Raw genomic sequence first — 144,179 nt, 5'->3', positions numbered from 1 at the left:
TAAGTGTGATTCCCTATGCGAATACTAATAAAGACTCAGATATTGTGATGGTAATATCCAGATTACCCCAAGTGTCTTTTGTATACAACCAGTAAAGAGTGTATGCATTTTGGTATAATTGTAGATTATCATCAATTTTTATGTGAAATTTGATTTTAATGATTTTAATTGGAATTTGAATGTTTTGATTTAATTATACCTTATGATTATTCATTTCCTTGGCACTTGCCCAATTTATGTGTATGGGTGAAATTTAAGAGATTAAATGTCTTTTATTTTTATTTATTTTATTATTTTTGAACAAGGTATTTTGTATTGGCTTTTATAGTGGGGGGAAATTTCAATTTTAAACACTTAGTTTTTCAATTTTGTGAGTTCTAAAACCCTCCTGCATGTAAAAATTGATTTGATGATTTAGGGAGGAAATCTTGTGAATATTTTTGTAGACACTGGAGTATTGGATTGGCATTGGAAGATTTTACTTACTACTCTTTGGATTCAAAGGATTTCATTGAGTTTTTGAAGTTCTTTATCTTTTCAGTTTTGGGGCAAAATGGAGGTAAGAATCTCATAGATTTATTTATGCTTGATCTTTTCTCATTTTGGTTGATTGAAATTGAATCTTTGATTCAGAATAAATATTTCGTCTTCTTACACCCAACCATTTCATTGAATATTTTACTTGTCACAAGGAAAATTAAGAAAACTATGTCTTAGAAATGTTATCATGCCAATTTTTTTATTAGTAACTTAAATGTGAAATTGAGTGTAGAAATGTGATGTTAAGTGATTAGAAACTAGAAGAGTATCTTTAGATTTTTTTTGTTTTGCACTTTAAAATTTGTGTGTTTTTCAAGATCCTTTAATGGAGATTTTTACTATTCCCTAGTTTTGGGGGATCTTTGCTTTATGATTTAAAAAGTGGAATTTTATGATTTTGATGTGAAATTGTTATGTGGAAGGATGGAAAATGTATATGAAATTTTGAATTAGGATCAATTCAGATCCATTTTCATGTTGATTTTATTGGTTGATCAATTGTGCATAATATGCAATTCTTTTTGGTTCATTTTGATGAAAGTTTTATGGATTCGAATGTTTCAAATTATTGGATTTTGGTTGTGGCTTTGATTTTCATGATCCTAGGGTAGGTATTAGGTACAATGATGGGAGCAGTGTCCTATGGGGATTGGGGCACAAAGGGGCCACTAGGGTAACTCATTGGGAATTTCCTTAATACCAAAAAACTAATGACACGTTAATAAAATAAACCAATATAAGTGGATGCCCCTTGCATGCCTTGAGCTCTCATATAAGCTAAGGTTTATTGGGAAGATATTCCCACTCATGGAGTGTTGGGACTTTTTTGGAGAGACACACTTGCTCATGATGCATTGGGACTTGTAAAATCAAGCCTCCTCATCTATATGAGAGGACTACTCAAATCCACCTGAGACATCCCTTAAATCTACGTTGTGACACTCTCTGCTCTTTCTCTCTAACATCTAGTCCTATAAATTTGAGTAACACCTGGAAGATATATTTCCTTCCTCATTGGTGTTGTTTCATTCATGATTATGTGATTTATATGTGTGTTTTCCCATGATGTTATACATTACCTTGTATTTGGATGAAGAGTGGTGTCCTTATCTTGATGCATCATGTTTTAAATATTTTTATTGGTGCTATTTTATTTTCTTGCATATTTTTCTTGTAATTGATATGTTTGGTATATCTTCCCATTGAGGATGTTTTATTTTTGATCTTGTATGATGTGCATACTTGGGTTCAGTGTGTGTATAAGCCTATTACTCATGTGTATTTATTACTTGACTACTTAAGTCGTGTGACTATCTCCATGAGAATGATAGGGTGCACTTTTGGATTCCACATTGTTAGGTGGTGTTTCTAACCATTGTTAGGGACTAGAGATCATGTCTTTCAAAATGGCATCAAGTTTTTCCTGTCTTTATTTCTTATGCCTCCAAGTTCTTAAATTGATATAAATCTAATCATATGGATATTTGAATCCATGACATGTAATAATGTATATGTATATCAGACGCTCCTCATGGAGGATGATGTAACTCTATGATTATGGATTGGATTAGTGTATTTTTGTGTGTGTTGGTGTTAGTATCAAGTATGAGTTATTATGCATTCATTTTTTTCATTACAATTGTTGTATCATGATTATATGTTTATGAACATTTCACTTGGGCTTAAAATGAACCTAGTAGTTTCTTGTGCCAACTTAGAGAGTGTTTTAATCCCCTCATGGTATTTTTATGTGATCTTGAGTGGATTTAAGTAGTTTCAAGTCCACCATAGTCTATTTGGGACTCTCCATATGCATCTTGGATAGTCTTGTAAGCATTCAAGTGATGTATGTCATGGTTCGTTATGTGCTCTAGTGTGTTTGAGCTTTTAGTGAGATTAGGGTGGTTTGGAGGTGTTTTGGGCTCTCCCTCATCATCTCCCTTGTAGAATGGTGATGCCTAGTGTCTAGGGGCTTTGTTTGAACACTTTGTCCCCGCACCTTTTTGGATTTTTTGTGTTACTCGGGTGTCACCAAGATATTTATACTATTCCAACATGTTTGTGGTGTAGAGGTGATTGTACTATACCTTTGGTTCACTCACTAGTCAGGACAAATGTGCATCCAAAGGATGACAACGCAATAGACTGGTAACTAGGGATTATTGGCAATAAGTGTTGTCATTGATGTCAACCTGGTGTTTGACAATATATGTTGTATTTATGGTCCTTTGTTGGTGATAGATGTTGATGTGTCATTGATGATTTGGTTCCTAACTGGTGACAGATGTTAAGGTGTCCTTGCGGATATGGTAATTTTGGTTTCCTGCTTGTCGCTTGCTTGATATAGTAATGGTGAAGTTGCATGGTGTCTACATTGAGATTGGTTGATGGTTCTCCATGGTGGTTGTATGTCTTCTTGTTATTGATGCTCTTGACTAATTTTTCTTACTTGGTGCAGCTAAATAAGAAATTATTGAAGACTATGGATAGTACAAAGTTTTTCTGAGATGTTCTACTGTAGATTATGAAGGATCTCAAGGATGTGTTGAGCAGATGCTTTGTGTTTGATGTCCATCATCTTAGTGTTGATATCTAACATACTTTGGTGACATGGTTGATAGTACTAATAATTGGATGCTACTCTATGGAGAGAATTGATTAAGATATTTGTTCTTATATGATGTTAACATTTATCCTATTATATATGCAGTATATAGATTAGTGTATTAGAAAGCAATTGTTGAGGAAGTGTTTGTTGGTAGTAGTGTTGGGACCAACATGAGTATCTACATGTATGGTTGATTATATCATTGAGGATTTGATGATGAGATTGAATTGTGATTTTGTCATGATTTTATTAGTTGGTATGAACAGGTTGATGAGATGAAAACATGGATATTGGTTGCAAATGGTCTATGGATGTCGACCTCCTTGGTGTATGATGTCTGCACTAAGTTGATTGTATTGACAATATTGGTAATGTTGATGGTAGTGATGATATGTTAAGTTTCAAATAGCTTGAGATATTAAGATGAGGATTAGATGCATGACAGTATAATGAATATGATGCATTGAATGAGAATATATTGTTTCTAAGACATTTTGGTCCTTGGAAGCTTGATGGAGAAAGTTGGTATAAAAACCATGTATTGATGTGTTGTCGGAATAATTTTTTACATTTCCACAATTATAGATATGGTCTTGCAGAATTGGATTAAACATTCATTCTATATGGACATTGCACTCCTATCTTTTTAGGTCCTTAGTTTTGCAGTTGGTCTAGTTAGTATTTTTTGTTGGTTGATAGTCTAGTTCTTTGTCAAAAGTAGTCCAATAAATGCTTTGCATTTCTTTGCATTGATTTTTTTGGTGTTATGGATTGAAGGACATGTTTACAATGTCTATGCTATGTCTCAATTCAATTATCAGATGGTGTTGTGGTCTGTAAGTAATGATTTTGTGTTTTGTGTTTGACCGGGTCTTCAAAATGAAGTGTTGAGTATCAGTTATGTTGTGTTAGTATGATCTTGTTTTGAAGAAGTGAAGGAAGGATTTGATAGTGTTGTTAGATGTTCATGGAACATCCTAGTGTACTCTTCATAATTCTAGAAGGTTTGTTTAATGACGCATAGGGATTGGAATTTTTGTTTTAAGGTAACTATTTTGGTTCAACCGACTAGTGTTGTTCTTTGGCATGTGGTAAATCCTTAGATGCCTTCGTTTGCTTAAAAATTTGTGTTGCATTTATTTTGGGTTCTACCTTAGAATGTGAGTCTGAATTAAACTTGTTTATTGAGAATATATGTTTCGGGTCGACTTTTGGTGTTTTGTTGGTGTATCTACATAATACCTCATTGTTGACCTTTGGAGGATGATTGATAGTGTGTCAATTGTTCCTACCTAATTGGAAAGAAGTGTTAAGATGTTTTAGGTCCTCTCTATCTCCTGGATTGGATTGTTTTCACCATAATTATGTTTTGGTGGCTGATTTGATAGGACCTATGCTTGTCCTTTGTTCTGGTTGACCTAATTGATGTTTGCCATGAAGAAGATCAACTTGATGTTGGATGATTAAGTGAGTGTGTGTACATGTGGATGAGTGTGTAGATCAATGTGTGTGTTGCACCTTCATTATTATATCATTTGTAGAAGTCTATTATGACAAATTTAGTGAGTGGTGATTATTGTGGAATCGGTCACTTGAGATGGAGATTCAAGGACAACTTCATGTTTGAGGATCATCAAAGGTAGTATTGTTGAATGCCTACTTGTTGTTGATTCATATATTCGTTGTATCTTGTTTTGGAGAAGTGGTCTTCAGATTGTTAGCTTTGTATCTTACCCTAGGGTTGTGTGCTTTAGCCTGGAAGTCCTTTAGGGAGCATTTCACCTCCTTGGAAGTGATCCTAAAGCTTTATTATAATCCTTTCATATATTGTTATTTGACTCTCACCATGGTTTTTACCTATTTATGTTTTCCATGTAAATTTGGTGTTCTCTTACGCATGAAGTTTTAGTGTTATATCTTTCATTCTTGTTGATAAGAATAAGGTTGAAAATTTTGTGGACTAAGTAATAAAGTTCAAGTATTAGGTTTGGACTAATTCATCCTCACTCTAATTCCTAAGGTGTTTTCAACAATTGGTATCAAAGCCAAGTTCCTCTAGAAGAAGCTTACCCACTTAAGGTAGATCCTGGATGGCACAAGATGAATCCTAGAAGATTTCCAAATTTGATGGCACAAACTACTCCTTCTAGAAGGTTAGGATGGAATCATAAAATTTGAATTCTGTGCCATTTGGAGTTTAGAACTCTATGGTAGATAGTTATAATCCTACACCGCCTGCTACTCGAGATGAAATCAGAATGCATGAGAACAATGGTAAGGCAAGGAATGCAATAATAAGTGGATTTTATAATATAAAACCCTTCAAATATTTTAATTGTAAAAGAATTTGTCATTATGCTTCTATGTGTACTTTTAAGGATAATAACAATAGGATGGAGAAGATAGAAACAAAAGAGAAGAAGACAAAGATAGAAGACACATGCCTAAAAGAAGTTTTTACTCCCAAGAATGTTACTCTTCTAAGGATGAGGTTTGTGAGGATTCAAATTGTATCCCATTAAAAAGTCAAGGTAAATCACATGGATTGTAATAGGTTAATGCCAAGTAACCACTAAACCTAGCTCTATCATGAAATTCCAAGATGCAAACCAATAAGAATATACTACCAGAATCAACAATAGGAAAACATTTAAAAGAAACAAATTAAGAAAACTCAATTATTGATCATGGGCATTGGGACTCCTATTGTTCTTCTACTCCTTGCAGGAAATTGGCTCTCAGAGTTGCACTATGAAAACCTATAATATGTTAACACAAGAATTTGAAGATAGCGGTTACTGATTAATGAAGATTGATGTTGAATTTATAGATTCTAGAAGGATTGATTGAATGTCTGAAATCAATTTGAGAACAAAATAAATCAATGATCGATATTTGATGAGATAAATTGATTGGAGATAATTACGATGTGAATTGCCTACATGATTCAGTTAGACTAAATTGATTCAGATATCAAGCCATTTGATTGAGGAGTTAAGAGAATTGATTGAATATTAACTAGTTTGATTGAGAGATGTGCATGATGTTGGCAACAACAATGAAGGAAAATTGAGGGGGGGGTGAATCAATTTTCACTGGATCAAACGATTTAAGCACAACTTCAAATCTGATTAACTGTAGTAAGAACAAAGATAAACACAATAACAGAAACACACATAGCACCAAGATTTTGACATGGAAAACTCGGTTAAGGGAAAAACCACGGTGGGAACCTACCCACAATAAGATTATACTCTGCAGTAGTATGTGAAAATATTACAATGGGGAATGCACATGCATTCAGGCACACTGTGTGGAGCTCACTGCTCAAAAACAAGAAGGGCTACAACCTTGAGGAAGGCTCACTGCCTTACAAAGATCAAACAACAATCTGGTTTAGATGAAGTGAAAGAATAGCATCCCCAAATGCCTAATGACAGTTCCAGTTAAGCACATATGTCTGCTCTGCAACACACTTTGTTCTACACTTCACATCGAAAGATGAATTCTCTTATTCACACATACACCACTCTCTAATAATGTAGACACAACACCTATTTATAAAAATCATCAACCTTGACTACAAGGTCGGCTCAACCCTTAAGACCTAATCACAAAATTACATCATACAATACATAAATCAACCATCGGACCAATCTAATGCTATGATGACATAACATGGACCCAAATCAAATCACCGAACACTCAACACCACTAGAAATCTTGCCAAGATCATCTGCAATGCGCTACACCATCAAAAATGTCACATAACATGAAGAACATCACCAGACCATAAGATCTTCAATAAGGTGCACAATGATCAATGCAGACCAGCAAAAAAAATAGGACACGGTTAGGAAACACCAACAAGCACATTAGAACCATCTGCAATAGCTTCACCAACACCACTTATTCAAATCTACATCAATCGACATGTTGATACTCAAGAACACTCAACAGCAACAACTGGGACTAGAAAGATAACTTGTGGAGCACCAAATCATGAACCATCTGAATTGAAGATACACATGAATATCCCAAACACTCTCCTTTATCCGCAACTCAAGATATAATCATTCTAGAGCACAACGGATCAAATACCTGAACAATACAACATTGAACACTGAAAAACCAATCCTCATACCGGAATCCATAACCTGATCAAATCACCACATATCATCATGAAACCAACATTGAATCAACTAGAGATACTTCATTACTAAAATCGCAAATCTGCACTAGCACATTTGTAACATACCAACTAAAACAACCAAACCAACTCTCTGTAATACCAGAATATATTGATATCAATGACAACAACATATCCTAGCAGCAACAATATCCAACAATATCCCCCTTTGGTATTGATGGGAATAGATGAATGTGAAAAACAATCAATGCAAAGAAAGAAATCAACACCAATAATCTCCCCCTAAGATCATGCACATAGAGCTTCCAAGATAAGGTAGTTTTTCACATGCATCTCTCCCCCTTTGATAGCAATGCCAAAAACACAAAAAACATTAATCTCTCCCCAAACACAAACTCCTAAACCACACACTAACTAATCCAACAAAGTAGAAGCACCTTCTCATCAATCTAGATAAGAAGATAAAGACTATGATGTCCATCGGATTGATGCATCACAATACATCTAGTTCTCATCAAGAGGGGCAAAGACCCCTAACTTATCTCTCAAATATACAAATGTATCTACGGGCAAAGGCTTAGTAAAAATATCTGCAATCTGATCCTTTGTAGATACATACTCCAATTTGACTTCTTCTTCACTGACTTTCTCCCTCAAGAAATGATACTTAATTGATATATGCTTTGTTTTAGAATGCAGTACCAAATTCTTGGAAATATTAATAGCACTTGAATTATCATAATATATAATAGTAGGCTCATCATAAAAAACTCTAATGTCCTTCAGCATCTGCTTCATCCAAACTACCTGAGTACAGTTGCTAGCAGCAGCAATGTATTCAGCTTCTGCAGTAGATAGAGAAATAGAATCTCGCTTCTTACTCGCCCAAGAAACCAAATTCTTTCCCAAAAAGAATGCTCCACCCAGTAGTGCTCTTTCGTTCATCAACATCACCTACCCAATCAGCATTAGTATAAGCACAGAACATGAAATCATCATTCTTCAAATACCACGAACCATAGTCAATTGTTCCCATCAAGTATCTGAAAATCCTCTTCACAATAGTAACATGACTTTCTTTAGGATCAACTTGAAATCTTGCACAAAGACAAATAGCATGCATAATATCTGGTCTAGTTTGAGTCAAGTATAATAGTCCACCAACCATAGATCTATACAAGGTTTGATTAACTTTTGGAGATTCATCTTACTTAGTCAGCTTGCACCCAGTCACCATAGGAGTTCCAACAGGTTTGGAGTCATCTAACCCAAACTTCTTTAGCAATTCCTTCACATACTTAGATTGAGAAATGAAAATGCCTTTAACAGTTTGTGTAATCTGCAATCCTAAGAAGAACTTCATCTCACCTATCATAGATATCTCAAACTCTTTTTGCATATCATCAACAAACCTCATACTCAAATCATCATCTCCTCCAAAAATAATGTCATCAACATAAACTTCAACAATCAAAATGTTATCATTATCAACCTTAAAGTATAAATTACTATCAGCAGTATCTTTATAGAATCCCAACTTCATCAAATACCTATCCAATCTATCATACCAGGCTCTAGGAGCTTGTTTAAGTCCATACAGTGCTTTCTTCAATCTGCATACCATGTCTCCTTCATCTGATAATGAAAATCCATTTGTTTGCTCAATGTAAACTTCCTCTTCCAAATCACCATTCAAAAAGGTTGACTTTACATCCATCTGATATACCTTGAAATCCTTATAAGAAGCATATGCAAGAAGTAATCTAAACGCTTCAATTATAGCTACCGAAGCAAAAGTCTCCTCATAATCAATTCCTTCCATATGTGAGCACCCTTTACATACCAATCTTGCTTTGTTTCTAACCAATTCACTGGCTTCATTCAATTTATTTTTGAATACCCATTTTATACCAATCACACTCTTGTCTTTTGGCCTTGGAACAAGTTCCCATGTATTGTTCTTCTCAATCTGATTCAACTCTTCTTCTATGGCTTTTATCCAATTCTCATCTTTACAAGCTTCAGCAACATCGCCTTCAATCAATATAGTCCTAGCAGTATCCAAAACAATTTTTTTCTTCCTTTCAACAACTCCATTCTGCTGAGGGGTTCTAGGGGCAGATAATTGTCTTCTAATTCCATTATTTTCACAAAATGAATCAAACTCATCGGATGTGAATTCTCCTCTATCAAATCTCGGACATTTTAGGTTCAATCTTGTCTCTATCTCCACCTTATCTTTGAATATCTTGAATTTTTCCAGTACTTCTGATTTATCCCTTAGAAAATTAACCCACATCATTGTAGAGTAGTCATCAATCAACAACATAAAATATTTTTCACCCTACACACTTCTCACTCTTGTAGGACCAAACAAATCAGTATGCACAAGATCTAATAATACATTATATGTATACTGCTTACTCTTAAATGCAATTCTTGTTTGCTTTCCCAACTGGCATTCTTTACATGTCGAATTAGAAGGTTTCACAATCTTAGGCAAATCTCTAATAGCTTGAGTAGAACTTATCTTAATCATGCAGTCAAAATTAACATGACACATCCTTCTATGCCACAACCAGCTTTCATCTATCTGAGCAATCAAACAAATTTTCTTACCAGCATTCAAGTGAAATATATTACCTTTATTCTTAGTTCCTGATGCAATTTCTATACCAGAGGCATTCAGAATCTTGCATTTACCATTCTTGAATTGCAAATCATATCCCTTATCAAACATCTGTCCAAAACTCAAAAGCTTATGCTTCAAAACTTCAACATATAAGACACCATCAGTATTATGCTTACCATCAAAGGAAATAGAACCTCTACCATGAATTACATAAGCTTTATCATCAGCAAATCTTACTATACCGCCATCATACTTCTGCATATTCACAAATTTACTTTTATCACTTGTCATATGATGTGAACAACCACTGTCAATTACCCATTCATCTTTCTCTTCAGTCTTAGCAGCCAAAGCTTTCTCCTTAACAATGTAGCTTGTAGAATTCACGGGTACTAGATCATCTTCTTTGATAGCAATAAATACAAATTCATCTTCCCAATTCACTGACTCTTCATATGTCACACCTTCATCAGCAGCATAATAACATTTCTACTGATATTTGTACTTCTAGATAGACTTATAGAGCTTATCATACTTATCATGCCTCTCATATCTATCATTCTTATCAAATTTATCATGCTTACCATACCATGACATTCTTTCAGGACACCTAGAAGCAAAATATCCTATCTTATTACAAGAGAAACATTTCAAAGGTAACTTCCCATCATACTTACTGGCTCCCTTAGGAAATCTCCAAGAAATAAGTGCTTCGTGCTCTTCCAACTCTCTTTCCTGTTCTTCCATCTCTCTCATTTCTTTTTCATATCTGGAAACCCTAGATAAACTTTCTCCCAAATCATACTTTTTTGTCCCGAATACAGAGGCTTTAAATGCAGTTTCAGATTTACCATGTGATTCTCCATCACTCAACTCAAAAGCAACTAGTTTACCAACCAACATGTCTCTTGTCATAGTAGTCACAGTCTGGATCTCATCAATGGCAGCAATTTTAGATTTGTATGTAGGAGGAAAGGATCTCAGCACTTTAGCAACAATCTCATCTTCTTCCAGAGTTCCACCGGCACATCTGATGTTCATGACAATCTCATTCACCTTATCCATAAAGGATGATATGTTCTCATCTTCTCCCATCTTTAGCATCTCATACTTTCCTTTCAAGCTCTGCAGTTAAGCAGCTTTGACATATTTATCTCCTTCATACAAGGTCTCTAGCTTTTCCCAGGTCTCATGTGCAATCTACAATCCCATCACATTAATCATCTCTGAATCAATTAAGGCACTCAACAATGCTTCCTTAGTTCTTATTTTATGTTCATCATCCTTGATCTCATTTGCAATAACCGAACCATTTCTTGAGGAACATTGTAGGTATTCTTTGTAATCTTCCAATAATATTCTCCAAGACACTTCATATGACACTCAATCCGATCCTTCCATACAATATAATTGCTTCCATCAAATCTCAAACTCACTTTCTTGAAAACATAGGTTGCCATCACGGATCTCCTCAAGCGGTCAAGCTTCTTCTGAAGGATCTAGCTCTGATACCAATTGTTGGCAACAACAATGAGGGAAAACTAAGAGGGTGGGGGTGAATCGGTTTTCACCAAATCAAACAATTTAAGCACAACTTCAAATCTAATTAACTACAGTAAGAACAAAGATAAACACAATAACAACAAAACACATAACACCAAGATTTTGATGTGGAAAACCCAGTTAAGGGAAAAAGCACGGTGGGAACCTACCCACAATAAGATTATACTCTGTAGTATTATGTAAAAATATTACAATGGGGAATGTACATGCATTCAAGCACACTACCTAGAGCTCAGTGCTCGAAAACAAGAAGGGTTACAACCTTGAGGAAGGCTCACTACCTTACAAAGATTGGACAACAATCCGGTTTAGATGAACTGAAAGAATAGCATCCCCAAATGCCTAATGACAATTCTGGTTAAGCACATATGTCTGCTCTACAACACACTCTACTCTACACTTCACACTGAAAGATGAATTCATGTGTCCACACATACACCACTCTCTAATAATGCAAACACAACACCTATATCCCAACTACATGAATATGAAACCTATTTATACAAATCATCAACCTTGACTACAAGGTCGACTCAACCCTTAAAACCTAATTACAAAATTACATCACATAATACATAAATCAACCACCGGACCAATACAATGCCATGAAGACATAACATGGACCCAAATCAAATCACCGAACACTCAACACCACGAGAAATCTCGCCAAGATCATTCGCAACACACTACACCACCAAAAATGTCGCATAACATGAAAAACATCACCGAACCCATAAGATCTTCAATATATAATGTGCACAATGATTAATGCAGATTAGCAAAACAAATAGGACACGATTAAGAAACACCAAAAAGCACATTAGAACCATCTGCAATAGTTGCACCAATACCACTTAATCAAATCTACATCGATCAACACGTTGATACTCAAGAACACTCAACAAAAACAACTAGGACTAGAAAGATAACTTGCGGAGCACCAAATCATGAACCATCTGAATTGAAGATACACATGAACATCCCAAACACTCTCCCAAATCCGCAACTCAAGATATTATCATTCTAGAGCACAACGGATCAAATACCAGAACAATGCAACACTGAACACTGAAAAACCAATCCTCATACCGGAATCCATAAATCGATCAAATCACCACATATCATCATGAAACCAACACTAAATCAACTAGAGATACTTCATTACTAAAATCACAAATCTGCACCAACACATCTGAAACATACCAACTGAAACAACCAAACCAACTCTCTGCAATATCAAAATATGTTGACATCAATGACAACAACATATCCTAGCAGCAACAATATCCAACACATGATTGATTGATTAGTTAAGAAATTTGATTGAATAGTTGACCAATTTAATTGATTAGTCAGAAAAGGTTGATTGGGTAGTTAACTAGAAGTTAGTGACAGTTAAGAATTTTGACATGTGATGTAGGAAATTAAAATGAAATGTCATTTAATTTGCATTTGAGTTTTCAAAAATGCTAAATGAAATGGAAATTAATGGGAAATGAAATAATTTGAATTTAGGAGAGACTTTGGATTATTCATTAATGAAGGGAAAAATAGATTAAATAAATTTATGACTTTTTTTTAATTTAGGGGACGTGATTAGATAGTTAAAAGAAATTATTTAATAATGGGAAAATAGAAATTGAATTTAATTAAATAATAAAGATCATTTAATTAAAGTAAATAATTGAGATTAAATAAATAATAAAATTATTTAATTAATTTTAAGAGGGAATGGTCAATTGATTAAATGATCAAGAGGGAAGTTGAATTATTAATTTAAAATGAAAGGGGAATATTAATTCCGAAGAATAGAATTAGATTAATCAAATAATTAAAATTATTTAATTAATATAGAGGAATAATTAGTAAAATTAGTGTTTGTAGGTGTGGGACAATTTTAGGTGTCTACATTTTGCCCCTTTTTGAGACAATGTTTGAAGTAGCATTGTTTCAAAGAAAATGTGAAAAATATGCCCCAATATGCTGAGGGATGGAGGTAGGATGCCCCCTCGAGAGAATGTTTGTCCATTAAAGGTATGAATGATCTCTCGAAAGAAGAAGAATTTTATATGAGAGATAGATTAACAGTTAGTTGTCGAAATGTATGGGTTTGATTGGGTAGAAGAAAATGTAAATTGACTGATTGATTAGATTGATTGGATTGATTAGATTGATGGGTAAAGATCAAGTATGGTTTCAGGAAGGACACATCCTATATAAGACAAAGATAGATGAAAATGTGTAGTTTCAAGAAAGACACATCCTATATAAGACCAAAGATATATCAAAACGTCTAGTTTCAAGAAGGACACATCTTGTATAAGACAAATGATAGATAAAATATTATGAAAGTGAAGAATGTTGGGAGATAGAATTGATTGATGGATAGAATATAGTTGATATGAGGAAATGAAACTATCACGAATTATTGTGCTTCTTAGGTAGTGCAACAATTTCATCATCGAGCCTTATTATGTATCAATGGAGTTTTTTACACCAAGGTATGAAAGACCAAGGTGTTAATGTTAAATTTTCATTGCAATAATAGACATATAGTAGAGAAGGAGTAAATCCATCCATTCTAGAGTTTTTGTACCGAGGGTTGAGGTATGCGTGATAGTCACTAGCATATTTATCCTTGAATTTCATTTTTGCATAGGATACTTGTCAAATGAATGTACTAACACAAACACCCAAAAAATACATGTGCTCTAAAACTTCATGGAAACACACCACAAACAACAAACAAAGAAAAAGGATCATGAACCATTTCGGCTTCTCTAGTCACTTGTGGACATCCTTGAGTAGTATAGGAATGTGATGTAAAGATAAACCAAATAAAATATAAGACTAACTTGACCAAATGAGTCAATAGCCATATTGATCTTCTTGTCAAGGATGTGTTTCTGGATAGGATAATTGTTTGATAGGATGCCCATTGTAGGAAAGATGTATCCATTAGGACATGATATTTGATAGGGTGCCTGTTTTAGGAACAATGTATCCATAAAGGCACTTTGTTTGATAGTTTTGTTGAAACCTGATAGACAGTTGATCAGTTAGGTCTAGGCTAACTTGGTAGTTTATCTATTGATACATGATTTGTTAAGATCAATGTTTTGCATGATGTTCTAGTTGTGTTTACTCAAATGTTTGTCTTTGCAAAGGATACTTTATTGTGAATAATGAATAATAGTTTGTTTTTGTGTTTTTGATTGTTTTCTAGTTTTAAGGATTTTTCAGAGCTTATTTGATGTTTCTAGATTTTTTTTAAGGCTTTTTATGTTTTTTAAGGGTTTTTTCAAGATTTTTTCTCATTTTTTTAGGATTTTTGAGATTTATTTAATTTTTTTGAATTTTTTTTAAAGATGTCTAAATCAATGATTAAAGTAAAAGACATATGACAGGATTTATTCTCAAGCAATATGTATTATTTACCCCAATGTCTAGCAAGGCATAGAACATTATGAATGTATGAAGGAATTGATGGGCGAAAATGGATAGGTGAAAGATAGAGGTAGTTTATTATGGAATCAAAGTTGATTTCATTTCCAAGAACTATCTCACAATGAGAAACATGTTTATCCAAGCTAGGGGACTATATATAATGAGGTAAGATGATAGCTTGGTGTAATAAATTACATATGGTCCATAGGTGTGGACATGTTAAGAGGATTCTGAAAAACGTGTTTTCCATTTTATTCTCTTAGTTTTGATCAAGATCAAGGGATGGATTTGGATAGGATGGAGATAGGATATAGATAGGATAAGAAATATTAAAGATAATAATGGATGATGGAAGTAAGAAATGGATAAGATAAGGGGTATGGACTAAGGGGTGTGTATAACATGAAGCAAATAGGATGTGTGATGCTTATGAAGATCGTTAGCCTCGTTAAGATAAAAGGTGGAAAAGGGGATATGTAGATAGGGTGGTGGATAGTGGATGGGGGATAATGGCAGATGAGGTGAGATAGAATGGAGTGGATGAAACTTTCCCCCAAGCGTAGAGTGCAAGAGGATGATGGATTACACGTGATGCCTATTTGTCATGTTTTCATCATGATACTTACCCAAGAGACCACAAGAAGTGGTTTTCACCATTGGGCGAATTCTTTCTCTTTGCTTTTTTTTATTTTTTTTTGTGTCACACAAGATGCCTGTTTACTAGGTTTTCATCAGGGTGACTATATTTTTTGATTTATTGAGTTTTTTTTTAACTTGTTGGAAGACAATGGATGCATGATAGGAGGTGGTGGAATAACTCAACCATCTTGTTCTCTGGATGGTACCCTTGAAACATGTGATACATTGGACCATGGCTATTAAAAGAATTTTCAAACACATTGGTAGGGTGATGGTAAAGGAAAATGAAATGGATGATAGAATGGAATGGGGAAAGGATTTACAAAAATGATTGAATGGGAGGGATAGAAGGATAGAAAATAAGTGTTGGATAATGTATAGGATGTTAGAAGATTTTTATTTGGGTGGATGGAAATATGTTCAAAATCAATGTTGGCACATACCTCAAGGGGTAGTGGAGTGATGGAGGACAAGTGGATTTTTCATTTTTCATTTTGAGGGAGGAACAGATGTGGATTTTGGGACATAAAGACCAAAATGGATGAATGAGGTGATGGAAGGTTTAAGATAGTGGATTTTGAAACGTAGGGGCCCAAAATGGACTTGAAAGGTGTGATATGTTTAGATGGTGGGATGAAGGTGTTGGCATAATTGGCATAACTAATGCAGATCAAGAATGGTGACTGAACCGGTAAAGGACTGTTTGTGATGACATTGTGATGAAGAGATTGAGATTGTATGATCGGATGACTTTGATCAGTTATTTGTGTTGTCATTGATGGCAACTAATGTTTACTATGTTGTATTTTCACATCTAAGTCTTTTTGGTCTACCAAAAATGCCTTATTGGTATTATAGACAGTGAACTAGGAATTAAGACCTTAACCAGTAAACGAGGAATGTTTTGATTTGATCTGGCGATCGGTGATGATTGAAGTGTTGCGGTTTGGAATGTGAGCTTGTATCTGACCGGAACCACATGATTTTTTGGTTATCAAAAATCATGTTTATGATTTCTGTTGTATTTTCGCTAGGGTTTAAGAAGGGTTTAAGGACCGGTAAAGAATTCTCTTAACTGGTAATGATTTTTGGTTTGGCAGTGATCTACATCAAGTTTAAATGTTGGCGATGACGTGGCACAAACCATGTGAAGTGTTTGAAAGATGTTTTGGCACGTTTGGAGAGCGAATTTCTTGGGAATATGCAAAGTGCTTAGAGGAGTGTTCTAAGGGTTTGACTTTGTATCAGATCAAGATGTGATGATCATTCAACGGTTGTAATTGATTTTTAATTGATTGTAATGATCCATGATGATCAATGATGATCTGTAATGAGTTGTAAAATATTTGTGATGATCTATGTTGTAAGTCTTAGGGTTTTGTAACCAACTAAGTTGTAAAGGTTATTTATGTAGATACAGTTGATGTTTGATGTGTCAGTGGTTTTGAGAAAAATGTGAAGCCGAACCAGATTATGAGATCTGTCAGAGTGTAGCAGATTTGGAGCTTAATTAGATTTGATCAAGCAAGCAATTAAGTGTTGTACCCAGATCATTCATTGTTCTCTAACAATTGCAACAGTCAAAATCCCTTAACTGAGTAGGTCCTAATAGGCCTTACATTGTAAATCCCTTAATCGAGTATCTCTATATGAGAGTGTTAAATCCTCTTGCGAGGTTGATCCTAACAGGTCAAAGCTCCTAACAGGGCTCATCATCTAAATACCTTAACCGGGTGACTCCTAATAGGGCATCATTGTAAGCTTCTAACCGGGCTAGGCCCCTAACAGGGCGCATTCTGAAAGAGTGCGCAATATTTTGTGGGTACCAATTCCCACCGTGGTTTTGCCCTATTTGGGTTTCCAAGTAAAAAACATGGTGTTCATATGGCGAATGTTTTTATGTGTTTTTTGATAACTCAATGATGAACCACTAGTACCAAACTGGTACTGAGAGGGGAGGGTGAATCAGTACAAACACAAAACCAGTCCAAAACCGGTTTGACAGCAAATACTCCAAATGACTGACAAACAGGGATACTGGTAAAACAGAGTGCAACCGGTAACATCCAGTACAACTCAATCAATCATGAACCGGTCACTCAATAAGCTTTCCTCTTAGCTCAATACTGCAGTATCATTATATTCTCATGCATAAACAAGTAAACTTAACCATCAAATCTTCACACCAGTGAGTTCAATATGTTTTATAGACAGGCATAAAATATAGAACCTTCATGTGCTTAACAGGTCAAACAAAGCATCACAAGACAAAAGCATTTCACATGACACACATATTTTTCACGTGGAAACCCAACTGGGAAAAACCACGGTGGGGATGAATACCCACAAGCTGCTTTTTGAACTCTTTAGAAGTCCGCTCTGTTAGGAGCCTTGTCCAGTTAAGGACATTACAATAGGTTCTGGTAGGAATCGATCCTGTTAGGGATCACCCGGTTAAGGGATACCCAGTTAAGGTTTAAACCCGGTAGGGTCACCTTGTTAGAGGATTTCAAGAACTCAATAGCTGAAAGGATCTCCTAATCTCTCTAGCTTCTTAGAACTCATTAGCCTCGAGTTACCCGATTAAGGGATTTGAATCAAGCTGGTTAAGACCACTCGATTTAAGGGATTTTGAATCAAGCCAGTTAAGGCTACCTTGTTAGGGGATTTTACAACTGTTGAAGTGGTTAGAGATCAACAGGTATTACAATGATCTGTTAACAGCACTCAATGCTAATGCAGATCCGTTTAGGATCCTCTTTTCCTTCTGCAAATTCACTTTGCAGGTATCTCTTCTCTCCTTTGGTCTGGCAAGAATCATGTATCACTTCCCTTGGATACACACTCACAACTTTTGCCAACAACCCCAGAAAGAAACACAACATTTACCTTATAGGAAACATACAGGTCGGTAGCAAAAACCCTAAACCCTAAACCTGTTAGGTTAAGCAATTCAAACGGTTCGATCCTGACCGCTGAATCATACTACATTAAATGCAACAATCTTGAATCGATCTCAAGACATTCTCCATCATCCATTATCCACCGATTTCTTGGCGGCTGATAACCCATCACGCGTTATCACCGTTTGACAGACTTTGCACATTCTCGAGGTAGATAGGAATAGTCTTCTTCATGCAAGATCCTTCACGTGCATAGAGCTTACGTGGCAACATGATCTGTCCTCCATCATACTACTAACTCATCACACAAAGATCACTGATTGAGTCACACAGACTTGAGGTACTCCAACTGGAAACCCCGAAGTGGAAGCTACCTACCAACCGGTAGTCATACAATGCTTCCATGTGCCGGTTCCCATAACTACATGTCGGTACCCATAACTACATGCCAGTTCACCTTGAACAAATATCCCGCTTCACTTTGGCATATAAACCGGTTCATACATATGTCGGTTCCTCTCTCTTCACCTATCACATGTGCTGGTTCACACCATGTCTCATATTGACATCAATGACAACATACAATATCATTATGTCTTCATGCCGGTTCACATAATGCCAACATTGTTATGTTTTACTTTCAGTTTATGCATATTGATGAACACTTAATGAGTTGTTCTGATAAAACGGTTTAACAGTTATTTATCAGTTATTACCGGTAATGGTTAAGAATTTATTACTAGTTTATGTTTGATTTGAAGAAGTTTTATAAGTTCAAGTTTTAAGATTGAAATTACTATTAATACTGATTCACCCACCCTCTCAGTATTAACCGGATCCTCTAAGATTATCAATTGGTATCAGAGCATTGGTCCTCTGTGTGCAAAAAGCTTAACATCTTGAGGGAAAAATCCTGAAGAAAGATGATGAAGAAGGAGGGTCCCAATTTTACCAAGGACAACTACCAGATATGGAAAGACCGGTGAAGATATACATTAAAGGATTGGGTGCTTAGTATTGGAATCATGTGATGAACAAGTATGTTGTTCTTACTACCAGCCCCTTGACACCGGATGAGCTTAAAGAGTGACAAGAAAAAATTCAAGCCTTGGAAGAAATTGTAAGTACTTTATCTAATTCTGAGTATATAGATGTTCATGGATTAGAAACTGCATTTGAGGTATGAGAGAAATTAGAATTGATTTATGGAGGAGATGAACATGTTCAAAGAGCAAAAGAAGAGAGTTTAAGAGGCAAATTTGATGACATGAAAATGGCTGATGGTGAGAACATTGCACAATATGGTCAAAGGATTAAAGCAGATGTAGGTGGTATTAAGAGTGTTGGAGGTAAGATTGATGATGATATTGTTGTTAGTAAAATGCTTAGAACTCTCCTACCACAGTAAGCTATTAGAATTTTTGCAATTCAAGAACTGAGATCTATCTCTAAAGATAAAGTCATTGTTGATTCTATTATTCAAAATTTGTCTATGTTTGAGTTAAACAACTTTGATAATAGTGTTTCAAAACCATCTGAATCAGCTTTTAAAGCTTCTGTTACCGATACATCTGTTAGGAAAGGAAAGGATATTTGTCATAATCATGACTGCTAGTCTATTCATGGCAGTAGCAGAGGTGAGGATGATAATGAAGATCATCTGATGGAACTTGAGGCACTATTGGCTAAAAGGTTTCCTAGAGGCACCAGTGAGTATAAAGGTAAATTACCCTTGAAGTGTTTCTCTTGCAATAAAATTGGACACATAGCTACTAACTGTCCTAACACTGATAAGAAAGAGAAATTCAGAAAGTTCAAAGGAAAAGGACATAAACATTGTTATGTTGCAGTTGATGAAGGAGTAATTGATGAAGAAGCAGAAGAAGATGGCAATAAGGAGATAGTATATGTTGATGTGAAGGAAGATCTGACTGATGAAAAGGCATTGGTGTCTCACATGGATAGCAGTGATGAATGGATAATCTAAAGTGGTTGCTCACACCACATGACCGGTGATAAGAACAAGTTCTTATCCCTTGAAGGATTTGATGGAAGTATAGTAAGATTTGGTAACAACTCACCCTGCATGGTTAAAGGTAAATGAACTATTTCATTCAATGGAAAAACCAATACAGATGATGTCTTTTGGGTTGATGGATTAAAGCATAACCTTTTGAGTGTTGGTCAATTAAATGATAAGGGTTATCTTCTAGAGTTTAAAAGTGGAGTGTGTATGATTCTTGGAAATAACGGAGAATTGATTGCTACTGGAAAGAAGAAAAAAGGTAATCTTTTTCATCTAAATACTAATGTTAATAGTTGTTTGGTGGAAAATATTGAAGACAACTGGTTATGGCACAAGAGACTTTGTCATGTTAATTTTGATAATTTGATAAAGGTTAGTAAATCAAGTATTGTGAGAGGTTTGCCCCAGCTTGTTAATCAGAATAATGTGTTATGTAAAGACTGTCAGATGGGTAAGATGACTTATGTATCTTTCAAGAGTAAGTCTTTCTCTTTAGAAAATACCCTTCATTTGGTTCATACTGATCTTTGTGGTCCTATGAGGACTAAGAGTTATTTTGGTGATAAATATTTCATAATTTTCACTGATGATTTTTCCAAGATGATGTGGGTAACTTTTATGAGAGAAAATTCAGAGGCATTCAGTAAATTCAAAGCATTCAAAGCTTTAGTTGAGAAAGAAACCGAGAAGAATTTGAAATGTTTAAGATCTAACCAGGGTGGAGAATTTACTTTTGATGAATTTGTGACATTTTGTGATGAACGGGGAATCAAGAGGTAGATATCAGCTCCTAGAACTCCACAACAGAATGGGATAGCAGAGAGGATGAATAGAACAATTGTTGAAGCTGCTAGAACCATGTTGATTCAAGGTGAAGTACTTAAAATGTTTTGGAGAGAAGTAGTTAGCACTGTTGTTTACACTTTGAACTGGGTACTTGTCAAGAGAGGTAAAAAAAAACACCTTATGAATCATGGCATGGAAAGACTCCTACTGTAAGTTACTTTAAAAAAATTGGGAGTAGATGTTTCATTAAGCGTGATGATTACATTGGAAAGTTTGATGCAAAGTGTGATGAAGGTATTTTTCTTGGTTACTCTACAAAGAGTAAGGTTTTTAAATGTTATAACAAAAGCACAAAAAAGATCATTGAGAGTGCTAATGTGAAGGTAGATGAACTCTCTAAGAAATATAATGAGACCAGTGGATCTGAACCTGAGAAAGATGAAGATAAACTTGTGTTTATTGAACCGGAGGTACAAAAGAATGATGAGCAGAACAATGCAGAAATAGGTGCTCAATTGGTAAATGAAGATAGCGATGAAGAAGATGAAGAACGTGAAGCAGAAGGCACAACACTGGAACCAATAATACCAAGATATGTCAGACTAAATCATTCAGAAGAACAAATTATAGGAGATAAAAATGTTGGTGTACAAACAAGAAGGAAAATTAGAGAAAACTCTTGTTTGATTTCAACTATAGATCCTAAAACAGTAAGAAAGGCATTGAAACATGATGATTGGATTAATGCCATGAATGAGGAATTGGATCAGATTGAGAAGAACAAGGCATGGACACTTGTTCCTAGACCAGAAGATAAGAATGTGATCAAGACTAAATGGGTCTTTAGAAACAAGTTGAATGAAGAAGGCAAGGTTGTGAGGAATAAAGAAAGGTTGGTATGCAAAGGCTATGCACAAGAAGAAGGAGAAGACTATGGATAAACCTTTGCACCGGTGGCGAGATTGGAAGGAGTCAAAATTTTACTTGCTTATGCTACATTTAAAGGATTTAAAGTCTACCAGATGGATGTTAAATCTGCTTTTCTTAATGGCATCCTTGAGGAAGAAGTGTACATAGAACAACTAGATGGATTTTCTTTAACTGAGAATAAAGATATGGTTTGCAAGTTGCATAAGGTACTCTATGGATTTAAGCAGGCACCGAGAGCATGGTTTGAAAGATTGCATGCACATCTGATCAAGATAGGATTCTAGTGTACCAGTAAGGATAGTAACATATATCTTAAGACTGATGGAGACAAAGTATTGATAGTTAAAGTATGTATATGATATAATTTTTTGAGGAGATGATGATTTATGTATGGCGTTTGTTGAGGAGATGAAGAAAGAATTTGAAATGTCTCTTATTGGTGAAATTAAGTTTTTCATTGGGTTGCAAGTCTAGCAATTGGATGGTGGAATATTTATCTGTCAGAGTAAGTATGTAAAGGAAGTGTTGAAAACATTTGGCATGGAAGATTGTAAACCGGTTGGTACTCCCATGGTGATAGGTTGTAAACTATCTAAGAAAGATGATTCACCCTCTGTTGATGAAAAGGAATACAGGTCCATGATCGGTAAGTTGCCTTATGTTGTTCACAATAGGCCTATTATTGCACATGTTGTTGGTTTGGTTACTAGATTTTAGAAGGATCCCAAGGAGACTCACTTGGTAGCGGTGAAAAGGATATTTTGGTACTTGAAAGGCTTAATAGACTATGGTTTATGGTATCCTTATAAAAATGATTTTTCTTTGGAAGTGTTTACTGATGCAGATTGGGCAAGAAATGTTGATGACCGAAAAAGAACTATCGATGGAGCTTTTATTCTTGGAGGTAGACCGGTTGCTTGAACAAGTAAGAAGCAAACATGTGTATCACAATCAACAATAGAGGCGGAGTATGATGCAACATCAATGAATTGCATGTAGGCAATCTGGATGAGACATGTATTAGAACATTTTAAACTTGATATGTCTAAACCGCTAACTATTTATTGTGATAATACAAGTGCTATTAATATTTCAAAAAATAATGTGTTACATGCAAGGACAAAGCACATAGAATTGAAATATCACTTTCTGAGGGAGAGAGTCTAGGAGAAGCAAGTCAGAATGGAGTATGTGACAAGCAAAGAGCATCTTGCAGACATTTTCACAAAAACATTGTCGAAGACTACCTTTGAGTACCTCAAAGGTAAATTAGGGGTCATACCCCTACATAAGAGGAACTAAGATGCAAGAGATGCATCAATCCTGTGAGATTACTGAATATTTTTCACTAAGGATTGATGAAATGGTGGCTACTCCACAGGGGGAGTAGCTTAGATGAGATTTGATGACCAACGATGCATATGCACCTTTGGCATTGTTGTCAAAGGGGGAGAAGAAATATATTAGCCTAAGGAGGAGAAGATGTGTAATAGAAAGGGGGAGAAGAAATGAAGATTTAGTTCCAAGTAAAGATGAACTGAGTGAACTTATAGAAAAGTGAAGTACAACAGAGAAGTTTCAGAACTGAGCAGCATGATTTTAGTTGAATATGTTGGAGTTTATGTTGGTGTTGTCATCAATGCCAAAGGGGGAGAATGTTGGCATAATTGGCATAACTGATGCAGATCAAGAATGGTGACTAAACCGGTAAAGGACTGTTTGTGATGACATTGTGATGAAGAGATTGAGATGTGTGATCGGATGACTTTGATCAGTTATTTGTGTTGTCATTGATGGCAACTGATGTTTACTATATTGTATTTTATCATCTAAGTATTTTTGGTCTACTGGAAATGCCTTACCGGTATTATAGACAGTGAACTGGGAATTAGGACCTTAACCGATAAACGAGGAATGTTTTGATTTGATCTGGCGATTGGTGATGATTGAAGTGTTACGGTTTGTAATGTGAGCTTGTATCATTGTAATATGTATATGACCGAAACCGCCTCTGTTGTATTTTTGCTAGGGTTTAAGGACCGATAAATAATTCTCTTAACCGGTAATGATTTTTGGTTTGGCGGTGATCTACATCAAGTACAAATGTTGGTGATGGCGTGGCACAAACCGAGTGAAGTGTTTGAAAGATGTTTTGGTGCGTTTGGAGAGAGAATTTCTTGCGAATATGCAAAATGCTTAGCGAAGTGTTCTAAGGGTTTGACTTTGTATCAGATAGAGATGCAATGATCATTCAATGGTTGTAATTGATTGTAATGATCCATGATGATCAATGATGACCAGTAATGAGTTGTAAAAGATTTGTGATGATCTATGTTGTAAGTCTTAGGGTTTTGTAACCAACTAAGTTGTAAAGGTTATTTATATCGGTACACTTGATGTTTGGTGTGTCAGTGGTTTTGAGAAAAGTGTGAAGCCGAACCAGAGTATGAGATTTTCTAGAGTGTAGCAGATTGGTGGAGCTTAATTAGATTTGATCAAGCAAGCAATTAAGTGTTGTACCCAGATCATTCATTTTTGTTCTCTAACAATTGCAGCAGTCAAAATCCCTTAACCGGGTAGGTCCTAATAGGCCTTACATTATAAATCTCTTAACCGGGTAGCTTTATATCAGAGTGTTAAATCCTCTTGCAAGGTTGATCCTAATAGGTCAAAGCTCCTAACAGGGCTCATTATCTAAAACCCTTAACTAGGTGACTCCTAACAGAGTCTACTCCTAACAGGACATCATTGTAAGCTTCTAACCGAGCTAGGCTCCTAACAGGGCGCATTTCGAAAGAGTGCATAATATTTTATGGGTACCAATTCCCACCGTAGTTTTTCCCTATTTGGGTTTCCATGTGAAAAACATGGTGTTCAAATGGTGAATGTTTTTATGTGTTGTTATGTTTTACTTTCAGTTTATGCATATTGATGAACACTTAATGAATTGTTTTGATAAACCGGTTTAACAGTTGTTTATCAGTGATTACCGGTAATGGTAAAGAGTTTATTACTGTTTTATGTTTGATTTGAAGAAGTTCTATAAGTTCAAGTTTTAAAATTGAAATTACTGTTAATATTGATTCACCCCCCCTCTTAGTATTAACTGGATCCTCTGATATTATCAGAAGGAATCCTTGTGAATAACAAGTTTGTATGCCAATTTTTATTTTTATTTATGATACAATGCTTCTATGAGTGACTTGGGAATCCATGGTTTTTAATTTTTCTTTTCTTTTTGGTTCTTTGGAATGCATTGCTTCTATAAGAGACTTAGGAATCCACACCTTTTTTTATTTTTATTTTTGCTTAATGGGATTTTATGGCCATTTGGATATTGGTTTTTTCTTTTGGATCAAATTTTTATTTATTTTTACATGTCTTTAATATTGGACATGTTGATATTTAGATGTTTGTGGATTTTTGGACTTATGGAGTTTATGAATGGCATCCAAATTGCTTCCAAATGGAATGGGATTCATAGCTGAATAGGAATGATATGGAGATCTTTTGGATGGGTTGATGTAGGTAGGTGGTTGGAAGGTGCTCAAAGATGTGTGCTTTTGTTGATTTTGATTTAAGACAGGGTCAATGGATTGTGAGCTAGGGGTCATATGGATATTGGATGGAGGGATGTAGGGTCCATGGAAGGAAGGGAGGAAGGATTTGATTTTGGGATACAAGGACCCAAAATGGATTTGAAGGATATGGACTATGTGTGCTTGGATTTAGATGGATAAATGTGGGATTTAGTAGGGACAATAACATTTTGAGGGTTATCTATGTAGCCAAGGCCATGATAATGGAGATTTATTTTGATATGAAGGGGTTATTATATACCTTGTTCATGTATGCCTAACCCTTTGCCTTGATAATGCATTTTTTGACAAATCCTTTTATTAATGGGATACTTGTTATTTTTGAAATAAGATGTGAATCCATTTTGAGCGGGATATGGTATGAAAGGAATGATAGGATCATGAAGTAGACTGGATCAGGTGAAAGTGGAGAATCCCATTTGATAAGGGGTTCAAGACTAGCTTGGTTAGGGGTGACAAGCTCATGAGGAGGATTAGGGTCATGATGTGGATATGGAGGGATACCTTGATCTTGACTCAGAAGAGGATCATTGGAAGGGATACAAGAAATATAATGATCTTGCTTAGGAGGTAGGTGTTGAATGGGACTTGGAAGGACACTATTCTCTTGAGATGGAAGGGGATCATTGTGGATGGGATACAAAAGGATTAGAGGATCTTCATACGATTCTTGACAAGTGGGATCTTGATAAAAAATTGGCTTGGATTGGAGAGTCATGGTATCTTAATCTTGATTTACGCTAGGACTTGTTTCTTCAAACTTTAGATTGTCCTCTTAAAATGGGGTATGAGTTTGGATATGTACGGGGGATTCTTGTAAGGAGTCATCATTTTGGCATGATAAGAATGGATTTTGAATGGGGCTCTTTGGAGTAGGTTTGATTGACAATGGAGCGTATGTTTGTATTGGATCTAGAATTTCTAAATTGTACAAGAGATTTGTATAAATAAATGGATTATCTTGGATTTGTATTGTGGGTAGCCCTTGGGAGAAAACTTGAAAGATGTCCTTAATGGATTTATTTTTTGGTGTAGAATCAGATGAGGTGGATATGGCATTGATATAATCACTTTGGAATGAGGCGTTGATGGATATAGGTGGATGATTTTTTTCATGCTCAAAATAAGCATCTTGACATATTCGACTTCTCTTGCTTTGTGATTGTGCATAGGCCATGAAAGACTCCTAGGAGTATGCTAATGGATGTAAAGGTAAACACTATGTTTTTGGAATTCTTTTGGAATTTTGGATGACAATGCAACTAAAATGCACCTATATTTTTTTTTTTTTGATATTTAAGATGACTCTAAAAAGAGGAACTAGATGCACCTATAGACTCTAAGAGCTTGATTGATTACAAGGTTTGAAATGATTTGGATCCTAGTTGATAGATTATGATTTACCCTATAAGGCATTGGTTTGATAGTCAAATGTGAAAACAGGTAACGACGATTACGAAATAGATTGAAGATAGTTACGACAATGGTCAATGGAACATGCAATAATAATTGGGAACCAATGCAAAAATCTCCACAAACAAATACGAAACTGGTTACTAACAAATGCAAAAAAATTATAGGATGAATGTGAAGTTTTATTTCTTCAGGTATAGGATTTGAATATTTTTGGCTTATTTCAAGGAATTATTGACATATTGTGCTAACAAACAGTCAAAAAACAACAAAGACTATAGCTTTGGACTTGACTCGCTCTGAAAAAATTAGATTTTCGCATGGAAGGGCTTTTACTAGCCCAAATGAGGACAAACTCTACTAGTTTTGTCACAACAATTTTTTACAAATAGTGAGAAAAAAGCAAGTATCTATTGCAAAGTTGATCATAATGCATTGCCTATGTGTTCTCATTGATGTCAACATGCTTTGGTTGTCATTAGTGATCAATTGATGTAAGTGTTGTTGAGTTTTCTATGCAATTGTGTTGAGAGGTTTGTTCCACGTATCTTCTATGTTGTATATCTATTCTTGCAGTTTGGATAAGTTGTTAAGCTATGTGTAGAGATGTTATATTCTTGATTTGGTACTCTAGATTGTTGTGAAAAGGAAGTTGTGTTTAGTAGTATGTTTGACAGTATTTTTGTATAAAATGCATGCTCCACATTTCTTCGTGTTATGGTCTCTAACGTTGCAGTTTTGGAGTTAATTTGATAATGTCCTTAGCTTCATTCTATTCAATTGGCACGTGTTCTTGGGATTTGGAAGCATGAAAGTTTGATGGTGTTTACTGTAGGTTTGGTCGATCTCGGGTGTTTAAACTTCACATTGTTGCTTTGATGATTATGGAATTTTGCATAACATGTTTGATGTTTCTTTTGGTCTTGATTAAGATGTGTTGTGGTCCAGTTTACATTCTTTTCCACCGCAAGAATGTTTAGTGTCAACCTAATTTGAATTATGTTTGGTTAAGTTGCTTAACCAACCTTGGAAGACTTTACATATGTGAGGATGATATATATATTGGCATGGGTGTTGTGCGTGATGGAAATATGGATGAAAGAAAGTGAAATGCAATGAAGGTGTATGAAAGAGGATCTATCTACCTTACTGTTTGATGTCTGGAATGTTGAGTTGGTGAAAAGAGTTGAGTAGTGTGAGCTTCCCTATGTTAGCTACTAGAAGCAGTGAGCTGAAGGTATCTACAAATCTTATAGTTGTAGAAGTGAATTAGTGGTGAATTCTTTCTCTTTTATTCTTCTTCATTCTGGTAGTGAGCCCTCCAGTAGTGAGCCTCTCTTTCTTTTTATTTGGCAATGAGCTAGCCTTTCATTGTAAAAATAACCTTAATTGATGTCACCCTAACAAGTATTCATATATTAAGAATAGCTTCTTTGTGGTTTTTCCCCTAACCAATTTTTCCACATAAAATCTGGTGTCTCATTGTGTATGGTGTGCTTTGGTGTTTCATGTTCATATCTTTCTATGCATTATATGTAGCTTGTTGCAGATTTAATTTAAGAAATAGACTTAAGATTTTATACAACTAATTCACCCCCCCCCTCTCAGCTGTCTTGTGCATTAAAATATTCAATAGTATTCTACTCAGACTATAAAGGAAACTATCTAAGAGGGCCCTCACAACACTAAAATACCTTTGATAGAATGGAAAAATAGAGATTATGTGGCACTCGCTCCCCTCCATGACACCGATACACCTTTTATCTTACCCCACAAGTTTGAAAACCTTGTAACCAAGGAATTTGATGTCTCACTGTGAAGGGTGCGTGGGAGGTATCTATGAGGTAGTATCTGCACTCCCTAAACTACCTGATTTAAGTTTTTGGGCTTATAAGCACAATTGGTTTGTAGTGGGGGAACTTCGGGGGCTCCACGCCCATACATGCAACAATGCCTCACTTAAGAGCTTATCCCACCCCTGCAAAGGGGTTTGATATACCTCACACAAATGTGGGTACTGGGGAACTGTCAGTATAGATAAACATTTTCTAGGTATCTTTTGCTTTAGCCTAAGCCATTTATATAGCAAATCGAAGGAAAGCATTGCTTAGAGTTTGTTGGAAACATGGTTGCCATTGCACCAAAATATTGACCCATTAATGCCCATGTAATGCCCGCCAAAACACCCTAGAGAAATATAGCCATCTAATATGCAAATAGAGATAATAAAATAAAAATTGAATACTCTAATGCATCACATAAGCAACTCAAATAAACACATAAAATTTATTCTAACGTCATAATCTAATCATATACATAATCAAACCTAACACGATCATAAGAACATAAGTATGCAAATAGAAATAATTATCATCACATAGATCGTCTTTCCCTAGGGTATCTCAAGGCCATTACTTAACTTAACATCAAGTGTAACTTAATCATAATCTTCCTACAAAGATCCTACAATCATATCATATAAGATCATAGATACACATCCATTTACATTTGCCTTTGTGCATACACATTACAATCCCATTTATTCCAAACTATAGGTTCATTTTAAATGCATCGAAGATACATCATATGTCCAACAAGGACTACAACCACATCTTCAACTACGAGAATAATAATCATAACCTACTAAATCAATTCCCAATTACAAATGAATATAATATTGTTTTATATCAAGAAACATAGTCTCCAATCTAGAAGTGTGACTATCTCTTAATAAATGATACAATAATGTCTAACCAATCTCATGAAATAATATAATATTTTTCTCCAAGAATCCAATCACAAATTGAAGAGATAGAGATTCCACATCCACACATATGAAAAATCCAATGAAGAGAACATCCCGATGGAAGAAGGCATCAAACCACCTAACCATGTGGAACTACAAGGAACCACCTCCCATGCTCCGACGAATGACACAAGGTCCCACACACACTCTAGACCTAGGACGACACCTAACAACCAAAGGAACTTAGCATAACATTAACCACAACTGGAGAGCAACCACATAAATAATAGTCCAAATCACATCAGAAGGCTAAATCCAAATCATAAATACTCCCAAGACTATCCAACAAAATATGGCATAAGGAACAAGGACACATTTAGGGAAGAGTGACATCACATGCTACCCTCACAAAGAAGGGAGATCCACGGGTCTCTGCCTCGGCACCCCTGATAGACATGTGGAACCATCTCCACCTATGTGAGAATCAAGGGAGTTCGGTTTGCCATCTCCATGGCCTTCACAAGCTCATCTTGACTCTCCACTCAAGGCTATGAGATGGGGCACCAAAAAATAATTTATTATCTTGATTAGATGAATCATAAATACCCATCCCATCTAACAAATTATTAAGGTTATCACTTGATTGAACAAGAAAACTTTCAATGAGATCCTGGTAGTCTAGACCCACAAGCATCCTTACAAGGAACCTCTTGGTGGCCTATTCTCACATGACCTTGACCAACTCACGAAAGCCCACTCCCCCTAACCATGTTCCAAGACCTTAGGGTAAAAAACAATATAATAACAACAAGGAGACTCATTCAAATCCACATAACAACATCTACATATAGCTATTCAAATATGAATCAATAGCCAAAATGCAATAACACAGAGACACATAACATCCATACAAGGATCCATGTAATCAAATCTGAAACAAAAGGCCACGATGTCATAACCCATATAACACAAAAAGTGACCAAGAGCCTCATAGAAAATCAATAATCATGAGCAAGGCATGATCCCTCTTGCTTGATCATAAAATAATACAAACATCCTCAACAAGGAAAAACAATCTTTTCGGAACTATAAAAATACTCAAATATCCATCTCAGAACACATTAACCATCTCAGAAAATCACAAGAAAACCAATATACAACCTCTAGTATGAAGGAAACATTCAAAAAAGTTAGCACAAAAAACCAAAATCCACTCAGAAATGAAAGACAACAGTCTAGCACATATACAAGATTGAACAACGCATCTGCATGAAGGTTCATCGCATATACAGACCAGAACAACGCTTCTAACCAACAATTTAGCACATATGATCAATAAAACAACGCATTTGACAAGTTCTATAGTGCATACACGTATTTATATAGCGTATACAGGTATTTTTGTAGCACATACAGGCAGTCCTACAACGCATATACATAGCAGAAGAGCGCATTTGTTTGCTTAGCGTATATGTCATAAAGTTTAGCATATATACAGACCAAACTCAAAAAATGAAAATAAGGTATTACGATCATGTCGAGAAATACATTAAGATCATAAAAATAATATCAAGCCATTCCAAAGGGGCGCAATACAAAGTATAATCTAATCAACCAAGGCATAATAACAATACTATTCCTGGCACGATAAAACACGAGAACCTCTATGACACACAGAGCCATACACTAAGGCTATTCGAACAAATAGAATGAATCACCGATACAATTCCCAGATAACCATAGCAAGATTAAGGATAATAGAGTCTTCCCAGGCAATGAAAACCTATTACATCGAGACTCATGGTAACACACAAGAAATAGAGACAGAAGACCATTCACGATAATTTTCTTAGAAGTAAATTTACATCTCCCATTAAAATCACGCTATTGAAATATAATACCCCAGATTTCATATTTACATATAGATATATATTTAATCATACTATAAATCCCCATTTCCATCCCCACAAACAATCTTTTCAAAAAATAAAATGTGAAGAAGGATCAAACCTCCAACCTGGTAATAGAAGAAATGGTCTATGAGGACTGAAGAAGCATAATCCACAATCCAACGAAAATCCCAAGCCAAACTTCAAAATTGAAAATCCAAAATGCTCAAACAATGAAGATATTTTTCGAGTCAACGAACCCCCGCAAATGGTCAAAAAACTAAATTTACAAAAATTGATCCAAAAACTATACAATCTCCTAGCTAATCAAAATAATCCAAAAATATAATAAATCATACCTGCCAAGCCCAAAATCGAGGTAAATAATAATAAAATATTAATATCTCTAATTCCAAATCTCACAACCAATCATAAAAGAGGGTAGGTAAAATAAATAATAAATTAAATGGGTAAAAAAGAAAAATAATAAGAATAACCAATAATTAAATAAACCATGAGCATAATTAAATATAATGCCTATATAAATATAAAGCCACAAAACAAAATAATATAAAATCAACAATAAAAAAATAAGTAAATAAATAATAAATCTAATAAATCCAAAAGCTCAATAAATATAAATGCTCAAATAAATAGTAATTAATAATAAATCCTCAATAAAAAAATACACATTAATATTTTTTATTTTTTTGATCGATAAAAGGCCGAAGCCAAAGAATTTTATTAATTAAAAAATAGTTACAATTACACCTCCATTCAGTGTGGGCACCGGTAGGAAAGAATGGAGGAAAGAAAACCTCTGGTCTAGCCCAGATCCTGTAAGGATCAGAAAAATGAAATTTAAGTTACAATAATGGGGATGATAATGGTTCCCTGGCTAGGATAGTCTAAGTTACAATAATGGGGATGATAATTGTTCCCCGACCAGGATAGTCTTGAAGAGGGCATGAGAGAATCCCTTTTGTAAATTAGAGCAGCAACCTTCCGATCTCTTGGGGTGACCCTTCTTTATGTAAGCGACATCCTTGTCCTTACCTGAAATAACAAGGTGAGGCAGGCCCTACCCCCTAAGTTGTACAAATGCTCCAGATATTTCTTACTAGAATGTTAGAAAAAGAAAAACGAATAGAGATCAACTTCTAATCTAAATTTCACAATTGATCATACATGCAGGATGGTCACCCTGTTAACATAAAAACATAAAAACTCAAGATATTAACCCCACAAAATTTCCAAAAAATATAATGAATGGTCATTGCTCAAGACCCATCGTAGTAGATTAATGGATAAGCTAATTATATAGTCAAGAGGCAAACTCTCCATAAAAAGTTCTGCATACATAGCGCGGTGAGCTACCATCCATCATAGGTTTCAGTTCAAACAGAGATCCCTCCATGCCCTAATTGTATGTCATGGGAAAGCTTAAGTGAAATGAAAAGCTATCAAAGTGAGCCTAGTCCTAAAGCTAATACTGGAAATAACTAGGAAGAAACTGAATTTGAGAGAAGGATGAATAATGATATATATATCTGAAAGATTCTGATTAAAAGGTCGACATTTTTGTATATATATAAGCATATATACATATATCTATATATAAATATGGATATATAGTTGTATGTCTATATATATTCAAAATATGTAAATCTATATTAGGGCAGTAAAAGGCATTTAAAGCCTGAAGTTCACAAAGATAGTTTTAGCAAAGCATAAACATATTTATGAGACATTGTATCAAAGATCTCTAAGCTAAGTAAAACCATCAAAATGTAATTGGTATGTTACTTCTAAAAACATAAAAGGAGTTCCTTGAAAACAAAAGCATACCACCACAAAGATCAAACTACACAAAAGGAACCCGGGATGCAGAAACCCGGATGCATGTCGTCCAAAAGGAGCTTCAACCCTTCTTGCATGGCCTGTGAGGAGGCTTGGAGCCATAGCTCTCTAGTTTTGTTGCTGAAGGGCCAACAGGGGAGCGTGGGATTGGCACATTATCAAGGATAATCGTGATATTCTCCGCCTCAAGATAGTTAATCAACCATTTCTCACGAGGAGGTTTCTTAACTTGAAGAATCCATGAGAGGAAAAGGAGGTTTTTGCTTCTAACGGGATGAAGAGCTTCGAAGGCCATGGGGTTGTCGATTAACAAAATGGGGTAGCGAGGAAATGGGTTATTTATTCTAATAAGAATATCATAATCCCAAGGTTTGGGAGCCGTAAGTTCCTCATCTATGTTGATCACCACCCTTTCTAATTCGCCCAGGATGTCTTTAATGAAGACCTTCTTGCATAGTTTCACCACAATATCCCTATCTTTCTCAAAATGCATTGCAAGGGCTAAAAACATTGTTGCAATGTCAGGGTTCGCTCTGGTCTGGTCCTCATTCATGATGAAGTCATTCCCTAGAAATTTCATTATAGCTCTAGATATCAGAGGGTTCTGTTGGGCAAGAATGCCCTTCATTCTTTCTTCCTTGATCTCACCCACAAAGTCCATTTGGCATTTCAACCCTAGAAGCCTGAGAGGGGTATCCATCGCAGCTCAACTGATAAATGACAAGGAAGACTAGCTTGGCATTCTAAATAGAACTCACACTTATAATGCTTCAAAATGAGCAACTTCATAATGAGTAGATACGATGCAAGGAATGCAATCTCCGAGGATTATGGTCATAATTACCGTCGCCTTTAGCCATCAAGCTAAGGGTACTTCATCTGTCAAATCACTGAGGGAGCGTCACCTCGGCTTTGCAAGGTACACATTAATATTTAAATATCAATGCCATCCATTAATTGAATTTAATATTAATAAATTCGTTATCCTCATTTTTTGTGTTGCGAGAATCAAGGATACCCCACAATTTTTTTGCTCATTTGTGGTTTTAATGCTCTATGCATGCTTTATGAGACATCGTTGTCGTTGTAAGTGCGTTTTTCCCTCGTTTGTCCCATTTTCACTTAAGTGTGAAATATAGGTGCAAATCGGGTTTATAAACCCGATTTACACCTCTTTACATTTGTTTTTCCGCTCTAGATGCAAATCAGGTTTATAAACTCGACTTACACCTTGAAAGTGCAAATCAAGTTTATAAACTCGATTTGCACCCATTTATGGCACTCTGTTATTAAATGCCTCTTTTGTACAGTTTGAATCAGAGTCATTTTACTGGTTTTAAGCCTATTTTTATACCATTTTGAACTATATTTTTCCCATTCTTAACCTACTTGAGGTCATGGGAGAAGGATTTTTGAAATCGATTCAAAGGTTCTACATCTTTTTCAAATATGATATCTTTCTCGTTGTTCTTCATTTTTTAATTCATGCTGAGGGTTATTGTTACCCATTTTATTTTCAAATGAGATGATTGTTCAGTACATATCACTGAGTTTCGAATGCACTTTATTATCTTTCAATTTATGCGTGATTTTTATGTCTTTGCAATGGTGTCGCATGAGTTTATTGGCCCAAACGACACCACATTGTGATGTCGTTCGGGTCAATAGACTTTGGTGGCATTTACCATTGTCGAGCTCTTTTTTTTTTTATGCATTTCTTGGATTTGGTGTAGGGCAGGTTTCTTACCCCACCACACACACCCGCGCTCACTATTTAATGCCTCTATAGTGTATAGCGGGGTTGTAGGCCCGCCACATACCACACTTTGCAGTGGTGAGTGGCGGATCTGTGACCTCGCCTCACACCACGTTTGTTTTGTATTGTCCAGTGTTACCTAAGTTTGGTGTATGGTGGGGTCGAAGGCCCACCATCCACCAAAATGTGCAATCTTATCCATTGTGTAAGGCGGGGATATAAACCCGCCTTACACTTACTTTGCAATATGAGGTGTAAGGCGGGGATATAAACCCGCCCTAAACCATGTTATTTAAGAGTGAATTTTATGGTTCATGGCGGGTTTATATCTCTGCCTTGAACTTTGATTTGTATTTACCCTTTTTTAAGTGTAATTCAGGTTTCTAAATCCGAATTACACTTGTTATCTACACTATTTCATAAGTGATTTTTCGACCTCATAAACTTGAATTTCACTTATCACACATGCATAAATTGGGATTTAAGCCCTATTTACCTTGGAGATATCAAGTTACAATGAGGATTTTTTGGAAACCCTAAATGGCTTCAAATGCACCATTTTCAGGAGATTGTTCAAATCAAAATGAACAAAATGGTTAATCAAGTTACATTTCCACAATACTAATGTTTTTCTTGTCACAGTGTTGTCATTACACAAATGACAAAAGCTTAGCCAAGTAAGAAGGCGGTAAAGTTCAAGAAGCAAGACCTCCATATGGTCTTCTCACCTTCTTCAGTCACATCAAATATAGATCACATAAGAGATACAGAAATAGGTCATGTTGACCTATCCAAGTTTCTAAAGAGGGTTGAGCAGCCTTCTTCCTACAATAAAATGGAATCCATCATAAATAGGAGCATTTATCTAGTGGTGACCTTCCCCATGTCTACTCAAGACCCCGAGTTCGTGATGGTAGTTGCAAACCACTTTGATCTAGTTAGTAAAAGTGTAAAAGATGAAACTACAAAGAAGTTTATTAGGATTGATGAGTATTTCTTCGACACTATTTTCAAGTTTCACATCATCAAGAAATATTCAGACATCACAATGCAATCAACTCTAGCCTACTTTGATAGAAATTATGATAAGTGTAGGCGGAACATGAATGATTACTAGTTGAAGACCTCAAGGCCTACCATTGCCAGATGACTAGAAAATCTTCCAAGATATGACTTCATTGAATAAGTTAATGATTTTATAAATCTCCTCAGTAGGGTGAAAGGCCTTCCCACCTCCAACACCTACTATAAATGGATGTATCAATACATCCATGTTATCAGACAAAATAAGGAGAAGATATTTTGGGGGAAACAAATCAGTGATGCCATTTGTGAGAATCTCTCTAAGGTGCCCATCACTCTAGAGTTTTACATGACCTCCTACTTGGTGTGATAACTCAATGATGAACAGATAGTACTAACCCGGTACCGGGAGGGGGGTGAATCAGTACAGACAAAAATATAGTCCTAAACCAGTTTGACAACAGAGACTTCAAATGACTGGCAAGCAGTGACATCGGTTTGAAACAGAGTGCAACCGGTAAAGCTAAAAATGACTGTGACAAGCATTAACCGGTTACTCACTTAGCTTTTCACTCAACTCAAGACTACACTACCATTTCACCCTTATGCATAAATAGGTAGTCTATCATCAAATCATAATAACAGCTAGTTCAACATGTTTTATTGACAGGCATAAAACACAAAACCATCATATGCTTGACAGACAATAGGAAAGCATCACAAGATAAAAGCATCACACATGAAACACATATTTTTCACGTGGAAACCCAACTAGGAAAAACCACAGTGGGGATGAATACCCACAAGTTGTTTTTGAACTCTTTAGAAGTCCGCTCTGTTAGGAGCCTTGTCCGGTTAGAGACATTACAATAGGTTCTGCTAGGAACCGATCCTGTTAAAGATCACCTGATTAAGGGATGGCTACAATACCCGGTTAAGGGTTAAACCCCGTTAAAGGTTACCTTGTTAGAGGATTTCAAGAACTCAATAGCTAAAGGATTTCGAACTCAATAGCTTTGAGTTACCCTATTAAAGGATTTACAACAAGCCGGTTAAGGCTACCCTGTTAAGGGATTTTCCAACTATTGAGGTGGTTAGAGATCAACAGGTATTACAATGATCTAGTAACAACACTCAATGCCAATGCAGATCCGCTTAAGCTCCTCTTCACCTTCTGCACTTACACTCTGCAGGTATCACTTCTCTCCTTTTGGTCTGGCAAGAATTAGGTATCCCTTCTCTTGGATACACACACACAACTTTTGCCAACAACCTCAGAAAGAGATACAACATCGACCTTATAGGAAAATAGATAGGTCGGTAGCATAAACCCTAAACCCTAAACCTATTAGGTTAAGGAATTCAAACGGTTCAATCCTGACTATTGAGAATACTCCATTAATTGCAACAATCTTGATCCAATCTCAAGACATTCTCCATCGTCCATTTTCACCGATTTCATGACAGTTGATAACCCATCACACGTTATCACTGTTTTACAGACTTTGCACATTCCCGAGGTAGATAGGAACAATCTCCTTCATGCAACATCCTTCACGCGCACAAGGCTGACGTGGCAACATGATCTGTTCTTCATTACAATGCTAACTCATCACACAATGTCACTGGTTGAGCCACACAGGCTTGAAGCACTTCAACCGGAAACCCTGAAGTTGAGACTACCAACCAGTAGTCATACAATGCTTCCATGTGCCGGTTCCCATAATCATATGATGGTTCACCTTGAACAAGCACACCGCTTCACTTGGGCACAAACGTCAATTCATAGTGTTATACTGGTTCTCACCTCTTCAACATATTGACATCAATGACAACATACAATGTCATTATATCCTCATACCGATTCACATAATGCCAACAATCTCCCCCTTTGGCATTGATGGCAATATACAAATATATCTCTCCGCTTCACATCTTCTCCCCCAATTTCTGCAGATATCTTCTCTGCTTCACATCTTCTCCCCCTTTGACAACAATGCCAAAGTGGAGGCACAAGCTTCCCTGTTCCATTATGTTGCTCCCCCTAAGGAGTAGAATCCTTCAACACATCAATCCAAAATAAATTTGACTGTGCACTACCTGACTGATGTGGAGCATATGCTTTTAGCTTACCTCTTGAAGGGGCAACACCCCTAATTCACCTCTTAAGTGCATAAATGTAGTCTATGGGAGAGGCTTGGTGAATATGTCTGCTAACTGCTCCTTACTGGAAACATGTTCTAGTGCAATCTCTTTGTTCTGAACCTTTTCCCTTAAGAAATGATACTTAAGCTCAAAGTGCTTGGTTCTAGAGTGTAAAACCGGATTCTTGGAGATATTAATTGCACTAGTATTGTCACAAAATATACTTACCAGTTTAGATACAAGAACTTTGAAGCCATTTAATACATGCTTCATCCAAATTGTCTGAGTGTTGTTCATGAAAGCTGCAACATACTCTACTTCTGCTGTAGACTGAGAGATACAACTCTGCTTCTTACTCATCCATGAGACCAGTCTACTACCAAGAAAGAATGCACCACCGGTTGTGCTTTTCCAATCATCTATATTGCATGCCCAATCAGCATCTGTGTATACTTTCAAGTTTTAATCCTTGCTATAAGGATACCACAATCCATAGTCAACAGTTCCCTTCAGATAACTAAGAATCCGCTTGACTGCAACCAAGTGAGATTCTCTTGGGCTTTTATGGAATCTTGCAGTAATGCCAACTGCATGTGAAATATCCGGTCTGCTATGCACTACATAATGCAACTTACCAATCATTGATCGGTATTCCTTCTCATCAACCAATTCTGAGTCATCTTCTTTAGATAGTTTACAACCGGTCACCATTGGAGTACCAACCGATTTGCTATCTTCCATGCTAAAGGTCTTCAACACCTCTTTGACATACTTGGAATGAGTGATAAAGATTCCATCCTTCATCTACTAGATCTACAGTCCAATGAAGAATTTAATCTCCCCTATGAGTGACATTTCAAACTCTTTCTTCATCTCATCTGCAAACTCATGACTCATCTTGTCATCTCCACCAAAGATAATGTCATCAACAAATACCTCACAGATCAGGATCTGATCTCCTTCAGACTTCAAGTAGATATTACTATCTTCACTTGTTCTCTCAAATCCAATCTTCACAAGATGAGAATGCAAATGTTCATACCATGCCCTAGGTGCCTGCTTTAGTCCATATAAGGCTTTATGTAGCCTACATACCATGTCACTGTCTTCAGATAGGGAAAACCCATCTGGTTGCTCTATATACACCTCCTCTTCAAGTACACCATTTAGGAATGCAGATTTCACATCCATTTGATATACTTTGAAACCTTTAAAAGCTACATATGCAAGAAGCATACAAACTCCTTCCAATCTGGCTACAGGAGCAAAGGTTTCTCCATAGTCTTCTCCTTCTTCTTGAGCATACCCTTTGCACACTAATTTGGCTTTGTTCCTAATCACTATGCCATCCTCATTCAGCTTATTTCTAAACACCCATTTAGTACCAATGACATTTTTGTGCTCTGGTATGGGTACCAAAGACCATGTACCATTTTTCTCTATCTGGTCAAGTTCCTCTTCCATTGCCTTGATCCAGTTTTCATCCTTATGTGCCTCGTTGAATGATTTAGGCTCAAATTCAGAGATCATACATGATTTTTCTCTGACCTTTCTTCTTGTAAGGATTCCTACATCCTTATCTCCTATGATCTGATTAGGATCATGATTCAGCTTGACATACCGAGGAATGGTCTTGATAGATTCCTCTTCCTTTTCTTCTTCATCCTCATCTCCATCAGTATTAGCATCTACATTTGCCGGTGTAGGAACATTGTTATTGGTACTCGGTTGGCTGTCAACCGGTTCCCAGAAGGTTGCAACCAGTTCATTCACTGCTTGCTCACTGCAGGTTTCCTCAGTTTTCTCAGAGGTTTCATCAACTCTTACATTGATGCTTTCCATAATTCTCTAAGTCCTATTGTTGAAACACTTGAGAGCTTTGCTCTTGGTGGAATATCCTAGGAATATTCCCTCATCACATTTCGCATCAAATTTGCTCTGGTGTTCACTCCTCTTGATGTAACATTTGCTACCAAACACTCTAAAGTAGCTGACCACAGGTGTTTTACCGGTCCAATACTCATAAGGAGTTTTATCCTTACCTTTCTTGATGAGTACCCGGTTCATTGTGTAGACTGCAGTTCTCACCGCTTCTCTCCAAAAGGTGTGAGCTACCTTTCCTTGAATCAACATGGTTCTAGCTGCTTCAACCACAGTCCGGTTATTCCTCTCTGCTAGGCCATTCTGCTATGGAGTTTGGGGGGCAGACAATTGCCTCTTGATGCCATGTTCTTCACAATACTTGTTGAATTCACCAGAAGTGAATTCCCCTCCTTGATCAGTTCTCAGGCACTTGATCCTTTTACCGCTTTCCTTCTCCACTAATGCTCTAAAAGATTTGAACTTTACAAAGGCTTCAGACTTGTCTTTCAAGAATGTGACCCACATCATTCTTGAGCAGTCATTAGTGAGAATCATGAAGTACCTATCACCTTGCACACTTCTAGTCTTCATAGGACCACACAAATCAGTATGCACAAGATCAAGCAAGTTGTCAGCAGTGAAAGATTTACCTTTAAAGGTTGAGGAAAACATTTTCCCCAATTGACACTCTCTACACAAGGTATTATCTGGTTTTCTTAGCACCGACAACTCTCTAACTGCCTTGATCTTACTAGCCTTCACAATGTTATCAAAGTTTACATGGAAGAGTCTCCTATGCCATATCCAGCTATCATCAAATTTAACCATAAGAAATGTACTTATATTTGCATTCAGCTGAAATAGGTTACCTTTGGTCTGCATGCTGGTGGCCACCAATTCACCATTCTTTCCTTTGATTATGCAAACTCCATTCTTGAATTCCAGAGTGAGGCCACTATCATTCAGTTGGGCAATACTCAGAAGGTTGTGTCTAACACCATCAACCCAATACACATTGTCAACATTACTCTTTCCATTTAGAGAGATGGACCCTCTGCCTTTGACCGTGCATGGTGCATCATTTCCAAAGCGAACCACACCACCATCATACTCCTCCAATGATAGAAACTTGCTCCAGTCACTAGTCATATGGTGAGAACAGCCACTGTCAATGATCCACTCATTGGAATTATCAAACCGGGAGACAAGAGCCTTCTTGTCTTACACATCTTCCTTGACAGCAACAAACATAATATCTTCATTTTCTTCATCCTCTGATTCTTCATCTGTGACACCTTCATCAACTGCCACAAAACAGTTTCTCTAGTTTCCTCCTTTGAATTTCTTGAATCTTTCCTGTTTGTCCTTGTTGTCGCCATTAGGACAGTTTACAGCAATATGTCCTATCTGGTTACAAGAGAAGCATTTCAAAGGTAGCTTACCTCTGTATTTGTTGGTTCCTTTTGGAAGTTTCCTAGAAAGGAGAGCTTCAAATGCCATCAGAATCTCCTCATCATCCATTTCTCTACCCTGTTTTGGTTCACCACTAGTGCTAGCTTCTTTTCCTTTTCTGGATGGTATTGTAGAAGCTTTAAAAGCTGGTTTAGTCTTTTGAACACTACCATCGAAACTATTTAGCTCATAGGCTATCAATTTTGCAATGATGGAGTCTAGGGATACCTTAGTCTTGTCTATTGATCTTAGCTCTTGAATAGTAGCAACCCTTATTGCATAGACCGGCAATAGGGATCTCAGGACTTTGCTTACCACAGTGGCATCTTCTATTTTACCACCTGCACTCTTGATATCTCCAACAACAGTTTTGATTCTTATTCCATATTGTTGAATGGTCTCACCTTCAACAATCTGCATATCTTCAAACTTCCCTCTAAGGCTTTCTTCCTTAGCCTGTTTTACATGTTCATCACCGCCATAGATATTTTCAAGAGTATCCCATACCTCTTTGGGATTTTCCTTATCCTGAACATCAATAAACTCAATGTCAGATAAACTACTAATTAGGGCTTCCATAACTTGCCCATTCTCTTGCATCTCTCTCTTTTGGTCATCAGTAAGGGTACCGATAGGAGCAACATAGACAGTCTCAACATAGCTCCAGTGTTGAGCACCCATGCTTCTGATGAATATCTTCATTCTGTCTTTCCATATACTGAAATTTTCTCTGTTAAACTTTGGACCTTCCCTCTTCATCATTAGACTGGGATCTTTACCTCAAGCGGTTAAGCTTATAGCACAGAGGACCTAGAGGATGCTTTGATACCAATTGATAACTCAATGATAAACGGATAGTACTAACCCGGTACTGAGAGGGGGGGGGTGAATCAGTACAGACAAAAATACAGTCCTAAACCGGTTTGACAACAGACACTTCAAATGACTGGCAAGTATTGACACCGGTTTGAAACAGAGTGCGACCGGTAAAGCTAAGAATGACTGTGACAAGCATTAACCAGATACTCACTTAGCTTTTCACTCAACTCAAGACTACACTACCATTTCACCCTTATGCATAAACAGGTAGTCTATCATCATATCATAATAACAGCTAGTTCAACATGTTTTATTGACAGGCATAAAACACATAACCATCATATGCTTGACAGACAATAGGAAAGCATAACAAGATAAAAGCATCACACATGACACACATATTTTTCACGTGGAAACCCAACTGGGAAAAACCACGATGGGGATGAATACCCACAAGCTGTTTTTGAACTCTTTAGAAGTCCGCTCTGTTAGGAGCCTTGTCTGGTTAGAGACATTACAATAGGTTCTACTAGGAACCGATCCTATTAAAGATCACCCAATTAAGGGATGGCTACAATACCCGGTTAAGGGTTAAACCCTGTTAAAGGTTACCTTGTTAGAGTATTTCAAGAACTCAATAGCTAAAGGATTTCAAACTCAATAGCTTTGAGTTACCCTATTAAAGGATTTACATCAAGCCAGTTAAGGCTACCCTATTAAGGGATTTTCCAACTGTTGAGGTGGTTAGAGATCAACAGGTATTACAATGATCTGGTAACAACACTCAATGCCAATGCAGATCTGCTTAAGCTCCTCTTCACCTTTTGCACTTACACTCTGCAGGTATCACTTCTCTCCTTTTGGTCTGGCAAGAATTGCGTATCCCTTCTCTTGGATACACACACACAACTTTTGCCAACAACCTTAGAAAGAGACACAACATCGACCTTATAGGAAAACAGATAGGTCAGTAGCATTAACCCTAAACCCTAAACCTATTAGGTTAAGGAATTCAAACGGTTCAATCCTGACTGTTGAGAATACTCCATTAATTGCAACAGTCTTGATCCAATCTCAAGACATTCTCCATCGTCCATTTTCACTGATTTCATGGCGGTTGATAACCCATCACACATTATCACTGTTTTACAGACTTCGCACATTCCTGAGGTAGATAGGAACAATCTCCTTCATGCAAGATCCTTCACGTGCACAAGGCTGACGTGGCAACATGATCTGTTCTTCATTACAATGCTAACTCATCACACAATGTCACCGGTTGAGCCACACAGGCTTGAAGCACTTCAACCGGAAACCCTGAAGTTGAGACTACCAACCGGTAGTCATACAACGCTTCCATGTGCCGGTTCTCATAACCATATGTCGGTTCACCTTGAACAAGCACACCACTTCACTTGGGCACAAATGTCGGTTCATAGTGTTATGTTGGTTCTCACCTCTTCAACATATTGACGTCAATGACAACATACAATGTCATTATGTCCTCATATCGATTCACATAATGCCAACATGGTGTACATTGCAGCCTCAATGAGACATTTTCTAGTTCTATCCACATCAGGTGATAGAAGGCAAGTTGCAGTGCATGAAATTATTCCCAGTTAATACTAAAGAATAGTCATAATCATTTTCGAAGGGTGAATGACGCTTTCTTTGGATACTACATGTGTATGTTGAATAATAATTTGTACAATAAAAGAGTATCTAATCATGTTTGGGAGGTGGTGAACCAATATGGATGCATGTTCTTTCAATTCCCAACCTTTAGATATCTCAGGGTTAGATGTTTCAATGGCGAGCCTTTCATGCTCCCAAGATATCCCTCAGACAAAATTGTGTTGATGGAGCTAAATCATCAAATGCTAGCAATACATGAGGCCTAATCAGGTTCTCATAAGACAAGTTTGAAATTATCTCTTACCATTGGTAGATATTCTATCAACTTGATCTTCAAAGCCAGAGAAATGGAAGAGGATATGAGAAGAGTTATTTTGAAGTTATTTAAAGCTAGAAAGGACTTTGATTACAAAGGGATGAGAAATAAATTGAAGAAGACATATGTTCATGTGCATCGTATTGAAGATGTTTGGCCCGATTGCAGGTCTGAGTACATGATATTAGAAATCTTGACTATTGTTGGTTGACAATTGATCAAATAAGGGAGTTCGACCTTGCTGACATTCCAAATGACTTAGAGGAAGATGGTAATGTCTTAGACCTTACCTATTTTGATAAGAAAGTCTCCTCTACCCCTTTGCCTCTCATCCAATGGTCACAAAAGGAGTGCACTTCAATCAAAGAATGGTTTCAAATTATTTTTATGAATATGAACATGTGGATTTCAAGCAAAGGTATTTCATTGAAACCCTTCTCCTCTAGTTTTGATGATGACATTGCTGGCCCAATGGGAAGAAGATAAAAAATTAGAACCAAGAATAAGAAGGATCCTTCTACTTCAACAAAGGCTCCAAAATTGAAATTCGCGGTTGGAACTAAGAAAGGGAAAGCTCAAGGAGAGCCATCAGACTCTAATGTTCATGAGACACAGGAGTCTGAAGTAGCAGATGAATAATTGGAAGATGAGCATCCTGATGTAGAACCAATTAATGTTGACCAACTGGAAGAGGGTCGAGAAGGTGATCAAGAACAAGGAAATTTTAATGAAGAATAACTACCACAAGTAGATGAGTCCTTACCTTAGGTATCTCTTTCTTCATCTACAATACAGGTTCCTATTTCTACTTGTGGGTTAGAGCCTCCAGTGGTCACTTGTATTTATCCCACTAATGTTATCCATGTATCTTCTACTAGTGCTAGTGAATCCGCCCTAGACACTCCACATGACAATATTGAGAATGTTTTCTCAGCTTTTCCCACATTGGCTGAGGTGTATGCCACCATGCTTGATGATTTTGATAAGTTTGTGATCGAGTCTGCTCCTAGGTCAAATGAATCATCCCTTGAAAACCCTACCAATGTTGTCACAATGAGATCTCCTATTGTAACCACCATCGTTCAGGATTCTATCAATCCCTCTCAAGATGTGATAGTAGGTGAGGAGGATGATTCAACTTTCCCACCATGGTTATCTTCCAATGCACCAAAGAGAAAGAAGCAGACATTTTCTTCTGAAGAATTTAATTTCAGTCAACTTGTTCCTGTCAAACCTAAGACTACCAAGAAGACTAAAACTCTATCAAGGGTGAAGGTTGACAAAGCGAGGAACAAGAATGTTGAAGTTGCTATTCCTCCCTCAGACACAGATATTGATAAGATCCAAGAGTCAAGAGTATGTGATCCACATGATTGAACTAGGGAAGCAGACTCATGATTCTGTTGCACAAGATGCTTAGTTAGCTTTGGAGGCCCTAGCATCTAGATATGATGAAGATAAAGAAAAAAAGGAGAAACTCAAGGCATGAATTGAGCAACGCACCTCAATTCTTATCAAAGTATCTAAGACCTCGAAAGCTATTGAACTAGTAGCCTCATCTTTGGATGAACTAGTTGTGAAAAGAGCTTAGCATGCAACATCACGAATCAAAGTTGTAGGAGAATGGATGGATAGAATGTTGAATCAAGGTACACGACTCATAAGCTCAACTTGCATCATTGTTAGTAATTTTAACGTTGTGAGAACAAAGGTGGATATCACCATAGAAGACTTCTCCCAGGAACTTGAAACATAAGAGAGATTTTGAAGCCTAGTTGAAATTTCAAGATTCTGATTTAGATGATCTCATTCAAAATGGTGTTATCCTTTCGTGATGAATGTATATTGAGTAGCGAGAGGCAATGGAGAATCAAATGAATATCTTTGAGTGTCTGGCTAAGGATATGAGGAAATCCCAAAAAGAATGTGCAGATAAGAAGAAAGAGATTGTTGCTAAAATCTTTGAAATTCCATGTGCTTTCCTCAATGAGAATGAAAAAGTGCTTGATGTGGATGAAATCATTAAGGAATTCAACTTGCTTGTAACTATTGAGGTTGATAGGGAGGACTTCCCTTTGTCCTCAATTGATAAATTACTTGATCAATAGTTCACCTTGGATTTTCTAGATTCACTTCTGGAGAAACACAGGAAGTGTTGCATCAATTGAGAAGATTCCATCACTAGAGTCAAGGTTATCACTGGCAATACCCGAGGATCCGATGGAGTTCAAATGAAGATTGCCTTGCAAAAATTCAAAGAATTTCAAAAGCAAGATTCAACTTGAGAAAAATGACACTTAGTCATTTTCATGTTTTTCCCAGTGGCATTTTGTTATGTCAATCGACACCTCAGGTGTCATTTTGTATATGCTCATGTGCACGTGTTGAGTGCACAATTCCTAAGTCAAATCGAATCCTTTCTTTGACTTAGTCTTAGATTAGTTATAATTTCCCATTTTCATGTTGCACCCCTCTTCTATATATATGAGGGTTATTATTGTAATAAGTATATTTTTTCTAATATTGTTTATGCAACAAAACTCTGCCAAAGTGAAGAGAAAATTGAGACTTGGTGTTCATTTTATAAAATTTACAATTTAATCAAAAAGGAGATAAGGTTGGCATTCAAACTTTGTTTTGAGAACAAACTTATGTATGGTATGAATGTTCTTATGTCATTGGTATCATATTTTCTTGAATGGTCAAAGTTGAGTATAGTTCTTGGTGCTAGATATTGAAAATATTTTTGAGTATTTACAAGTAATATTTGAGTTACTTTGAAAATTCAAGAATTGAAAATTGGTTGAGAGAATGTTGCTTTAAGTCTTTGAGCTTTGACGAGTTATCTCAGGAAATTGTATTGGAAAGATAAAAAAGTAAGTCTTTGTGTTGTACAGATTATCTAGTTAGAGTAGAAGATCTTTTGATATATTTGTAAGTCTTTGAACTAACAATATGTTTGGGTTACAACAATTAATAGGAGTTTAGTATTCAAAAGAATCTTTGAGTTCTTAGTGTGCATAATTCTCGTCCCCAAGTTATTTTTTAGAAAAAAGGGAAGTAACAAAAGGCTTTGTTCTTTCATGGACACTTTACTTGCCAGTTAAATTAGTTTTAAATATTATTGCAAGGTTAGAGTTGTTCTGAGTTAAGGGAATATGTTCTTAAAAGAGAATTAGATACAACTGTATCTGAAAAAAGAGATCTAAGTTGTTGTTTCATCTTAGAATAGTGTAAAGTTGGCAGGTAGATAGAATAAAAAGTAATTGCAGTAGAAAGGGGGAGCCTTCTCTTACAATTAGGAGAGATCATATCTTGCCTTCTGACAGATATTATTTCAAGTACTGTCATGAAATACACGTTTTGTGAACCTTCAACAATTTACAAAATTTTCATCCAACAAAACTATATAAATCAATTAATTATTAATTAATTAATAATCACAACTCCACAAGGCAACCCGACATAGGGTTAAATATCATACCACGTGATGCTAACGAGATGACTCACACCAAGACACTAAATTGACACGTTACCAACTTAAGCCTAGAGTGTGTAGAAAGAACTCATGTCACCTTCGATAAACTTGCCATTGGGATTAAAGACGTGCTCAAACTCGTTAGACCAGGTGGAGTCGATGTCTAGTACCTACAATCCTGCAACCATCAATAACCACAAGACAACATATACATTGTATATATAATTATATAATCATACAAGTGAAAGAGAATCACATCATATCATGCTTGTGACCAGTGGTATGGCATCATCTCTATCATGAATACAGTAGAAGACAATCACGACAATCATAACATCATCTCATCCAATATAATCATAAAGTGGTGTTAGAACTAATGGTATACCATCATAACATCATAAATAATATAATACACATATGAATAATGAGTGAATATAGCTTACCAATATATAAGTCCAAACATCATAATAATCTAGGATATATCACCATCCACATAAACCATAATCTATTGAATACCAATATAGAAATTTCTAGCATCAACCATAAGCATATGAGATATAAATAAAGTCATAAGTATCAATCAAAACACCATCAAAAGGGTCTAAGAAAGTCTATTGATGCACAAAAGAAAGATGAATCGGGGAGGGACACTACAACTGCGAGACAATGAATCCATGGGAGGCGGTTAAGACATGTCACAAACTCGAGCATTGCACTGTAGAACACAAGGAGACCAAGGGTGCACACGTTGCAACAAAGTTGTTCCTTAGGGTGAGTACTTTTTCCCACCAAGGCAGACTCTTTCTAAAAAATAGAAAGTTGATCGTTGTTATCGTTTTTCTCTCACACCCAAGATCTTGGAGGTCAAGGGAGGAGATAGTAAACACAACGGTAGGCCCACCCTACAATGTACAAGTGCATTAGACAGTTCAAACAAATGTTAATTTTAGTGCACCAAATCCAGGTGTTATCTATTCTAATAAATCACAATCACATGCCTAAGCTACCTTTGCAAGGACACGAATTAGTAGTTTGTTTATTTGTCTTGGACACACGATTGCCACACGCTGAAAATTATATATTAGTAACAGAAAAGCTCTAGGTTATGAAATAAAGAAATAGAAAGCAAAATCCTAATTTGAAAATTAAGTTATTTTAAAAAATAAAAAATTTAAAAAAAAATCTAAAAATAGGTACTTCCTAAAAATAGAAGCCTGTTAAAAATGGAAAACTGGCAAAAATAGAAACCTACCTAAAATAGAAACCTTCTAAAAATGGAAACTTGCCAAAATTAGAAACCCACCATAAACATAAACCTATCAAAATTAGAAACCTACTAAAAACAAATTTGCTAAAAATGAGCAATTTTTTTTTAGATTTTTAAGATACAAAATAAATATAAAAAATAAAATAAAATAAATAGAAATCAAAAGCACAGGTATACTTGACAAATGAGTAAATAGAGAATTCACTTGCAAGATCAAATTCATAGAATTTCACAAGTACAAGCATTAAATTGATCGTTTCACGTCAAGTTCACAAAAAATGTATGCACTTGAAAAATCAGGGGAAATTATGGATCGTTATAGTTTAATGCCACGTAACTACTAAACCTAGCTCTATCACGAAATCCCAATGTGCAAACCAATAAGAATATGCTGCTAAAATCAACAATAGAAAAATATTTTAAAAAAAAACAAATTAAGGAAACTCCATAGTTGATCACGAGCATTGGGACTCCTATTGTTCTTTTTCTCCTTGTGGGAAATTGACTCTCAGAGTTGCACTATGAAAACCTGCAATATGTTAACACAAGAATTCAAAGACAATGGTTATTGATTAATGAAGATTGATGATGAATTTATTGATTCTGGAAGGATTGATTGAATGGTTGAGATTGATTTAAGAACATAATTAATCAACAATCGAGATTTGATGAGACTGGTTGATTGGAGATAATGGTTGATTGGAGATAATTACGATGTGAACTGCCTACATGATTCAGTTAGACTAAATTGATTGAGAGATCAAGTAATTTAATTGAGGAGATAAGATAACTGTTTTAATTGGGAGTTGAATAGGATTAATTGATTAGTTAAGAAATTTGATTAAATAGTTGACCAGTTTAATTGATTAGTCAAAAAAGGTTGATTGGGTAGTTAACTAGAAGTCAGTGACAGTTAAGAATTTGACATATGGTGTAGGAAATTGAAATGAAATGTCATTTAATTTCCATTTGAGTTTTCAAAAATGTTAAATGAAATGGAAATTAATGGGAAACAAAATGAATTTGAATTTAGGAGAGAATTTGGATTATTCGAAATGAAGGGAAAATTAGATTAAATAAATTTATGAAATTTGTTTAATTTAGAGGATGTGATTAGATAGTTAAAAGAAATTATTTAATTATGGGAAAATATAAATTTAATCTAATTAAACAATAAAGATCATTTAAGTAAAGTAAATAATTGAGATTAATTAAATAATAAAATTAATTAATTAATTTTAAGAGGGAATGGTCAACTAGTTAAATGATTAAGAGGGAAGTTGAATACTTTTGAAGGGGAATATTAATTTTGAAGAATAAAATTAATTTAATTAAATAATTTAATTTATTTAATTCATATAAAGCAATAATTAGTAAAATCGGTGTTTGCAGGCGTGGGACAATTTTAGGTGTTTGCATGCAACAAATATGGTCATAGAGAAAGTGAATGCATAAGTAGAACTATGAGGAATGATATTATGGATATGAGAAATGTTAGATATTTTAGTGGATATTGTTACACATGCAACATGTTTGGTCAAAAGGCTACAAATTGTAGATTCGGTGTAGGAAGAAGGTTTATCTCACAACAAAATATCACCTTCTATAATTATAATAGTTCAATACATGTTGCTAGATTTCGTAGAGGAAATAATGTCAATAAAAATGATTCACATAATAAAGTTGATTAGATAAAGAGAGAAATGCAAACAATGTGGGTAAAGAAGACAAAAGATAAGGAAGATGATAAAGTGAAGAATGAATTTGTACCCTAGGATGGTGCAGATGGTTCTTCCGGAAACTAAAAATATAACAAAGAGTCAAGGGGAGGTATCCATGGTATATATCTTATCCCCTCTTAAGTGTTGTGTCTTCTATTTGGGAAGCTCTCTGCTCCAGATATATTCAACATGTTAATGAAGTCAAGTTGTTTTAGAACATGACACATATTGATTTAAGTTGTATATCAGATATTTGTGGCAATATGTGTTGATGATTTGACTATCTTGGCAGAAGATGTAGAAGGATGAGAATATGAGTATTGATGTTTACCCTCAAAGGGAGATAGCAACTTATTGGATTAATATTGACAAAGGGAGCATATGCAAACTATGTGCACAAGGAAGAAAATAATGCAAGTCAAGAAATTCAAGGTATATCATATGCTGTGGATTAATGTGGATTGGTTCTCTAAGGGGGAGCGGATGGTTGGCCAATAGATTTTGCAAGAGAAGAATATAAATCAGAGATTGTGCTGGTAATTATGAATCTTGAATCATGTAATGATATGAAAATTTTGTCCTTAATGTCATAGGGGGAGAGATAATGTGGGAGATGTTGATATGGAAGGAGAGAACATTGCTTTATGTATAAATCAATGAGTATTGTCATCAATGACAAATGGTGAGATTGTTGGCAATGTGTTGTCATTGATGCCAACCTAATATTTAACAATATATGTTATATGTATGGTCCTTTGTTGTTGACGAATGTTGGGGTGTAATTGATGACATGGTTCTTGACTGGTGACAAATGTTAAGGTGTCCTTATGGATATGGTAATTGCACTTGCTTGCTTGTTAACGTGCTTGCTATAGTAATGGTGAAGTTGAATGATGTCTACACTAAGATTGTTGATGGTTCTTTATGGTGGTTATTTGCTTGCTTATTATTGATGCTCTTGGCTAAGTGTTGTCACTTGTTGCAACTGAATAAGAAATTGTTGGAAGAATAATATAGATAGTATAGAGTGTGCCTAACATATTTTGTTGTAAATTGTGAGGGATCTCAAGGATGTGTTGACCAAATGCTTTGTGTTTGATGTCCAACATCTTGGTGTTGATATCTAATGTACTTTGGTGACATGGTTGACAGTACTAATAATTGGATGTTGCTCTAAGGAGAGAGTTGATGGATATATTTGTTCTTATATGAAGTTGACATTTTTCATATCGGATATGTTGTGGTATAGATTAGTGTATTGGAATGAAATTTTTGAGGAATTGTTTGTTGGTAATAGTGTTGTGACTGATATGAGTATCTATATGCATGGTTAAGTAGATAATTGAGGTTGTGATGATAAGACTGCATTATGATGTTGCATGATTTTTCTTGATTGGTATGAAGAGTTTGATGAGAGGAACAAATGGATATTGGTTGCAGATGGTCTATGGATGTCCACCTCCTTAGTGTTTGATGTTTGCACTTTAAATTGAGAGTGTTGGTAATGTTGATAGAAGTAATGATATTTTGATGTTTAGATAGGTTGATATATTAAGATGAGGATTAGATTCGTGACACTATAATGAAGAGAATGCACTAAATGAGAAGGTATTTTTTGGGGACAATTTGGTCCTTGGAAGCCCGATAGAACAAGTTGGTATAAAAAAGTATGCATTGATGTGTGTTTGGAAGAATGCTCTGCGTTCCTCCACATTCCTCCACATTTGCAAATATGGTCTTGCAGACTTGGATATAATATTTATGCTCTATGAAAATTGCACTCCTATCTTTTTAGGTCCTTTGTGTTGCAACTAGTTTGGTTAGTAATTATTGGTGACTAATAGTCTAGTTCTTTGTTAGAAGTGGTCCAGGAAATGCTTCACATTTTTTTGCATTAAATTTTTTGGTGCTACAACTTGGAGGATATTCTTACAACATCTGTGTTATTTCTCAATTCAATTATTAGATGATGTTGTGGTTGCAAGTAATGATATTATGTTCTATGTTTGATCAATTATCTAAAAAGAGAAGAATGAAGAAGTGAATGAAGGATTTGAGAGTATTGTTGGATGTTCATGGAACATCTTAGTGTGCTCTGTATAATGCTAGAAGGTTTGTTTGATGATGCATGGTGATTGGAATATGTGTTTAAGGGTAATTGCTTTGGTTTGATCGACTGATGTTGTTCCTTGGAATACAGTGAATCTTTGGATCGCTTTCTTATAAGTTTATGTTGCATTGATTTTGGGTCCTATCGTAGTGTGTGAGGATCCACATCAAACTTGTTCATTCGAAAGATATGTTTTAGGCTGACTTATGGCGTGTTGTTGGTGAATCAACATGTTACCTTGTTACTGACCTTTGGAGGAAGATTGATAGCGTGTGAATTGTTCCTACTTGCATGGAAAGAGGTTTTAAGATGTTTTAAGTTCTCTCAATCTCCTAGATTGGATTGCTTTTACCATAATTATTTTTTGGTAGCTGATTTGATAAGACCTATGCTTATCCTATGTTCTAGCTAACCTAATTGATATTTGCAATTAAGAAGACAATATATATAGAAGATCAAATTGATGTTGGATGAGTGAGTGAGTGCGTGGGTCAATGTATGTGCCGCACCTACGTGAATATATCATTTGTAGAAGTTAGTTGTGACAAAGTCAACATGTGGTGATTGTTATGGAGTTGATCACTTGAGACAGAGATTCAAAGACAACTGCATGTCTAGGGATTGCCGAAGGTAGTATTGTTGAAGGCCTACTTATAGTTGATTCATATATTTATTATATATTTCTTTGGAGAAGTGATCTTTAGATTGCAAGCTTTGTATCTTGTCCCAAGGTTGTGCGCTCTAGCCTGCACGTCCTTCAGGAAATAGTGCGCTTCCTTGAAAGTGAGCCTAAAACTATATTGTAATCATTTCATATATTGTGAGTTGACTCTCACCGTTGTTTTTCCTTGTTTGGGTTTTTTTACATAAATCGGGTGTTCTCCTAGCATGGTGTTTCATTATTATATATTTCATTGTTGTTGATAAGAATAAGGTTAAAGAGTTTGTGGATTAAGTAATAAAGTTATAGTATTAGGTTCAGTTTAATTCACCCCCCTGTCTCAGTCCTAAGGTGTGTTCAACGGGGACACTGGCACCTAGAAAGGACACTAGCATTCCTAGTGGACTACATTACACTAGAAGTAATAGGTCTCACCATGCTAATATTTTCTAGGTCTGCATGTGTCTTGGTTTGGCACTCATCTCCTTTTAGTGCACCTTAGTCCTTAGCATTTGCTCAATAGGGCTTCTAGAGCCTTAAAGTGTTATTTTGAGGGTTTCAAAGTTATCACATGGTCATGGAGAGTCAAGGGAACCTCTGAGGTGGTCCTAATATGTTGTGAGTGAGTTACGTAGGTGTCAATTGCATCAGTATGCAAGTTTGTATTCATTGGAAGTTGATCATCACACCTAGGACCAAGGAGAAGTCCTAGTTTTTTAAGAAAAGTATTACAGATTCTTGTGAAGTCTTGGAAGGGTTGACCTTACCTAAGGTGTCTTGATCCTACCTCTATGGTTGGTTGGTATTTAGGGAATTTAGGCTTCCGCTTGTGCATTATTGAGTTGCGATACGGTGTCGTATGGTACAGTTGATCTAGTGGGATATTGTGAGTGTCATTAGTGTTTGGGATTGAGTTAATTGACCTAGTGTGATGTGGATTAGAGGTGGATGAAACCTCTCGGTGTCATTTGGAGAGGGGGCACAAACGTGGTATGTGTCAATTACTACTGAAGAGTCATTCTTCCTCTCACTCGATTTTGTCACTTCTTGTGGTGAGTACTAGTTCCTTTGTAAGGATTCTGATGTTGTCACCTCACTTGTGTGAAAGTATGATCTTTTTCTAGTATTCTTGTGTGTCATACTTTTCCTTGTAATGTTTGGGTGCACGTTGTTGTGCAATTGTGACATGTTGTGTCATATCTTTGGTGTTGTAGTTGTTAATTTTTTTGGGAATGTGTCAAAAAAATTTATTCCAAGGTTTCTTGGCTTGTTTCCTCGAGGTTTTCTTGGTGGGGAATTACACATTCCACCTAGAACTCAAAATAAAACATGTGTCCCACAAGCTCCTTAAGAGGTCATTTCGAGGTAAAATTCTTCTCCCCTTCATGCTAGGCCTACATTATCTATTGGGGCATCACATGAGGTCTTTAATGTCAGTGACTATGTTTTTGTCTCCTCTACCTCCTTGTAGAAAGAAATAATGAATAATATCAATTATTCTAAGGAGGCATCTATTATTATCATGATAACTAGGTCTACTGTTTGTGAGGATAACAAGAAAAACAATACATATATACTTCCTCTTAAGAGTAGTCGCCACTGAAATCAGGAGTGGGTTAAAGTAAAGTGAAATAAATTTATGAGATGTTCTAAAAAGCTTTGTTGTGTGGTAGATAAAAAGCCTTTTAGACTGTTTTATGCACCCCTACTCTTAGGGTATGCACTTTAATTTTTTATTTTATTTTTTTATGGGGCAAAACCCCCTTATGTCTTCTTAAGGATTTTTTTTTCTTGAAAAATATTGGTGGAAGCCCTAAATGGAATCTAATGATTGTTTGAGGAAACTTCACATATTTTTATTTTTGTAGAAAATAAATTATGTGTTTTTGCATTTGATTCCATACTAGTTAGCATCTTTGATTTGATTTGATTTTGAAATTATCTATTTCTCTTTATCAAAACATATAGATATATCTAGCCATTTTATTCACATGGGAACCTAGGACAAATTATTCCTCACATTTTGCCTATCAAATTATATAAATTTTGGCGAGGCCTTCACCATCTATGATTCCAATGATTATCTCTTCTTAGTGGACCCATATGCCCTTGCCACCAACCACCTTATTCTCATGGATCCTATGGCCAATTGTTTCTCACATTATGCCACAAGATATACACATCATTTCTACATGTTATTACATGTATTTATATTATTTAACAGATCATATGGTTGCATTTCTTCCTTTGCAACTTTCCAATCTATATTAGAGATGTCAAAAATATCTTGGAAATAAGTTATATTTAAAAAAATAAAAATCCTCTTCATTATGATGAAGTGTTTGATTTTACTACCAAAAAAAGTTCTTCCTTACTTTTTTGTTGTTGTTTCTTTACTATCTTTGCAATAACTACATTTTTAGTCATTTGGTAAAAGGATAATCTACAAGTGGAATGCAACTATAGTGGTAGATGACAATGCTTAGTGGATATGTTTTCACTTTTTCTATTGAATTTGGCTTCATTTAGATTTTCATGATGAGTTTGGTTATCATGCTCAAATAATCTCCCTAATGAAATTGACCTTCTTCATGCGAGAGGATCACACAAAGGACAAGACAACCACACCACCCTTCTATAATGTTCAATGCCAAAAGCATGATACATACTTTTCTTTAAGTTTTGTGTATTTGTGCCTAGCATAACAATTGCTTGGTTGTAAAAATATTTATCAATTATTTGAATTATGTTATATTAATGTCATTCAAATGTTGTACTAATTTTATTCTCAACTTTAATAATCTTTTGAATGAGCTTATCTTTATTTATGTTGTTAATTTATGACCTTAGGATTATAATACTATTTTTAGGTATTTTCTTTATCTAGACATTTTATGGTATTGTGTCAATCACAATATAAACATAGTAGACTATGTAGAGGTTTGTGCACAAGGTTCCAATTCTTTGCACCCTAGTTAAACATCACACTCTTCAATAGTGAAATAATCAGTATAAATTTTACATTTCATCCCTACCAAAAATTGGTAATTAGTGAAGTTTATTTATTTCCTAAATATTAAATGATCTGACATTCACTAGAGGAGCTCAAATTACTAAACAACATAAAGGTGTAGATTTATTCTCAAGAGCATGAAGTGTATGTGCATTTCCATGTACAAAAGTTCTTTTAGACATTTTTACATAGATTTTGAATTTTAATTATTTTTTCTACTATTTTGTAAAAAACATTATATTTATTTTTACAAGGAATTATAAGTACATTAATGAGAGTATTGTATAGGCTAATGATCAAACTTAAAACTTACACTTGACTACTAAGTTACCCACTCTTTCATGATCAAAACAATTATGATATTCATGTTGAAATCAACTATAATACCAAATTCGAAATTTTAAATATAATACTCTTTTAAAAAAAATAAAAATTAAACCATAAAATATATTTTAAATTGTAATTATTTTAAAAATTACTATAAATTTATTTCACTCATATCTATCTTATAAACAAGTGCCACGTAGTGACGAGTACTTGCCATTATAGTATTGTAATAAAAATATTTGTTCTAATTTCTAATTATTATAATTTTGAATCATTGTTATTTTAAAATTATATTAGAATAATAATATTTATGTCATATTTACTACAACTCTTATTTTAATAAATTAATATAAACTAGCAATTGCACTTTGGTGTGCAATGGGTATGCCAAAAAGGTTTGGAAGGTCAATTGGGGAAATTTTGATCTATTTTTTGGATAAATTGTGTAGTGAATGAGGTTGATTTGTGGTCATGATATTGTTTGTACAACAAAGGACTTAATTGAGAGGTGATATCTTAAAATAAACTATGCATCCACTTACAAGGATTCAATCATAATTCGAATGAAACCTTTGAATTGAGAAGATAATCAAGTTTTATTAGCAACAAGCTCATATTATCTTTGCAATAGGGTGAGCGCAAGAGTGAGGTTGAGATAGGGCTAGAAAGAGGGATATATAGAGGGGTAAGAGTGAGAGAGAGATTGGTAAAGAGATGGAGATAGAGATAGAGAAGAAGATGAAGATATAGATGGAGTTGAAGATAGAGATGGAGAATGGGAAGAGGAAGATGGAGAGGAGAGAGATATGAGAGAGACAAAGAGAGAGAGAGAGGAGAGGAATATATAGATATGAAAGAGAAATAAATAGTTGGAGAGAGATGAAGATATAAAAAGATAAAGATAGAGATAGGAAGTGATATATAGAGAGAGAGAGAGAGCGGGAAATATATAGTGGTAGAGAGAGATAGAGATAGAGGGATAGATGAAATAAGTGATAGGGAGAGATAGATATAAAGAGGAAAAGAGATATGGATATAGAGGTCCAAAAAGAGGGAGAATGGGAGAGAGATGGATGGATAGAAGGAGACATGTCTAGAGATTAGGGGGAGAGATGAAGATAGAGGTAGAGATGAAGATAAAGCAAAAGAGGAGGGAAAAAAAGAGAGAAAGGGAGAGGGGGAGATGAAGATAGAAAGAGAGGAGACAGAGAGGGGGAGACAAAGAGGAAGGGATAGAGAGAGAGATAATGGAAGAGGGAGAGATGAAACATATATATGGTGAGATAGAACTAGAGAGTTGGAGATATATGGAGAGGGGAAGAGGGAGAGAGATAAATAAATGGACAAATATATATATATATATATATATATATATATATATTGTGTGTGTGTGTGTGTGTGTGTGTGTGTGTGTGTGTGTGTGTTGGAAGAGAAAGAGAGAGATATAGAGATATACAGGAAGAAAAAGGGAGAGAGGTAGATATCTAAAGAGATAAATAGGGGGATAGGGAGGGAATGAGGGAGGAAGAGATGGGAAAAAATAGAGAGGAGTGTCAGATAAAGAGAGGGATGTCCCAGAAAGAGAGAGTAGGGGGAATTGATATAGATAGAGGAAAATATAGATAGATAGAGAGGGATAGAGAGAGAGATGGAGATGTATGTATAGAAAGAGATAGATAGACAAGTCAAAAAGAGATGGAGAGAAATATAGAAAAAGATATATTATGAAGGAGATGTGGAGAAAATAAGAGAGGGAGGGTAAGAGTGAGAGAAAGGAGTTGACAAAGACAAGTAATAGAGAGAGAAAGGTTTAGACTTTAGAGTTAGAGAGAGAGAGAGAGAGAGAGAGAGAGAGAGAGAGAGAGAGAGAGAGAGAGAGAGAGAGAGAGAGATGGGGAGATATAAGATAGAAAGAGGGAGAGAAGTGATATATAAGTTTATAAAGATATAGATATAGGGATGGAAAGGATGTAGAGAGTAAATATAACTTGTTAAATATAGAGGGGGTGAGAAAGAGGGAGAGATGGAAGGAGAAAAGAAAGGGGGAGAGGAAGAAATATAGATAGAAAGATGATTAGAATTAGAGAGGGGGAGATAGAGAGATAGAAAGATAAAGATATAGGAAGTGATATATTGAGAGGTAGAGAGGGATATGGAGAGAGTGAGAGAGATGAAGGAAGAGGAGTGTATAATATCTAGAGATAGTGAGATAGAATAGAGATAGGGAGGGAGAAATAGGTTGGAGCATGTGTTTGTGTGAGTGAGAGAGATATAGATATAAAGATAAGGAGGGAGTAAGACAGAATGTGTGTGAGTAAAAGATATATAGAGACAGATATAAAGAGGAAGAAAAATATACAAAAAAATAGAGAGGGGGGAGAGGGAGAGAGATGATATAGAAGTAGAGAGATATAAAGAGAGAGAGAGAGAGAGAGAGAGAGAGAGAGAGAGAGAGAGAGAGAGAGAGAGAGAGAGAGAGAGAGAGAGAGAGAGAGAGAGAGAGAAGGGGAAAAGAGAGAAATATAGGGAGATGTAAGGAGATATAGATAAAGGAGAGAGATGAAGATGGAGATAATAATCAAATTGCATGCTACCATCAGCATAACTCCCCAAGGACATATGATATCCTTAAATTATTGCCATGAAATGAGTAATCAAAAGTTAGTTACTCTTTCTTTCTCTCTCGCTCTAAACATTTAATTTAGGTGTTAAGTTGAAATTTATTTTATTATATAAATTAGAATAAAATTCAAATATAATTATTCTATAATAAATAAAATTTAAATAAGACAAAATGTATAAATTCTAATATATTTTAATTATTATTTATAATTCCATTAAAAAATACAAATAATTAGAATACAAATTCAACTTAATTAAAAATCAACCCTTAAAAGAAGAAGTGAAAAAATAAAAAAATTAAAATAAATAAATAATAGAATATCTAATAAAAGAAGATAATATTAAAGAAAAATAGTAAGAAAAGAAAGATTTTAATTCAAAATATAATTATTCTATCATTATTAAACTTTTAATAAGACAAATAATTATAGATTAAATCATAATAATTTTAATTATTATAAAAAGACATAAATAATTAAAATTAATTTCAAACTTAATGAAAAATTAACTCCTAATAAATGATATTAAAAAATTTATATTTTATTTTATTATAAAAGATCTCTTTTTTAAAATTAATAAAATTTAAGCGGTTAATTCTATAGTCTTCATTCTTCTCCCCAATTTTAAATCATTGATTTCAATAAGTAGGTGGTTCACTTCATATAGGGAATGCTTCAACATAATAATTATAATATAATACAAATTTTATAGTGAAAATATATATTTCTCTTAAGAGCATAATCCTAATTTAATTTAAAAAATTATATAATTACAATTATAATAATTAAATTAATCTCAAATATAATAACTAATTTGTAGTATAATATTATATTATTTTTTGTATTTACATAATATTAATTCTAATTAGTTTTAATAAAATAACTATTAATAACTATAAAAGTGAAAATAGACATTTTTTAAATAACTTAATGAAAAATATTTAAATTTATGAATAAAAGTTATTAAATTATTTTGTATATATTAAAATGATTAAAAAATTTATGATTTTCAAAAAGTAATGAAAAATAGAATGATTTCAAAAAATATGTAAAATATAATTATAAAGAATAACTATAGTAGTTAGGTTTATTTTTTAATAAAAATATTTGTATTTAATTTTTCATTTAATTTCATTTAAACTAAACGAAACCCTTAGAATTGGTTTTATTATCTATATTTTGAGATAGAAAAAATAATTATTTAAATTTATATGTTTACTTAGAAAAAATAATTTATTTACAATATTATAAATGATAAAATTTTTAAAAACTATTTAAAATAGACATTTAAGTTTTTAAAATACAAAGAAATCTAAACAAACTTAAAAAATCTATATCCCTAAAAATTTGCTCCTATAACATCATTAAAAGTGAAATATAATTTTAGGCTCTGCTGTAAATGCGAAAATGTGAAAGGCAAACACATTTTCTTTTGCTCCCGGAAGGGGGTTCTGTAAAATTGTACCTCCCCCCTATCCTGCAACAAGCGCAAACCATATCCCAATCACAAATCAAAATCCCCAATTAATGGGCATCAACGATGTTCATCGTCCACAATGGGTGTTTCAAAATGGCAGATGGGTAGATAAGGCACCCATCCAAAATTCGACCCAAACCTCAAATCTGGATGGATGGCAACAGGTTTTTTCAAAAAAGCATAAATGAAGAATTAATAGGTTTCAGGAGCCATGGCAAAATGTTCGCAATGTTAAACCTCGATTCAACCCTAGATATGTCACGAAAAGGCAGGGAGGAGAAAACTCTCACTTCCATCAGCTCGTACGTCAGTTGCTTGCACCAAGGAATAAACAATTTATAAATAATCATAGGGCACCATCGAAATTGAAGGTCCAACAAAATTTAGACAAAACGGATAGCAAGGGGAATGGTAACGAACATAGCTCGACGAATAGTTGGGCTACAAGAAACCCTAATGCTACGACCTTTGTCATTAACAAGAAACAAAAGGAGGACCAAATCAACAAATGCCAAAGGTTTGGACTTTTTGCAAAATGGTTAGGGCACAATCAACTAATATCTGAAATTATATCCTAGTTTAAAGATACTTATTCGGGACAGGTAAGTATCTCACTTCTTCCTAATAGTATCCTATTTATTTGCTGTAGTGGTGAGATTTTGAAAAAAGAATTGCTATGTGGACATGCAGTTACATTTAAAGGATATAACTTTGAATTTTTAGACTGGCAATTGAATTTCGATCCTTTTTATTTCAAACAAAAAGGAAACCCTAAATGGATTAATATTCCCTATTTGTCAGTAGAGCTTCTAAACTTTGAAATCATTACAGAAATTGGCAATGTTCTGGGTGACTTTATTGGTGTAGAGGAAAACTTTCTACATTCGACCAATGTTAAGATGTTAATAGATATGGACCCTAGCTTGACAAAACCAGAGCCGTTAGAATTAATCACAACTCTACAAGCCTACAACATTGAAGCCAAATTTTTGGAGGGATATGTGCCTGAGAAGGTATTGACACATATAGGGAAAGAATCAGATCTGGTCTTCCCTCCATAGGAGGAGAGGAAACTGAATTTTTCATTCAATCAACCTCAAGGTGGTTTTTATTTAGAATACAACAATCTGTCTGAGAACACCTTGAATGAGGATAATCATCGGGAACAAATTGGTTCCCCTGTTTTTTCTTCCTCTAAAGTACCCGGAGTCATGGAGATGGAGGAAGATGAGGTAATGGGAAATATGGGGATTCAATAACCTCATGAAAAGGAGGAGGAGCAATTCCTAATCGGTTTCGATAAGGAAAATGACTCTGAGGAAGAGGAGAATGAGGAGGTTAGGGAGGAGAAAAAGAATCTTATTGAGATCATTTTGCAAATGGATGGTCAGGAGGCACCGGTGAGGTGGGAGGATGCATAGTCTCCCTCCATGATTATGGAGGAGACTAAGGATCGGTTGGGGTTGGAACAAGATTGCCTCAATATAGAATCCCCAGAGTGGGAAAACAAGCAAGGGAAGATGTAGGAAGTCCTTGAAGGAGCTGTGAGGTCAAGATGGGGATGCAGTAAATAAAAAAAACATCACTAATATGATAAATGGTGGGAAGGGGAAGTGCCTTCCCACAGAGAAATGAAGATCTCATCATGGAACGTCAGGGGTCTGAATACCCCTAACAAGCAAATATTGCTCAAACACAATCTTGTAAGTTTGGAGTCTGAAATTATTTTGCTACAGCAAAATAAATTGAAGGAAGAGGACTGGGAGAGTCTTAAAAAGAGATTGGTGTCTGGAAGGTTGCTCCTGTATATGTCTCGGGAGCTGCTGGGGGTTTAGCAATTTTATGGGATCTTAGGAAGATTAGGTATGAGGGAATCTTACAAAAGGATAGATGGCATGATGGGCGTGTCAAGGGGCTACATAGCTCAATTAGCTTCATTTTGATTAATATCTATGGCCTGATCAACACTATGGGTAAAAGAGAATCTTGGAAGGAAATTGAGGAATTCATTATAGGGTATGAGGAGGATTATATTTTTCTTGGAGGAGACTTCAATGTAATTAGGGTTGTCTCAGAAAAGAGGGGAAGGGTTCAGATAGAGTTTGTAGCTCGAAGAGAATTCAATTCATGGATATTTAGCTGCAGATTGATTAAGGTCAACATGTTGAATGGAAACTACACTTGGAGTAATATGAGGTTGGGAAGTAACAACATGGCAGAGAGATTGGACAAATTCCTCCATAAAGGAGATTTGGCAAGTTTTAACTTTACTTTTAACTCAACTATAATATAAACAACTGGATCAGACCACTATCCCATTACATTACATATTCGAGAAGAGGAGAAACCTAAACGATATTCATTCAAGTTTGAAAGAATGTGGTTGCAGGATCCCAATTTAGTGGTGGAAGGAGCAACAGTTTAGTGGGTCCAAAGCTTATTGTTTAATAACAAAGTTAAAAATGATCAAACAAAGGATATTAAGTTGGAATAAAGAACATTTTAAAAACATCTTTCAAGAAAAAATATTATTAGAAGAAGAATTGGAGAAAGTCCAAGAGGGAATTATTAATAGAGGAATGAACAATTTGACCTATCTCAAGGAAAAAGAGTTGAGAAATAAATATGCAGACATCTTGACAAAAGAGGAGATATTTTGGAAGAAAAAATATAGAGAACAATGGTTAAGTGATGGAGATAATAATACAAAAAAAAATCATAATAGCACTAAAACAAGAAGGAACATTAACATAATCTATAAAATCAAATTAGGTAATGGGAACTTTATTGAGGATCCATCAGGTATAAAAGAGGGAATTGTGGATTATTTTAGTAATATTCTAAATAATTGGGGGTATTCAGATTTAGAATCTCAGCTAAGAATGTTGAGAAATATTCCACATTTGGTAACATAGGCGGATAATAAGATGCTTAAAAGCAGGTTTACCATAGAAGAAATAAAAAGCAACTTTTCAGCTACATCCAGAAAAGGCTCCAGGTCCTAATGGATTTCCAGCTGTTTTTTTCCAATTATGCTGGCCCTTCATGGGCGAGGAAATATGGGAGGCGATAGAAAGTATGCGGATCTTTTTTTGAATGAGATTAATAATACCTTTATAGCTCTGATTCCTAAAAAATAAAATGCAGAATAGTTGGATGAGTTTAGACCTATCTCTCTGTGTAATACCATATATAACATTTTGTCCAAAGCTTTGGCCAACACAATTAAAACAATCTTGCCTAATATCATTGTTGAGGAACAAACAAGGTTTGTTCCTGGTAGATCTATACTGGATGGTGTCATCATAACACAGGAGGTAGTCCACTCAGCCCAAAAAAACAAAGTACCTAGTATGTTGGTCAAGTTAGATATCACAAAGGCTTATGATAAGGTAGAATGGAGATTCCTGTGTAAATGTTTGGAGTCATTTGGATTTGCCAAATTCGTCATTAACCTTATTTTTAGTTGTATATCTAGTCCAAGGATGTCAATTTTAGTTAATGGTTCCCCTGAAGGGTACTTTGGGACGTCGAGAGGCTTAAGGCAAGGGGATCTTTTATCTCCTTTCTTATTTATAATAATGGCGGAAGCATTTGGTAGATCAGTACAGGCTGCACTAAATGAAGGTTTGATCAAAGGTATTCAAGTCACTGATGGACTTAAGAATGTGTCTCACCAACAGTTTGCAGATGACACAATGTTACTTGGAAAAAGTTCTACATCAGAAGCAAAACAATTCAAGGAGATTATGCTAGATTATACTAGGGCATCAGGACAAGAGATCAATGTGCACAAACTAGAGATATACTTCATCAATACACGTGAGGTGGAAACATAAAAGATATGTAGATTATCAAGATTTAAGAAAGGGTTATTTCCCTGCAAGTATTTAGGTCTGCCGGTGGATAGAGGAGTAAGAGTTAACAGGCTTTGTGAATCGATCAAGGAGAAAATTGAACTTAGGGTGAGCTCATGGAAAGGCAAATGGCTCTCAAATGCGGGTAGAGCAACTATGATCAAGGCGGTATTGAGCAGCATTCCAATTTACCAAATGTAATGTTTACCATTGGCTCAAGGAGCAAAACATAAAATAGAAAAGCTCTTAAAGAAATTTTATTGGCAGGGTCCGAATGATTTGAAGAAGCTAGTAACAATAAGCTAGAACAAAATATGCAAACCTAGAGAAATGAGTGGAGTGGGAATTAAAAATATGGAATGGCAAGGAAAGGCTTTAGGAGCAAAGCTTGTATGGAGCTTGTATCAAAACCCCGAGAAGAAATGGACTAGGATTTTGCAACATAAGTATCTATCGAGTGGGGTTTCAAGCTGTATGTTTAGGACCCCTTGCTTGCCTCAGGGGTCGAGGATCTGGAACTTCATGATAAAGTGCAGACAACTCATTTTGGACAGATTAACTTGGGATGTTGCCAATGGAAACAAGGCGAGATTCTGGGGTGATTCTTGAGGAGGTTATGTAGCCTTAGACAAGTTAAATTTAAGTCCCAGTTGCGGATGGGAATGGAGAAGCACATATGATACCCCTTTATCTGCAGATGAACAAAATGAGTTTGCTCGAGTACTCTCTAATAGGAAAATCACGTTTAGAGAAGGAGAAGATATGCCAATTTAGGCAGGCTCCAACTCGGGATCATACAAGGTTAAGGATGGTTATGCTAATATTATAGAATCACTCAATTGGCAAAAAACGCACATTCCTACTCATCTATGCTTGGGTAAAGCATGCTTGCCCAAAGCTGGGATGTTTTTATGGGCAGCTTTACAGAAAAAGATTCTGACAATAGAATGGTTTCAGAAGATAGGGTTTAGCAGTCCATCTAGATGTTTCTTATGTGAAGCTAATGAGGAAACTGTGGATCATTTATTGCTTAGTTGTCCATATGCGACTGAATGTTGGAAGGAATTAATAGGTAAGTTGCAATGGACTACGGTTATACCTGATAACTTTTTCTCCCTTATTAAGGGATGACCTGCTATGTATAGTACAAGTCTGTTTAGAGATTTATGGAAGATAACCCCTTCAATCCTAGCTTAGGAACTGTGGAAGGAAAACAATAGAAGAATTTTGAAAAATAAGAGGATGAATGCACAACAGTTAAACAACAAGATAGAAACATGTATATTGGAAGTCACTAACACTAAGCTGCGAAAGGATACTCTTAAGGGGAGAGAATTCACTATATGGGACAACAATATGAGGAAGAATTGGTTTGGCTTAATTATCCCAGCCCAATTCAGAATTAGTGGTAACAATACCAAGGAACTCAGGGCTCAATGTAAATGGGAAAGGCCTAAATATGGATGATTTAAATTGAATTTCGATGGAGCATCCAGGGGAAACCCAAGTGTTGGTGGGATTGGATGTATTATTCGACATTGGAGTGGAGCAACATGTGCCATAATAGCTAAACCAATTGGAAAGACATCTAACAACATTGCAAAACTCGAAGCCCTTATAGAAGGTTTGATATTTAGCTCATAATTGGGTATTAAGAAACTAGCAATTGAAGGGGACTCACATATTGTAATTAATGCTATAAGAATAGGGAATATAGTTAGTTGGCATCTTAAACCTCTTCTAGATAGAGCACTTGCACTAATAAGTAAATTTAAACATTATACGATCAATCATATTTATAGAGAGGGCAATTTTGATGCTGATTCTCTAGCTAATTTGGGTGCGGATGGTCATTGGATTGCCAAAATAGGAGATGGATAGCATGCAGATATATATTTATATTTGAATATATATATATATATATATATATATATATATATATTCCCAATTTTTAGGTGCATATTTTATATAGTGTTGGTTTAGCTAATTTTAGCAGTGAATGCGATGGGTTAGTAGGGTCGAGGGAGATCTTGGGTCTAGTGATTTGGTGCTAACTATTTAATCCTTTTACCTTTCCATGGTATGATGGTCATTAGGTAACTGACAGCGACAATCATGAATTTGGATAGTCTCAGATAGTATATCTTTTTATAATTAACTTTAAAGATAATAAGTTACCCAAGGGCGTAGGGTAAGGATAATCATAATGAGATATGACTGCTACATTATGGGAAAGAACGACTTCGAGCTGGATTGTAGCCCGGTTAACACGTGCCAAGGCAGATAGGAAATTATATTGTGTGGTGGGATCCAGAAGTTAACATTTATTTAGGATGGGATTGCATAGATTTTTTCAGAGCCATGGAGTCTAACATTAAAGTTTTTTCTGCAAGTGATAATCGTTTTATGGCCTTCAGAGGTGAGATTAAACTGGAATGGTGGTGTAGAATCCTGAATGAGGCCGATGATTTCACGCTTAGGGCAGTGCGGGAGATTATGAGGAAAGAGTTCTTCAGTTATGAATTCATGTATCAGGTTAACTATGATATCCTGACCATATTCTCGACAATATTGCTAAGGGTAGGAATACAGAAGAGCAAGGTGATTTTGTTGGGTCTGTCTTTATTCAAGGAAGAATTCTTGAGACTCTTTGAGATTGCAGTGGGTAGTGAGGGCGAAACCCTTATGGTTTCATATCCAGAGGATTATGGTGATAATGGGACAAATATCTGTAAGAGGCCTATTCTGGTAGTGAAGGATGAAACGAAATTTGCAGAGAGAACTCCCATTATACGCAGGAATGCAGAGTTTTTGCTGGTGTAGAAACACATCAAGGAGCCTCCTCATAGCAATTGGTGGGTGGAGTATCTTAAGAAGGAAGGGTATGCGGTCCTAGATAATATGCCAAACATACTAATGGATAGGATCCAGGTAATTCCCCTAGTGATAATTAAGGCATCATGGGTCAAAGGTAATGCAAATGCTGGAGATACCTCCTGTAATCAGCTTGAGAAAATGAACACGGATAAGGCATCGCCCTCTGTTGTCGACCTCACAGATATGGAAGAATAATGGGATTAGACTTATACAATACCTTTTCGATTTATAGGTTTGAGTAAAGTGTGCAAAAATTTGTGATATTAGGTTAGTAGACATACCAATGGTATAATAATCAATAGTTTGTTTATGCCTTTTAAAACTGACTTCGTATATTTTTTGATATGATAGTTTATGGGTTGTTAATAAGGTCTTTGCAGTATTGGGGTTTAAATATAGTAAGTTTTATGATTAGTTGCAGATTAATTCCATTACTGCGTCTGTAGTAGTAGATTCTAGCTTTGTTCCTATTGGCTGCATGGTTGATATTTGTCATACTGTTTAATATCTTTAGACACATACACAATGATGGGTTTTAGTTTATTGCCTTTGAGCAGAAATTAGTTTGGGAAAGAATTCTCTTTTGTGCTTTTTTTGTATCTTCTGTAACTCTTGGAGATCTATGGCTAGGAGGTGATTGCTCCTTGTCTAGAGGCAGACAGAGGAGTCTCTGTGGCACCTAGTAAGGAACAAACATAGTCATAGTCATAGATACCCGATATGAGGAGCTTTTGAGGCTTATGGATTCTGCCTTCAATATCAATGTTTTATTTTGATTATGGTTTGTTTTTCTTTGCCTTTGATGTTGGAGCAACATAGTGTGTTTTTAACGTCTTAGTTTATATGATGGTTGGTTAGTTTATCTATAGGAGTAATCTATTTTAGACATTTTTTTTGAATTTGAAACAAATACTCTGAAATTTATATGGAGCTGCTATTAGTTTTGTGTAATTTTTTAGATAGATTATCAATACTAATTCTGTGGTCGAGAAAGGTTACTGTGTTTGCTGATGCAGGGGCAACTAAGCAACTCAGCAGAGGAGTACTTGTTGAAAGCAAAATTAGTTCATTCAGAAGGGACTACTGTATTTTAAGTCTTGGGATGTGAAAATTTTGGATGTAAGGCTTAATGGTATTATGTCATTTGTATACTAGGGGAAATAGATGTAAGGTTCTGTTGGGTGATCTTGTATTTACATATTTCTGGATCTTATGGTCCCGGGCTAGACCAATGGTTTTCTTGACTCAGTTTTTTCCTACCGGTACCTGCATTGAACGAAGTTGTACTTATTTTTATATTAATAAAATGCTTTGGCTACGACCTTTACCTAGCCAAAAAAAAGAATTGCTCCTATAACACCAATTTTTTTAAACCAATCATAATATAGATAAATAATTTTAACAATATTTTAAATTTAAAAATATAAATATTAACTTTAAAATTTTTAAGAAAAAATAATGATCACTTCTGATTGGTGCATACTAATTGAATAAATCTCCAGCTTCACTGAATGCAAGTACTAATAATATATTTAATAAATACATTACATTTGTTTTGTATATTTTTTCAAATTAAAATTTTCAGTACTCCAACAAAATGTTTCTGTACTTTTTTATCAACGTGCCCATTGAACAATGGGTCCCCTTTGCTGGTTCATAGGTTTACAGTGAACAAATACGCTCGCAACTTGATTAATTTTCCCTTAGCTTCCAGTTCACCCTAAATTTGTGCTCTACGTGGCACGAAGTAGGCAAGGTTTTCACTTCCCGGGTTAGTTAAATCTAAAAATTCAGTTGAATCTATTTCTGTTTAACAAATTCTATTAGATGTGTTTTCGATTTACTGAGACAAATGAAGTTACCGATTTGTCTGTGTATAGTGTTATTGTAATCGTCATAGAAATGATTGTGGCAGGTGCAAGGAAGGTTGGATTGTTCCCCGTATAGACCTCAAGTATTCTTCTGTAGTATCTCATGGCTGTTATTCATGCCCAATAATCACTGCTCTTCTTTTCATATACCAATTTAGGTAAGATCCTTACTTTACCTTTTACTTATCTGAAGACATACGTCGTAGTGAATAATCTTTCTATTGCTCATCTGGTACTACATATTGAATGATTTTTGACAGTGGCTTGGAGATTTAAATTCTGCAATAGTTTATATACTGCAGTTTTTCTGTTGGGTGTAATTGTCTGTCTTGTATGCATAAAATTGGTCATCTACTTCAAATTTGAAATGTTTTATAGTCTATTATGAAGGATTTATGCTTCTCGCAGGTGCAGTTATTTGAGTTACATGTACGATACTTTTGATTAGGTGTAGTGCTATGACGAGGGAATGAAGGATTCCTTGATTAACGTTTTCTTCCCAAAACTTTGTCTCAGTAAGTACCCGGATGGTTCTGATCAGAACCAAAGTTGCCCAAAACAGGAGTCCCGAACTCTGAAAACTGGCATTTTTTCTGTAAAAATTAAACATCTTGGCTTCTTAAACTAAGGGGAGTTTATATGGAGGCCTGAGGTATTCAGTTGTATCCTCCATCAAAGTCATGCGTGCATACCCTGCTGTAAATTCAAATAATACCAGGATATTTGGTATTAAATGTTTTGGAATTGGGGTTGATGATGTTTGGAGGTTGTGATTCAATATAGTTGGATTGGGTTTGCAACTGCACAGATGAAGGTGGTTTGCAACTGACATGTGATTTAAGGTTGAAGTGAAACTTTTTACATGTGCTGGCAAAAGAAGTGAGACAATAATCATCTGTATTTTGATTTCAGTTTTCAGCTGGCGTGTCTAATGGCACACGGGCTAATTTAAACTTATTGGGATGTCCGAGTTCAAATCTCAACATTGAAGAGATTTCTGGCAAGGGTACTATAGAGAGATTCTCTAGAAAGGAGGTTGTGACCAGTTGCTGGAGGTTTGTCAATGTCGGTGCCATGGAGATTACACCTATGTCCCACGGAGTTTCTGGGCAGGGGATGGCAGGATGCGTTTCCAGGATGCCTGGGGATGGTAATTGAAAAAATAGGGAAAATTTAAAAAATATAGGAAAGCTCAATTATTCAATTATAAGGCATTGATCATATTACATGTACATTCTAAAACCATATTACATAATTTTAAGAGCTGAATTGAGAGTTCACATGAGAGTTGACATACAAATTAACCAAAAATTTCATTGCTTTCATTGTCAATGTGCACATATCATAAGTAGGGTGTTAGGAACATTATATTGCTTTCTTTGCAATCACTAGATCTAGAAGGAACACTCTGTTACTAGCTATTACAGACCACTTGAATTTGATTTGCATAAACACTATAAGATCAAAAGAAAGGGTCCTGACCTAAATGCCTTGGAATAAGCATTATTTCACTTGTTATCATGTAATAGTTGTACACCATACAACCTTTTCTTTGTTTCTGTCTTTAGAAATACCAGGCATAAGTATGCTTACTTAGATATCACTCATTTACAGCTGACACTTTATGTCAGCTCCTTTGCTTATGAATTCATATTTAGGCTTCATTCAGGTCAATTTGGTTGTCACCGTGCTTCTCTTATTGATGCCTCTTACGATGCACTAAAAATCAATTTGTTACTCTAAAAATTAATTACTCTGAAACTGCAGAAAGGATTTTCATTGGACAAATTAATATTTTCAAATAGCTTATACCTGATAGAAGCTTCAGAACGGTGGCACTAATGCAATTCAGTGCTAGTATGCATATCATTGAGTACTTCTCCTAGAGAGAATCATGTTACTTTAGAGATGCTCCTATCATGAATGGTGGTACTCTAAAGATGCTCGTAGCATGAATGACATCACTAGTGAGTAGATAATTTTTTTTAAGAGTGCCGGGACATAGGGGATGGCTGTGATGATCAGCTGTTCCCTGCCATCTCCTGGTCCTGTCTTTCTGTCCTCGAAACATTTCCATTTATTTTCACGTAGGGATGGCCCTGGGGATGTTTTGTAGATGTCCTTGTGTCCTCGAAACATCTTGGGGACAGGAATAATAGTTTTTTTCTAGGGTACGAGTCCCTTTGTATCATAGGATTACACCTAATGGCATGTTAAAGTTCAATATTCCCGTTCATGCTTACTGGCAAGTGGGTTTGTTCCTTCAATCAACCACGGGTTCAAATTTAAAATCATGGCCATTTTCAGGTACGAAAGTTTTAGATTTTATCCTCATACTCATGTATAGCATCTGAAAGCATTTTTGTATATTAGACAATATCTTTTGGTTTAGACTGCTAATCATGGAGGTTTTAACAGATTTTGACCTGAAATCTTTTTTTTTAATTGATTAGTGGTACTCTAATAAAATATGTGTGGGGTTTAATTAAACTAAAATAATTGTAGATATATGATTTCGACAGTCCATAGTGTTAACATACATAGCTTCAGGAATCAACTATGTGAATTTTTTTGCTTGACATTTCGGATCAAACTCCATGATTCTCGTTTCTCTTGTTCTGCTTTCTTATTCCTGATGATGGATCATGGAGTTTGATCCAAAACGTTGAGCGAAAAAATTCACACAGTTGATTCCTGAAGCTATGTATGTTAAACTAAAATAAATCAAAACTCAAGCAAATGAACTATGCCTGAAGGACTAACTCTGAATAATAGAGTTTCTAGCATGATAAAAGAGTGTGTTTTTTATGCATAAAGTAACAGATTTGAATTTGTTGGTGATAATAAAAGATTATTAGGTTATGGATCACAACGACAGTTCAAACAAATATAGCCGAGGTATGGGTTTTTCTACATGTAAAATATTTATTTCATCATAACAAGAGGCATAAAGCTGAAGTTATAGAGATTCGAAAGTCCACAAGAGAAGAAAGCAGAAATCAGAGAGGAACTCAAATCAACACTTTTTCCCAAAACCACCCCCATATTTTGCATTATAGGGACATTCACTGTTTTTGGGTGAATCATTTCCATGGAAAAGCTAGTGTTGGATTTCACAAGCCATCCCCTGCACCTCCTTTACCAAGGTACAAAAAATTTCCCTTTCATCTTCTCTGTCTCCCACATTGATGTTGATAGTATTTAAAGTGTCTACTTGATTGTTCAAAATGCGTTTTAAGCAATCAGTGTCAATCTGGATTTGGTTCAAATGGTTATTGTTGTTGATAGTTGTGGTATTGTTTAACCCAAGAGGAAGTTTGTTCTTTGTTCTTTGATGATATCTTTGTCTCTAGCAAAAGCATGGGGAATCATTTGAAGCATAGGAGTATTGTTTTATAACTCTTGAAGTTTTATTTCTTATTTGCAAAGGAATTAAATTGTGGCTTTGGAAAGAGCCATCTTGTGTATTTGGACCATATAATCAGTGAAGGAATAATGGCTGATTCAACTACAATTCATGCCATCCTTGATTGACTAACTCCCATGAACGTACCCAATTGAGAGGATTTAATGGGTTGTGCTGTTTCTGTTGAAAATTTGTCAAGGCTTTTGGAGATATTATGGCACCCCTCATTGACTTTACAAAGAAAGATCTGTTGAGATGGATAGAGAAAGCAGAAGCTGCCTTCCTACAAATGATGGCAATGAATTCAAACCCTGTACTTTCAGGAAGCACATCACTATTCTCATAAAAAAATAGTCCCATATTGCTTTTGGAAATAGAAAATCAGTAGACAAGGAGAATCTATTATGGAAATGGCGCCCCTCATGCATGCTATAGAAGAGTTCACAATCCATATTTATTTGGCCAACACATCATGATTTAAGTAGGCCATCAAAGTTTGAAATATTATTACTTTGAAGGAATGTCAATGGACAATTAAAGTGGTTAAGCAAACTATAAGCGTTTGGCTTTGAAATTCAAGATGATAGGGGAAAAATTAATTAATGCTGTTGTAGATTCCTTATTGAGGCTATCTGACCTGCATGCAGCATCTGCAATAAACTTGAGATGGAAGCAAGAAATATTTGTGATGAAAGAGTTGGTGCCATGCTATGAGATCTAGAATAAATACAAGAGGAAGACATCAGGTATACCTTTTCTAATGATATGATTTTCTATGAGAATCACATATATCTTGTACCCAATTCTATAGTTGAAAAGAAGGTATTGGAAAATGTCATTCCTTACCTACCGCTGATAAATATGTTTGGAAGGGACTGAAAGCAGATGTAGAAATTATTGTGGCTGCATGTGAATCTTGCCAAAGGACAAAACATAAAATGTGAGAAATCCAAGTTTGTTGCAGCCCTTGCCCATTCCCAACCAAAAATTGCAGTTGATTGGAATGGACTTCTTGTGGGCAGACCACCAGTGGGAGAAAAATCAAAGCTTATGCAGTGAATGGTTGATTGATAAAGTATGTCCATTTTATTTCCATGGATGTTGTATGCATTGTTAAAGCTTTACAGGTTGCTGAACTGTGTTAAAAGTTTAGGTTGACCTTCATGTAGCTCTTGTTTTGTTGCTGATCTCCTGATTTTTGCGTAATTTTTGGAATGAATTGTTTAAACGTGTTGGGAACTCTCAACCACCTTAAACAAAACTAGCAGCCATAACCCTCAAATGGATAGGCACCTCTTGTAAACAGATGTCTAAAAGCTTACTTAAGTGATTATGTTGCAGAACAGATAACATCTTGCCTAATATGATTACATTTTGCTGAGAATTGGTAGAATACATCATATCATACAGCTATTGGAATGTCTGCATCAAAATCTTTGTGCAGTTGCTTTTGATCCTCCTTTGCGGATTGATTGAGTCATCAAAGAGACTCAAGTGTGAGTTTCCATGATTTGTTTGAAGGAAATTAGCATATCTTGAAATAACCGATGGAGAACCATACAGTGGTCCAAAATAAGATTAATATTTCAGCAAAACCAGCATCAAAGTGAGAAAATTTGAGAGAAGTGATCGGTTTTTCTAAAGTTACAATCCTATAAGCAAAAGTCTTTTAAAGGGAAAGGAATTAAAGAAACTTGGACCTTGTTACCATAGAACTTACAAGATTTTCACACAAGTAGGAAGGTTTCTTGCACATTTTAGATGCCAATAGGAACTTAGTGCAGAATACCTACCATGTCTCATGCTCGAACATTGTATTTGGGAAATTTCTTAAAATTTAAGATGCCTTACCACCTCTAGATGATTAAGGCCATGTTATGTTTTCTAAAATCATTTTAGCCAACAGAAAAAAAACGTATTGGAAATAAGGTATTAGTTATTACTAGAGTACCATGTCTAGTGAAGGGATCTCCAAAAGTCCATAAATGTTACATTCAATACTGCAGTTGCTCTGAGGCAAAGCAACTCAATGAGTAGGGACTTGTAGGAACCTTAGAATATATTATTATTTTTCTTCACAGGTCTTCTTGGCACGGTGTGAAGTTCCCTTCTTTACAGGATGTTTCTCTTTTCATGTTTGATATCTTAGATAGTTGCAGATAGTGGTAAGAATGGATGCTCACCAAGGATGTCATCATCTTGAATAGCATAACACTCAATTCCTTGTTCTTTGGATGGCGACACATCAAATGTGGGATAATCCCTCAAGTCATCTATGCCTCTTGCATCCTTTTCCTTCTCTTGATGATCCTCACTAGTATCCATGTTTTGTAGAGTTTCATGCCTTGACGTCTCCACACATTGGTCTTCACCTACTAGCATCTTGGTGGCTTGAATGTCTTCCAATATATCTCCATCTTCCTTGGACACAAAGTTATTCTCAACCATGACGCCTTGACTACTTGTCTCATTCGTACTATCCTTTTGCAATTCATCCCATAATGTTTCGGGAGGTCCAAGTTGATGATGAATCGTGCCTCTTGTAGCAACTTGTTTGTCTGGAAAGTTTTTTGGCAGTAACTCCATTTGTGCTTCCTCCATGAGGTCTTTCAGCGCCCCCTCGAATAGAATTGTAGTGATGATATCTTTGAGCGCCCCCTCAAATTGTTCTTCATACTTGGGCTCACTTATGATAACTTGCAATTCTTTGTTCAACATCTGTTGGCGGCATTATTGTACACGGGAATAAAATTAGTTAATTATGTGTAATTGTTTTGGTTAGTTGGCAACCTGTTGACGTGTATTTTGTACACAATCATACACAGAATAAAATACCCAAGGGTACCTTATCCTCTCTTGAATAAAGCCTCTGATTGCTGAAGATGTCGCAAAAAAGGATCAATCAGGGTGACTCCAATGTTCTTTTATGTAGGGTCTCTACGTGTGGATAAGCACCAGTGGTCGTTGTGATTGCTGTTTCATCAAGGGGCCTTACGTATCCGAATTGCAGGAACAAGATTTCCCTAAACTAACAAGTTCTCAAAAAGATCAAAAGGTAGAGTTTGCAAGGGGTAAATTCTAATCTAATCCTAAGAATGACTCGATGTAGGCTTAGACTTGGCAGGATTCGACCAATTTCAATATTGCCATGAAATAACAACTCAACTGAAATTGATGCGATCTTCTAAGGTAACAAATGATCTTTCAATTCATCAAAGATCATGGACACTACCACAAAGGCACATATCCAAAATTCAATGACTATTGAAGGTTTAAGTAATTCAAGTCTCTCCAGTTGACCACACAAGGCGTTCCCACAATCAGTAAGAAGCTAGTGGTTTGGAACGTGAATCTCACCAAAGATCAAGCCCAACACTTAGTCCTTCAAACTTAGATACTACTTTGACTGAGAATGATTCAAGAAAGTAAACAACCATGAAGATAGCCACGAGAATTGCAACAAAACACCATAACTTCAATATTTTATTGATCTCAAAGCCAAAATGAACAACAATTGCTTGAAATTCTTTCTTCATAGCTCAATCTTGCTACAAAATAACTTTCTTCTCTCCAAAAGCTCTAAACCTCTAACTATTTCTTATTGCTAACTGTTTCTAATTTTCTAATGACAAAATGAAAATGAATGAGGGTATATATAGCATCCTCGATTACAATGAACGGCCCAGATCAAAAGAAGATCAACGGCTGAGATTTTGACACCTAAACCCTAATTAGGGTTTTATTAAAAATAGCCCCCTTTTTATTGAACAATATTAAATGCATAGCCAAATATTTAATTTGGCACAAAAATCTAGGAGACATAGACCAATGACAATTAAGGTGCCACATCATCTATAACAACCTTTCTTCTAGAATCTTATTTCCTTTCCAATGCTCTTTTTTAGCATATGCAATGAATCTAGACACGATTTCTTCAATCTCAGCAATTGGAATCTCAGGAAGATTCCTCATTCGTTCCTCCAAGTGGATGACCCGATCGAAAGCCTTGAGAAGAGCAGTGTCCCATCCAGGTTCAAGTTCTTTAATTTTCTCAATCAGGAGCATGGTAGCAAACATTTGATCCCGTTGCTCATCCGTAATAACATTCTCACCTTTGCAAAAGATGACCTTGACTCTTTCTTCTAATTCTTGCAAATCCACATCTGTCTCAACTTCGATCCTCCTGCCAAGAATAGTACATAATACTTCAAACACCTTGTCCTGGATCGGATGGATAATCTCTTCAACTTGATTGCATTTGTTACTGATGTCCTCAAAAAGAACTTCCTTCATCTGGAGTAAAGTTGACCATTGGAGTAAACTATGAGTTCCTCCATCCATTATCTTTTCTTGTGCTAGGATCTTCCTTGATGTTTGCCTTATTACTTGCAGGACAGGAATGATAACATCCTTAGTATGGGCAAAGGCGGCTACAGTTATCATTCGGTTGTGGATGATCTCAAGAACTTGGATAGCTCGGTGGATGGTCTGCATCATTCTTGTTGCAAATTTAATAGCAACTGTATGGGATTTGTCAATCCAAGAGCTCATAAGCTGGACCAAACTCTTGACTCTCTCTGCCTCACCAACTGACTCAAGGGGAACTGCTTGCACAGGAGATACTGCTGGATCCTGACGTCCCAAAGGCTGACTGAGGTGGCTAAAGTAGCCTCTCCAAGCACCGACCTCTCTCTCAAGTTTTCTACTCTTTTCCATTTCTTCCTTAAGTTTATCTTTAAGTGCCTCAAATGAATCAGTTGCCTCATCCAATGCCTGCTCGGTGGTGAGTGGACCAAGCTCAACGGTTTCTACATCATATTCTTCTGCAAGGATCTCACCCTCGTACTTGTCCGCTGCCGGTGTAGCTATCTGCAACTTCTTGGACCCTGTCTCATCTCTGATCATCTTGGACATTTTGGTGGCCTTCTTCTTTTCTGTTACTCCCTGAGAATTCCCAACAAGGCTATCTAAATCAATCACATTATCTTCGTCTTCGATCACAATCACCCTTGTTAGTCTCTCCTTCAACCAATCTGGAATGGCGGACCTTGTCTCTCTAACTTGTATTTCTTTAGGTAGTGGCTCTTCTTTCCGAAGAGGAGATGTTGCTTCATCGTCATTCTGGTCTTCATGTAGCTCATTGACCTGGGGAGATTGACTTGATGAACGTTGAGATGCCTGTCCTTCTTCATGTTTATCATTCTGAACCATTGACTCCATAGATTCCTCAACTTCAAGTACCCTCTTCTTTTGTCGAGAAGATGTGCCGGATGAGCGATCTCAATTGGCCTCTTGCTTCTTCTTTGAAGATTCTCTTTTCTCAGGTCTTTCTTTCCTCTTCGCACCTCTATGATGAGGATTGCCTTCACTTACGCTTCTGGGGTGAGGATTGCCTTCGCTTGTGCTTCTAGGATGAGGATGGCCCTCACTTGCGCTTGCTCCCTCTGCCGACCTTTCCTCCAAAGTAAAAGCCATAGGTATGTTTTGGTCTCTCAACTTTTGATGTTGCACATCAACCAAAGAAACGGGACTCGGACTCGGCTCGGACTCGGCAAGGCCAACTCGGACTCGGACTCGGGACTCGGCGTCAGACTCGGCTCCAGACTCGGCTGGACTCGGGATAGTGAAAAACTCAAGAAATTTAGAGATTTTTAAATATTTAAAACTTGTTTCAGACACCCTTTATTGAATACACCTTAAAGACACAATAACATCATCAAACTCGGCTCATTTGATTACATACACAAGTATACATCAATCACATTAGCATAAACGCAAATTGTAGCTGAAGAAAATAACAAACATAGATATATAAATATTGTCAAATGTATACAATATTACAAAACTCATGGAATAAAAAATCCATGTCATCATATGATCATCATCAAATGTTTCATACAAATACCAAAGGTAAATACAACTACAAGTCTATGGCTCAGAGGAGCCTGCACCCTCCGGCCCCAGCCCCCTGCGAAGGCGTCTAAGGTAGGTCCTGGATGATTCGACTGCCATAGCCGCTCCCCGTGACACCATGCCATGCTCACCAACATCAAGAACATCCGTGTCACTATCTGCCTCTGAATCTCCTGTCTGTGCTCGTGCTCTCCGCTCCTCCTCTGCCATGGCTACAGTCTCAACCTCTATATCTACCTAGTCGATCCAATCAATGTCAGACTTGGAGGTTAAATTTTCTCTACTTCTATCGACGCAATTTCCCCCATATTTTTCGACGGGGGTTTGGGGGCAGCGCCCCCAAGGTGGGGTCAAGGGGCAGCGCCCCTTGTGCGCTCCCTGTCGCGATACAGGGCGAGGTCGAGGGGCAGTGCCCCGCGAGGCCAAAAAAACTTATTACAAGTTTGAATTAGGGTTTCTTTGAGAGTCTTCCTTAGGGCCTGGTTTTGCTCTTGTTGCTAATTGGGTCTTGCTTGGTGAGTGAGTATCATTCTTGAAGGTCCAAGCTAGGTCAAGTTGGTGAGTGATAAAGTCTGGAATGTCATCCTGATCTTCAAATGCCCTGAAATTTGGCTAAGTCTGAAATGTCCTGATCCTGAAATTTGACTAAGTCTGGAAAACTGAAGAATCCTCCAAAAACTAGATTTTGCAATATAACTCCTGGAGGCCCGAAACCACTCTCAAACATCCTGACAGTATATATGGAATATAACTTAAAGTATACTTAAATGTTATATTCCATAAAATAATCCTGACGGAGAGACCAAAATGTCAAATTTCGCCCTTCCAAAAAAACTTATTACTTTTTAAAAAAACTTTTTAAAATGTTTTTTTTTTTGTCATTTTATTAACCCAGCCAGTAGCCGAGTCTGGGGCTCAGGACTCGTCGAGTCTGGTGATTTTGAGCCAAAATCGCCAACTCGGCGAGTCTGGCGAGTTTAATCTCCAGACTCGGCCGAGTCCGAGTCCGAGCCCCTGGGACTCGTTTGGCCTGACTCGGACTCGGACTCGCCGAGTTTGGGCGATTTCGGGCGAGTCTCGTTTCTCTGACATCAACCCATCTGCGAGTACAGGACAAAACTGGAGCCATCAAAGTCTTCAAGTCCACAACCTTAGGTTCATTCCAATCTGTCTTTATTGCCTTGTCTTCTCTATCATAGGATGACTGGAGGTGCCTGCCACTGTCCTGAGCTTGATCGGCCACTCTGTAAACTTTGCATTTCCTGATGAAATCCAAAGGCAATCTGGAATGCATCTTTCTTTTCACTTCTAAATCATCTGAGAGATTCATCCAAAAGTCCTCTATCTGACATTCATGCTTGTATTTTCTACCAACTGTCTCTTCTATATACCCATAAGGATCAAAATTCTCCCTCAATGAAAAGAATGAAAATGAATATAAGGCCAACTCCCTTCTGCATCATCTAAAGCTGGAACATTAGGACATACCTCAACTGAATTTCCTAATATGATAGGTACAAGAATCCCATTTCCATGCCTGTGTCTGAATGCCTTCGCATAAGCTGCTAACTGCCTAGTCACCTCAAGTAGTACTATCCTGTCTGTAGGATATCTTGGCAACATATATGGAGGTGAAGGACACCCATGAACTCTAATATATGTAAACTTCTGGAATTGGATAAACCAAGCACCATACCTCTTTACAAGTTCTTGTGCCTCCTGAGATAGCCGATTATGAATCCCGCCTTGCAGTGTCCTGGTGATGTTCATTGTGAAAGTATCATTGACTAACTTGTAATTACTCCCAGGTGGATGATGCAAATGAACATAAGAGTCACAAACTCTGACTTCTCTAGGTCCTCTTCCAATTGCTCCTCTGTGAGGTAGTCCTGCATATTCAAAACTCCTGATCAAGGCATACATGATGTACGAGCTCATGTGAAATGACTTGGTAGCCTTCAATCTTCTCAACTGTACGTCCAAGCAATGGCTAATAATTCTAGCCCAATGAATTGTTCTTTTTCCTTGAACTATCACTTGGATGAAGAAGAACATCCATTTCTCAAAATAGAAGGCTTGAGGAGCCCCTGTAACTCGATTGAGTAAGGTTACCAAATCTCTATACTCCTCCTGGAAGTCGATCCTATGTGGTGTGTTGGGAATCTTGCTCAGGCGAGGACGACTTTTGAGTAACCAATTCTTGTTGATGATGCTCAAGCAAGTGTCTGGATCATCCTCGTACATGGATCTAGCTCCTTCCAAGCTTTTGTAAATCATATCTTTATGTTCTGGGAGATGGAGAGCTTCACTGATAGCCTCATCTGAAAGATAAGCCAAAGTGTTTCCTTCCTTGGACACGATCGATCTTGATTGTGGGTCATAATGGCGAGCACACTCGATCATCAGCTCATGGCACTGGATTGCAGGAGGGAAGCCGGCCGCCTTGATAATGCCACTCTCAATTATTCTCCTTGCGACAGGTGATGGCTTTCCAATGTAGGGGACCTCTCGAAACTTCTTCACACTGAAGTTTCCCAAGTTGGTATCTCCAATGTTGCTCCACTTCGACACGATCTTGGTCTCCAATTCTTCGTTCTTTTGATCTTCCTTCATGAGGGCTGGACGATTGGTGGATGCTCCTGCCTTTGGGGTCGCCATCGTGACACCTACACAACATTTCATAATGAGTAATAGATTTTGCAATGTAGAAATATAGACTAGATTAAAGTTTAAATTTAGGAAACCTCATGATAAATCTTTGAATTATCATTTCCTAAATATAGCTATGTAATTTGGAATTCAAAATTCAAAATTTGGACAAGGGAGATCTTGCCATACCTTTCTTGGAGAACTAGCTCTAAAAAAAGATGCAAAAATTAAGAGATTTGCTAGGCAAAATGAAGATCGAAGTCTTCTAGCAAAGGCGCCTCCTTCATCAACTTCACCACCTTAGGTCTTCAACGTCTTGAGGAAAACTCGCTCCACCTCTAACCTCTAGCAAAGTTCGCACTCCTCTTGGATTGAAAATTCGCACTTCTCCTTGGATGAGATTTCGCTCCCTCTATTGCTTCTCCAAATCGCACTTAAACAATGATTGAATGATGGATTAAAATGCCTCAAAGTACCTCCCATATATAGGCGCTTATGCTTTGCCATTGCCCATAGGCCGACTCAAAAAATAGGCGAAAATAAACAAAAATTAAATAAAAAGGAGGCCGACCTTTATAAAATATTTAAAATCAAACCCCAAGCGCACTCCCTTCACTTAATTTAATAATTAATTAATTAAATGCCTTTGCAATTAAATTTCGATTTTTTAAAAGGCTAAATTAATTATTAAATGCCTTATGCGAACTCATTAAATGCCAATTAAAAATATTTCAAAGTTTTATCGAATTTTAGCATTTAATGCGATTAAGATGACATTGGCGCTTAAGCATGGTAAAAATACCACCTTTTTGAGAACCTCGCTTTGGTCCCTGGGAGAGGGACAGGAGCGCCCTTTTCATTTGGCCTTGCATTTCTTGTTTTTCACGTTCAAAGTCCCATCTTGGACGTCCAAAATAGCATTTTGCTTGAGAACCTTGAGCTTAATTCATTCCTTTTGTGGAAGGAGTGTACCTTAAATTACTTTCGCTCTGGTCCCTTGGTGAGGGACAGGAGCGAACTTATCTTTTATCCTTGATCCTTGTCTCTTTAATCGCCAAATCGAGTTGTGAGGTAGGCAATGATCTTTATTGTTTGCTTCATGCATGTCCAATTCGCTTTTTCGAGACTAACTGAGCTCTCCCAAGGATTTTCGCCTTGGTCCTCCAGTGAAGGACAGGAGCGAACTTTGCATTTGAGCTTGAAATTGTTGACTTTTGGGGGCAATTCCTTGTTCATCGTCCTTTGAAAGGCATTTCTCGCTTTGCACAACCTTGCCTTGGCGTGGTTTTTGAAAAGGAATGGTTATTTTATGAAAATCGCCTTGGTCCTTGAGTGAGGGACAAGAGCGCCCTTTAGTCCTTGGCATAAACTTTTGATTGTATCATCCTTAAATTGCTTTGTAAACGTAGAATATCACTTTCCCTTCCACCTTGAGTCCTGGACACAAGAAATAGTACTTCGCAATGTTAAGCATTTTATGTTTTTTGAAGATTTCGCTTTGGTCCCTTGGTGAGGGACAGGAGCGCTTTGGCCATTTCTCATCAAATTTCGTGGTCTTTGTAACTTCACTTTTCCTCGAAGCATTTCCAATATCATCGCCATCTTGTGCCTTGGCCTGGATTCGTCTAAATTTGAAGGGAAAGACTTGATGATATGTTTTTCGCCCTGGTCCCTTGGTGAGGGACAGGAGCTTTTTTACAATTATAAGCTCAATCATTTTTTGCTAACTTTCAAAACTATCTTCAATGGAGTGACTATGCCCTCTTTCCTTCATATCAAGCTTGAAATTCGCTTTACCTTGGCCAAAAACTTGTCTTGAGGGAAAATCGCTCTGGTCCCTAGGAGAGGGACAGGAGCTACCTTTGAAATTCGCCTTGGTCCCTGAGAGGGGGACAGGAGCGCCTTAGCCAATTTGGATCGATTTTCTCCATTGTGGTCCATCCAAGTTATATTCAATGAGCAAAACGTACTTTCCTTGATCTTCTCAAATCGCGAAATCATTTAAATCCTGCAAGGATAAGGCAAACTTGGCATTCGAGCTCCGGTCCTTCAGTGAGGGAGAGGAGCGATTTTTGTCATTTTAGCATATTTCCTTACTTGCCAATTACTCAAATTATATTCATGGACAAAACATGCCCTCCTTGATCTCTTCCAATCAAAAAATTGTCTTGGTCCTGTAAGGACAGTGCAACTTTGAAAAACAAGCTCCGGTCCTTCAGTGAGGGACAGGAGCGATTTTGGTCCTTAGGGCCAAATCTTCATAATTATCATCTCAAATTTCCTTTGCTGGGAAAGATACCATCATTTCGCAAGCTATGAACAAAAGTCCAAATCCAAAAAAATGTCCAAGAAGGTGTGTTTGAGGAAAATTGCTTTGGTCCTTGGGTGAGGGACAAGAGCGAACTTGTCTTGAATCTTCAAAATTCATCATTTTTGAGTCTTCAAAATCTTCAAAATATTCAATTTACGTCCAATTTGTCCTCCTGGAGACCCTGCATAAAACAAATTAAACAAGTCAATAACCAATATGCACCAAATGTCATTTTCGCCCTGGTCCCTGGGTGAGGGACAGGGGCGATTTCACCTCTACAGGCCAAAATATCCACATTTTGGTCTTCAATCACTTGACTAGGCAAAATTAGGTCATCTCCAAGGCCAGGGGCAAGTTAGTAAACCATCAAGAAATTGGTCAAAATTCACCCGGACAAAATTGCATAATTTAATCATTGAAATGCTAACACTTTAGACCTAACTTGAATTTGCCTTCAAGATTCTGACTAGACTCATCCTGAGACATACTCAACTTCCTGACAGACTCCAGCTATTTCAAAATTGCAATCTCAGCGAGGATGCTTAATAATCTCTCAAAATTGGACTGGACTTCAGCTTGAAAATAACAAAGGAAACCCTAAGGCTTAACCCTAATCCAGACGACTCACTCATTTAATCCAAAACCCTAAAGCAGAGAGAAGAACAGGCAAAACAAGAGCAAAAAAGAGGGGGTCCCCATTTTAATGGGGCGATGTGTGAAATGGTCACAACATCTGGCGACACCACTGAGAAATGTTGGTAAACATTTGGGAATCAATCTTTCTTGAAGAAAACTCAGAAAACTTCCCTCAATAAAACAAGGAGTCAAACAACACTTACAAGAAGAGATCCTCATATTGAGACAAAGTATCAAATCCACAGTTACCCATGTGTGTGCAAATGAGTTAATTCCCCTCAACAAGACAATCATGATCCTCCAGGTTCCCCTGTGATAAGCTACGTAGTTTATTTGGACTCCAAAAGCATCCTGGATAGAGCCTCGCTGCCAGTCAGACGTCCATAGTCCCGACGAGGTTATCGCCGCAAGCTCACGAACATTGCTCCATTGCCAGCCAGGCGTCTATAGCCCCGATGGAGTTACTCGCATATTCCCTTTAGCCAATTTGATATTTCTTTGTCAGCTCATTTTTCTTTTCTTTTGATTTTTTTTTTTTTTTATTCATACTTTTTCCATTTTTCCTTTTGATACTGCTTTTCAGTTCCGTCAATTCTTTTGGCTTGTGAGCAGTGAAGCTCACTAGGGTTTGAGGATTGCGGTGGCGCTGAAGTCAGATTTTAGATTTTTCACCGATCACAGCTTCGCCTGGAAACCACAACGACTTGGAGATTATAAGTGTGAAAAGATATAATAACTGGAGGACAAAATAACCAAGTTCAATAAGCTAATCTTGCTTCATTGCAAATACGGCCTGACTCAACGTTTTATCAAAAGAAACCCCTTTGTAATTCCAAAAGACCTCATAATTGTCCAAATGCAACCAACAACCTAGCGAGCAGTCAGAGTGTTACATAACAAAATCACCCAATTCAAATGGATACCCCTTAGGACAAACAACTAAACCAAGACAAAACACCTAAACTAAGACCCCGAAAGCAAAGCGAAAAACAGACGAAAACAAAACGAACAAAAGCAAACTAAACTAGCTATGTACAAGGGAAGGCCTTTCGCATCCTAAGATTGGAAATAATGTTTGAGATACCTCCCATTGACAGGCAATGGGACATCTTCTCCGGTTAAAGTCTTCAATCTGAATGCATTTTCTCCCAAAATCTCTGAAATTTGATAAGGGCCCTTCCAAAGCTTATCAAATTTGTCATGTTCTCCCTTCTTCTCGTGTGCTTTATCCCAGTACAAGACAAGGTCTGAGATCCGGAATGCCTTGACTTTTGCTTGTCGATCGAACCATCTTTTTACCACTCCTTGATGTTTTGCAAAATTTTCCAACGCTTGATCTCTCTTTTCCTCGAGATTCATTAACTGTGTTAATCGGGCTTGAACAGCATCAGTGTCTTCCATGTACTCCTGAATAAATCTCAAAGTCGGGATCCTGAGTTGCATGGGGAAGACTGGGTCTTGGCCATAAACCAAAAAATAGGGTGAAATCCCTAATGCGTTCTTGGTCCTTATTCTGTCTGCCCAGAGAGCAAATCTCAATTGGGTATGCCATTCTCTTGGACTTCTTTCTAGTAGCTTCTTGATAACACTGAGCAGGTTCTTATTAGTTGACTCAGCTAACCCATTACCCTGAGGATAATAGTTTGATGAAAATTTGAGGGTTATTCCATACTCGAAAGCCCAATTTGAAAATCTTAATGATGTGAAGGCGGAGCCATTGTCGCAAACCAACGCATAAGGACATCCAAACCTCGTGATGATGTTTTCCTCCAGGAATTTGATTACGGCTTCAGTAGTGCATACTTTGAGTGCTTGTGCCTCCGACCATCTGGTACAATAATCAGTTGCAGTGATGATATATCTGTGTTGTGCCGAGGATGCGGGGTTGATGACACCAATGAAATCCATTCCCCATTTGGCAAATGGTCTTGCTTCGATTACTGGGTTCAATGGCATGGCCGGATTTCTTTCTCTGAAAGCTGCGACTTGGCAAGTGTGGCAAGTCCTGATATGATGAAATGTGTCTTTGAAAAGTGTAGGCCAGTAATATCCTGCTCTCAAGATCTGGTGAGCTGTAGCAAGGTTGGCTCCATGTCTGGTCCCAAACTTGGAATGAAAATGTTCTATTATTTGTTTGGCCTCCTCTTTGCCAACACACCTCAGATATATTCCTTCGTGATTCCTGCGATATAGAACAGATCCTTGAAGCATATAATGTTGACACTTTATTCTTAGTGCTCTTTTCTGCGTGGGTGTCATGCGGGCAGGACACTTGTTGTTAAGCAGGTATGTCACAATTTCTTTGTACCATTCGTCAGGGGTGACATCCTCTAATTCATAAACTTGCTGGATTAATCCGGGTCCATCAATCGCCAATGTCTGCGCCAAAGCTTGTCCTCGAACAAGTTTCATAGGCTGGATTTCGATATCAAATTCTTGGATAATGGCGACCCACTTACCTCTCCTTTCTCCTAGTTCATTTTGCATGAGGAGGGTCTTGACTGTTGCGTTTGGCACTATTGCATAAATCTTGGCCCTTAGGAGGTAATGTCTGAATTTTTTAACGGCCTTTACTAGCGCGTATGCTTGTTTCTCAATGTTGGGATATCTGAGTTCTGCATCTTTCAGCGGGGTGCTCATGAATGCAATTGGATTCTCGTCCTTTTCTTCACTTCTCTGGGTGAGGATAGGAGCACAAGTGTAGTCAGAGGCGAAGGAATATAGGTAGAAGGGTTTGAGGTAATCAGGGCTGATTAATACTGGCGCTTCTGCGATTGCCGTCTTTATCTCTTCGAATGCCCTTTTGGCCTGTGGTGACCATTCAATCTTTGCGTCCTTCTTCAGCATCTCATTCAAGGGTCTGACTATCTCAACAAATCTTGTAATGAATTTTCTGACAAAGTTGATCTTGTCGAAAAATGATTTGAGTTCCTTCTTGCTAGCCGGCAAATTGATAGTGGATATAGCTTTTACTCTTTTAGGATCGATGGAGATTCCTCTTTCTGAAATGACATGTCCTAAAAGTTTTCCTTCTGTTACCCCAAATATGCATTTCTTCGGGTTGAGAGATACACCATATCTTCTGCACCTTTGGAAGACTCTTCTTAGGTCATCCACATGATCTTCTCTTTGCCTGGAGAAAACTGTGATATCATCCATATATATAATAATGCATTTTCCAATTAAGTCTCTGAAAGCGATATCCATGGCTCTCTGGAATGTGGCCCCGACATTGATGAGTCCAAAAGGCATTCTCTTGTATGCAAATGTTCCCCATTTGGTGGTAAAAGCAGTCTTTAGTCGATCTTCTGGCTCGACCAGAACTTGGTTATATCCTGAATATCCATCCAGAAAAGACATCATCTGTGACCCGTTGACAATCTGCAATACTTCATCCAGTGATGGCAGTGGATAATTGTCCTTTTCTGAAGCTCGATTGAGATTTCTGAAATCAACACATAATCTGATCTCTCCACTCTTCTTTCTGACAGGAACCAGGTTGGCGACCCACGTCGAATGTCTTACCGGGAAGATGATCTTGGCTGAGAGCAGCTTCTTAACTTCTTGATATATCAGGGGTTCCAATAAAGGATTAACTGGCCTTTGTCTCTGCTTAAATGGTTTGCTTCCTGGCTTCAAAGGGATTGTGTGAGTGATAATTGTAGTGTCATAAGTCTTGAGATCTTCATAACTCCATGCGATGACATCTGGGAAATCTCTCATGTTTTTCAGGATTCCATTTCTTTCAGCTGCGGTGCAGGACTTTCCGATAAACACATTCTTAGCTTGTATGTCGTCACCTACGTTGATTGTGTCACACATGTTTCCTTCCATGCTGTGGTTCTTCATCTCTTTCAGCTTGTCGGGATCAAAAATTCTTTCTAACTCCACCATACCTTATGGGATAGTGTTTGTCTTCAAATTCAAAATTCCTTCAGCATCTAATTCTGCTCCCTCGGCTTCTTCTTCATCAATGATTTGAGCTAGGAAGACATCCGTGTTGGTCAAGAAATCCAGTATGTGCTTATCGCTTTCGAAAACCTGAAAATTGGTGATGTTGTCCGGGATTGAAGGTACTGATGTTAATTCTACTGTGAACTTCTTCAATCCTTCCATTGCTAGTGGTATCAAAGAACTGGCGGCTTGTGCAAGGGAATTAGCCACTTGATTTTGATGTCTGTATATAGAATTGATGTTGAAGGCCTCAAAACTCTCAATGAGGTCCCAGACTCGGTTTCGGTATCTGGTCAACCTTTTGTCATGGCAAACATACTGCCTCCTGATTTGTCTTATAGCTATTTCTGAATCTCCATATACTTGTAATATTTTTGCCTTCTTTTTGACAGCCATCAGTAACCCATGAATCAAGGATTCATATTCAGCTACATTGTTGGTACAAGGAAATTGTAATCTGTGAGCGGCAAGGTAAGTTTCTCCTGTGGGGCTAATTAATTCATAGCCTGCTCCGGACCCTTGTTTGGACTTAGATCCATCGAACCTTAGTGTCCATATTATGTTCTCTTGGCCTTCGGTTCCTTGGTCCTCTTGGCTTTCGGTTGATGTATCGGATAGAGTTTCGTCTTCCGCAGAGCTTCCATCTTCTGAATATTCCATTTCTTCCATAATTAATATCTGCGGGACCCTTTTGTATACTTGCTCTAATGCAGTCTGGCACAAAGCACATGATAGTTCTGAATGGACGGCATTATGTATCCTACACCAGTTGGGAAGGAGCAGATCTCGAACGGATGCCAAGTTACCAAGTTGCACACTTTGCTGTATGTTTCTATGTACGAACTTTCTGAAATTTTCAAACATTCCGTCATCTTCTTGGTCGGATCCTTGATCACTTTCGACGACAATTTCTGTAGATTCTATCACTTCTTGCTGACCATCTTCATCTTGTATGTTCTGTATCATCAGGACCTCACCTACTTTAGGTTTGTATGTCCCTAAATCTGATTCTAAGAACAGGACTTCATTGTCTTCCCCATACTCGGTTATCATAAGTCTCAATCTTGGAGTGCTGTCTATTTTGATTTGATTTGGGACTCCTCTCCACGGTAGCCACATATGTGCAAAATCAGTTGATACATACCCATTCAATTTTCGTGACCAATCTCTACTCAGAAGCATCCCATATGAATCAGGAATATCTACGACTGATATGTCTATGAAGTTTTGAACCCTTGGGTCTGCAGCTAATTGCATATGGATATTGTTCAACTCTCCCATGACTGGAACTTCTGTCTTGTCTAGCTGAGTGACTTTTCTTTTGGTGGGAGCAGGAGTTATTCCTAGTCTTTGACAAACAGCCAGGGGCATCACATTACTGGAAGCTCCTGAATCATAAAGGCAATTATGTAGTAATTTCCCAAAAATTCTGACTGATAGCAAGAACGGGGCGGGTTCATCTTTTCCTTGGGAAAGGGCTGAAGAATCCCCACTGTGTTCTTGATGTTTCACTTTATTGACCTTCGAATTGTCATTCTTGGCGAGGCCTTCCTCTTTTGAGTGATCGGTCTTGTTTGGAGATTTCCCTTTCTTGACCACATCTTTCTTAACGACAACCTCCTTTTCTGGAAGAATCTGACTGGTGGTGAGACTTTCTTTGATGGCAGGTTGAGTTTTCTTAGTCTCGCCCCTTTTGAGTAACACCTTTCCTTCCAACATATCTTCTTTTTTGGCTGGGAAAGCTGTGGTCTGGACCATGCATTCGTCTTGTTCAGGTTGCTCTTTGTTGTCGGCTTCCTCTTGGGTCATATTGATGGTAGCTTGAGCTTTGTTGGCCGAGTCCTGAACATTTGACCTTACTGTACTAGACTCACTTAGGCTATTGATCACTACATCTTTGATTTCTGAGATCTTGAGTAGCTCATAGAGTGGTAGACTAACTTTGACTTTCTTGAGCTCTTCTAACACCAACGTAGCCAATCCCACCAAGTGTCGTGTGGACAGCGCTGGAGGTTAGCCCGGCAGTAAACCGGTTGATGAACCACCTCCCTCGGTTGCTTGCACAGGCATCGCTGGCACAACAGGCCCACCTGGAGGAGATTGCCCAGGAAGAGCGACGACAACAAATCCTGCAACGCTACGAAGAGAACAGCCGACGGGAAACGGAATGAGATGGCACCAGGCCAGGAGGGAATTGAACCTTGAACTTTTTATATTCAAATAAAAGTGTCATTGACATGAGTTGTATTGGAGGAAATGAATTAATAAAGACGTGTTTTGATTTATGTATTGTGAGTTATGGAAATGTGCGACAATTAATGCCCAACCTATTGAATAAAGATAGAAATAAAAAAGCAGAAACGGACGAGTGGGAGGCCGCGCAGAGGGCCTTGATTCTGGAACAGCAAGTAGAACGTAGACGGAGGCTGAGGTAACTTGCCGAAGGACGACCTGTCGAAGGGTGGCCCGAGGGGAACCAAGGAGGTGTCATGGAGGGTGCAGAAGCCGACGGAAATTTCTACGCGTCGCCAGAGCATCGTAGGACGCGGAGCCACGAAGAGTTTTTGGAAGAAACAAGGTTACAACAAAATCTAGTCGAGGAGACTCGGGATCAGTTTAGAAACTTATCCCTTACACCACGGAGTGAAGAGCACCAACGGGAACCAGGAGTGGGTGCGGGTGAGAGCGAAGGGGAGGGCAACCGTATGGCTGTAGGTGCGACGCACGACAGGCAGAACACGGTACCACCAGTCACCCACGCAGGACACACCACGGGTGCTGGAGGAAGCGGCGCAGGGGCTCAGACACAACAACAGCCACCGCAGGGGAGACGACCCCCATCAATGGTAGGTAAACAGAAACTGCCGAAGTTTAATGGCGACGGGAAGGAGGATCCCATTCACCATTGTCGAACGTGCGAAACCATATGGTCAGCAAACGGTGTTACCGATCAAGATGAATGGGTCCCAACAACCTTGAGGGGAGTGGCCATAGACTGGTACTTAGATATGGACAAAGCTAAAGTCAGCACATGGCCCGACCTGAAGGAGGAGTTTGGGATAGAGTTTCGTCTCCTGAGAGATGACAACGAAATAGTCGCCGAGATCTATGGAACGAAGCAGAATAAGAACGAGACAGTGCGAGCTTATAGTCGGCGGCTGAAGGAACTACTGGGAAAAATGGAGAGTCAACCAGCAGATGGGTTGAAAAAGCGATGGTTCGTGGAGGGACTAAAGCATTCCCTCCGAAAGAAGATGAAAATCGTTCCACCTACATCGTACGAAGACGCATATAATAGAGCGATGGATCTCGAGAGCAAGACCAAGATATCGAAGAAAAAGAAGAAGAAGGATAGCTCGTCCGAGGAGGATGACTCGTCACAGGAAAGCAGCAGCGACAGCGAGGCTGCCAAACGGGTGCAAGTGCTCCAGAAAGACATGGAGTGAATGAGAAGGGAATTCAAAACAATGAGAAGCACTAGTCGGACTGAAGGGGACATATGGTGCATCGAGTGCAAAGAGGAGGGGCACACAAAGGGTACTTGCCCGAAGAAGGCATTTTGCGAGATTTGCCAAGTGATGGGACACTCCATCAAGGAGTGCCCATACAACATGAAAACCCGAAGCACGCAAATGAACCAGGTGCTGTTCACGGAGCAGGCTACAACATCCGCACCAGTGGGTACAAGCCAACAAACTAACACAACGGCATCATCTTGAGGATACCTGGATAATAGACGCGGCGGCGGAAGAAATAATAACAATAACAATAACAATAACAGAAACCGGATCCAGTATGATGCCAAGGGCCGGCCAATGATTCAATGTAGGGCCTGCAATCAGTGGGGACACTTCGCCCGCGATTGCACGAAGGAAGCCAACCCTCAGCACCTCTGCCGATGGTGTGGGCCAGGCGACCATGAGGACGCAAATTGCCCGAAGCCTGGTGTAAACCTTCTAAACATAGAACCTACGAAGGCAGAAGTGTTGGCAATCACAAGGGCGCAGGCTAAAAAGATTGCCTACCCAAATCCCCACACTGAGACCGAGAGAGTGCGGGAGGCCAGAGACGAGATCACAAAGGAAATGGCCGCACAAGGACAGAACAGCCACCAGACAGCAAGTCCACCACGGACGAGGGGAGAAGAGGAAATCTTACGACAAATATTGCAGGTAGAGGTACCCGTGAGAATTCAAGACCTCCTGGAGACCATGCCGCAGCTAAAAACGGCTATCTTAAACTCTGTACCCCCACAAGTAAAAACGAGGGAGGTTGCGAGCCCCACAACTAACCCTGTGTTTAGGGAGGTCGTGAGCCCCGCGGTCGACCCCATGTTGTTGGTAGTCAACAGTGGACGCCACCCGGCGGTGGTAGAAATGGGTATACTGGGGACTACCTTGACAGACACTATTGTGGACGGAGGGTTAGGAGTAAATGTAATCCCAGAAGCGACATGGAAAAAATTGGGAAAGCCAACGTTGTGGCCCCCTACGTTCAACCTACTAGGGGCAGACCAACACGGGATTAAACCCCTTGGTACCCTCATGGGTCAGCAGGTGATGGTTGGCACGCAGCCATTCGTGCTGGATTTTGTAGTAATCCCCCTGAAGCAGAAAGGATATGATGCCATTCTTAGGCGTGGGTGGCTCATTGCAGCAAAAGCGAACCATAACTGGAAGCGGAATACCCTTTCTTTGGAAAACGTCGGGAGGAAGTACGTGATCGATCTCCGTACGCAGATGGTGAGTGAGGAGTTAGCCTCCTCCTTCGACTAGGAATTTGAGGGAGATCAGTTAGCGGAGGGTGGAGATGGACACCGCATGGAGCCTAGTGACGAAGGGGTGTTAGAACTGGATGCATGCTCAGGGGACGACGGGGACTCTTTGAATGGCCTCTTCCATTGGCAAATGGGAGATTATGAACTATTTACACCCTCGTGCAACGTATTGAGCATTGAAGAAGAACCAGATATATTTCCCCTTGAATATGGCGAGTACAAGGAAGGGGAGGCATCAGTGAATGAGACGCCGACACACCAATTCCCGAAGGGGGAGCCCATTAAATATCAGGAAGCCAATTTAAAGGAAACAAATCTCGGGGAGACGAGTGACCCCAAGATCATCCTTGTCGGAGACGACTGGAATCCAGTGCTGAAGGCCGCAACCTTCAAAATTTTCCTTGAATACAAGGATGTCTTTGCATGGACATACAAGGACTTGAAGGGCGTGCCCCCAGAATTATGTGTACACCGAATAACATTGGTACCAAGAGCCCAGCCGGTGAGGAAGCGGCCTTACCAAATGAACAAAAATTATGCTGCACGGGTGAACGACGAAATTGAGCGGATGTTGGAAGCGGGCATAATCTTCAAAGTGCAGATGAGCGAATGAGTGTCTCCCATTGTGATTTCCCTCAAGAAAGAGGCCAATCAGATCCGGATCTGTGTAGACTTCCGGTGCTTGAACGCTGTCACTATTAAAGACCCGTTTCCCATACCCTTCACCGACAGCATCTTGGAGGAAGTAGCTGGACATGAAATCTATTCCTTCATGGATGGGTTCTCTGGGTACAACTAGATATCCATCGCGGAGGAAGATAAGTTGAAAACAACCTTCGTGGTGGAGGACGGTGTGTACGCATACAACTAAATGCCCTTTGGTCTATGCAATGCACCTGCCACCTTTCAGCGCATCATCTTGCACATCTTCGACAAGATGTCGGTGGGGAACTTCAAAGCCTTCCTGGATGATTGGTCTATCTACAGCGGATAGGACATCCACTTAAAAACCCTCGGGGAGTGCCTAGAGAGATGTCGGAGGGCACGGTTGGCCCTCAACCCGAAGAAATGTAGATTCATGGTACCACAGGGAAGATTGCTGGGACACATTGTGTGTAAAGAAGGATTGAAAACGGACCCGGACAAGATTCGGGTAATAGTAGAAATGGAACCTCCTACGGACGTCACGGGGATAAAGTCCTTCCTTGGTCATGTGGGGTACTACAGGAGGTTCATCAAGAACTTCGCTGAGGTGTCCCACCCGTTGGATAAGTTGACACGGAAAGGGGAACCATACATTTGGGCAGAGCCACAGAGCAAGGCCTTTGAAGAGCTGAAGACAAGGTTGATGGGAGCGCCCATATTGGCATTCCCGAATTGGGATAAGGAATTCCACGTTCACGTGGATGCCTCAAACTATGCCATTGGGGCTACATTAGCCCAAGTAGGAGGACATGGGTTGGACCACCCCGTTTATTTTGCCAGCAAGTTGCTCTCGAAGGCGGAAAAGAACTACATTACCACAAAATGTGAAGCCCTTGGTATGGTTTATGCCGTACAGAAATTCCGTCATTACCTCCTGGCCACACCATTCACATTTTACATAGACCACCAGGCACTCATGTACTTGGTAAACAAGCCTATTATCCAGGGGAGGATAAGCCGTTGGCTATTGCTACTGCAGGAGTTCACATTTTTAATTGTGGTAAGACCAGGGCGAAGCCATGTCATAGCCGACCAGCTGTCCCGGATTAAGTCGGGGGAACCTCCAGAGGGAGTAAATGATGATTTTTCGGATGCACACTTGTTCCAAATAGCTGTACTCCCTTCGTGGTACAGGAAGATTGGAGAGTACCTATCGACGTCCCGATTTCCTTTAGGGTATGCCTCCAAGGGAACGGAGAAAGCTCGTATTAAGGAGCAGGACTTTTTCGCTCATCAACGGGTTACTCTACAAAATGGGGCCGGACCAGGTATTAAGGCGTTGTGTCATGGAGGAAGAAGTCTCGAGTGTATTAAGGGAGGCACATGAAGGACCCGCAGGTGGACATATGGGCCCAGACACTACAACCCGCAAGGTGCTTCTCACAGGACTGTGGTGGCCAACGGTACATCACGACGCTAGGGAGTGGGTCGTGGGGTGCGACACTGGCCAACGGGCGGGCAAACCTCTGAAGCGGGACTTCATGCCCCTCAACCCGTCGCATGCACAGGAACTCTTTGAACGATGGGGACTTGACTTTGTGGGTCCTCTTAAGGCCAGCCGCACACGACGGTGCCGGTATATTGTAGTTGCGACAGAATACTTGACCAAGTGGGTTGAGGCAAGGGCTCTCCCGGATAATTCGGCAGTAAGCACAACGAAATTTATTTACGAACAAATCATTACGCGATATGGTATACCTATTTAGTTGACCGGTGACCGGGGGGCCACTTCGTGAACCATGTCATACGGCTGTTGACTTCAGAGTTCAAGATTTTTCACTCATTATCGAGCCCGTACTACCCACGTGCCAATGGCCAGGCGGAGGCCACAAACAAAATGTTGGTATCAGTAATTTACAAGTCCTGCGGGGTAGAAAAGGAAGATTGGGAGGAGAGGTTACCCTCTGTACTATGGGCCTACAGAACGACTTACAAAGTGACCACGGGTCAGACCCCGTTCCAACTCATGTACAGACAGGAGGCGGTGGTGCCAGCGGAATTCATGGTGCCAAGCCTTCGCATTGCAGTAGAGAACAGACTCGGGGATATGGAGAGTCTGAGGGAGAGACTGTATGCCTTAGGTAAGTTGGACGAAAAAAGAATGCTGGCACAATGGGCCACAGAGGCAGCCCAGCAAAGACGAAAGGTGTGGCACGACAAGCACCTGCGGCGAATGAAGTTTACTCCCGGACAGCTAGTGTTGAAATTCAACGGGAAGAACGAAATTAAACCTGGGAAATTCAAAGTGGGATGGCTAGGGCCCTTCCGGATACTCGAGGTCAATACAAATGGGGCGATTAAGTTGTGGACGCTGGATGGGAAGGAGATACCAGACGCCGTCAATGGGTCGAAATTAAAGGTTTATCATGAACGGAGGGAACCTGGACCCTCCAGTCAGTTAGTCTGCTAAAAATTGAAAAAAAAAAGAAAAAAAAAAAAAAAGTGGCCACCGTACGGTGGGGCCACTGAAGGTGGTCACCCGCACATAGCCCCGCACACAATAAAACCCCCGCGCAACGTTAAAACACTAGCGAAATAAAAAGGAAGACAGCCGCGCACACCGCACAGCCCAGAACACCACGCAAAGGGAAAAAGAGGCACACGCCGTACAGCCCACACAGCCCCGAACACCATGCAGCCACACAAAAGGAGCAAAAGAAAAAAAAAGGCGAAGGAAGGAAGAGAAAAGAAAAGGAAGGGAAAAGAAAGGCATAGCAGTCACGCACGAAGACAGCCCAGCCGCACAACAACAACCATACACAAAAAAAAGGAGGTTGTTACGAAGGTGTCCAACGACCGTACAATTTTTTTTTAACGAGAAATCAGTTATATAGAGATTAATGATTCAGCAGGGAAAAGAAGTTGGAAAAAACAGTTGCACGCTTCCTCCAGTAGCAGCCAGAGGGATAGCAATATCAAGATTTTAGCGTCAGGAGTACGTGTTGCAAGCGGCACCATGGATGCCAGCGCCCGACAAAAGCAAAAACAGAAGGCACCACAGGCTGCCATAAGTGCGAAAAACACAGTGACGCCCCAGAACATCACCTTTGAAGGCTTGAATGGGTCGGAATGCTGGAAATGGTGGCAGGACACTCCCAAGGATGATCTGGTGAAGTGAAACCTTCGAAAGGCAGAAGTGGAGTGGGCTATTCGGATGCTCGTGTTTCCTATCCGCGAGTATGAGGGTGCCCTATGGTTCATGGTAGACACCTTCGACAGGCACACATGCACCAGCACTTTCGAATACCTCGGGAGGGATGTTACCGTATCTTTCAAAGCAGGGGACTTCACGAGGGTATTCGGCATCCTAGGCAGACAGGGCAAGAAAATAGAACTGAAGGCTAAGAAGATGAAACGGGAAGAGAAGGAGCGGTGGATTAAATTAATCTCCAGGAACTTGACGATAGCAGAGTTGGACAGCGTGGCTAGTGCCACAAAGGGTTGAGGAATCTGTAAGACTTTGGTTGCGGAGGGCCACTGGAGATGCATTATGGATGTCATCAAGAGCAGATTGACAGGGTCGTGTAGGGCGTCGGACATCGCCCTTCCTCAGATTATGCTGATGAACGAGTTGATGAATTGCATCGTGTATGATTGGGCCGCGTTACTCGCAGAGCGCATGTATGAGTTTTTGATGCTGCAGCATCACACATTCTATATGCCTCACTACGCTATAGGGTTGTTCCTGGAGGCCACGCGGGAAGCAGTGCCCGAGGAAGAGTTGGAGATATGACCACAGGGACCGTTGACAGCAGGTGAGCCTCCAATAATGTATTGGAGGCACTTGGACATTGGGCACTCTTCCGCGAAGCGGAAAAGGGCGGTAGATACGGCCTCGGCTTCAGGGGAGCCTGACAGCGGGAGGGATTCCAGTAGCACAGAGGAATCAAAAACGGAAGAGGAGGACGATAGCAGCCGGGCGACGGAGGAGCCGGTACGAGTCCTGTTTGCCCCAACCCTGCTACTGATGGGCATGCCTGTGCCATCATCTGGAGTGGGCGGCCCCTGTATTCCGGCCTTTGGGCAGAGCCGTACGCCTGTTACACTTGGTCCCCTCTAGCACGAGCACCAGGGAGCATCACCGGGCCCAACCACGACGGCACTTACCGAGGACATGGCAGAGTTAGGGACGGAGGAGTCACCGCATCGGGTAGTGGTTGCTGAGGAGCAAGGGCTGACGGAGGTGGTGGATACTGAGCCTCAGGTGCGGTTGGACGTCGTGGGTCGTGACGCAGTGGTGACTGTTTCCGCTTCCTTGTTGGAGGAGCCGACGACAGCGAACCATCCCTCGGTCGTAGAGATGCGCGCCGACCTCGTGGCTATGCAGAGCTGGCTCACACAGCGGTTTCAGATGACACTGGCACAACCAGAGGGAGCTGTTGTATTCTCACTGTGTCGAGAGACTAGAGCAGAGGTAGTAGACTTGGATGACTCATCAGGAGAGGCACATGGACTCACAGTTGGGAACGAGGCAGGGGAGGTCGCCTCTGCTGGGCAGGCGTCGGGAGATGGTACACCTTCGGTGGCAGAGGAGGTACCTTCCCAGCAGGATGCCGTTGCGTCCGTTCTACCAGAGACTTCACAGCCTTCGGCGCAGATGGGGGAGGATATTGACACCTATCTAGCTGACATGGCTGATATGGTGACGAGGGGTAGGCGGGTGGTGGCAACTGCCCAGGCACAAGCATTGCAGCAGGTGGTGGTGGAGCTAGAGCAGGTCTTACAGTTTATGCGGGTGGGCTGCCCGGCAGCCTTTGCTACCTGCTTTGAGTCTCAGGGGTGGCCGACTACGGAGACAGAGGAGATGCTCCAGGCTTGGAGGCTGCGTCAGCCCGTTGTGGAGAGTCGGGTGACGACAGTTGTTTTGCGAGATTGAGCAGGTCTACCGGGATGCCTATTATACATTGAGGTGTACACAGCAGGAGTATGCAGTCAGGGAGGCTGCACGAGTAGCGTTGGAGAAGGAGGTGGCCAGTCAGCAGGCCTCATGGGCAGCCGAGAGAGCGCAGTTGTTGGCACAGTTGGAGGTGGCCCGCGTAGAGACGGTTGAGACCCGGGCAGAGAAGGCCAAGGTAGGGACTCGTCTGGCGGCTGAGCAAAGTGTGAGGAGCCACGTGCAGCAGGAGTTGGATGCCGTCAGTACCGAGAGGAGTCTCTTGCAGACTCGGTTGGTCTGCGCGACAGAGGCAGCGGATACAAAAGAGAAGGAGTTGCTGGAAGCTGCACACATGGTGAAGACAGCTTTGGAGAAAGTATTGGTGGTGGAGCGGGATGTGACTGCACGCACTCAACAGGTGTATGAGCTTCGCGCCTGCTTGGCGGCACAAACACCAGCATCTCAGCCTTCTGCTTCAGGGACGCTTCCTCCGCCCCCTCCCTAGTTTTTTTGATATATTGTAAGTCACCTGGAGACGACTTTTCTTTTGGGGGGGATGATGTTGGCGGCATTATTGTACACGGGAATAAAATTAGTTAATTATGTGTAATTGTTTTGGTTAGTTGGCAACCGAGGGGTGGTAGTTGCGGTGCGACGGTTGGCGCTCGCACCCCCTCGGTATCCTTATATACTTCGGAATGTAACTTGTAACATACACATTATGAATGGAATAATATCTCTTATACTTGTCTGATATCTATGGCGTTATTATTTTGCATTACGTGCTTTATGTTTTAAGTTATTCACTGGAGAGGGTAAACAACATCTCTATATGATTGTTCTCTCCTTCAAAGCTGCTATTTGAAATTTCTTGCATTTCATTTTCAAGGATCTCCTTTTGTTGTAGGAGTGAAAATTCATCAAGGAATTCTTCTCCTTGAAAGGTTGTTGAATCATCTTCTTCCTTGATTTGTATTTCAACACTTTGATCACTACTTGTTACTAATTGAACATTCTCAATTGTTTCTTCAACTTTCATTCCATTGTCCTCTTCTCTAGGTGCAAGGTAGGGAGAGCTTTCCACTGCAAAGCATTGATCATTAGGTGAAATGTATCATCAACTTGCAACTGACTTCCTTTACTGTCGGATAATGTAGCAATGTCTTGTTCATATGTTCTTCTAAATTCGGCTGCGAGGCGTGCACTCCAAGATCTATTCGCAATGCATTATTCCTCAGATAAGGCTGGCAATCCAAACTGATATTTGACTTGGTTGATGGCCATTTCACACAATGAGCAAGTACATTCTGAATGGGGTGCATTATGAATCGTACACCACAATGGCAGCAATATGCTTTCTAAATGCATTTCACCATTCAAAACAAGCTGATTTTCAATCATCCACAAGAAGCTTGAAAGAGGATCCTTGCTCTCTAGGACACTGAAATTGCCTTCTTCCGCTTCTGGCTTTGGGACATACCAAAAGAAGATCTTTCCTTGCATTGCTGATTCTATCCTTGATAGATATGTCAAGCAATGCATCTCATCATGTTCATTTGTCTCATGGATTCTACACTACCCTAGCCTTGCAAACTCGGACAAACGGCGTGGGTATAGCTATGCATTCAGTCTCCACCAAAGTTGAGGAATATCAACCTGTTGATCATCTAGGTGTTGTTGCCACTCCATTGAGAAATCTTTATTTTTGAATTTTCTGATTTTTTGATTTTTTTTTTGATTTTCTGGTTTTTCACTGTTTTTGGATTTTTTTGGAATAAGGGAGATCTTAAATCTCAAATTCAGCTTTGAAAGCTCAACTGGTTCCGGCTGCGTGAAATGCTTTCTTTCTTTTGCAAGTCCAAATGATAGTCCAGCGATCACCTTCTTTCTTGTGTAAATTCCGTTGGCAACTGCTTCAAAATAGGACTCGATCAACTACTTCATTCATGTATCCACGATCATGCCTTCCTTCTGCTTCAACTCTGTGGAGTGCGAAGAGAAGGGTGCGAGTCTGCAAGATTTGAGGTAGCTTCTCCACTTGATGACTCTCAACTTGGAAGATAACTCTTTGATATACAATTCAATGTTCAACCCTCCTTCTAGCGCCAATTTTGTTGGTGTTTTTTTAATGCACATGCAAACACAAAATAAAATACCCAAAATTATCTTATCCTCTCTTGATCAAAGTTTCCCAAATGCTGAAGATTCGTATAAGGATCACTTGAGATAACTCCAAGGTTCTTCAATGTCGGGTCACGATGTGTGGATAAGCACAACTGGTTGTTGTGATTGCTGTTTCTTCAAGGGGCCTTATGTTGTACATGAATGCTTTAATTGCTGGAACTTAGGTTCTATCTATTTGCTTAGAGAATAAAAAAGGGGAAAAGGCATAGGGTTTAGGAAGATTAAGAATATAGGAATGATGGATAATCTTTGGTGCAACTCGACTAAGCCTTGCTTTGACATGCAAAGCAACAACTCCACAAAGCTTAGTGTGATCTTTTAAGGAAGGTAAAATGATGTTCGAATCACTATCAATAACAAGGATACCATCAAGGTGATGTATATCAAGGTACGAATAGCAATTGAATTAAGCTCACTCAAGGATTCCAGTTGACCACGCAAGGCGCACTTACAATCAGCAAGAGGCTAGTGGTATGGATTAGGAGTTTCACCATTGATCATGCATAAAGATCTTCCATTCATCTAAATAACATGAAAATGAATTGAGAAGTAAAAACTATGCAAGTTGTTGAAGTAACAAATCAAATTCACCATAACTTCAATGAAATCAATTGTCCTTTACAACAAGGTTTTGGCAACAATCTTTGTCTTCTCCTAATCTAACTTCTACTCTAATTACTATCTACTATTGAACTATTTTGAACTACCAACTATTAACCTTTACAAATGAGGAGCTTGAGCTTTATATAGAGAGCTCATTACAATGAACGACTGAGATTGAATCTCCATCAATGGGCAAGATTTTACAATGAAACCCTAATTAGGGTTTGTTACAACAAACTCCTCTTAGCCAATGAAATAATTACATTCAAGTTCAATACTGAATGTGAACCAATAGAAAATTGGGGTAGGTATCTTGAAGTTTGTGTCTCCATATGATAAGCTTGGTTCATTGAATCAAGACATGCTGATGCAAGACCTTCTTGATTGGTGGAGTGATGACTGGGACGCCACTCAATTTGCACTTGTTTGATAGATCATCATGAAGGAACATCAAGCAATATTTCTTGATACTCAATGTTATCTAGTTTGTTCAATGTGATGGTGATGAGAAGCATCGTTATGATCTAATAAACTTTGATTAACTCTTCCGAAATTATCTGCTTCCTTGATCATGTTCAATATAGGCTTTGTGTGATGACCTTGATTGATCCTCCCTTGTTCATGATACATTTGATGACTGACTTTGATTCTTGGATTCTTTGAGAGAATTCAAGATTGCAAAACTTTCCTTCATCATCATGCTCCAAGACCTTGATTTTTATCTTTGCATTGCAAGTCTCGAACTTGATCTTGATGTTGAACTGTCTTTGATTCCTTACTTAAGCACCTCTTTGTAGTGCAAACCTTGTTTTGATATTGTCTTCTTGTTGAATCCAAGTCCTTCATCTTTGCAATGTTTTGAATCTTCTTCCACCATTCTTTACATTCACTCCTCGCACTAGATCAAAATCAGGTTTGATGATATACAAAATTGCACCAAATTTTGTCTAGGTTGTCTTCAATTTGTACTGAAAATGCTCCTAAGTTAGGATGAAACTTCTTCAAATCAATTACGTCTTCCTCAAGAATGAATTTTGATCAATAAAATGATCAAAATCCGCTATCAAAATTGCCAATATAGAGAAATTCGTCATTCCAAAATTGTGGATTCTGAGATGAAAATCAGAATGTTGCCTATGAAGTTCGGAGGTGGAATATTGTCTTGAATGATTGCTTTGAATGATGAACAAAACACTTTCTTATATTGGCGTTGGAAGCATAGGGATATCTCTTTTCATTTCCTCTTCCCTTAGGCCGACTTGCATTTTGAACAAAAAAACATTTTAATTTGCATTTCTTTTGCTGGGCGCTTTACACTTGAAAGCCGATTTCTTGTTTTGCTGATGATTTGACCCTTTAGTTTTACAACACCTTTGCCATCATTGGTGTGATCGTCTTTTTGAAATACCTTTGCCACTTAACACCCTAGCGGATTTTTATAAGACCTTTGCCCTATGCCCATCTAGGCGGGTTTTTTGGGGACCTTTGCCATCATTGTGTAGGCGGCATTTGATGGTACCTTTGCCATATTTGCTAGAGGGCGGTATTTGAAGGAAGCTTTGCCACTTAACATCAAGGCGGTAATTTGAGACCCCTTTGCCATTGTTGATCAAGGCAGCTTTTTGAGACCCCTTTGCCACTCTACAATTGATCGGCTTTTGGAGAGACCTTTGCCATGTCAACACTAAATTGGATTTTTGAGGGAGCTTTGCGGTGTCATTTCTTGATCGGATTTCTAAGCCACCTTTGCAACTTAACACTTTGATCGGCTAATTTGAATGTCTTTGCATCTCTCCATTTGATCGGCTAACTTAGGTAGCTAAACATGACCAGCCAGATTAAGGGACCTTTGCAACATGAATTGAGGGCGGCATTTTGTAGCACCTTTGCAATATTTGCACTAAGATCAATTCCAGCATCCTAACTCTCATCAGCACTATCGGCATTTTGATCTTCCTTTGTATGATTTGATCGGACCTCATCAAACTTTAATAGTTTTGTTGACAGCTTGCTAAGCAGCAATTTCAAGTCCATTTGCATTGACAAGTTCGATTATCTCACCTTATCAAGACCAATCGGCTTGAATGGCTTGATTTATAGCAAGTGATGGGATTGTTCAACTTTTGGTCTCCTTTTTGTATTAAGGAAAAATCGGCCGTGGATGCTTCTTTGTAACTGATGATTTTGCTTGCCTCCCTTTACCAAGACAAATTGGTGTTTGTATGTTAATTTGTACCTTTTCACCATGTCAAATCTTAACCAGATATTGGCGGTTTTTGTAGGGTCACTTGTACTGAAGTTGTTTGGTGAAAAGCATTTCTCACCCTTATATAAACAAAACCCTCCTTCCCAATCGGTCATTAGAGCTCCATTTGCATAAGGTGGTTTGAAAGATTGAATTTTATTTGCCTTCAACTTCTCAAGCTTTGTTTGTTCAAGACAGAAATTGGCAAACATATCACTCATATTGCCAATAGGTATTTTTGTGTTCATTTGCACAAAGCCATTTGGTGAAAAGTAAAAAAACCTTCATTGCTGAATTGGTCACTAGGGCTTCATTCATAGCAGGTGATTGAATTGATCAACTTTGATCACTTGGCTGCATTTTAGATGAATCATCATTCAAGGCTTCATTTGTATTAGAGGATTTGATCCATCAGATTTTGCTTGATTTGTCTCTCAATCTGCACTGAATTAGACAGTTTGATGTTTGAACTGAGTGACTCATCCTCCCTTCCTAGCTTTCCATCCCTCTATCAGACCTGAAAAGCAACAAAAAAAATAAATAAATAATTTGCATCAAAAGATTAGGAATAAAAACAACTGGTCTGATCTTGCTCAAACTTGCTGTTGTTGTTGCCACATGTCTGATAATGCAATGGAATTCCTTCAAAATCTGCCCTTTTACCTTCAACGGACTGGATAACAATGTCTTTAAGTTAAACCTGACCTTTCAAATCAAAACAGCATCTTGATGTAGCATTTGATCAATGTGATGATCAAAGTCCAATTGCCAAAATCGCTGATCTTCATCACTAAAACTGCTTCCTTGATGTCTGATCAGAATTTCTTATTGAATGCTGTTAAAATGATGTGAAACACTCTCTTTATATGGGCATCGGATGTTAAGGGTCTTTTTTACTCTATCTTTATTAAAGTGACACATCTTTATTCAAAGGCCAGCTCCCTATCTTTTGTGTTGCCACACAGTGCAAGGAAATGGTGAGGTAGGTGCTCCTCTTTTCTTTTTCCTAAAAAACAAATGCCTTAAAAACTTTTACCTTATTTGCAAAGTTAAGTTTTGGTAGGCCCAAGCAATGATGTGGCAAGGCATGTGAAGACTATTTAAAATTTCCATTTTTAAGGTTTGTGGGCCCAAACAATGATACGGTAGAGAAGGAGAAGAATGAAATATTCTATGGCTTAAGAAAACCTTTTAAATCTCCATTTTAGAATTTGTGGGGCCCAAGGTGTGATGTGGCAAGGATTTAAATGTGAGGGGGTGAAGAAAGGCCACGGGTGAAAGGGAAGAAGAGGATGTTTGGGGAAAGGGAGACATAAGGGGTATGGATGATGAAGGTAGGAAATACGTGGGGAGTAAAGTGAAGTGGGATGTGAGGTGATGCGTGGGGTTAGGCTAGGGGAAGGTGGGTTAGGATAGGATAGGGGTAGGGGTAGGGTAGTGTGGGTAGTGAATGGGTAGGTTAATGGGTGTGAGGTAAAGGTAAGCTTAGGGAAATAAGGGAGGTAGAGGCTTTGAGATGTGGGTTAGGATAGGTGAGTTAAGGGGAATAAAGGTAGTAGATGAGGATAGGTAGATGGGTAAGGAGATAAGGATGGGGTATATGGTGATAGTGAATGAAGTTTTAGGATATGATAGGAGAAATGGAAAGGTAGGGGGGAATAAGATAGTGGATGGGTGGAAGGAAGGGTAGATGGAGTATAGGAAGGTAGGTAGAGGATGAGATGGAAGGAGAGGTTAATGGATGAAATGTTAGGAAGGTGAGGTGGAGAGGGATGAATGATGGAGAGGTGGAAATGGGTGATCAGGTTTGGGCACCCATTGACAGTGTTGGGAAAGGCGGATCAAAAGATTTGGAGGGCCGAGGAAATGTTGAACCTCACTTCATCTCAAAGAGACAGACTTGACCAGCTTTTGAGCAACTACATGCCTTACAAATGAAAGGCTAATAGCAAAAAAGTTGACAACTACCAATGGCTAAGCTAAGACAACTAGCCTAGAAAGCGAAAAAGTGGGGTCCCCATTTGCAATGGGGCGATGTGTGAATACGTCACAACACTAACTACCACCTTTTTACAACTTTTGACCAATGAAAAATAATATATCCTCTATGGCAAAATTTTCAAGGAGCAAGAGCGAATAAGAAAATTCTATGTCTTCTAGGATTGTGTGCTCATTATCCCCTTCTTTGGATGAGTCAGGTTTGATGAATCTGGACAGGTTGACCTTGGATTGCTTGATTAGTGGAGGGGAGTAGGCACCAACTCAGCTCTTACGTGCCTTGTCAACTTTTTCCTTTCTTCACTGAGCTCTTTGTTTCAACTCAACTGAATGAGTTTCGAACTTTGATTAATATTTCTGAAGCTTCAAAATACTTTCATTGAGGCTTCATTTGTTTCACATTTCCATCTTCATCTTCATGACAATCCTTGAAAAACCATCTTGTCGTAATTGTATCCTTCATGTTGTCGAGTCCTTCTCTATCATCTTCTGAAAGTGTTTTTGCCATCCTCCTCTTGAACATGTTAGTCTTGTCTTCCATTGTTCTTGTCTCTTCATCCTTCTCCATAGTTAGTTTCCTTGCAATTATCCTTGAAAATAAAAAAAATTCCTTGGATTAAAGTTATGAATGAAACCTTATGTTAATTCTGGAATTCCTAAAGTGAAGATTGAAAGTTTATATTCTTGAATTCCTAATTCGATTGAAGAATTAAAGAATATTGCATGAAAATTAATCTTCAATGGAAAAGTGTGAAACAACATCAATAATTCACTGAAATTTGCTTCACAAACCCTTGTTTTCAACTCTTTTCCAGAAAAATGAACTTTAATGCATCCTGGTTTCACCTTTAATAATCTGGAAATGGCACCTTAAGCTGGGGATTCTTCTGAAATGATCTTTCAAATCTGTAAATGCATAAAATGATGGGAAAACGGCTCAGATCTGCATTTGAACTGGTTTTCCTTCACAAATCACGGCCTCGAACCCTCAACATCAACTCCTGCTGTAACCTGATTTTCTTGTTCAAAATCACAACTATGTCTGCTATTGAACTGCTGTGCTATGAAATTTGCCTCCTTGCTATCTTGGTTCTTCAAAAACATCAAGAACCTCTTTTTCATTTCACTACTTAGCTTTGAAATCTGATTCCCTTGCACTGAATTTACCCTTATCTGTAGTTAAATTTGCTTCATCTCTGCCTTGGAGTGTTAAATTTCAATCAGATTTGAATAAGCAGGTAATTTAAAAATTTTATTTGTACTTTGATCACAATCTGATATCAATGGATGATATCAATAAATCACCATACACAGCAATACATGAAATCTGAACTGCACTGATGTAATAACTCGATCTGCTGTGGATATTCAATCTGCCTGAAGATGACTTCACTCTTTCACAGAATGAATATGATTTGCCACAAATGAATACGGACTGCCACAAGAAATTTGCTCTGCCACAAATGAATGTCGACTGCAATGAATGGATATCAATAGACTGTGATATCGAACTGCTGTAGCTATCGAACTGCTGTAGCTATCGAACTTGCTGTATGTGTTCGTTGATTGTCTGCCATAGAATATCGATCTGCTTGTTGTATCTCCGATGCCAAGGAGGAGAAATATAATCTCCTTTATATCCGTCAAGGGTGACCCTTCCCCAAAGGTTGGCACCCTACAAAGAATCACGACCCAATGAAGGGTGGCGACTTTCAACATAAGTCAACTACTTAACAAATATTAACAAATGACCAATCGGTTTATACACATACGAAATATCATTAGCAAGCTTATTAATCATGCATATCGACTAAGGTATAAGGCATAATTAAATAGATAATCATAACACAAAATGTGTACGGCCGATAGGCCATTCACACATTTGGATTTGCTTAGTTGGCTTGAAGGAGACCGATTGACGCTATATCATCGACATGGAGTTCGCTCTTCTCTGTCTTGGATTGATTTGAATTGTTGTGGAAATGGCTTCTCCCAACTTGTATAAATAGGCGCTCAAAGGTAATTTAATCCTCTAGCTTGGATCGGCTAAGTAAGATTTCATATTTATTTTTTGAATTTGCAAATCTCCCTTCAAGTCTGCCTACACTTTCTCTCATTTTATTTTGCACGTTTTGGAGGAATTTTTATTGTCTTTACTAGGTCGGCCTTCATTATCCTTTCATTCATGTTTGCACTCGAAGGGGTATATATATAAGTTTGAGCGCTCACATTTTCCAAGCGGATTTAACTTGTGCATGCATTTTCCGGCAAATTTTCTGCTCTGCTCAAGGATTGTTACGCGGATTATTGATGATGCCTTGCATTTTTGGGCAAGATTTTCACCTTGTTTCACAATGTTGAGTGGGTTTTAGACTTATGAATGCATTTAAGGGTGGAATTCCAAGGGTCTTTTACAATTTATCGCGGAATTTCAAGGGTGTTTTACATTGCTGGGCAGAGTTGGAAGATTGCGCAACAATTTTGGATGGAAATTGCAAGGATTTCAACAATTTGAATCAGAAATTGCATGGATTTCAACAATTTGAGGCGGGATACAAAGGTTGATCAACAATTTGGAGCAGAATGTGCAACATTTTGTGGCAGAAATTGGAGGTTGCCTTGCACAATTGTTGAATGGAAACAACCTTTAGTCTTGCAATTTGAAACACAAATACATATGATGCATTTTCCCAAATCACAATTTCATGATTTTCATCCTTGTCTTCCACATTTACACAAGACTTTCTTTTACAATTTCATTCCTTGACTCGCTCCTAGACTTGACAAAACAAAATCTTCCATTCTAAGGCCAGAGACTAAAATTATCGCCAAGCTAAGCAAAACTAAGCTAGCAAGCATCAAGAGGGATCCCCATTTGCAATGGGGCATGTGTGTTTACAACACAACAAATTTCAAATGGAAGCATAGACATAACATGAAATTACAACATTAGGATTTAATAATTAATTTTACGGACACATTTTACAACCCAAGTCGTAGTTGTGGCTCCTACCATGCAAAATCTATTTCACAAAAGAGAATAACAATGAATCTATTTATTTGAACAACTTTTTAATGTGTTTCGATATGAAATACAATAATTCATTATGTCAATTTATAATGTATCATTCTAAGTCATTACAATGAGTACTCCAAGATTACAATTTAAAAGTATCAACTCTTTTAGCTCAACCATTAGATGTCATTAAGAGATTCCTCCAACTATAAATAAGATGGATGAGTAAATGACCGTTTCTCACCATAGCCCTCATTGCATTTCCTCATAACGTCATTAGCGACCCATTTGTTTCCAATGACATGCACCTATGGGATATCTGCAAAACTAGATACACCATTAGTCTATCAAAATGAAACAATCTTGATAATTTCATAGCTAATTCAAAAGGACGGGACCTAAGGGCCAAACCTATTCCTTGGGGGCTCATCTAAGATGGCCTTGCCTACGTAACGAGATAGAGGTTTCATAGTTTGCCTACTTGAACCAACACATGCTTGACCAACAATAATGTATGTCATTTAGGTTCAATTCACAACTAATTTGACAACATAATTCAATCAATACATATAATGGACGATAATAGTTAAATTATGGGGGATTTTGTTACCATATGATGAAATTACTAAATTGGGATGATAAGAAGTATACATACTATAAACCATACCCATAAAAGAATCCACACATGATTGTGAAAAGGACCAACATGATTCTCATCCATATCATTTGTATCCTTATGCACGTGCATCATTATCTATATTATATACAATAAGAGAAGTTATAGAAGGATTGGCCCCATCATTAACACCTTTATGCTTATATGCCATACCACTATCTATTATGAAATGATTGGAAGAAGTTATAGAAGGATTTCTCCCGTCATTAACACCTTCTTTTTATATCATTTTATAATCAACCAAATGATATAATTATGTTTCAATGCTTGACAACTTTGCATGATGTCGAATATTTATATGATAAATATAAAATACATTATATTATATCTCTTAGGTAGCCCTCAAGATGGATCTTATGGATGATTAGAACATGAAGAGTAATCATATTATCGTTAAGCAAACTTAAAATTGCAAACCTTGAAAATATAAAGTTAGAAGGATTCTCCACATGATGGGTGTTAAGAAGCATTATCCAAATGATAAGTAGAAATGATAGCAATGAACAACAAAATTTATATTTGTGATGAAATAATAATGATAAGCCAAAGGCTAGCATGATCATTTGACAATTTTAGTAAGTCCTAACTACGCTTATGAATCACAAATAATGACAACAGTGTTCATTGTTATCAAATGAAAACAATCATAATCATTAATCACAATAAAACAATTACATTCCTTATTCGCAAGGTTTTCTAGACCAGTTATACTAAGTGTCTTCACATTGTGTATATACATTTGGTTTGGAAATAAGAACAACCATAGTCATCATGTAAAACTTATTATTTAAATTAGTATTAGAAGAATCGCTAGCACTCGCCTAGAATTGATGAGCCTTGAGGCAAGTGACTCTCAATGAATCTGGGAGATTCGACAACCAATTACTTGCCAATTCTAGGTGAGTCCCGATGGAAAGACTCAACCATTTTAGTTACTTTTAAAAAAAAAATTACAACCCTTCAACACTTGTTTGGTTTATGACATGCTCATCTAGGATTTACAAAAAAAAAATGACAATGGTGTGTGCCATGAAAATTTGTGTGGTGGCTTGGTGGTAAGGGCTCCACCCCTCAACCCTGCCTTGTATCGCAATAGGGAATGCACCAAGGGTGCTGGCCTTAGATCTTGTGAGGGGCGCTGCCCCTTGATCTTGATGGGAGCATTGCCCCTAAACCCTCGCAAGGGGCAATGGCCACTAGGGGCATTGCCCCTCAACCATGCTAGGATGTTGTCCCCAAAACCCCATCAAACTATAAGTCTAACCAAGTAATAGGCCATTGATGAATCATTATCATAAAATCTATAAAATACAATCCCTTGTTGCATATCTCTGCATCTTCATAGTCAAAGCCACAATCAAGTATTATCTTGTTTCATACATTGGATAACTTGTTTAGTATACAAGGATTTCCATAGGCAAAGTTGGCATGTATAGTCATTGTGTTGTTGAATACAAGTTAAGTCATAGTTGGCAAGAAATGCCATTTTCATAATGCAAAAATGTATCAATCATGCCCTGCATGGACAACTAATAGAACAGTCCCATCGATTAGTATCCTAGCTAAGGTCAAACTAGAACAGAACCATTATCTTTTTACTTAACCGTTCCTCTTTGTTAAATGAGCTGGACAACAAAACATGCAATCTTGAAGGCTTCAAGAAAACTTTATAAATAAATCCTTCACTTGAATATACACACCATTCACTAAAACAAACAAATATCATGCCTACATCATCATCCAAGACTTATCTTAAATGCTAACATGACTTGCCATGATGTTGGGATGAGTAATGTAGGCTCTTTTGAGCCATAGACTTATTCTTTTAGTTTTGATATTAGTTTTGATGCCATGGATTTCATAATCCAAGAGATTTGTATACATTTGACAATATTTATAATTTTAAATTTATATATCTATTAGGGCCTTTAGATAAAAATCAAAATTCATTTTTACACTCTGTGATTGATGTATACTTGTGTATATGGTCAAAGTAGCTTCATTTTCATTAGTTTATTGTCTTTAATGTTTATTTATTAAAGGGTGCATGAAACAAGTTTTGAATCCTTCAAAATCTCTATATTTCATGGTTTTTTCAATTTGCTGAGTTTGGGTGCCGAGTCTGAGTCATAAATCAGCTTGCCGAGTCCGAGGTGAGTTTGAGTCTTGTAACTTTGATTTAAATACAAACTTGACAAATTAGAAGCTTGAGATGCAACATTTAGAAGATTTAATTTTTCTGAGTTTGACCATGCATTCCAGCATGCCTTGGGTGACAATTTCCTCTTGCATGTAAAAAAGGATTTTAACTTGTGACTCAAATTCTCCAAACAATTGGCTAGTGCTTTGGGTAATACAATAATTGACCAATTTAAATTTTACATATTCTTTTATAAGGAAGACTAGTCCAAATAATATAAGGAAGCTAGAGGTTCACTATTTGACTTTTTTCTTTGAGGCGAAGGTTAGAAGCATAAAAGTCACCGTACTTCAAGAAGTGAAGTGCTTGGGGATTGTGCTGATAGGAATGGGGATGTGCAGAGAGGAATTTATAAATAAGAGGAATAAGTAAGATTTTAAAACAGATACCACACAATGCCCCCATACAATCTAAATCCTTGCACAGCTGCCCATGCTTAACACCCATCATATTGACATCCCTGTCCTGTCCACAATGGATTCTCCTCTTTTTGCTGCATTTGAAAGGAATGGAAGAACAAAGAAGATGCTGATGACAATGCTAGGGATGACATTCATGGATATAGAGAAGCTCATGTTTGGGCTGCTGGATTTTAAGATGTTTGCTAATATTCAACAAAGTAGTAAGCACCCTATTAAAACATTAGCAAACATCTTGACAAAATATAGACTGCTTGACTAATGCTTCTAAATTCAATAAATAAGGGTTGAGAGGTGGAGCCCCCACCACCAAGCCACCACACAAATTTTCGTGGCACGCACCATTGTCATATTTTGTTTTTGTAAATCCTAGATGAGCATGTCATAAACCAAACTCAATAAATAAGGATTGTACATAAGCACAGACGAAATACAGACTGCTTGACTAATGCTTCTAGCAAAAATGTTTCCACATAATACATTAAATTGCAGATTTCGCAGCATACAGGTCGATTTAGAAGCAACATACATATAGAGATATTTTGGTTGGAAAAGCTTTTAAGCAAAAGCATTTGATAAATGCCAAACTACACTTAACATCATTTATGAGTAAGTAAATTAGAAACTTTACCAATATATACAGAAGCTAGTATGGTCTTATTGACTATGTAAACTATGAGAACATGCATAGGGTGTGATACAGCTGACATGGAGAGTTTTCATTATGACAATCATGACTCAACTCTCCCAACCACAAGTAAATCAACCATCTGAACCAAACATTTATATTCTTCCTGCTGTAAGAGAACATTGGTTAAGTATTAGGGTTTCTATATATATAAACCAAACAATCATATGCTTCCAGATGTAAATAAACAGTGGTTAGTAGCTAAACCTAAGATTAATATCAAAACCTATGATAATGCCTCTTAAGAGGAATAAAAATCCTTTTAAAACTATTGTTACATCTATTATTTTAGCTAATATATTTTCAAAAATAAATATAGAGAATAACTAGTTCAGAGTGGAGTATCTACTCTAGTTTTTGAACACATAGTCTGAGTAAGTTGCAAGCATACCCATGCAGTTTTGACCTCAAGTTCTCTGCAATTCTCTTTCCCTTCTTTTCTCTATTTTTTCTCTCTTCTCTGAACCACACCACCTTTGAATGCTGCTCAACTGATATCCAAAGTGCATAAAATTTTTCCACACTAGGCAGCTTTTCAATGATACAAGTAGAATAATCTGTAAGTAGACAAGGGAATCTACCATGAAAAGTACAAACTCTGCTCATTAGGTACATCATTACCGTATAATAAAAGATCCCTAGAGGTGTTGTAGGGAGTGGGCTAGGTGGCCTTACATATGGTGTTTATGACCTTGAGCTGCCCTTAACACACTCAACATAAGCATAAAATTGATTTCCACTAGTGTGCACTTTATACCCTTAGCCTTGACTCTTCAGACACCATTGAAGATGGATGGATTCTGCATAATTTATTAGTATGCATACAAGTCCTTTGTCAAATTAAACGTGTGTAATTCTATCAGTATTTGCGAATATCGAATTTCTTTATATTCTTCTTCAAAGTGCAAGTTAAACTTGAGTATTAACCATTTTATCAAATCCTTAGCCAGGGTCAGTTTTCAATTTTACTATGTAGTAGAATTGAACTGATAAGCCATGAACTAGGATTTGCAATAGGAGAATCTAAGTTCTAGAATTTCTGCTCCATTACCACTGAAAAGAACAAAGATAAAAAAATTATGCTGAATGCATATACATTATATTGATGTATGATGGATATAAGGTATGTACAATGAATGATTAACAAAATGTTGGGTGATGGATTTGCAACTAAGAAAAAAATGAATTAGGTCAGGAAGATGACAATAAGAACAAAGGAGTGCAGAAATCATTTGCAAAGATGGCGAGAACGAAGAGTTTATGTCTAAAGAGGCAACACGCTTCAAGGTCATGGAGAGCATCCAGAATGAACCAGACTAGGAAAATTTAGGATCCTAACCCTTTTATGGTGAAGAAAATCAAAATAGAGAAAGCTACCTTCAAATAAAACTCTACTCTTTTGTGCTTCTAGGGCAAAACTGCCTCAGAAATTATTTTCGATGAAATCAACTTGGTTTAGTAATGATATCATTCAAACACAACTCAAAGTCTTATGTGCTTCTAGGGCAAAACCCCTCTAGAAATTATTTTGGGTGAAGTCAACTTGGTTCAATAATGTTATCATTTAATTCCTATGTTAAATTTTGAAGCCTAGATTTTTTTTCAAATTTTGCTAAAAAATGTGCATGAAAGAAGGTTTTGATACTTTGGTCAATTCTTATTTGAAGCAATGCCATGAACTGCAGTGTTAGGAATATTACATCATTAGTTATATGTTTGAACCTAGTCACAAATCCCATTTGATAGGTTTTTTAGCTTTAGGATATATGCTAAGTTACCGGGTTTGGCACTCACAGCCCAAATACTGCTCCTGGTTCGATTTGGGTTCCAGGTTCGAGAACAGTTCGCGTCTGGTTTGGTTCGAAACAGCAGTCAGTAAAGTCAAAACACCTGTTGCAGTTGTCGTCGACGAAAACACTTGTTTGCAGGTTGCTGTCAATGAAACACCCATTTGCAGTTGCCGTTGATGAAGGGAGGGATACAGTTGCTGACACCTGTTTACAGTTGACGTCGATGGAAGGAGAGATACAGTTGCCGTCGATGAAGGGAGGGATACATGCCGTCGATGAAGGAAGGGCTACGAACAGTGAAGCCTTTGACAACATTGGCTTTCCATTTATTAATTTTACACTTAAATATTTTTCTATAAATTCATAATTCATTGATTTATAATTTTCTATTAATAATATATGTTATTATATAATATATTATATTATATAATATAATAATAATTATATAATATAATATATATAATTATATATTATATTATATTATTATATAATATATAATATAATATTATAATATTATATATCTATATATATATATAAATTTTATATTGTTTTTGTACTAATGAACCCAAACGAACCCAAACCCCCTTTCAAAACTTTGCCCTACCGGCGTACTGGTTCTTCGAACCCGAACCAGTGCCCAAACCCGAAGCGGCAACTTAGGATATTTGTAGAATTATTTGTTAGGAGTTTGTTTATTTGTTATCCCTTAATATCTATATAAAGGTGTTGTTATAGGAGGTTCTCTATAGCATGGGATGTGAAAATCCTTTAAATATGTAATATGTGTTATTGAACAAATAAGGAGAATAGAAGCATCATTAGTCCATGCATAAAATTAGTTTGGCTTCTATGAACTCTTCACAATTTTTTTATATGGTATCAGAGCATCTAGGTTCGATTTTGTTGTATGAAGTTAACAGTCAATGCCAGAGCTAATCTTGTCGGGTAATTGGACTTGTCCAGAAAATCTATTCTCCATGCTTATGGTTTTCATTCAAGAGAAAATGTTGATAAAGCCTAAATGGATCTAAGGTAGAAAACATTGATTGCCTATCGCTGCATGGACCTGTATGTAGTTGCTGTGTGGACCCATATGTTGTTTCTCAAGGGTTTGAAAGTTTTCTTCTATGCCCTTTTTGCTCTGAAAGACTAAACAATTTGGTTACCATGCCATTTTTTCCTTTTCACCATCAAATATTTTTGATTTAACAAATGAAGTTTTAGTAGGGAAGCCATGAATTTTGTATGCAGATCTATAAATATACATCATCTTTGGTGAAACTTTTCTCCTGAAGGTGACTTAGTATAACATAAAATGTCTGATAAGATGTGTAATTTTTTCAATTCCATGGTATCCTTCTTATAATCTTCCATGGATAGATACTCATATCATATCTACCTATGAATGTGAAGTTGCTGGAGCAGGAGCTGGCCTCTCAAAAGATTCAGATATAAGTGACACCATCAGGAGGTTGTCATGAGCACTCGTACATTCACATTGTTCATCTGATCTTGAAAGAGGGATATCGATGTTGGAAGCTGCATTAAATAGTGATATTGGGCCTATACAGAAAAGGGAGACTATTTTCTAGTGGTAGCCCACTAGAGTGTAGAGGATTATGGAAGGAGTAGGCAATATATATGCCAAGCATTAGAGATTGCTCTAGACTTTAGGCAAGCATTGATGTTGAGAAAAATAGTTTAAGACAAAATTGATGAAGATGATCTGATTGGCATAGGTATTACGGTTGCTGCAGTAGGGGTAGTTGCAGCTGGGCTTGTAATAGCATTATAATGAAGGAACTAAATTATAAATGAGAGATTTTAGATTGTAGTTAAGTGTTAATAGTTTCATAATATAGGTTATTATAATTTATTATTGTCCAACTATTGTTAGTTTTATGTCTTAAAATATATTATTTTGTTTACAATAGGGTCCATTTTCATGACTCGTTAATTGTCATGTCAAAATGCAAGTTCCAAAAAATTATAAAAGATAAAAGTTGCCTCAATTGTAATTGGATGCAATAGTTCTTGTATGTGATGTCCATATTATAATTTATTATCCAATTATTGTTAGTTTGGTGTCTTAAAATATATTATTTTGTTTACAATAGGGTCCATTTTCATGAGTCGTTAATTGTTGTGTCAAAATGCAAGTGTCAATAAATTATAAAAGATAAAAGTTGCCTCAATTGTAGATAAAAGCGCTATTGTTGGTATGTGGTGTTGTGAAGGTTAGAGTATTATCAATGACCTCTTGTTAGTCACTAGCGATGGTGCCACAAAATCGCATTAGTGATAAGACTATTTGTGCCAAAATTACTAAAGCCAAGATCAATTTTTAGGTTGCAGTGGTAATTGTCTCGTATTGTTTGTCATTAGAGTGGCAAAGATCTATAACAATGGCTACCTATACAAGGACAAGGACTTAGTCCTCATATATTTTGTCTGTAATTGGATGTGTGTCCCCAATCATAATTGTTGTGAACAAATGTGTGTCCTTGTTCATGACTTTGATGTTGGATAGATGTGTTTGTTCCTATTCGAACTTGTTGTCTGACCATGAATAGATGTGTTATTACCTATCCTTGGTTCCATTTATAGATATGTTTGTCCCTGTTCTTGGATAAAAGTCCAGTATGGTCAATCGTATTGAAGAAGCCTAGTGAGGCTACTTCCACTATTGCTTGTCAGGAGTAGATGCGTATGTACCCACTAATACTTTATGTTTTTGATGAACTATTGAACATAGCCATCAAGTGTTGTTAGTCAACCTATTCCCATTTGGAGAATGATGTAAATTGTTATCACTAAAGCTTGCACCCTTGCTAAGCTATTAACTCAACAACCTAGTGACACATGGGATTGTTTCTAGGTTGTGGGTGACCTATGGTGGAAAGGAACCTCTAGAGAGGGCTGGTTTAGACTAAACTAATGACTTTGTTGAGAAAAGCAAAAAGACATGGCTTGGAATGAAACCTAAGACTATGTGGGGTGATGCACCAAATTGATTTCAAACCTATACAGCTGGTTTTAGACACACAATATGTTCAATCAACAAACTATAATATGCACAACTCAGGTTTTCTTATCATATTTGTGCATTAATGTTTCATAAGAAGGTTGGAATTCAACAACATTATGAAGAAAATCAAAATGTTTTCACAACAAAAAGGTTGTTCAAACCAATGACACAACTTATAATCTGCACAGAATATGCTTGTTTCTATATGGTGCTGAGAATGAGACATGAAATTCAAGGGTTGAATATAACATCACAAAAATCATATCTATCATTCATATTTGAACACAAAATACAGATGAAAGAAGGAAAAACTGTTTACTTTACTGATAAAAGGTACTTACAAACAACTGTACATGTCTGAAAATGAGTTTCGTTTAGTTACACTGCTGTAGTAGTCCAGAAAGAACTGGTTTTCAGATTACAATACTAGTCTAGAAGAGCAAAAACTAACCGAAAAATGAAGCCTAAGGCTTTGTTTTATGCCGTGCAACAACTTGCTACAACAAAGGAACATCTACTGAGAGAAAATGACAAGTGTTACATTACTTTGCTTGGTCAAATCCTCCTTGGGCGTCCAACTGATGTATCCCCACTTTTGAGGTCCTTAAAATGCTCCATATTGATGGTTACATGAAGAAAAGCCTTCTGCCTTGACCCTTTCATTGACAATGCCCTTTAATCAACTCCTAGATGCTCTCAATAGGCTCAAACCGAGACAAAATCGCCTCCTTAATCCTTGTTGGGTGAAAATTTTGTACACCTGGGGAATGTACAAAATTGTGGTTTCAGCCACATCGTGTGAGTATGATACTCTCCTAATTAAGGGAAGGCTCCCCCTACCTATAAACTATTCTTAAACTAAAAACGGACGAGACAATTGCTTTTTCTTCTTCCTTCAAGAAAAACTATATCATTTTCTTCACAGAAAAGTGATAGCAATTGAAAATAACAGCAGTATCAACTTATAAAACAAAGTGAGAGAGGAAATGAAGTTTCCTGAAAGCACAAAGAATTCCGTCACTTCCTTCGGGACGGGACAACAATATCAAGCTCAAAGTCTTGAATATGTGAAGTCCTATCTACCCTTTTCTAAATTAATGATAACAAGAACAAAGTATGGCAGCACAAAGTCTGAAATATCTTATTCTTCTCTACATAAAATAACAAGAACCAGTGTGAGCTCAAAGTTTCCCAACTATTTCTAATCACAAAATCTACTTCTACTTTCTCTCAAGAACAAGTGTAGACACAAAGTCCTACAACCTCTTTCAACAGAATATCTACTCTAACCGATATCAATCTCCAATACTTGCAGCACAAAGTCTGCAAATCAAATTTTGTTTAAGCTCTTATAGAAACACTAGCAAGAAAGATAATATTGAACACAAACTCAAGATATTTAGCCCAAAGTCTCAATCCTTGAGCAATCTTCTTCTATTTCTTTCAACTTCAATTTACATATAAAAAGCACAAAGTCTTTTTTGCCGCAAATTTTAACAGAGTTTACTTGCTTGCTTTTCAAAAGATAAAGATTACAATAGACCCCCTCAAGTATTTATAGGAGAGGAGTCTTGAGAAAAAGGTGGGAGGATCCCAACTAACTTGAGAGATTCTCTCAACCACCATGACTTATTCAACAACTAACAAAGACTTATTCAAAGTTACAAGTCCTATTCTAAATTGACTTTGTAACTAGCCAACTTGTAATTACAAAAGTGCAAGTGATGACTTGCATCTTACAAAAATGCTTTTACAAGTAAACATGTCAAAAAGGAAATTACAACTATGAAATTACAATTCTGAAAATACAACTAAGTGTTGAAAAACACTTAAGTTGCAACATGTTTAGACACGAATCCTTCGAACTTCTGGATAACCGTTCGTAGCTCATCAGGATTCGGCTCGTGGGTGTTCTTGGCAACAATCATGGTCTTCACAATGGTATCATGGCACTGAAGAAGCGTAGAGTTGTTCTTCTCCAAAGTGGACTAGATTTCCTGCAAGAAGATTTGATATTTCATCAAAACTTGAATTGAGGTAGCTGAAAATTCTTCACTCCTCCACTCATTATGAATCTTCAGCTGTAGATCTGCGAGAACTTCTTCTTCAGGTAGCAACTCCTCATTCTGATCCATGATTGTAATAACCCGTTTTACTTAACCCAATAAATTCCGACCATTTTATTTATTTAATCATTTGTGTTTGATTCAATCGCATACTCTGGGCATCTATCCAATTGGATTAGGCATTCATCCATCCGGGATGAGCATCTAACCGTACGAGTTAGGCATTTGTCCAAACTCCATACGGATCAGGAGGTTTCTTTTATCCAATACGGGATAGGCATCTACTCAAACGAGGTAGGCATCTGTCCAACTTGGGATAGGAGGTGCTCTGGCCATAGACTTAGACTCATCGAGACCATCAGGGTCTGAGTCACTCACTAAGTACTACACTCCTCTAATAGGAGTGCACTGAGGTCGCCATCCTTAGGAGCAATTAAAATAATAGAATGCAAGCTTGAATTCCGCCTCGGAATTTGGCTTAAAGCCTCGGGAAGTCAAGCAAATCCATATGGGATTCCTTCCGAGTATGCGTTGAATTACTTTTTCCTTTATTTTTCTTATCTTTCAATTAGGAGGCTTTGTAATCCATCTATTATACCAAATCCTAGACCCCATCCCCGAGCGCCTGAGTACTAGGGACAACTACGTCCCTAGACTGCCTACATACCCGTTTTGGCACAGGATCAAGGCATAAATTATGTAGTTCTGTTTTCTAATCTATGGTTTAATGTAAACTGTTTGGTGGGTATGCAACCCTTTCTAGGGTCAATGTCACAGACAGTTTCTCTGCGGTTGCTACCCACGATAGTAGCTTTTAAGCAAAGGCGCAAGGTGGTCTATTGCTTGTGGCTTAAAACAACTAGGTCCTAATACCTATCACAAGCGTCACCCTTGACCCAATTGTCAATCGTCAACAACTTTTCGAGATTAAGCCAAGTTTATAAAAGCATTTCACTCAATCAACTCTAAGGGGTTTACTAAAGTTTATCTAGTGGATGTAAATTCATTTAAAGTTTATCTTATTAGGTTGTCGATCCAAGGGGGATTGTCCGCCCCTTGGATTTTAACTTCCAAGTGTCCCTTATTACTCCCCGACGATTTCTAGGGACGATGCCACATATGTCGTTGATGCAGCTTTATTAGGCGTTAGGTGCAGTAGTTCAACACGACGACATTACCTGTAAGCGTGACCCAGAGGCACCGTATATACCGAACGCTGCTAAGTTTTAGTTTCCAACACCTCTTGTTTAGTTTTCTAACTAAGAGATCTAACTCTTATATTCAATGAACTTAACATTATTCTAATGTAGACAGAATTGAAACTCATATTGAGAAATATGCCACGAAATTATCTCTACGTATAAATGAAGGAAATTCTCTTGAAGTAGAATCTTATTAACATTCAAAAAGAAGAAGAAATTTAAATAAGAGATCTACCATCTAATGACATCAATTACGTAACTAGCATGGATAAATAAGAAAGTGTAACTTGTATAGAAATAACGAGAATTGAATAAATACACCACCATTAAAAGTAACTTGCATGGCATTAAATTCGTCTTTTTCTAATTTTACCCCCTTTTAAAATAATATTGATACTTAGGAAAGAAAGGAAATATCAATCTAAATTCATGAAATAAATGAATCATCCAATTAAATAAATCTACTTAGTTAAAATTCATTGTGAAGAATTTAAATTGTTCATTCCTATCTAAGTTTTCCAATCACTTGACAAAATGATTTCCCATTTATCTAATCTAGATTCAATTGTTGGGACCTATTTCCAATTTTAATCCCCTTTAGAATTTAGAAATAGTGATACAATAAAATTTGATAAATTAACAATCCTTTTCTATGTATGTATATTCATATTATTAAAATTAATAATTACAAAAAAATTAATAAAATTAGTGTTAACATAATCTTAATATATTAATATTATTAATAAATTATTATATTTTTATTCTGTCTAAAATCTATTAATACATAATCTTACTTTGATTAAGTTTTATTTATGGAAATAATAACTACTGATTTATTTATTAGTGGTTAAATAAAATAAAAATATAGATAATAGTTGTATGATGAAATTACAGAGAAATAAAAAAAAAACTTATTCCTGGGAAGAGGAGGTTGTTTTTTTTTTTGTTTTTTTTTTTTACAGAGAATGATTTTCTCGAGGCATCAACAGATTTCACATATTCCTGAGATATATTTTTTGAAAAGGTTTATTTACAGAGACGGAGGCATCAACAGATTTCACATATTCCTGAGATATATTTCTTTGAAAGGGTTCATTTATAGAGAATGATTTTCCGGAGGCATCAACAAATTTCACACATTCCTGAGATATATTTTTTTGAAAGGGTTTATTTACAGAGTGATTTTTCGGAGGCATCAACAAATTTCACACATTCCTGAGATATATTTTTTTGAAAGGGTTTATTTACAGAGTGATTTTTCGGAGGCATCAACAAATTTCACACATTCCTGAGATATATTTTTTTGAAAGGGTTTATTTACAGAGAATGATTTTCCAGAGACATTGATATAAAACAATAATTTAAAGAAAGGGTTTATTTAAGAGAATGATTTTCCAGAAACATTGATATAAAACAATAATTTAAGAAACAGATTTCTCAAAAAGGAAAATTTCAGAGAAAATAGTTTACACAAGGCACCAATAATTTGTTGAATAGATTTTTTTGAGAGAGTAGTTTTATTTTATTCTTACAGAGAATATCAAATACATTTGAAAATTTCCTTTCTTACAATCACAGAGAAGTAGACGACTCCCAAAGGGAAAATAAGGGAACAAAAAGAAATACACACAATTGATCAAACCCTCATTCAGAGAGAAATAAGCTTTTGGTGCACAAACTTTATAATCACAAAGAGGTAGAAAGAAAAATTCACTATTAAGGAATAAGATTTTCATTTGATTGATCAAACCCACGGGTGAGTGAAAGTTTTAATCATAGGAAAGAAAAAAAATAAAAATAAGAAACAAGATTCATACACAGGAAATTAATTTTTATTCACAGGAAAGAAAAGAATAAAAACAAGAAAACAAGATTCATATACGAGTAATTAATTTTTATTCAAAGTAAGTTTTATTCACTGGAAAGAAAAGAATAAATACAAGAAAACAAGATTCATGCACAAATCTAGACTTAAAAAGAAAAGAAAGCAAAAGCAAGATCTCTTTCCTTCTTTTTCCCTAAAGAAAATTAATTAAATAAATAGATATCCTTACATGCATTTTTAAGGATAAAAGGTTTACTTTTTTTTTTTGAAACAACAAATACATATATGTATATTTTTTAGAATTAATAGAATTTCCTTTATTAATTTTTTCTAATTAACTAAGATGGTAGATCTTTTATATGAAATAAATTCTAAGGGAGAAAATAAACTATTTCTTGCAAAATACAAAGTTCACGTATGTCAATTAAAAGAATGCGAAGAGAGAAGAACTTGGATACTCGAAGTTCAATGTAGAATCCCCTCCAAATTCTTCAAGCTAGCCTCCCTTGATCCTTCCTTGCAACTTTGTGAAATTTTTTCAAAACAACTACTTAACAATCCTACAATGAAATGCGACTACAAAGAAAAACCTACTACTTTCAATAACTTGAGAAAATTTCTTTCTTCAAAATAACCAACTCCCTCTTTTCAAAAACTTGCATACATTATATAGAAAAGATCCCTCAATTCCACTATCAAGAGAATTAATTGAAAGAAATGATTCTTTTCCAATATTGGATCCATGCAAAATTGATTAATATCTTAGTGGGGGGAGTTACATGCAAGGAAATTAAAGAATGAAGATTCCTCTAGAAGCTTCTAATTTCTCCTACAACATGTGCCTATTTGAAAATGGGAAATTAAATAATGCCTATTTAAATTATATTCTCCAAGTGTGTATGCGGGTCCATTATTTAACCTTTCATAATAATTATTCAACCATATTCAATAGCTCAACCAAAGATGTAAATATTTTAATCGGCAATAATCTTTTGGCCGAAAATTTTTAAAAAATCGGGAATTGGGAAAAAATCGGCAAAATTATCGAACATTTGAAAATATATAATTTCTTAAAATATTCTAAAAAAACACATGTATACACTAAATTTATAGAACACAATAGCATATTACTGGTTTCCATCATATATAAATCATAGTTTGAGTCAAATACATACCATATGGCAAAGTGATATACCAAAAAACATGTTCAAGTTCTAAATAGTAAATATGTTTGAGTCAAATACATATTGTAGAGTCTAGACCACAAAACAAATCAATCTGTGAAGTCTGAATACATATTAAGTTCATGGTTTCATATCATTGAAAACTAGAAATCATAGATTGCGTCTACGACTAAAGTTCAAAAAACTCTGTTGCTGTTGAGTGGGTGCTGAAGTAGATGGTGTAGCAGCACAATATCCTCAACAGGTGAGGAATCTGCCTCTTCTGGATCAACAAACTCATTTTCCGCCTCCTCACATTCTGCCACCTCTGCCGCCCATTTAGCTGCCTCCCTCTCCATCTCATCTAACTGAGCGTCAGTGATAAATGCATCCACATCAATATCACCAGTAGCACCATCAGGTTCAGCAATCCAATCCGCTGTGTATGGATCAATCTCATCAATGTCAAGCACGTCATATGAAGTGTTCCCTTGTACCCTCCTTTCATGCAGTCGAAGGTTGTACTGCACATATACAAGGTCATTCAAGCGCTTTTGAGTCAACCTATTGTGCTTTTTTGTGTGAATGGCCTCAAAGACACTCCAGTTGCGCTCACAACCAGAAGCACTACAAGGCTGAGATAATATGTGGATTACAAGTTTTTGGAGATTAGGCGTTGTGGCACCATAATCTTCCCACCACAGATCTGCAAGCATGCAAATTGGCATTTATAACTTGGTAAAGATTTTTATAAACTTAAAGATTGAAATAAATGGTAAAATAGATTTAAGAGCACATTTTTTTTTACCTGGCAGCAAGGTGTTTCTCTTACGAATACCAATAGGTGAAGAAAACAATGGCCCATCTTCCTTCTTGTACCTTTGCAACTCATCAACAATGAGGTCTTGAATATTTTCATCAAGAACCAACCTCTGAATACATGTGTCAAGGCCAAGTTGAACCTCCTCATCTATTTTGAAAGTGTGGGAGTAAAAGAACTTGGGGTTCAAATAGTAGGCAGTAGCATGGATATGTTGGTGGAGTTGTCGGTTCCACTTTCTATCAATTATGCGCCATATGGGTTCATATTTGGTCCTGTCTGACCCATACAAGTGCTGAATTGCCTTTTTGGCCTTATCCATGGCCTCATATAGATACCCTATGTAATGCCCCGCCAAGAAACCCTAAAGGATACAACTAAAACTCTCGAATAGAGTGCAAATAATTTTTGAAATCAAACCATTTATACAGGAAAACTCACAAATCTGATTATTAACTCAATTCTTTTTCCTCACAACCAAGGAATTGATTGAAACCAATCACCAAAGGATTCAATACCAAAACTTAAACACTCCTTCCCTTTTAACCAAAAAAAAATATAAGAGTTTCCAAACAGATAATGAAACCACATACCCACACACACAGGGATTTCCTCAAAATAATTTAAGTTTCAAAACAGAGGTAATTAACAAGAATCCAACCTCAATAAGAAATCTGGGTAGTGTTTGTAAGAAGAGCTCCACTTGCAACTGGATAAATTTCTTCAACCAGGGATGCACAAGGATTTTTCTCCAAAACTTCTCCCCTCTTTCCTTTGAAAGAATATGGTTAAATAGAAAATTTTTAACCTAAAATTATTTTTGGACCAATCAAATTCTTTCCATAAGGTTTAAATGCAAAAAAAATCTTTTCTCTCCAAAATTTGATTTTCTCCATTTATTTAAAAACTCAAATTTACATTTTCAAAGTCAATGATGAAAAAGATTTTTATTTTCTTATTTCTATTACAATTCTTTTCAAATTTGCCTACACGTTTTATTTCTCACATGAAAACAATACATGATCAAACTTGCTTATATAATAAATTGAACACACTGATTTTACGACTAATCACAAAAATGGGTTGCAATTGATCTAATTTAATCTTTTTTATTTACCAATGCATAATAACATATTTAGTTTAATTAAATACTGAAAATTAATTAAATCATTTCACCCATTGCATAATACAAACTTAAGTAACCTAATTAAGCACATGACTCACAAACCAAATAAAAAGAGAACTTACGGATGACTGACACCACTCATATTGAGCGTGACTAGGGGTAACACGAAGGGTTTAAGAACTTATCTTCTCCCACATCCATTGAATCAATAAGGTACACTCAAACCTGTGAAACCAGGTGGAGTCGATACCTCGTACCCACATTGTACTCAAACCTACGACAACTAGACATGACAAATTTAACAAAAATCAGCAATGTGTAATATTAGAAAATAAAAAAATAAATCATCAATTGAAATTTGAACTTTGAAGACTTACATTGATGATCTCTTCCATGAGTTTGCCAAATCTATCATCAAAAACCGCCTTCACGACCTTCTCTGCTTCAGGCTTCCTACAATAAGGGCTCTCCAACCATCTTTCACTCACAAACATCCTCTTCAGGTTGGGCATTGCATGTAAAATGCTCTGTAAGTTGAGGAAATTCGTGGCAAAACGTGTGACTCCTGAACGCACAGGATCCTTACCATCAGTGTGTTGTCTCATAAACTCCAAGACCCATGTGTGGTTGTAGATGTACTTTGTGATTTCCCTTCCATCTTCAACCACATTCTTCACCCAAGTAAGTTTCCCTATGCCCTCAAGGAGTAAATCAAGGCAATGAGCAGCACAAGGGCTCCAAAATAATGTCGGATGCCTAGCCTGTAGAAGTTTACCGACTGCCACATATGCAGCTGCATTATCAGTCACAACCTGAACAACATTTTGCACTCCCACTTCAATCACCACCTCATCCAACATGTTGCACAAGGTTTCTGCATTCTTCACTTCATTCGAGGCATCAATCAATTTTAAAAATACCAGCTGTCCCCCTGAAGCAACTAGAAAGTTTATGAGTGTCCTATTCCTACCATCCGTCCTCCCATCAGATAAAATGGTGCAGCCATTCTTTTCCCAGTTCCTCCTTTGTTGTTCCACCAGATGATGTGTGTTTTGGACCTCTTTATGCAATAATGGCCCACTCAACTCATAACGACTTGGGGACTTGAATCCCTTACTAGAAATGGTCAATCCAATGACCATTTGCTCCCAATATGGACTCTCAACAATACTAAACGGAATATTGTTGTAAAACCAAAATCTAGCCACTGCCTCTTTTGTCTGCTGATGCACTTCCTTATTCCATGAAGTACCTAACAATCTGGGTTGCGCACCAGCAGTGTTACGAGGAATGAAGAAACTAGATGTATTGCTGCCCATTGCATTATTTTCAGACCTTGTAGAACTGATATCTCTCATTGGGGCTGCCATTGCTTCTGCTGTCCTCTTTTTTTCTGCCTTATTTTGCTCATATCCTGAAATTCTCGATTTTGCCTCCCTCTGAACCTCTTCAGGAACATTGGCGCATGCTATAATATTCTTTCCAGGGATCTTTGCAAGGTGATATTTGAGTCGATAAATGTCACCGGTCATAGTTTTCGTGCAATGGTTACACATAACCTCTCCTGCCACTGCACTTGATGTGCCATGTTTCCACAAAGGATCCCTCTTTTTACCACCACCAGTAGATGAAGAAGCCATTGTCTTTTATAAATATTTGAAAGAAACCTAGCAAAAGAGAGAGTCAACATAAAAAATCATATTCATATATAGTATACACAGTTTAAGACTCTAAGATACACAGTCTAATATTATGCCATTACTTTATTATTTGAAAATTCTGGTTGTACACAGTCACAATTAAACTATTGAAAAAAAGACTTCAACTTTAATGAAAGAAGACTTCAATAAACTTCCAATCTGTCGTGTGAAGGTTGCTAATATTTTTTCTTAATGTATTGGTTCTGTATAAGTTTGTTGTCTTCATTTCAATTTTGTAGTGGTCTTAATCATATGTCTGTGCATCACTTAGTCTTTGATGGATCAATTTTATATCAAGCTTGGGACACATTTAGTTAAAAGAATTCTGAAAAGAATGTAACATACAAATCAGAATCTCCGCATAAGCAATTGGATGCCTTGACTTCTATGTTTGTTGCCTTGGAAAACACTTGGGAAGCTATTTTCAGGAATAGAACTATGAAGAACAAAGTTCTACTGTAGGAAGAAAATGATTGTCTCTCAATAAACTATTAATAGTAATGAAATAGTTCCATTAAACTGATAATTATTAATAATAATGAAATTGTATAAAAATATACTAATAATGAAATATACGTGGAACCAGGAAAACAACATTGAATATATATTAAGTTTAACAGTTTGGGGTTACATATACTAAGTAACAGTTTAATTGTCTTTTGACTCTTTTCCATGTATATTTCAAACAGTATACTGTTTACATAATTATACATGAAATATATTATGTAACAATATACTATTTGAAATATATTATGTAATAGTTTATAACTTTATATATTATATACTATGTAATGAGTATAATATGAAATATACATGCAGGAACACAATATATATTAACAGTAAACTAGTAAATATATATTAAGTTTAACATAATCTCATACCAATAAATTTATTACGTTGTTAAACACTTAAACTTGGTATTATATTCAATATTTTTTATCGAATCTCATACTGATAAATTTATGAATGTTTAAGACTTAAGTGTTTAACAAAGTAATAAATATCGCGGAAATGCAGATCGCGGAAAAGTCTCGAGCTTGTGGACACTCACCGTTGCAAATCGCGGAAATGCGGATCGCATCGTGGAGGAAATGCGGACTGTCGTCGCCGTGGAGGAAATGCGGACTGTGGATTGCGGAAATGTGGACTGCCGTCGCCGTGGATGAAATGCGGACTGTCGTCCCCATTTGAACCCGCGCGATAAAATATTCACGTATTTAGGGCTAACAACGCCTTTTTTTTCCCTGATTTTTAACACCGAAAATCGCGATTTTCAACGATTTTCACAGGTCAAACTAGGGCCGATTTTTCCGAAAAATCTTTCGCGATTTAACAGGCGATAAAATCGGTTACGGGTTTGCATCAGAAAAAATTGCAATTTTCCCGATTTTTCAACGATATTTGCATCCTTGAGCTCAACCACAAAAAGATATAATAGTAATTGTATCAAATCAAAAGTGATAAAGGAGGGTTATGACAATGATATTGCAAGAGGCCTTCTCACAGCAAGAAACAACACCTTGGAATACTTCAACTCGCAATTTCATAGCGTCATCAATATCTTCAATGAGGGATTTGAGAACGAGGGCTTTGTTCTCTAGGAGCTCTTCACATTCTAGATACATGACCCTAGAACGAATAATGTTATGCTCCTGAAGAACACTCAACTCTTGTTGAGGCATCTTGCGCCAAATCGTCAAGCTACCTTCAATCCTTTCTAGGTTTTGTTTGAAAGTCTTGGAGGCCTGGTTCAACTTTTCTCCAATGGTCTTCAACTTAATCATCAGTTGGAATATGTCTTTCAGCACTTGCACACAAAGATCATGAAGTTGATCCACCCAAGAGTCTAACGCTTGTACCTTCTGAGCAGCTCTTTCAACTCCTTGGACTGGTTCTTGTGTACTTGTGAAGGTTGAAGGATTGTACCCTTCACTTGAAGACTTGGTAATCTTTTGGATTGTTGCAACAAGTTGCACATTTTTCTCTTCTAGCCTATCCTTCTTTGCTAGAAGTTCATCACACCGCTGCACCAATGAGGCTACAGAATGTTGAGCATCATGTTTGACTACTTCATGCATTTGTGTGCCCAACTCCACCCTTGTGATTCTGTAATCAACAACTTGCATCTCTTCATGTGGCTTGTCTACAATTGGCTCAACAATTTCAGCCACCTTCATCCTATTACTATCAACTGTTACACTCAAGATCGTCTTAGCCCTTTTGGCAACCTTGGGTTTTGATTGCTTGAGATGCTGGAAATCAAAGATGTCAGGAGAGATTTCTTGCTTCTTTCTTTTACGTGTAAAAGAACTAAGCTATGGAGGTAAAGTCATCAATTCTCCTTGAGCAACGGTTGAAAGTGAGGGAGAAGCAGTTTCTGTTTGAACAACAGTCGTCATCCTGGGAGAAGTTACTGTTTGAACAACAACTATAGACTGCTCATTAATCAAAGGTCCTGATGACTGCATCATGAACTCATCAAAACTAGAAGCAGAAGTATCAATTTCTGACGAAGGGGCATATGCAGGATTATCCTCAAAGATATTCATCAAATTTCCTTGAAGATGATCAAGAGATGGCTCTGCAGCTGAAATCGAAATGACTCTCTGAGGAGATTCACCCGCTGAAACATGAACAATATGAACAGCGGAAAAAGCATCCACATTCGCATCAAGAGAAGACATAGGTAATTCTAGAGGAATCTGAGGGGGAACTTCATGAGGTGATTCCGAAATGGGTGACTCAGGAGAATTATCTGATTGTAGTTCTTCCTCTGGATCTTCAGCATCAATTACATGAATATGAAGCTGAGGCTTTTCTTTCCCTCGAACTGTCACTTCTTCGGGATGAAGAACCATTGCTCTGCTAACCTTCAACTTGATTCTTGTACTTGAAGATGATGCACCTTCCTTGTTGTCTACTTTGATTTCAGACTTGAGTCCGACAGGTCCTGTAGAATCATCTTCTTTTCCAACCTTGATCTTGATGAGTCTAACATCGTTACCCTTGAGCCAAGTATTGGTGTTAGCTAAGATAGGCTGAAATCTATCAAGAATGGAAGTGCATTCCTTATGCGACCATTGAATTGATGGAAGTGGTGCTTCATCAACTCTCTTTTCAACATGTTCAGGATCAAGTATCTTTCCATCATCAATCATTCCCTCTTGAATGTTTACCAAGTTTAGGTCAACAATCTGCTCAAGAGTGAGCCTACAATAATCCATCTTATGAACCTCCTTTTCTGTACAGAGATCAACCCAAATGTCTTCTATCCTATGCACATGCATGAAAGACTTTTTGATCTTCTCCTTCATGCCTTGGTAATCAAAATCTACTCTTGGCTTGAACCTCTTGAGTTTTATTTCCTGCATTTCGATCTCCATGGCCTTGGCTTTGGTGGATGTAATGAGGGAATAATGGGCAATTTCCAATGGGTTATTTGTAGAAATTCTCATTCCAACCTTATGCTTAATAGATTGATGTGCATGAACAACCATGATCTGTCTTCCCAACTCCATAAGAATGATCTTATCAGCTGGATATCTAGGGAGCATATATGGCTGGCCGCTATAACATCCAACTTTCATGTAAGTGAAAGTTGGGAATTGAAGGAATAGGCAACCATATTCATTCACCTTCTCAAAGGCAGTATCTGATACTCTCTTGTTTTTCAATGTCTTATCAAACAGGCACATATAATGACCAAAGAAGGCATCCTGACCCTCCTGAAGTGCAATCTGCTAGGTCTCAAAGGCAATTGGTCATAGTAATCCCACACCGGTATAAGCGAGCGATCACCCTTGGTAGAAAGATCAGGGAAGTGTCTGAGTGATGCTGCTATATACACCAAATATGAGTTCATGTAGAACGTCATGGTGGAAGGAACTGCTGCAAGTTGTTCACAAAGGGTATCACTGATGATTTCGTCCCAAGAAATGTGTTGAGACTGCCTTATGAGCATGATGAACTTATACATCCATGTTTCAAAAACATTAGAATGTTCTAAACCCATCATCCTGCTGAGAAGAGTGATTGTATCTCCGATTTCCCATTTGAAATCACTACGGTACAACTTTGCCCATCTTGTAAAAGCAGCCCGTGGCTCACTAATCCATCTATTGATATGGCGTTTGCAATCTTTTTCTCTTGAAGCATAATACTCAGTTGCACTATCTTTAGAGATCTCTATGTAAACAGGTGCTAGGGGTATTCTGAAAACCTTCTCAATAGTATCCGCATCAAGCCGAATTATCACTTCCCCATCATCATTCCTGATAGTTCTTGTTTCTTTGTCAAAATGATTGGCACAAGCAAGAACGAAGTCAGGTTCTGTTGTGACCTATTTCAGACATCGCCCCATTGCAAATTGGGACCCCCTATTTTTGCTTTTTAGGGTTCTGCTTTCGTGTCGCATCTGCTAATCACCATTTTTTTTGCAAATGAGGAGTTAGAGTTTTGGGGTCATTCCGGGCTAGATTGAGAATTTATGCTCAGAATTGAATTTGAACGCTGCCAAAGTGTTCAAAAGGTCTGAAGGACGAAAATCGCAATTGCTTTGAGTCATTTCTGACAACCTGCTATTTTTAGAATTTTTTGCTTTTTCTTGCTTTTTTCTGCTTTTTTGAAACTAGCATCTGGGTTTTGTTCTTTGAGCTATTTTATTACTACTCATTTTGTCGGAATTTGAAAATCTTGCCTCTAGATATAAAAAGCAGGGCTTCAAAAATTTTGCTTTTTTCTGAGATTAGGGTTTTGTTCTTTAGGTAATTTTGATTCTGCCCATGTCTTTAGATTCAAAATTTTTTGCTTCTAAGTGTAAAAGCAAGGGTTTGAAAATTTTGCTTTTTTTTGAAATTAGGGTTTTGATCCCCATGCCAAATTATACCTACCCATGTTCTTAGATTTTGAAAATTATGTCTCCAAGGGTAAAAAGCGGAATGCAAACCCTAGATAGGGTTTCGTTTCAGAAAATCAACTGTAAAATCAGTACCCATGTTCTCAGATTTCAGAAATGAGGTCTCCAAGTGCAAAAAGCAAAATGGAAATCTAGATGAGGGTTTTTGCCTATATGACCCAGCAAGGTATGAACATGGCATGAACAGTGTTGACCAAGTCACAAAAAGGCAAGCAGAATGGCACATCGAAAATTTCATCTAGGTTGAAGAAATAAAAATGGCAGACAAGTTCAACTAGGTTCAAGGGTAGAATGATAGACGATCAATTAAAATGTGGAAGAAGTTTGAGTAGTATCAATTTAAAAATTGTCCAAGAAAAATTGTCCGACAAGTGTTAAACTCCTACTGAGGGTTAACTAACTCATGGCAAAGGTTACTTAACTCCTGCCTAAGGTTAAGCTTATTCATGCACCCAAAATGTCTGACAATTTTCAAAGTGCACCTCATGTCCAAGCTAGAAATTCTTTCCAAGTCCATTTTAAAAACATGGCACAAGCAAGAAATTCTTTCCAAGTCCACTTTAAAAGCATGGCATAAAGAAGATGTGCAAAGTTCGCCAAAGCTTGAGAAAAAATGTAGGGCCCACTTAGGCGAAATTGAAGATGGCATAGAATAAAAATGATATAAATTTCCTAGTTAGCAATAAAATATGATCTGGTAATAAAAGATGACATGGCATTCCAAGAGAATTAAAGGTGGCAAGTATGGTGACTTGGTATTTAAATAAAAAAAATTAAAAAATTGTGGCGTGCCTTCCTCAAATTCGAATTTCTAGAAGGAGATTTAAAACAAATAAAACTTTCTAAAACATGATGGAAGCTTCTAAGGATAAAATTCCGACTTCTTAGAGGGAGGATAAAACAATAAAACTTTCTAATTTTTGAGAATCTTCCAAGCTTCCTTCTAGAAGAAGGCAAAGGGTTTCAATTTTCTATCTAAAGATAGAATAAAACACAAAGCTTCTAGAAATTGCTAAGAAGCTATAAAGACATGATGGCCATTCATTAATACTTTGTTTGCCAAGAAGAAGTTTGTATAGCAAAGAAGGAAGCATCAAAACTCTGTCAAAATTTGCCAAAGTTGAGAGAAGCTAGTAGCTTCAATGCATGATCAGATTATCCAACTTCAAAATCTGCCATGTCTATAGGTTTGGAGATCAAAGTGAACAGCTCTTAGGCATAAAGATTATTAGATTCATGCCAAAATCTGATCATATTATTATATTTCCTTTGCAGAAGTAAAATAAATTGAAGGGTTTGAAGAAAAAAAATTCAAATTCTTTAGAGGAAGCAGCTCCAAAGTCCAACTAGATTATCAAATTTTCAGAAGAATTTGGATGAGAAATAAAGCAAAATCAAGGGTTTGAAGGAAATAAGTTCGATATTCTCCTTAAATTGGCCATTGATAATAGTTTAAAGGTGAAAATTCTGCTTTGATCATTTCCAAAAGGAAGAATAAAGCAGGTCCAAGGGTTTGAAAAGACATTCAAAAGATTCAAATTCGCCATCACCAAGGTTTGCTGATAAAATTTTGAGTTCACTATTGATCATCCTTGAATCTACCTTGGGAAAAGAATTCAAATCTGCACATAGATTTCTCAAAAATCTTTCAAATTTGCCAAAAAAAATGTCATCCAAGATCGTCCAAGACAGCAAATTGAAAGTGGATTTGCCTAAGGAAGAATAAATTCTGCCTTGTCAAAAAGAAAGTAATCTAAATTCACATTGTCCAACTGCTGCTATCATGATCAGCAAGAAATTTTTAAATCATCTCCAAATCCGCCTTGGAAGAGGATTGTTTATATCTGATATACATGTGATAACCTTCCAAGTTTGAAATGAAGCATGAACCAAAATCTGTCCAAAGATGTGGAAAGTCCACCCTTTCATATCCAAAGAAGAAAGTCATCCAAAATTTGGTGAGGAATAAGACATGTCCAAAGATTTTGTCCAAAGAAACTAAGCACAAAATTTGTCCAATTAAATCAAGATCAAATAAAAAATTGTCCAAGGATATGTGAACTTCGCCTTGCCAAGAGGAAAGCCTTCGCGCATGACAAACAATCCAAAGCATGAAAATTTTCTTTCCAAGAACAAGATGGCCTGACAAATTGGAAGACAATTTGTTCGATCATACTTCCGAAGCCTGCCAAGATGACATGACAAAGAGCAAGACAAATTGTCTGATTATATTTCTGAAATGTGCCAAAGACGAGGACATGTGACTATCTGAACTTTTCCGATCCATCAAACATGAAGGATGATTGTCCAAGAGTATTCCAAGTCCAAGGACAAGCCAATTGATGTGAAGCATGCCAAGACATAAAGACTGACACAAATTTGTTCCAAGACACAAACCTTAATATATTCAAGTTTCTGGTTTAAGACAACCTAAGAGGGAGAAAACATAAATTAGCGCATTCACAGTCAGGACATAACACAGGATTGAAAATTGTCCAAGCCTTTGTCCAAGCAAGTTGATCAAACTCAGACACAAATTTGTTCAAGGCATAAATGGAATATGTGAAGATGCCGGATTAGTGACCTCAAAGATGATCAAGCTGGCACGCCATGAGGAAAAACAAATTTTGACAAATTCACATGCTATCAGACCAACAATCAAGCAAGAAAATAAATTTGACAAGCACATGAAATCAAGGGTCAATCAAACGAACGGGTTGATAAAAGTTTGATACATGAAAATTGGGTAAGTGTGGAATTTTCCACAACCAAAAGAATCAAATTTTGACTAAATGTTGGACAGGAAACATGAAGAAAGAAGAACACAGAAGAAAATAAAGAGGAGATGAATCAAATTCCTCTCCAAATTGAAGGCACTTGATAGAGTCTCCAGGCATCAAGAAAGAAAAGTCTTCAGACTCGGCGAAAGTATGGAAAGAAATTCCAGATTTCTTGAAGGATTTGATTTTTGAAGAGTCAAAGACAAGCTCCCACGTGCAATATAAATTGGCGGCAAGAAGAGTATTCCAGACAAATTTCCATACTTAGGCAAATTCTTCGGCACAAATTGGGGAATTCAAGTCAACATGTCCAGGTTCATTGAACACACTACCTCTCAGTAGAAGAAGGGGGTGCAATCCTAATAAATAGCATCTTGTGCCACTTGTCTCTCATTCGACGAATATTTGATCTATTTTGGGAAACTTTGATTAGGGTTAGGTTGTTTTAATCTCGACCGTTGATTGGAAATCAATCTTGGCCATTGAATTGTAATTGGGGAGCCTATAAATTGAGCTCACCTCTCATTTGTAAATCATGGGAGCATGTTGCAAAACATGTTGAGATAAGCAATTTTTCATACAATTGCCAAAGTAATAAGTAATGCATTGTTTGAATTGATGGTGATTACCTCTTTTATTTTGGAGTTGGCATGGTTCTCATCCCTCATCATAGTTTAGATTTTATTTCATGTATGTTAGATGAATGAAGGATTTGATAGTTTAGATTGGTGAAACGTTTTGCTCATACTTTTGTTGGATGGATGATTTTCATTCGATATGTAAAGTTAATCTGAGCTTTTGATGTGGATGTTTAACTTCTACTTTGAGTAATATTGTTCAATTGTTGGTGTTATTCATAAGTGTGAAAATCTTGAGCACGACCTTAGAAGATTGCACATGCTTTGTGTAGTTGTCCTAAGTGTGGCGAAACAGAGTGTTGTTATTAGTTTTACCCAATCTTTACCGTCTCTTGAATTCTTAGGAATAGATTAGAATTTCTAAACCTTATCTCCTTTTTAATTTTCTTGAAGTCCATGATCTAGAACCCAAACGATAAATCTCCATTGTGAATTGAACGAGCCAAGCGTAAGTCTCTTTGTGTATTACTAGCATATCACAACGCCCATTGAGCTTATCCACACGTCAAGACCTGACCAAAGAAACCTTGGAATTGCCATATAGTCTTCTTGCAACCTTAGCATAAGTGGTGGTTTTTCAAGAGAGGATAGAGTATTCTTGGGTATTTTATTCTAATGTTCGGTATATGATAAAACGTACACCAACAGGTTCTAAGGCAGCCACCGGAAAGGAAGAAGCATGGTGAATGTGGCTGTCCAACAGGTGCTGCATATTGCTATCCTTGGGATCCTCCACCCGTTTAACGAACTCTGACATGTCAACATGCCCTATTTCCGTATCTTTGATGTGCTCCATGGGAGTGGAAACTTGAGATGGAGAGATCTCATTTTGGTACTTATCATATTTGTATTTCATCTTCTTTTGAGAAAAGGAAGATGGTAAATCAGTCATTGAACAAGAGCTTGGCACGCTGGGACGAAGATCTAGAAGTGTCAAAGCAACATCAAGATCATCCAAATGAAACATATTTCTTCTTTTCAATGGGAAAAACTCTTAACTCTTGCACTTCACAACTCTTGGAAGAGAGAAGTGAATAAATAGGAATACTTGAAACTTGATCTTGGACAAATTTCGGATCTTGGGAGACGTGCAACAAGTATGCAAGTAGGGAAGAACATATTTGCAATTGGATTTTTAAAACCCGAATGCAAGTATTCTTGCAAAAGGAAAAAATGAAGGAATGGAAGAAAATGATATTTTGACATGGGAAAAATGATGGGAATGGAATTTACGGATAATGACAATAAGTGCGGATAGGTATGAATGGATTTTTGGAAGAACATCTTCAATCTAACCATGTGGAAATGAGAAAAAATATCAACTTGCAATTGGGTTTGCAAAACCCGAAATTGTAAAGATAAGTATTTTTTCAACTTTGGAACTTGCAATTTTGGCAAAAGATAATTAAACCTTTTCAACCAAAGGAAAATATCAACTATTTTCATTTTACTTGCAATTGGGTTCTTAAAACCCGAAAGCAAGTAAAGAGGGAAAATGAAGAAAGGTTACACAATGCAATAATCAAATTGCATTCAAGATTTGAAAAGAATGGGAAGAATTCTCACAAATCCGAACTAAAACAAAAACAAAACAAACATCTAGAATGATCAAACAAGGAATGAAAACAAAAAGAAAGGAAATGAAAGCAAAACTGAAAAAAAAAACAAAAAAACCCCACCTTACTTAATCAAGATGCCTTTTCAAGAGATGGAATAATCCTTGAGTGGAAGAACCGATTCCTTAAATAGAGAATAAAGCCACAAAACCAAAACCCTTGCCACGTCCAAGCAAAACTCGGATTTCAACCGAAAGCACTAAAAACGACATTCAAAAAGGAGAAAGAATCGGTCAATATTCCTATCAAACCCGTGAATGGAAGCAAGAAGATAAATCGTTTAGGTTAGATGAACCAAAACGCCTCCATACATGCTGTAAAAACGGCTTGAAAGGAGAAGAAAAACGTGACAAAAGATCAGCAAAACACCTTCCATTTGGCAAAAACATGGTTGAAGATGCAATAAAAATGCTTCAAAATTGACACGCCTCCCTCATTCCATGAATTCCTCCACAAAAATCGGATTCAAACTCCTCCAAAATTGAACTCTCTGGAGAGAAAGGTAGGTCGGGTTCTTGGTGGGAAGCAACAAGTTTAAAATGCAAGCAAAAGACATGAAATCGGGTTTGTAAATCTCCTTTACAAGTTTTAATTTGCTTTACTTTTCAAATTATAAGGCAAAATCAGGTTTGTGAGAGAAAAGAACAAGAAGACATGTCAAAATAACTTGAAATAGGGAAATAAAATCCCCTTTACAATTTTTAATAACTTAACTTAAAAAAAGAACTTGCCATAGGGAAATAAAATTCCCTTTACAAGTGACTAAAAACATAAAAACATGTAATAGGGAAATAAAATCCCTATTACAACTAAAAAATAACTTTAAAACTTGTAATAAGGAAATAAAATCCCTATTAGAATTTAAAATCACTTAAGTAAGAACTTTTTAAAGAAATTACAAGTTCTTTTAACTTATAATTTTAAATTTACTTGTAATATGTCAAAAAAGTTTCTACAAAGACATAAAACAACAAAGGGGAAATAAAAAGCAAGTTACAAGTTTAAAAATTACATAAAGTGCACTTGTAATTGACTTAAAAATTCCCTACAACACTTAAAACAAGAGAAAAATAAAACTTGCAATCCAAGGAAAATTTCCCACCTGCAGACAGGAAGAAAAAACCCAAAATTGAAGAAAAAACATAGCAAACGAACTCAGAATGCGATAAAATTTGAAACGTGGATCGAGGATGGACTGAGGACTAAGCCACTCCAAGGGCGAAACAATTTTTTTTTACCTCGGGAAGCATGCCTTAGAGTAAAATTTTCATTTTTTAACAAAAATTTCCATGGGGCAGTCCATTTTTGTGAATTCAAAAATACGGACAATAATCCTCTTAATCTGTTAGACCAGCCACCAACCTTCTCCTAGATGCCTTCCACATGTCGCATAGATGGTCTTTAATCATCCAACAGTTGTCAACTTCTTTCCATGGTTATAGGGCATGTGTTGATGCTTTGAGAAAGGTCAAATGCCCTAAGAGGGCGTAGGAAATCGTCTAGGACGGTTGTATTACAATAAACCTTTATTCTAGAACAACTTATCTTGCCCCAACAATTCTTCCAATGATTGTTTGCTTGAGCTGCTTGCACCCTCAACTGTTGACATACAATTTCCAGAGTCCTCATGACTGTCGCTTTATTGTCACTTCATTAACATTTCTCATTCTTTTTGACTTCTTCGACAGCACTATGAATTTAATATCTGCCCTTCATGTATCTTTATGGACCTTTGGTTAGCCCTTCAAAATGACTTTCACAAGCTCCCTTGTACTGACATTTGTGTTTGACAGATGGGCTCATTGTGTATTCATGCATCGTATCTATTCAGTCTATTCACTGTGTTAGTTAAAAAAAACCATGCCATCCTTCAAGACTGTCATTTACTCCTTTTTGGACTGTCACCTGCCTTGTCATGAGTGTATGTCATGATATATTCCTTCATGAATGACTGTCATTCATGCCTTTTAGGGACTGCTTTTCTTGATTATGCTTGGACTGTTTTCCTTGACTGAATATAACCTAGCCCTGTCTTTGTCTTCATGCTCCGTTATATCTACTGTCAAGGACTTTGTCTACAGTCCTAGTAGACTCTGATTTGTTCACTGTCCGCCACTAGAAGGTTAACTTCCAAACCCCTGTCCCCTTGAAACTCTGCTCATCATTATGTTCTCATGACTTCATCTCAAAATATTCTTAAACTGTCTTAAACTTCAGAATGTCTTCTCGACTGATATGCATTTCCCTTCTTTGTGATGGTTGAATCTGTGCTCTTGTCATGGCCTTACATTGCAGAATATCAATGGGTTGAAATATTCATATTGGATAAAATTTTGTTAAAATTTTTCTTTCTTTTTATGTTAATTCATTTCCTTGAACCATTAACTGTATGGCGCAAGTGACAAATTAGACCATTAACTGTATGGCGCAAGTGACAAATTAGAAACTTGAAGCATTAATCGACATTTTCCTTATAAGATGGCATCTTTCCTGCAGGATTTTGGATGTGTGTTGGGTTTAATACGTGCTTGAAATTCATCAGAATGGGTGGAAAATCAAGTAAATTTAGCTTCTTCAGGAAGCCAACAGCTCCTTCAAAAATTGAAAAGAAGATGGTTGAGGCTCTGAGGAAGAGAGCAGCATCTGAAGGAAGCACCGTGAAATCATTCAATAGCATCATCATGCGATTTCATAAAATTGACGAGAGCTTCGAAAAAGTAAGGGACGTGTTTCAGAAATTTGGTGAGTACCTGCTATAGTTCTAATATTGCTCTGATCTTCTATTCCTATTTTATTTATATTTGTTTTGTACTTATTTTTCCCTATGTTATCTAGAGAATTCATTTATTTGAAACCTTCAATTTTATCTCTTATAACAATGTGATCATAAGAGAATAAATGGGGGATTATTTTTCATGTTCCGTCATATTCAATTGATATTGATCTTTGTGTTGAAAGGGGAAGATGAAATATTATTATTGTTAACAAACATTCAGCTAATCCTAAAAGGCTGGATTGATAAGTATTCGATGACTGTTCCTAGTTCTCTATATTTTATAACGGGATATACACTCTGAATTTCCTCCAACAAAGCTTCTAATATGGTATTTTAAGTCAAGGTTTTTCAAGTCTGCAATGAGACGTCAGGATCAATGTTGGCCCGTGTTTAGAGTAAATGATTGAATCTTCAGACAGTTTGTACATCACTTGGATAATGAGTTGCAATGACTTGTTTGACATTTAGTATAACTGCATAGCCATTTCAAGTTTTGATTGTTTAAGATGACTATTCTATAGTCTGTTCATTACTAAAAGAGCTCTTTTCTCTTTATTCTACATGTTTATTTTCAGATCTGCAGTTATAATATATATTATTGTGTTTGTTTACAGTTATGGTTAATGAGTTGCATAACTTGTTTGACATTCTGTACAACTCTATAGTCATTTCTAGTTTTGTTTCTCTTTGCATGATAACCACTCTATTATGTGTTCATAACTTCATTATTAAAAGAGCTATTTCTATTTTGATTTTCTTTACATGAGAACTATTCTATTTTAGCTTTTGCTCTTTATTTCTGCATATGTATTACCATATCTGTAGTTGGATTATTGTGAATTGTTTGCAGTTTTGGTTGCTTTGACATCTAAAGTGGCTGCAAATTGTGTTAATGAAAGATCTATCTGTTTATGATATAAATCTCCTCGAAAAGTTAGTGTCAAAGAATCTTTACATCTGTGGAATTAAATTTTTTGGTGTGAAAAAATCATAAGCATAATGTGCTAATATATCTTTGCCCATAGATGCATATATTAGATTTGTCGTGGAGTTTTTACGGAGTCATAGAATAGGGGTTGCCACCCTCAAATAGAAAACAGTGAATGCTTTGAGATTTATTAAGAAATAAAGGCCAGGTGCATTTCAAGCTATGATGGCAATAATTATATAAGCATGGAAAAGGTATCCATGGGCAAGTATGGATAGTTCATTGTTGAACCATGCCTTGGTCTTTAGACTAATAGGTATACACCAACCACCCTTAACAATTCAAATCTTTCTTTCTCAAGGTTTTGTTGATTTCCTCAGGCACTAAAGTCTAAATATGTGCTTGTTGAAGTGTCCACATTCTTAAGGGTGATTTATAACTTTTACTCCACCAAAAGTCTTCAGAAATTTAAAATGTAAGATACATGATTTTATGCATTCTAGTTTTTATTTAGAGGTGCAAAATGTAGTTTCCTTTCATAAGGAGGATGTTTGGGAGGCATCCTTCTTGAGGAATACATCTGGAGGTCCTCCTTTTGAGGAAGACATCCCCTCCCCCATTGTTCCCCATGTCTTGAGGATGGCAGGTGACACCCCTTACATGTTCCCGAGTCCCTCAAATACAGGAGATGTGCACTGGGCAACATTGGATTCTTTACAGTCTATTGCATTCTATCTTTTAGAATCTCCGTTGTCTAGATTTTCATTTGTATAAGTGACTAATTTTTAAATGAGTCTTATATATCTCTAGGAAGATTTGTTATAAATTTATAGTGTCACTAAATTGGGAAATTACATCGATTATAAGTTTGATATTGTCTTTTATCTGACTCATAATTTCACTGGAAAATCACTATTTCAAATAGGAAAGCTTGATGTGAATGTTGGTAATTGCTTTCTATAGATAAAGATTCCAATGGAACGATAGATGTACAAGAATTGAAAGACTGCTTCCATGAGCTCCAAGTTTCATTCACAGATGAGGAAATAACAGAATTCCATCACATATGCGATATGGATGAAAGTAAAGGAATTGAGTTCAATGAGTTTATTGTTGTACTTTCTCTTGTCTATCTCCTGGAGGAGCCTGATAATCCTAATTCTGTATCCATACAAGACTGGTACAAAATCAAGTTTTTCTGTGTAGAACAACAAAAACTTGCAGGGGGTACCATTGTTATTCTTTTCATTTTGCATTGTTTTAGGAGAAATTAGCTAGTGTTTACTGCGAATATTGATGATGTTCACTCCACTATACTACCCATTCCATGGCTGATAATTACTTAGCTATTACTACTTCACCTTTTTGCCTTGAGCTTTCTTTAACATAAATCAATCAGAAATCACGAATTGGGCTGCCAGATCTCGAGGCCACTTTTGATACCATTGTTGATACATTTGTATTTTTTGACAAAGATGGTGATGGTTATGTTAGTAAAACTGAAATTCTTAATGCTATTAATGAAGCTCCTCCGGGAGGAAAAGCTGCAGACCGGATTGGCACAAGAAGATTTGGTTTGTATCTACTATCATCAATTATTCATTATGCTTTTCTATATTTTTTAATCTATAAGATGTCTCATATTTAATGTGAAACTTTAGCAGCTATGCATAATTTTAAAATCTTCTTTTCTTGTTTCATTCTTATTCTTTTGATCTTTTTACAGAAGAAATGGACTTTGATAAAAATGGAATGATTACATTCAAAGAGTTCCTATTTGTATTTACACATTGGGTTGGAGTCAACGATGATGATGACGAACAGTAAGTTCAACTGGGGGCATAGATTTGCTTTTGCTTGTTCAAGATATCTAACAAGGTTCTTAGTCCACGTGTTTCAAACAAGAGAAGCATTATATTTGGTGGTGTACAAAAAACTTGCAAGACCCATTGAGAGCAATATTGAGTTAATTTCCATCCATTATCATGTTGTTCTTTTTGGCATCTTAAAAGGCTTTATAGGCATGGATACTATATGCAAAACTGTATCATTGATCCTTTTGCATGTGTGAATTTCTGTGAGAAACTCTAGAAGCATTGTTTTCCATCTTATATCGATTGGGACCACCCTCTCCAAAGAGATTTTCTGTACTTTCCTGATGGAATCTTATTGAGAAACATGACCAGTCTCTGATGTACTGAACCTGAACATAATTCTAGAGAACAAGTTCAATTGTTAGGTTTGTCCCATTTAGATATCAAAACTGTAAAGGTGTATATATGAAAAAAATGAAACCCTTATATTTGTGTATTTAGCAAGTTTTTATTAGTAATTTAAGGGCATGCATGGATGGGCATGACAATCAATTTTTTATAATGTAGACTTTTTTGTGAGCTAAATTGAAGTTCATGCATTTATCTATAACCTGGTCTTCTTTATCAGTTTCTCTGATTAATCATTGGAGGAAGCTTATTGTCCTTATATAAGTTGTATACAGGTATTGAGTTACCATTCAATGGGAAAGAGT

The 144,179-nt window shown here is 37.1% G+C and overlaps 1 protein-coding gene across 1 annotated transcript; it reads left to right on the top strand.

Moving 5' to 3' along the window:
* The first annotated feature begins 69,736 nt into the window (after positions 1-69,736).
* Positions 69,737-143,966, top strand: LOC131064266 (probable calcium-binding protein CML21). The gene is made up of 6 exons (XM_057998365.2): positions 69,737-69,923; positions 70,068-70,181; positions 140,445-140,690; positions 142,616-142,815; positions 143,052-143,226; positions 143,379-143,966. Exons 3-6 carry the CDS (start codon positions 140,453-140,455, stop codon positions 143,477-143,479), a joined length of 714 nt encoding a protein of 237 aa, XP_057854348.1. The 5' UTR covers positions 69,737-69,923; positions 70,068-70,181; positions 140,445-140,452; the 3' UTR covers positions 143,480-143,966.
* The last annotated feature ends 213 nt before the right edge of the window (positions 143,967-144,179 follow it).

The sequence above is a fragment of the Cryptomeria japonica genome, chromosome 1 (assembly GCF_030272615.1).
Source record: "Cryptomeria japonica chromosome 1, Sugi_1.0, whole genome shotgun sequence".
NCBI lineage: Eukaryota > Viridiplantae > Streptophyta > Pinopsida > Cupressales > Cupressaceae > Cryptomeria > Cryptomeria japonica.
Note: the sequence above shows the minus strand (reverse complement) of the source record. Positions and strands in the feature narration are given on the sequence as shown.

Excerpts from the sequence above, each read along its gene's own strand:
- LOC131064266 (XM_057998365.2), top strand. The coding sequence starts at position 140,453 with ATGTGTGTTGGGTTTAATACGTGCTTGAAATTCATCAGAATGGGTGGA. Across the intron at positions 140,691-142,615 it reads GGACGTGTTTCAGAAATTTG|ATAAAGATTCCAATGGAACG; the intron begins GTGAGTACCTGC and ends TGCTTTCTATAG. Across the intron at positions 143,227-143,378 it reads GATTGGCACAAGAAGATTTG|AAGAAATGGACTTTGATAAA; the intron begins GTTTGTATCTAC and ends ATCTTTTTACAG.